General features: G+C 33.2%; 2 protein-coding genes and 4 long non-coding RNA genes across 6 annotated transcripts; 3 read left to right on the top strand and 3 right to left on the bottom strand.

The window, feature by feature from the left end:
* Positions 1-25,894: 25,894 nt before the first annotated feature.
* LOC126746215 (PI-PLC X domain-containing protein 3-like) lies at positions 25,895-89,268 on the top strand. Its single transcript, XM_050454370.1, has 6 exons — positions 25,895-26,173; positions 55,470-55,638; positions 55,801-55,930; positions 88,339-88,497; positions 88,590-88,800; positions 88,854-89,268. The coding sequence occupies exons 1-6, from the start codon at positions 25,993-25,995 to the stop codon at positions 89,105-89,107; spliced, it is 1,104 nt and encodes a 367-aa protein (XP_050310327.1). The 5' UTR covers positions 25,895-25,992; the 3' UTR covers positions 89,108-89,268.
* Positions 39,228-49,557, bottom strand: LOC126746216 (uncharacterized). The gene is made up of 4 exons (XM_050454371.1): positions 49,222-49,557; positions 44,695-44,835; positions 39,747-39,839; positions 39,228-39,681 (listed from the first exon to the last, which is right to left on the bottom strand). The coding sequence occupies exons 1-4, from the start codon at positions 49,280-49,282 to the stop codon at positions 39,470-39,472; spliced, it is 507 nt and encodes a 168-aa protein (XP_050310328.1). The 5' UTR covers positions 49,283-49,557; the 3' UTR covers positions 39,228-39,469.
* On the bottom strand, positions 42,570-43,713 carry LOC126746220 (uncharacterized). Its single transcript, XR_007663836.1, has 3 exons — positions 43,024-43,713; positions 42,874-42,967; positions 42,570-42,811 (listed from the first exon to the last, which is right to left on the bottom strand). It is a non-coding gene; the product is annotated as an uncharacterized LOC126746220 (long non-coding RNA).
* Positions 56,357-58,771, top strand: LOC126746217 (uncharacterized). Its single transcript, XR_007663834.1, has 2 exons — positions 56,357-56,578; positions 57,869-58,771. It is a non-coding gene; the product is annotated as an uncharacterized LOC126746217 (long non-coding RNA).
* LOC126746219 (uncharacterized) lies at positions 73,123-74,908 on the top strand. The gene is made up of 3 exons (XR_007663835.1): positions 73,123-73,220; positions 73,272-73,600; positions 74,537-74,908. It is a non-coding gene; the product is annotated as an uncharacterized LOC126746219 (long non-coding RNA).
* Positions 89,269-124,417: 35,149 nt separating the features above from the next.
* On the bottom strand, positions 124,418-126,495 carry LOC126746377 (uncharacterized). The gene is made up of 3 exons (XR_007663874.1): positions 125,949-126,495; positions 125,747-125,890; positions 124,418-125,499 (listed from the first exon to the last, which is right to left on the bottom strand). It is a non-coding gene; the product is annotated as an uncharacterized LOC126746377 (long non-coding RNA).
* Positions 126,496-144,179: the final 17,684 nt, after the last annotated feature.

The following is a 144,179-nucleotide window of genomic DNA, read 5'->3' as shown; positions in this document are numbered from 1 at the left end:
TTATATTATGGCAAAACAAATCCTTATGAAAATAGCCAAGTATTTCTCAACTAGTATTGACTCGACACCTGATTGATGGGATATGACTTGTATTGTTCTGTATCTTAGAGATGGAGGATCCAGTTTTCTACAATTTCATCCAGGATTTTTACAATTTATACCTATAAATAAACACACAGCGCAATATTTGACTGAGACTGTACTAGCTGTTTTTAAAGACTTAGATTTTTCAATGAATAATGCGTCTAATATAGCTAGAAAATACTCCGATGTGCAAACAAGAATTAAATAATTACGCGGATTTGCCATTTTTAGTACCTTGCGCGAGGCATTCTTTAAACTAAGGGCCGGTATTATAAATATTTTTCAAAAGTTAACTTTAACTTTAAGCATCAAGTTACCCTTAGCAATAAAATGTCAGTTTTATAAACGTCCCTATTCTTCTTCTTCGTCTTTGAGACGTTATTCGGGTCATGTGCTACTGTCAAAAGATGAAATTTTCGTGTTTTTATTTTGGACGTAATATGCTTCTAGAAGGAAAGCCAAATCACATATCAGATGCTTAAGAGTCCGTCTCGAGGAAATAATTTCGTTTTTTTAACCGCCATCTATATATTGAGAAATAAAAGCTTTTTCAGTGTTAGGTTATATTTAAACTTATTGGCAGAATATATGTCAAAAACCACTTCCGCGTCATCCTTCACCCAGTCAACACGTGGTTGTTCTTGTCCTTTCCCTATCCTACGGATTCCTTTCCTTGACCCCTTCCTACCCCTTGCCGTTAGTTACAAAGTGCATTTCAGAATTAAACTTTGTAAAAGTTTCTATCCCACTTACGCGTTATCTATCCTTCATTCCTATAACACGTGTTTGTTCGTCCTTCCTATCCTTTAAATCCCTTTCCCAGACCCTTCCGCACCCCTTGCCGGTCGTAGCTGATCCTATTTACGCCGGTTACCAGGCCGGATGATGTGGATGCATCGTGGGGGAGGCAACATCGTGCATTGGAAAATTTCTTATTGTAATTGATAATTTAATATAGTGAAAGTGTCGACTCGGGGAACAGGGTACTTACCCGACGGTTTTCCTGAAAGAATATGTGAAGAATATAGGGAAGAATATGTCAAAAACCAGGATTTTTTTATAAAGTTAACTTTAACCCCATCCACCCGACAAAGTTAACTTTTACATTTTGAAGTAAACTATGACATGTGACGTTATTCCATAAGTTAACTTTAAGTTATTTTATATATATATATATATATATATATATATATATATATATATATATATATATAAGACTATTTTGACAATAGTCTTATAATACCGGCCCTAAGTAGGTAATTAAACTGCAGGATGCGTAAAAGAAGCAACATCGTTTTTTTCAACTTGTTCAAAATGTACATGTGTTTTTTCAAACTGCACACATCGGTAAAATATATTAACAAACTGTTTGGGCTCAAACTAAGTATTAAAGTCACTATCTGACTAGGTGATCAGCACGCGCTGAGCAGTGTGCACATTTTATGTTGGTTACGTAAAAGTTATAACGGCTTTGGAAAACATTGCAGAAGACAGCAACCAACCAGTAGAAACCAGAAACGAAGCGCTTGTAAAAAAAACTGGAAAAACTAAAGAACATTCTTTTAATCAAAATATGGAGCAATTTATTGGAGAGAATAAATAAAAAGAACCGTATTCAAAAAAATACCATGCAGCAAAACTATTTGCTTCACTTGCTGACTTTCTTGAGGATATAAGAAATAATTTTAAAAGGTATAAATGCTTTGTCCAAGCTAAATTCCCGGAAGTCAAATACAAAGATGCTTCTCAAAGGAAAATTACTAGGAGCTCTTGAATTAGGTTTTTTGACGGGCCTGCAACGCCAGTGCATGTATCTGGCGAAGAAAAGTTTAAAGTTGAAATATTTTTTTCGATAATTGACACTTGAACAAAGATCTGAGTTGTATAAAGAGATCTATCAGCGGTTTTGGAATTCGACGAACTAAGTAACAAATGGTGACCCATTCTAATATATCATAAGGATACTAATGCAGATGAATGGCACTCTAAATGCATTCCTTTGAGACAATATGTAAAGGATCAAATCAATGAAAGTCAAGAAAAAACTATTATAGTTATTAACTATTAAACTATTATTAAGTGGCAGATATTTTACGCAGAGATAAAAGAATCACAGATACATTTCCAAATGTCAAACTTTTCTAATATTTATTTATTACTTATTTATGTATACATATGTTGTCTCAAAAAAAAAGTGGTCTTTTTTGCGATTTTTAAAATCGAGATGGGAGCCTCCAAATATAAAAGAAGCTCCGAGATGATTAAAGACGGCACTGGCCAGCTTGGCTTTGAAGTTTTTGATTGAGTTTCGCCGTCGATTTCCTATTTAAAATATAATCGATTTGGTTTTAATTTGCACCATTTGGGCTGTTCTATAGGGCGAGAGGCATCTAGGATGATGTTGAAACAAATTGTTTACGACTGTAAGGTTATTTTCAACAGCAAAGTTTAATAGGCTTTCTTCTCTTATATTTCAATATTTGAGTCCGTGTCTTCCCACATTAGGTATATTTTCTGTTACAGCACTGCCAATTTTTGTGTTGAAATCGTCCATAACAACCAGTTGGTCTTTACTTGGCACTTTCGAGATTTTGCGTCTTGTATATTTCTTTAACCTCTTGATCTGGTGTTTCGGTTGTTGGCATATACGAATATACAAGAATTATGAATTATGTAAAGTATACTGACGCACTCTCTTTGAGAGTACTCTGTAGTTTGCCAGAGCAACAGACGCTTCCCAAGCTGTTCATTCCACTAAAAAGCCTTTTGGCCCCACCGTTTATGCGCTACGGTACATAATTAATACTAAAGGGGTTTCTTACATCTGGTTTTCTCTGAGTTTTTTTTTGAGATTACCATATGGAATATGGTAATCTCAAACTAAAAAAATCTCAATCTAAACCTGAGGTTTTTCAACATAAGGTTAGGGAAATATTTCAAGGTTGTGAAGGGACAGGAATTTATATTGATGACTTGGTAATTTTTGGACAAGATAAATTAGAACATGATCTGAGGTTGATAAAGGTCTGCAAAATCTAATAATATTAAATTTAATCTGAAAAAGTGTCATTTAGGTAAATCTAATATGAAGTACATGGAACACGAAATTTCAGGTGATGGAGTGTCATATGACAACACCTACATGCAAAGAGGATGTTCAGAGGGCTTTGGGAATGCTTACTTATGTTAGTAAATTTATTCTAAATTTTTAAAAAATTCAGAGCCTTTAAGAGCATTACTGAAAAAAGATGTAATCTTTACATGGGGATCTTTGCAGCAAAAAGCATTTGAGAATTTAAAAAAGATCTTAACGTCAAGTCCAGTCTTACAATTTTTTGATATACAAAAAGAAACAGTAATTTCTGTAGACAGTTCAAAGTCAGGGGAAGGAGCAGTTTTGCTTCAAAATAACTTACCGTGTGCATTTGCCTCCAAAGCTTTAACCGAAACCCAAGAAAGATACGCGCAAATTGAAAATGAAATGGCAGCAATATGCTTTGGTTTAAACAGGTTTCATGAATATATCTTTGGGAGAAAAGTTAAAGTGGAGACAGATCACCAGCCTTTAATAACAATTTTTAAAAAGCCTTTAAATAAGTGCCCTCCTAGATTTCAAAGAATGTTATTACAGGTACAAAAATATGATTTAGAAGTATACTATAAGCCAGGCAAAAAACTTACTATAGCAGATACTTTATCGAGGGCTTATATTCAAGACAAAAGTTATGATAATTTTGAAAATAAAATGCAGGCACAAGTATGTCTTGTAGTGTTGGAAATAAAAGTTACAGAAGGAAAATTAAATGAAATTGTAAAATTGACTTTAGGTGATAAAACTTTACAGGAATTAAAAATTGTTATTTTAAATGGGTGGCCCAATTCAATTAAAAAAGTCAGAGAGTGTATAAAATCCTATTTTAAATTCAGAGATGAGTTCACTTTGCATAAAAATTTGATTTTAAAAGGAAATTTGCTAGTAATACCTAAAAGTTTGCACAGTGAAATGTTAAATAAATTACACTATAACTATTTGGGTATTAAAATGTGTTTGGACCAGCTAAAGGTTCAATTTATTGGCCCGCAATGTATAATGTCTGATATTAAACAAAAAATTTAATCATGCTATATATGTCAAAAATATTCTAAATCCTAAACTCCTGAACCCTTAATGTGTCACAATATACCTTAATCCTATGGAATAAAGTTGGTTGTGACTTGTCTGAGCTTTATGGTGAAAAATATTTACTTTTAATTGATTATTATTCAAAATATATTGAAATAGAAAAGTTAAATTTTGACACTTATAGCTCTACAGTAGTAGAAATAATGAAGTCAATATTTGCGCGACATGGGATTCCCAAAATAGTTATTTCTGATGGTGGACCTGAGTTCATGTCGGAAATATTTAAAAGATTTACTAAAGAATGGGAATTTACTCATAGTTTTAGTTCTCCAACCTATGCCAAATCAAATGGTATGGCGGAGAGAAATGTCCAAACGTCTAAAAATATGTTTAAAAAGGTCTTAGAGGAAAAGAAAGATATCTATTTGGCTTTGCTGTATTATAGAAATATGCCAATTTTTGACAATGTTTCTCCAGCAAACTTATTAATGTCGAGAAATCTAAGAACAACTATTCCTGTCACTGAACAAACTTTAAGACCATATGTAAGAGATACCAAGATTTTTACTAAATTTTTTGGAAAAAACACAACAGGCCCAGTACAATAATTATAATAGGTCAGGAGTTAAAGAGTTACCAGACATTTTGCCTAATACCAAAGCAGGGCCGTAGCTACAATATGGCGGATCAGGGCGCCGCCCTGGCAGGCAAAACGACCGCCCTGGTAAAAAATGTATACAAAAATTAAATTTAAAAAATAAAAAAAAAACATTCTCTACATACCAGGAACTTATTAGTAAAAAACTTAAATTTTGTTGGTAATTTAAACTACATTTAAAGTATTCCTGTTTAAAGCTTACTTTTCCCTTTTAAATAAAAAATTTCCGCAAACGGGTAATTCCCCAGTTGCCAACACTGCAATTCCCCGCGCGACGGCGACGGCGCTAGGACGAACGACGATACATTTCCTATTCTCAGTATTTTTTGCACTTGCTGTATGTCTTTTTGATTATACTCTTAAAAAGGATAAACTTCTTAGAGACGCTAATAAACATATCCCCAAAAAACGCAAAGTACACGTCTCCTGAGATACAAAATGAAATTATAGGAATATTAGCTGAAATATTACGTGAAAGCATAGTGAATGATGTAAAAAATTCTGATGTACCATGGTTTACATTGCTAGAAGATGGTACTAGAGATAAAAATAACAGGGAAAATGTGTCTATAGGAATTCGTTACGTAAAAGATGGGGTCGTTAATGAATCCTTAGTAGGTATTTACGTAACTGACAAAATGGATGCTAAGACGTTTATGTCGTTAAGTCAATGTAATAAATGTATTTTTTGACCAGTGTATTGACCAGTGATTTGACCAGCTGCACGAATTCTTTCAGCATGGCAAAGTTTCAAGTATTTATAAAGGGAAGGCTACTGTCCGACTTCTAGAACAAAGATGGTCCGGCCACTTGGCGATTATTAATGTAATATTAAATAACTATAAAGAAATAATTAGAACGTTAGACGAAATTATTCAAAGTAAATCATTTTCTGGAAAAGACATTGCTAAAAGTATTGGAATATAGTAGGTCATGTTAAAGACAGACTTTAGATTCACTTTAATATTAATGAAAAAAATTCTGGGAATATTGGAACCGGCAGATGCTGCATTGTAAGGAAGATCGACAAGTCTTAAAGATGCCATGGAAATAATAACCTGCGTCAAAAATAAGATTCAATTGCTGCGAACATCGGAATGTTTTTCTAGATATTTTCAATGAAGCACAAAATCTAGTAGCCTATGATGAACCTAATGTTACAAATTCCGACGAAAACCGAAAAAAGCGATGTCATCGTAGCTTGAATGATTTTCTTGTTATGGATACCCTACCCAGTAACAAGGACGACACCGAAGATTGTAGCTTGCAATATAAAAGTTTATATTTCGAGGCTGTGGATCTAACACTTCTTCGGTTGGACGAAAGATTCTCCGACAATAACGATATATTAATGGCTATTAGTAGCATCGAAGAATTCAATTTGGTTAAACTTCAACCCTTAAAACCACTGGGTAAATATAATTATTTTATACCTCAATTTGTTTTAACCAAACTTATAATTGTTATTATTTCAGGTATCGTCCTACCATCTGCGGAAGAATTGTCGGTGGTCAAAGAGTTGGTCGGCATGGAACCAAAGGATAATATATTTCCTAAACTTTATAAATATAGAGAAGCTTTTAAAGCAACTTATGAACTATTTGCATTAGTCGCTACTTTCGGTTGCACGGCACTTTGCGAGTCATCTTTTTCTTCATTGACAGTAATCAATAGACCTCAAAGGTATTCAATGCAACACCAACGAATGGCAGACCTTTCCTTTCTAGCGTTTGAGAGAAGAAGAGCTAGAGAAATAGACATGGAATTATTTCTGCGAAAATTTTATAGTTCTGCTAATAAAAAGATTCTCCTATTTTAGTAAATTAAATTAAAATAAATTTAGATTTTTTTTTATGGATTCCTATTTTTTTCGTGTCGTCCTTTTATTTTATATAACAAACAATATAAAGAAGTAAGGATTAAATACATGGGTAGTGATTTTAAATTATATGTTTTTGTTATTTATATTTTTTTGTTACTGTAAGTTTACTTAATAACTCTTTTACAAGATCCCATTTATTTTACAGAAATTTATTAGAATTATATTGGTTAGTTTGTGTTTGGTATTATGTTTTTTACGTTATTTATATGATGTGTTCGGTAGTTATGGAAAAAATAGTTTTCAATAAAGGTCGTCTTATTAAAAACATTTGTTTAATATGCCTTAATAGTAGAAAAAGGTTGCAAAACAAAAAAATGCATTTTTCGCTTGCAAAAAAAAGTAGAGCCGAAAAATTTCGCCCTGATGATAACCAGCAATGCCCTGATACAAACAGAAACCTGGCTACGGCCCTGTACCAAAGTTGTAATTCAATTAAAGCCTAAAGGTATTTGGGTGCCTGGTAGGGTTGTCCAAAAACTTAGAGACAGGTCATATCAAGTAAAAACTGATTCTGGGTCTATATTTATTAGAAACAGGATTTTTATAAAACTTGTGCCTTTAGATATCAAGGATATAGGGGTGAAATATGAATAAAAATCGGTTAGGTTCCTCTCAGACAATAAGGGGGATGAAGGTAAAAACAAAAAGTGTTTTTTAGAGTTAAGTGAAAGTGAACTAGGGAGTGAAAGTGAAAATGTCAGGTATACAACCAAAGTATACTTTGAAATTGCCTATTTATGTCTTGACAGACATTGACAAAAGACAACTGATGTTTAGGCAGTTGTAGGTTGGGTTGGTGTATGACTTGCACTTATGGAAAATAAAATAAGTAATAAAATAATTATAATGTGTTATTATTCTATCTCATTATAAAGTGTCTCCAATCAAGTGCTCCCAAATTATATAAAGAAAAATAAATATAAATTAACACTAGTAATTAAAGAAATATGTCATAGATTCCTCCTAATTCATTTTCCTATATAATAATTCCTCCGTCCTTATGAGTCCCTTTATGGCTGCCTGAAGAGTTCAGTTCCTCTATAAAAGTCTCCTGCCTCAAAGACGGGAATGCCCTTTCCCCGCTATTCAGTGTTTGATTAGTTGCCAGTCCCTGGCATTTTAAAGGTAAACCAACACCTGCCTCTGTTTGGATCATTGATTGAATATTTAGGATTGGAAAAAAAATTTATACTCATTCAACGGTTTGGAGGTTTTCCACTTGCGCTCGCTCTTTCGCCAGGAAATCAGGAGAGTTAATTTCATGAAATGCTATATTTTGATAAATAACCTGTAAATATTGAATTTTGACATAAATTATTATTGTATTGCTTCCTACTTATAACACAGAGGTACGCGGTTTAATTTCTACATTCAACAAAATGTCAAACAACATCAAACAAAATTAGTCTCCGTCCTATTTTATCAATTTGAACTTTTAATTTCTTTCCTTAACTTATATCTTGTAGTATTGCGTTTCGTTATTTTTTCTTTTTTATTAGTGAATACACAAGGTATGAAGTTATTAGTTTGTAATTTTAGTGCAAATTGTGTTAAATCATATTTTTCAATAAGAACTTTTTCTACTTAATTTTTTTTATTTAACAAAATTAAATTATGTATACACAGAATGTCCGACAATCAACGTCACAGGCTATAACTTTTTGATTTTAAAATATAAATATTTTTAAGATAATATATTTTTAATAGTAATAGGACCACTATCCAAAATTACTTTCAAAAACTACCCCCGATAAATTCATCCCCTAAAAACCACCCCAACTTTTTTTTTCAAATGGCACCACAATTATTTCTTTAATATTTGGAATGCTTGTAAAATTATTAATTCAATTTTATTAAAAAAAAAATCATGTGTAAGCATCAACGAAAAAGAATTTTAAATCGAAACATTTTAAAATTAAAGTGTTTCTTTTGCAAAAATTAATATTGGATATCAATCCAAAATTGGTTAATATCGAATATTTTTATTTTTTTAAATTATTTTTCGGAATGTTTAAATTGGGAAATCATAGGATTGTTCTTTAATAATTAACCATTTTATTTAAAATATATTTTTTTCCGCGAAAATACGCACATTGTTTTGCGGGCTTGTAACCTTACTGACCTTGCGCAATGCAGGCCAAATGCATTGCCAAAAATTGGAAGGAAGTACGCGCAGTAGTACCTACACACACTTGCAAGTAGGTTTTGTAAAACAGCTAACCGCTAACAGCCTTAAGGTACACACACAAAGAAAGCAGGTTAGCCAGCGCATAAGTTCGGCGCTGAATACCGGCGCCGGTTTTCCCGCTTGTACGTTCATAAAGAAAGCTGGTTAATTGCTAGTATAAAGCCGAAAGTGAAGGTAAGATGTCCAGCTCATCCTCCGATGACGAATTTGTGAAAACGTTTTTCTCCAAATACAAAGACGAAGGCAAGGAATTCATCCCCTAAATAAGGAGCGAAAAGTTTATGGAGAATATCATCCTATTTATGACTTTGAAACAACATGAAGAACGGTTTGTTTCGTATATGAGAATGACATTTAATTATGTGTTGGGAAAAACTGAGCAACGTCTATCAAAAACATGGTGCAACTGGCACAAACAGCCAATTCTCCCCGAAGAAAGACTGTTGATTACTATTAGGTGAGTAAAAATTAATTTTTTATCAAATTAAATATAATTAATTGAACAAAAGTATAATTCTGAGAAAAAGTTTTAAAAGATTTAATTAGGTACCCTGTTTACCTTAAGTTCAAGCAAATCGGTCGATAATTCTTGCTCCACAGCTGTCTCATGGATTGTAGTTGTATAATTTGCATGTAGAGCAAATGGATGCGTGACTTGTGTACTATATGTGGATGAAGAAGAGCATGAACTTCCAGGATAAGGAGAAATTTGAGGAGTTGGTACAAAAGGTAATTCATGTCCATAATATGCATATTCTTCGACAATTTGTTGAACGCGCCCTCTAAATGATAGTATTTTGTTTACTGGAATTTGTCGTACATAAGGAAGCAAACTTTTAAAAAAACAGATGTGATCATCATCCTCCTTCTCCATCACTCGTGGTCGCTTAGCCTTTTCTTGTAAATATTCCAATTCTTGTTTCTCAATTTTTATCATTTGTTCATTCCAACTTTCAGTTTCCCGTTTTCTTTTAATTGATTTTGTTTTTTTGTTTAATGCTTCTTGGCGTTCTGTTTTGTTTCCACCATTGTTTGCTTCGGCTTCATTTATTTCATTTGTTTTTGGGATAGCGTTATCTTCATTTTGCCATGTGTTTGTTTCGATATCTAAACTTTCATCTTGAACCTGGTCAATTTCTTCATTTGTGTGACTATTTGCGTTTTCGCCTTGCATACTTTCTGCAGTTTGTATACTACAATTTCCACTAGAGACTCTGTCTTTTACTATGTCTTTCAAAAAAATGAGCGAATGAAAATATGGCCGTTTTGATACGTAACTGAAGTGTGCTGCATCCCCTGTCCGAGGTTTTGGAATTTTTCCTAACTCTACTGCAAACTGGTCACGCAAATACTTCCATTTTTTTCGTAACACATTTTCTGAAAAAACAAATTGCTTAAATTTTTGTGTTGGAATTGATTAACGTTTATTATTTGTTTCAGGTATTTAGCTACAGGGTATTTATTTAAGTCTCTGGGATTTTCTTTTCGAATAGGAGCCTCGACTGTAAGGAATATTATAGCCGAGACTGTAGTAGTAATATGGCAAGAGTTACAGCCCGAACATATGCCTATTCCAACAAAAGACACTTTCAAAAAAATCTCTGAAGAGTTTTACAATATATGGAACTTTCCCCACGTAATAGGTGCTATTGATGGAAAATATGTCCGTGTTATTTGTCCAAAAAATTCTGGATCTATGTTTTTTAACTATAAAAAATATTTATCTGTTGTACTTCAAGGGATTTCAGACGCCAATTACAGACTGATTGCTATAGATGTAGGTGGTTATGGAAAGCAAAGTGACGGCGGCACTTTCCACTCCTCAGATTTCTATAAACTATTAACTACCAAGGAAATTGAAATACCTGAACCCTCTAATCTTCCAGGGACAAATACGAAGGCACCATATGTTTTTATAGGTGATGAAGCCTATCCACTTTTAGATTTTTTACTTAAACCTTACGGCCTCTGGATCATGAGTGCTCTAACAGCAGACTCTCCAGAGCTCGAAAAGCAATCGAATGCATTTTTGGGATACTAACTGCAAAATGGCGTATCTTGTCCAAATCCATCGAAACGAATATACGTGTTGCTGACAATATTATTAAATGTATTTGTATTCTACATAACACGATTCTTAATAGAGAAGGTTTTAAGAGACACCTAACTAATGTAGAAATTACGCAAAGAAATCATGAAAATCATGGTGCTGGGAGACCGCCAAATACAGCTAAAACAATTAGAGATATATTTACCCACTTTTTCTCTAATAATCCACTAAGTTATCGTAATTAAATAATGTAATCATATCCGTAATTTCTTCATGTCTGGTTTGTGTATTAACTTATAATAACGACTTAAATTAAACTGGTAGCGCTACCATACCCGACTTCAACGAAGCAAGGTAAGCCATTATGCATCACTAATGTGCGTTCGAACATTAATTTATTGAAAAAAACGAAGAACCATATTAAATCTTAATCTATCATAAAAATCTAATACAGTCCACTAAATCAAAAGTCTGACGACGACAATTAAAATAGCAAGTTTCTCTTTAAATTCAATTTATTGATTATAAGTACAATATTTTAGCATCATAATAATCTGTTTTACAAAATTTAAACCTATTATTTGATTAAATGCTGAAGTTGAGCTCCATCAGCTTCCACGCAAGCTTCATATTGTCACCGAAAGATCCCTCTTGCGCAAGTGGCGGTAATCATAGGATCAGTAATTATTCGACAAACAAACGACAAAAAATCCATTGGGGTCTTATCTGGAGAGCGGGCTGGCCACCTAACAGGACCCCTATTGCTAATCGACCTTTGTATTGTCTACATAATCTGTAATAATTTTGGGCATTATGGAATAGAGCGTCATCTTGTTGCCAAATCATTAAATTGCGCTCTAAAATAGGCACGTTTTTTAATAGTTCGCACAGTGATTTTTGAATGAAATTTAAATATCGCTCTGAAGTTAATGAATTTAATAAAAGTACGGCTCAATAAAATGTCCATTAAATACACCGGCATACACGTTTATGCCAATTATAGTTTGAAAACGAGTTTCCATTATCCATCGGGGATTATTTTCAGACCAATAATGCGCATTATGACTATAAACCATCGAGGAATCTACTTTCATTTTTTCCAACAGATTGGTGACAAAACGTCGGGATTGTCATGAATTAAAACCCGAAGGGATGCAATAAACTCTAAACTTCGTTGGTTATCAGTAGGGCGGAGTCCTTGTACTACGTGGATTTTAAAAAGGCGATGAGAAATTCGCATGTACGGAAAGTAGAACTATTACTTCTTGCACTATTACATTTTCTTGCCATAATGCGAAGGAAATATGTGGATTTACTCCAACATAAAAGTGTGTCCCGAAAGTAATGAGACATAGAACAACAGTAGATGTGATTGAGGTCAACTTGCCCTATCCTAACTATTATTATTTGATTTATCGTTCTTTTCTCATAGGTCCTGACCCAATTGACATACTGACATGAAATGTAAAACATACGAGTCTTTTAAAAAGAAAAATAAAATTTCATATACAGTTTTCGTGTTTTCGGTAGAGAGCGCTCGTTGCGTTAGTTTTTACTTTTTTAGAACCCCTAACTTTTTTTCAGCCTCGTATATCGATTTAAAAAGTATCAACATAAATTTCTTTTTTAATTTTACATAAAAAAATTATACTTTATTAAAGTTGCTAGGAGCAACCATTTTCAGTAATCATAATCATCATTTTTCAAGAAAATATTTAAAATAATATTTATTTACTACCTTATTTAAATCGCATCTTTGGCAGTTGGCGTTGGAGACAAGTGTTTGTATTATTTATGTCAAATATTTTAAATACTATATAAAACTTTTAAAATGAGTAAAAAAGTTTTTCTCTTGAGTTTAATAATTTTAAGTAATGCCTAGGCATAATTTGTTTACCAATTTGGAGATGCGTGATATGCTTTGTGTTTACGCGCAAGTAAATTCTAATGGATGGCATGCAAGACGCAGGTATCAAGAAATATTTCCAGATAGACAACAACCAAAACATAAATTATTCTGTAATCTACGGAAAAGTACCGGGCCCAAAATGAGACCACATGGTGCTAAAAGCAACCCTAGGCTAGGACGTGATAAGAATACTAATGAGCCTCCGAACTATAGTGGGAATGTACCCACATCTGTTATCCAACTGTTTTGACAAACTTTAGATCTGCTAGAATGTATTTTAAAAAGGAAAAGCCGGGTAGTCTGGAATATACAGGGACAAAGTGTAATTTTTTTTTCTTAAATAAAATACTACACTTTCTAGTGGATATTTTTTGAAAAAAAATTATGCTACATTCTTCAAAATTTACGTAAAACTTTCTTATTATCTAAGCTAACTCATAGGCTATAAATGCTACCAAAAATTTTAACAGAATTTTGTATTTTTATTATTAATAGTAAGAACGCACTTGAAAAATGCCAAGTGGTATTTACTTCTATGGTATTTAAGTACTATAGCAACAATTTGTTTTTTTAATTTTATTGTTAAAAATTTGATGTGTAGATAGTCTGACAGCAATAATTGTTGTGGAAAGTAGTTAAATTACGAGTTTCGAGTTTATTTTTCTCGTGTTTTCAAAGAAGGTATTATATTGGTTTCTGCGCTATGGCCACGTTTACTAACGCTGAATATGCAGATATTATGTTTGCTTATGGGTTTTGCAATGGTAATGCCGCGGAGTCTCGCCGAGAATACCAACGTCGCTTTCCGAACCGCCGCATTTCAAATGTCCGTGTTTTCGCTTCGACCTACCGAGCTATCGCTGAAACTGGATCCGTAAAACCAAGAAGAGGTGACGCTGGCGCTCCTCGCGTATATCGAGCAGAAGATGAGGAGGAAATATTAAGACATTTTGAAGACGATCCAACCACATCCACTAATGCCGTAGCGCAGCAAACAGGATCATCGCAATGGAAAGTTTGGTCCACGATTCGGCAAATGGGAAGCCATCCTTACCATTATACGCCTGTCCAAGGATTGGAAGAAGAGGACCCGATAAGAAGGGTAGAATTCTGCAGATTTATTATAAATTCTGATGCAGACAATAGAACTTTTTTAACCGACATTTTGTGGACGGACGAGTCAAAGTTTAGTCATGAGTCAAATTTTCATAACCTTCATTTTTGGGCCGAAGAAAATCCCCGTTTAACAAGAGAAACCAGTTTTCAAAGAAAGTTTTCTGTAAATGTGTGGATGGGACTTATTGGCCGGGATGTAATAGGACCACATTTTTTCCCAGACCATTTAAACGGGGATATTTATGAAAATTTTTTATGACATGACCTACAAGATCTTTTTAACGATATTCCTCTCGCCGTTAGAGGACGAATGATATTTCAACATGACGGCTGTCCAGCTCATTTTCGGCGGTCAGTTTGGCAGTTCCTGGATGAACGTTTCCCGAATCGTTGGATTGGTAGGTCAGGTCCAATAGCTTGGCCAGCACGAAGCCCCGACTTAACCCCGCTTGATTATAGCATATGGGGTCAAATGAAAGCACTGGTTTATGCAACCCCAATAATTACCCGGGAAGATCTTATCCAAAGAATAACCAACGCTGCCCAGCAGATCAGGAATACCATAACAACTAGAACAACAAAGACTGAAATGAGAAGGCGCTGCCGAGCCTGTATTCGCAATAGAGGCTCTCATTTTGAACAAGATTTGTGAAGGTAAATACTGATAAATGCGTTACTTTACAATTTATAATAAAAATACAAAACCATGTCACCTAACTTTTAAGCATTTGTATCCTGTGAGCTAGCTTAGGTAATAAGGAAGTTTTAAGGAAATTTTGAAGAATGTAGCATAATTTTTTTTCAAAAAATATCCACTAGAAAGTGTAGTATTTTATTTAAGAAAAAAAATTACACTTTGCATCGAGAATTTACCTATGGTTACAACTATTTGCGGGACTTTTGCCATTACAAACGTAACACTATTGTGTTGAGCATGTATTTTGCCTAAAAAGTTAAAAAAATATACAGCGGATTTTCTGGAAACTGCCTTTTAAACCACTAAGGTCTACATTTTGAAGAAAAACAGAAAAAATTAAATATGTCGAAAACTATCAACTTTTGCATAATACATATTAGGGTTCAATTTACTTCTTACCCCCTCCCCTATCACATCTCCAAAGGAATGTATCGAAATACCAGTAACCCTGTATATTTGTCGTGAGCACTCGTGTCTTATTTATAAAATTTTGGTCGTTTACAATTTCAAAAATTATTTCGAAAATGGTTGCTCCTAGCGACTTTAATAAGGTATAAATTTCTTATGTAATATTAAAAAAGGAAATTATTTTGTTACTTTTCAAACCAATATACGGAGCTGCAAAAAGTTAGGGGATTTAAAAAAGTAAAAACTAACACAACGAGCATCATTGAGAGTAGCGTGGTATTACGATGTATGTCACAAAATAGTTTTAATAATTCTAAAATCATCAGAAAAAAAAAACGTTTAAATTGAAACTAGAACCAGCTCCTGGTCTAGTCTAGAGTCTAGCCTAGTATAGAGGACGATCCTGGTCGTAAATAAGAATTTTGCGAAACCCTAATGAGTTTGGTTGATAATGGTCAAATACTTTTAGACTGGGTGTTATTTTCAGATGAGGGCACTATTAGTATTAATGGAGAGGTACGTAGGTAGATGCTGACACCATTTTAAAGTTTAAGCCAAAATCTTATCATTCGGGTTGTCTATCACATAATTTTTCTTTTTAGGCAAACTGGCAAAATGATCATTACTATGTCGGAACCAATCCAAAGTGGATGGTCGCGAAACATACACAAAATTAAATAGAAACTAATGTATGGACTGGATCATTGGAGATGGTTATTAATGAATGGCTCAATCATTTTTGATAACAATTTAACTGGTTACAGATATCTTGAATTCTTACAAAATATATTAGTATCAGAGTTAACACGACTATTTACTAATGAAAATAACAATTTTGATGAATGAATATACTTTCAGCAAGATGGTGCAACTTCTCATTATATTGCATATGTACGACAATTTCTTAATAATTTTTTGTTCGGAGAGGGACAGCCGAATATCCACCAAGGTCACCTGACTTTACTGCATTAGATTTCTACCTTGGGATTTCCTAAAAGGTAAAGTCTATGCTACAAGGCCCAGAAATATTGAAGAACTGAGGATTAGAAAGGGAATTCACTTAATTACGCCAAATGTTTTATGAAGCTTACAAACATAATTTTATCATATTTGTCTAGAAATAAATGGTTTTCATTTTGAACAGTTTCTTAAGTAAAAAATAGTTTTTTTTACAGACAATTTACATATTAGCCTTCATCATTTTTTAACACTTTAAACCTTTAAATAGTAATAGTACCAGAAATATTTCAATTTTAGGGAGGGATAAATGACTCACCCTGTTTCGCAGTCAATAGGGCAAACCAGGTCGTCTTGAGGTCACAGAAGGTGGGAGGGTGACCAAAAAGGAGGTAAAGCGCCTGAGGCTTCACCTCATCTCTGAGATGAAGAGGACCAATACCGAGCTCCACTCCCAAAACTCCAGTCTTACAGAGACAGGCTGGTTTCTGGTCGGTCACAGCAGAGGACGAGCCTGAAGCCACTGACCGAGGGGCGTCACACTTTTACGGAGGAAAGGTTATCTGATGGCCTGTGGTCGGTGGATATAGTCTTCACTTTGAGGATAGCGGAACGGCCAGACTTGAAGTATGTCAGGAAAAATTCTTGACTTCTGACTCAAAACAAAGTATTAAACGTCCTCAGCTGGCAACATCTGAGGATGGAAGAGGAGATCGGAAGGTTTAACCTTTACTTCATGGTAAGCAGGAAGGTTGCTGGACTCGAGAAGGCCAGGTGAAGACTTTTCTTCGAACTGCTCACTGTTCGAGCTTTTTAAGTGACCATTCGGAGAACGGAGAACGCTCGCCAAGCCGAACACCTCAGACACCGGAATTGATGGTTCCCCGAAAGTAAGTGGTCTATTACATCAATAGACGTCCCCTATGGCGAAGTTAAGGGTAAGTCAAATGAAACTCTAACATAGTTGACATGCTACAGCCGTATTGGTGAGCAGCATAACTGGTAAGAGTGGAGAAATTGTAATTAAACAAAAACCTGACCTTTTTAGATTCTACACCGGTTTCAAAATCATAACCGGTGTGAAAGGAGACCAGAGGCCCAGACCATATATCTTAGCATCCAGGGTGCTTTAACTGACAAGAAAGCTGCAAGGATGCTACGGAAGGTTTGCTAGAGTACATGGTAAGTGACACAAACTACAAGTTATTAAAATATAGTTTATATCTCCCGTATGATAACGCACATTCCCCCGATGAAAGAATTAAAAAAGTTAATAAAAAATAGTAGGGATAACGGTTTTCCACTAATCGCGGGATGTGACGCAAATACGCATAACGATCTATGGGAAAGTACAGTAAACCTGGAGGTAGCAAACGTAAATGCAGAACCGACTTTTGTCAATCGAATTAGACAAGAGGTTATCGACATAACGCTGGTAACACGATCATTTGCGGATAAGGTTAAAAACTGGAGGGTACCATAGGACATAACTATGTACGGCGATAGGATGATTTAATTAAAATGAACGAACGAAAATCGCTTCGTATAAGGAAGAAGCGCTCCTTAATAGAAAGCCGAGGGCCACTGACTGGAGCAAATTTAAAGAGGACCTAGCCGGCCTCAACAGTGGTTACTCTAGGTGAAACCATCTTCTCCACAGAAGAACTAAATATAGAGGTAGTGAGGCTAAACAGTAATACTATAAATTCTTACGAGACAGGATGTCTTCTCAGGAGAGGTAGCGGCAAGAGATTGCCCTGGTGTAATGACACTTTGGGCCGTTCTAAAAAAGACGCAAGAAGGTCGTACCATCGCGCTCTCAAAGGGGGGACCAAAGAGAATTGGAAGTATACTTGACAGCTAAAAGGAAATTCAAGTCCGACGCTGCAAAAGAGACTGCTGGCGCAAGTTGTGTGGATAGATGGAATTGCTCTGAAACACAGCTCGTATTCTGAAGCTACTGGGCTCTGACAGGAAAACTGAGGTAGAAAGCTTGAAGAAAAGGGTTTCTTTTCAAAATTCAATCCTAAAAATTAATTCTAAGGACGGGCCGATTCAGTGAAGACAGTGGAGATGTGAAGACATAATTGGCAGTGGAGGCGTTAGGAGGAGATGATTTTGGGGTTGACGCAAAGGAACCTTTAGGCCTACTCTCCGAGCTCTAGCTTCCCCACTCTTACTACTACTACTACTACTAATAATAATAATAAATGTCTTTTATTTTTCAATTATTTAGAAAAATACTAATATTTTTTTAGAAAAATACTAAAGTCTAGCCTAAGTGCTGTTATATGAGGCGTACAACGCGCCTACGTCCTACGCTGCGAGTAGGGCGTAGAGCGTCGACATTCTTTTCACATGAGGATATTGAAGCAGTATCAAAATGGACGCGCCACTGTGTACCTCGGGCGTTGTTGCCGTGGCAGCGTATTGTTTTATTCAGAGAAATATAGCAAGAAAAAGACCATTTTGGGTACATCCTATTGTCAGCCAAAGGTTACTAAAAGGTGCATTTGTAACCCTATATTCGGAGTTGAGGGAGCATCCAAGGAAATTTTTTAATTACTTTCGGATGAGTACTACGACCTTCGACGAATTGAATGTAAAACTAGAATTCAAGTTGATCCATAAAAATGTAGTTAGGCTATCTATATCGGCGACCGAACGACTGTGTGTAGCTCTCAGGTGAGTTAATAATGTATATTACTGATAGTTATTGAATATTATTTATTGCGATACATAATATTACATTTTTAACTACATTATGGCAACCGAGTGTAGGCAGGAATGTTCATATACTGGTCAGGTAGTTAGCTTGAAGTAGATGTATTTGATTGTGGCGACGATATAATGTCATATGCCACAGAGGAAATCGTTGGTATTGAAGTAAATCCACTTGATGCAGATGACGTAGGTTGTTGACAATAATAAATATTGTTTGGAGGATAGGGTTCCTGTGTAATTATTGCTGCAGGTTGTGATTTTTTTTTAAATTTTAACCAATAAATTCAATACTTCAATTCGGAATTGCAGCTTTTGATCCTGATTGAAGTTCCGAAGAGTCGGTAATAATGAGTCCAAAAATGATTTGTCTTCATCACCTATAGACTCTTCAGTTTTTTTTTTAAATTTAACCAGACTTTCTTTAAATGCTTTTCTTTTTGGAGCCCTTTTTCTCTCAAAAAGTGGTTTCACTCGTACAGCTTGGACTTTCCCATCATCGATTTCTTTATCCGAATTCTTGATTACTGTTTTGGTCATCTGATTGTGGAGTGGCCTCAGTAAAATTCGCTTCGGTGCTAAAAAATATATGTTTTTTCAGGTCCCAAGTGAAATAAAATCGTTTAAAACTCCCTGTTAAGTTCCATAGATTTCTCCAAAAACGTCAAATTCTCATAATATGTATATTTGACACCTTTTTTTGCTGCTGATCCGCTTTTCAAAGTTTTTCCTTTAGCACGACAACGAGTGAAGGCATCTCTTACGGTTTTCCAACGTTTTTGTAGCTTAACAACTAAAAAAAAATTAAATCCATGAATATTTTTTTATATTTCAGATATTTTTTTTTATTTCAGATATTTGGCAACTGGCAACACATTCACAGATTTACATTATACATATCGACTGGGCATTTAACTATCAGCACTGTTGTGGAAGAAGTTATTTGGACTTTGCTCAAGGATGAATGTATGGGAATACCAAGTACTAAAAAATGGAAAAACATTTCCATGGAAATTGAAAAGCGCGCAAATTTTCCCAATTGTATTGAGGCCGTCGACGGCAAACACATCAGAATTATTAAGCCGACCAAAAGTGGCTCTCTCTTCTTCAATTATAAGCATTTCTTCTCAGTCCTTTTATTAGCCATTTGTGATGCGAATTATTGCTTTACTTATGTCGATGTTGGAGCTCAAAAATGGTCCGTTTTAGCAAAAACTTTAAAAGGATTCATTAAATATCCCAAAAGGAAAACCTTTGCCTAAAAAAAATATTGCTCACCCTTATGTCATAGTAGGTGATGAAGCCTTTCCGCTGACAAAAAATTTACTACGTCCATATTCACGAAAGAATCTGAATTACAAAAACAAAATATTTAACTATAGGTTAACCCGTGCTGGAAGATTTATCTAATGTACCTTCGGGATATTATCAAACAAATGGCGAATTTTTCACAGACCATTGAATGTGAGTTTACGCCTTTCAAAAAAAATTATTAAAGCCTGCTGCATTCTGCACAATTTTGTTCATGTGAGAGATGGTTTCAAGTTTGAAGATACATTAACCATTCATGGATTTCGCGATTCCACACACAGAATACCACAAAGTTCTACTATAAACACAACAAGAGAGAGAAGAAGCTTTTGCCAATTATATTGTAGGCAGTGGAAAAGTGGCTTGGCAAGATAGTAAAATAAATTAGCATACAATATGGTGTACCTATCTAAATAAACTAAATACATGTACATATCTGCTGTTTTCTTTTCTTTGTCATGTAAATCCTTGAAATTGGGAATAATAGCAGCAGCAATATCCACCCAAGATTTTTCCCTAGCGTCTCTGTTTTTATAATTTTGATCAGAAACGTTCCAAATATTTTTTTTTCCTCAATAGCACTAATCATCAAACAAAAACATGAAAATATCAGTTTTTATTTCAATAAGTGTTCAAAATGTTGCCCGTTTTTGGCCAAACAATGATAAAGGCGATGTTCAAATTCCTGACGGACATTTTCAAAAACATGTTGTGGGATATCATGGCAGCTGTCGATGATGCGTTGACGAAGTTCATCCAAACATTCAGATTGGGCAGTAAACACAATAGATTTGAAATGATCCCATAGAAAAAAGTCTAACGACGTTATATTAGGAGATCTAGCAGGCCATTCTATAGGCCCCCTTCGCCCTATCCATTTATCTTAAAACTCGTCGTCTAGCCATTGCCGAACGGGAAGAACATAGTGAGGAGGAGCGCCGTCTTGCTGAAAATATATTTCAGCCTCATCAAATATAAGGTTTCCATCATCATCGACGAATCGAAGACGATTTCCATAGGCAAGTTGAATGTGAACAGTGGTTTTCGATAAATCCGTGGTGGAACGTATTGAACGCCCTGTATATGGGGTATTTTATTATCTCTCATTTATGCACCAAGTTTGAAGGTGTAACAAAATTTTTAACAATTACTGTGATTTTTTTGATTATTTATTATTTTAAAAACATGTATCTTTTATGCTGCAAAAAAATTTAATCTACATCCCTTTTCTTTATATATATAGTCGCCTTCGCTCTTATCGTGCGGGTTCAAAAGTCACCACGTAATATGAATCAAATTGAAAAATCAGTGGCTGCCAAAATGTTATTTCCTTGAGAGTTTGACATTGAACGCCGTCATGTGACATATTTAAGCCGCGTATACACCTTAGATCATAATTATTAACTGACGTGATGCCTTTAACGCCGTAAAAATGTCTGCGGAATACTACGTATCCGAGATTCGACATATAAAACATACGTTGGTTATTTCCTTTCATGACGTGAAAGATCCCATTAGTATAAAGCCCGTTGGGTATACGCCTCATCGGTATATGCCTAGAATCTCCGATATTCTGCTAAGTTGCCAGACATAATATTTACTTTTCTTTTTTGAAAAATTGTCCAAAATAGACGGAATTCTCAATAACAATTTTTCTTTACGCAATAATATCTAAATCTAAGCATTTCATATTTTTTTATGAGAGCAAAAATGCCTCCCTAGCCTTTCATTAAAATTGTACATATTTCATTTAAAAATGGTTGTTACCTAAATTCTTGAGAAATTAGTATACGATTTTCAGCATGACCCTATGTATGTGCCTAACATACTAATTTGTCGATTTCAGGGCACAGCGTCTAATTTTTAACGATTATTGGATCTTGTCTTCTTCTTTGTTTATGTGTGATTGTGTTTTTTTGTAATAAGTATTGGGAAACTATACATTTTGATATAATGACAAACAATTAATTTGTATTGTGTGTGATGCAGTGCAGTCAGAGACCAGAAAACTACTTTCTTTGTTTAAAGGCAAGTTCATGTTACAATCTCACTTTTAAAATGATATTTTAATTTTATGATTTATTATTTGTCGTTCGATCCAATCTATACGTTGATGCACAGAAAATTGAAAAAGTTGTGTTATCTTTTCTTTTATATCAGTTAAAAGTCAAAAAAAGATTAAAAAAAAACTGGTGAATGCGGCGGGCATTTCTATCTCCCAGTGCATTCACCAATTCATTTATTTAACTTTGTTTAAAAAGACAAATACGAGGCGAGCTACGACAGTTCTTTAAAATGTCGTTTTCTTAAGACATTTCTTTCTACACATTACAGGGCAAAAAAAGATTAAAAATAACTTAAAAAAAAACTGGTGGATGCGGCGGGCATTTCTATCTCCCAGAGCATTCACCAATTTATTTACTTAGCTTTTTTTAAAAAGATAAATACGAGGGGAGCTACGACAGTTCTTTAAAATGTCGTTTTCTTATGAATATTTATTTATTTACACATTACAAGGAAAAAAAAGATTGAAACTAACTATTAAAAAAATGGAGAATGCACTGGGAATATCTATCTCCTAGCGCATTCACCAATTTATTTACTTAGCTTTGCTTAAAAAAAATTTTTGGTACTTTTAAATCATACCTAAATAATAAACGGAATACAAAAAGAAAACTAATTATTTTAATAACGAAAAAGAAAATAAGGGATTGCTTAGAATGTACAAGAAGTAGCTAAAGTGCTTGGAATTAGTTTAAGAATGGTGCAAAAGGTTGTATATGAAAACAAGAACAATCTTATTTTCAAGCAGGAAACAAAGTGTAAAAGGAAGAAGCCGAAGACTGAAGATTTATGTGAATGTGTAAAAATGAAGTAACAAATTTGACTAAAAAAAGGAACTAATTATAACTATCAATATCACTAATAGAGTCGGAAAACTCTTCGTCTTTTTCCGAATGTTCTTCAAATGGATTAATGATCAATGGTTCAACTTGGATATCGAGTACTTTTTCTCTCTTCCACCAGGTTCTAATAATATTTTCTGTGTGATCCACTGATTTCCGCCAATACTCCTTTGTGATGTGATTCAATGCCTCATTCCAAACAGCTTCAACCTGGTCAGATCTAAGCCAAGCACCCACATGCTTCTCATAATAAGATTTTGACCCTGCCCATATAAGCTCAATGGCATTAAACTGACAATGGTATGGTGGCAATCTTAAAACTTCATGGCCATATTCACGTACTATTTCGTCAACAGCATATATTTTTGGTCTTTTCAGCGATTTTGCAATTGAAAGAAGTTCGGATTTTAGCATATATGGCAAGGGATTCTGATTTTCTTTTACTAACCATTCATAAATTTCGCTTTTTCTCCAACTTCCATTTGGTTGTTTATTCAAAATTCTTGAATGATACGACGCAATATCTAATACTATTAAGGAAGATTCTTGCAAGTTCGGTATTAACTGTTCCTTTAGACTTAGAAGAAAAAATTAAACTTGCACCTGGAACGAATCCCGTTGAAGACCCGGCATGTAAAATAATAAATCGTTTTCCCTGACCATATCCTTTTTTTCTTTTCATGCTTTTCACAGATTCATCTTGCCAAGATTTTATTCCACTCCCGTTTGAAAATATCCAAGTTTTATCTAAGAATACCACTTTCCTTAACTTTGATTTTTTTCTCTTTTCTTTGAATATCTTCTATTGCAGTCTTTTTTATAGCGAAAACCTATGCTTTTAATTAATTTTGATAAAGCAGAAAGTCCAATTTCCAAAGCTTTAAAACATCCCTCAGAAATGGCAGCGTTATATTTGTTTTTAGCCTATATAATAATAATAATAATAATAATAATAATAATAATAATAATAATAATAATAATAATAAGACGTTTATTAGCCACCAATACAAAAAAAAACATAATTACAGAAGGTAATATGATTATATACATGGAATTGAATATTAGAATATTAAACAAAGAGAGCATATTAAAAACAATAGGTTATATAAAGAATTTAGTTAACACAAGTAAGGCAACTAATAAGCCATGCATTCAGACTTCCAGAAAAGAAGGAATCAACTTCCTGGATTCTGTTAAGGCTTATATATAGTTCATAAATCCTATCCCTTATTTCCATTTTTACACATTCACTTAAATCTTCAGTCTTCGGCTTTTTCCTTTTACACTTTTTTTCCTTCTTGGGAATAAGATTGTTTTTGGTTTCATATACAACCTTTTGCACCATTCTTAAACTAATTCCAAGCGCTTTAGCTACTTCTTCTTGTACATTCTTAGGCAACCCTTTATTTTCTTTTTCGTTCTCGAAGTAATTAATAACATTAAGTACCATTTTTTTGGCTTGAGGATTTAGAAATCCACAAAAAGGCTTTTTCTTTTCCATAATTTGAAATTTAAATTATCTCGTGACAAATAATGTCATCCGTCAATCGAAACGAGACAGGCATATTTGTTATGAAAGTAATTGTTTTAGAACCACTGACATTTATCATTTTATCTTCTTTTGATACATTAACGCTGCATATATCTGTTTCATTTATCTGACGCGTTGTAGTTAAAAAACGTTGTTGCGCAAATTGAAATGAAACGTAACTACAAAAGTTTGTCGTTGATAATCCGATACACCCGCACGATAAGAGCGATTTTTACTATAATTATAATTTTTCTCTTCGATTTATTTTAGAAGTTTAAAATCAGATTTAATCCTTATATATGGAAAAAATATATTGCGTGCAGAACTTATCTGGTCGACTGTAAAAATTTGATTTTCGTTTCTGATTCTGTTGGTAACTTCCATGACGTCCATTTTTCGCCTATACATATTTACATATTTATAACCTCACTTACAGTAAAATTGAAATTTTCACGGCACAGGATGTTTTTCTCCATGAAATTTTATCATACACTGTATCAACTGCCACCTCACTTTATTTTACACTTGAATCTAAAATTTTTTAGGTAGTAAATAATTAAATAAAGCCAAATTTAACTAGCAGCTACTGAATAAGCGTGCTCACGCTACCAGCTCCATCTCTCTCTCATATAAAATATCACATAAAATATCTCTATATTAAGATATTTTATTTTTAATGTTCATACCTCTAAACAGTTTTTTTTAAATTGAAAGTGAAGCGTTATTTTATTTCAAAAAGAAAAGTACACCGTCAATTGCCTTTTTTACAGAGCTTTCCAATAAGATGACATCGCACTTAAAAAAATTAAATAGGGTTAAGTTTCACCTTTTCGGCGAGATAGAAAAACTATTTTTTAATACATTTTTGAACGCCACAAAAAGTCATAATAAACCTGATGTTTTTGCTTTTTTCTACAATATTCCTCAGAGTCCTTACTCTATATATTTTAACCTGCGAAATTTGGCCAATTCAAGTTTATCAAGGATAAAAGTTAAACACCTAATGGATTGTTGTATATGGGTTTTTAAGTAATTTGGCATTTAATCCAATATAATATTTTATTTATTAAAATTATAAAAGAAGATATGAAGTAAAAAAATGGAAATACTGCCTACTTATACCTAAAGATAATACAATCAATGTTTAATCCAAGTGAAACAATAATTGTTATAGCAACAATTATCAACCTTCAGTTCACTACTTTATTAGTTGTTGTTTTGAAATTTAATTCAAAAACTGATTGGAGGCTAAACGTGTCTGATTTAAATTCATGCCAATTGTTTTAAATTTCATATTATATTCTAGTTTATTATCTTATTGATTACTTACAAAGGATTATTTAGATCATTGATCGGTGGACGCTGTATAGTTATAATTTAAAAAATCAGTTTGTATTCAACCTTGCGGTTAATAAGTTAATTCCGACCCTAATTTTTTAACTTACAGAATAATGATTTATAAAAGTATTATTGTATTAATGCTGACGTTTAATATTTGTCACAGTGCACCTAGTATTAACAAGATCGATTATATCAATGTAAATTCTGAATTAACAGATGATTTGGAAAACTGGATGTCTCTATTATCAAAAGAACTTCGCACTATTCCACTGAACCTTTTAGCAATACCTGGTGAGTATATAATTTATAATACATGAAAAAATTTTATAAACATATCATTATAATAAAATATTATGGCAAAATTTAATAAGGTATGTTTTTCAAATAGTGAAATTTACTGAAAAATATAAAATTGCAAACATTTCTTATTCAAATTTGGCACCGTTTGTGCACTAGTTTAAGTCATTTGTCTATATATAGAGGATAAAAAAGTCGCGTATAATGTCTGTAACTTTTTAATTTCTGGTATACGAAAAAGTCACCTTAAGAAAAATTATTCAGTAAATCATTCCCCACATTTCTACCTGCATGAAATTTTTCTGTCATTTCTGGTTTGTTTGACCACCCTTATTTTTATAAATCAAATACCCTGCATCTGATTGCATAATTGGATTCTACTAATTTTCACCTATTTTCAACTATTTTTAAGATAATAGAGAACTATACAGGCATGCAAGAATCTCTACCTATTATCCACCATTTAAGATGTTTTCTTGACAGTGATTTAAGAGGTTTGAGTTCCTGATTGATTTTCTGTACACAAACATTTTCTGTACGGAAATATTGCAAAATCAGGTTTATCAACTTTTTAATAAATTATATCTCAATACACCCAATCAACGCTGTGTCGAATGTTAAAAAGATTTAGAGAAATAGCTAGTGGCAACGAAGCCGCTAGATCAGGGAGACCTAAAACAGCAACCGAGGAGAAAAAGCTGTATATATCATATCATGCTCTCATTACAAGAAACTCTAATACAATCATCCAGCGCATTGGCAGCGGATTTTAATCTCTCATCAGTTAGTGAAAAAAATAGTTTAGGAAGGAAAAGTTGCATCCATACAGATAAAGTTGGTGCATAATTTAAATGATTTTGATAGAAGAGCAGAATTTTGCTGATTACGGAAACATACCAGAACTTACTTAAATATTAACCTGCAATCATAAAATAGAACTTTATATAAGATACCATCCACTTCCGCGTCATTCTTCACACAGTCAACACGTGGTCGTTCTTTTCCTTTCCTATCCTTCGGATTCCTTTCCTACCCCTTGCCGTTGGATAAAACGTGCCTCGAAGAATTAAATTTAGTGAAAGTATCAAGCCCACTTCCGCCTCATCCTTCACCCAGTCAACACGTGGTCGTTCTTTCCTTTTCTATCCTTGGTAACCCCGTTCCTAGACCCTTTCCTGCCCTTTGCCAGTGGTAGCTGAACCTATTCACGCCGGTAGTTGGGCCGGATGATGCCGGATGCATCGTGGGGGAAGCGTCACCATGCATTTCAGTATTAAAAATTGTGAAAATATCGATTCGGGGAACAGGGTACATACCGGACAGTTTTCCTGAATCTCCAAATCGTGGTGGCAGATTGCCTCGTAGCAGAAGCCATTAAAACTAGTAAGTCCAAGTCCTAAGATACCATGTCTAAGAAAGAAATTTAACAAAAATATTTTACCGCCACAAATTATTGATCATAACATATACAAACATTATTAATTAATGCTTGAAAACAGACTACTTCCCAAAGTCATGGCATGGCGCAATTGTGTGCCAAATCCCTCAAGTATTTAACCCCGAGTCGTTACAGGACTTAAGGGACGTTAAGTTTATTACTGATCTAAGCAAATTTCAAAGGTATTAGAAAGGGTCGCTTATACCCAGCTGTTGCTTTTCTTACTCATTTAATTAGATTTGTAGTGCAGTAGGCAGCCAAGGAGGTCTACATAGGTTTCTTAATTGACTCGTCGTACCTTACCAGTGTCTGGTTGAAAAACATGTCACTAGCCGAACTTTGCGTCTTTTTAAGAGGAGTATATTTCTGGTGAAAAAAGCACAGGGCTCATTTAAGTTTGCCTTAGTCTGTCTCATGCCAGGTATTTTCTTTTATCTTCGGAGGATCTACTTGTTGAGCACACTCTTTATTGATGCAAATGCTACATATTTAGCTATACCTATTATGATAGTCCTATGGTTGGAACCTTCGATGTGACGCTCAAATTACAAGACAGTTTTACTACTAACTGAAACTCTTTATTTTTACTTTTGACACGATGTTCGGGAGAAGATTAAAACTAAATTAAAAACAGTTTATTTTATTATATGTTAGTAATTTATACCTATTATGGGTTTGGATCCCACTGGCCGTTTCGCAATCCCAGTCTAGCAAGGCAGACCGCTTCCTTGCAGCACCCATATAAGCTGAACCCTGTAGCTCACCTTCACCAGTTAATGCAATTCAGTACGAGCTTGGAGATCACCTTTTCGGCCGTAATAGCCTTAATGGCAGTCCTGCTGTCAGAGCAAATTGATACGATTATATTGCGGTGTGTATAGCTTAGGATTTTCTATCCGCATTTAAATACAGTAAAAACTATAACCTGGCAGACAGTAGTGTGCCGCCCCAACGACATACTCGTTGCTGGGACTGTCTATCGCCCACTTAACTTTCTCGTAAATTACAACCTTTTTGCCAGTTCTCAGCTCTCCTTTTTGCGCCTGTTTGGTATAACAGAAGTCGTGTATTGGGCCTGTGTTAATTGGAGAATTTCCGATCCCGTGTTCAGAATTAAGCCGAGCGTTTTCTCTTCGGTAGAAGCTGTCTGTCTGAAGTAGCATAGAATGTAAAGAGTAGTTTATTCCTCTTCACCACACCCTCTACACAGCCTCTACAGAGCCGTGTATTTACTTTCCCGAGTCTGTATAAATGTTTCTTGCAGGGTGCCTGGCATGTGAGCAGCCCTGCTATCTTTCGCAGTGGAGTCTTGCATAAGTTGGTATCTCAATTAGGTCCCTGCATAGTTTCCTTCATCATTCTCGTTTTGCCTTATTTATGGCATCATTGTATCTGGTTAAGCTTTGTCTGTATTGATTCCACTCCCCAGCTCTCTTTGCTCTATTAACGAGTTTTCTTTATGTCTGCCTAAGATTGCTCAGTTCTTAGTTGCACCAGGAGGTGTTCCCTGCCTGACATGGTTTTCTTGGGGGGTCATGATTTTTCAAATGCATCTCTGATAGCGTCTGTAACTGACTCTGTCAGTACTTCGAGCTCCAGGTTGTTCTTTCATCCGTACAGTTATCCAGGTTGCGTCTTAGTGTCTCTTTATAGAGTCTCCAGTTCGTTTTTCTGAGATTCCTGTAAATCCTCAGAGTTGTGTACACAGATTCTAGTTCGAACCTTATGTGCTTTTGTCAGATACAACTATTGTATTTTGTAAGGAGCTTAAATAGTCAAATTGTAAAAATCAAAAGGCGTATTATTTGCATTAATAATCTAGTATTCACCATACTTGCTAGGCTACAAGACATGCCTTTTTCACTTCATTTTGCTTCACTTAACATACCCAACGCATATTAATCGCGTCCTTGTCCTCAGAGAGAACTGCTGTCTTCCATGTAGAATACTCTTGATCCTTTCTTATATTCTTAATCCAATCCTACCTATTTTTTACTGCTTCCTCATAATTAACTTCTTAAGATAAAAAACAATAATGTGCTAAATATAATTAGTAGTCGTTGAAACGTATTGCTGGTTTGGATATTATCTTACTATTCATAGATTGTTCTTAATCCTCTGTCTGGTTTATTTCTTCGTTACCTTAACCTTCCTCATGATCATTACTCTATGTATGTATTTAGATCATTAAAGTATCGTTTTCGTCAAACCTAAAATTCCTTAAGACTACATCTGTCTGAGAGTTCCATAGTCGATATTCATTGGTGCCGTATCCTACCATACTGGATGGTAATGCTTTAGGTTCCAATTTATCACCGGAGTTTGGCTTTTTCAGTATCAATTCCTTACTACCAAAAATTTAAAAATTAAAAACACTACCTGATGTTTTATCATCCACCGCTGCTGTAGGGCACCTATTCAGTTGATAGTACCATAAATGTCTGGGCAAGTTTGTTTCTGCAAACATTGATCTCATCTTATCAACTATGGTTCGATTGGCTCTTTCACTGACACCGTTTTGTTATGGAGTATAAGGTAATGTGTACTTATACTTAATGCCTTTCTGCTTACAAAAATGTTTAAACTGAGCACTTGTAAATTCTTCCCCTTTATCCATCCTTATCCTAGTACAGTAAACATTCTTCTTAAATTAAAAATTCAATATATGGTTATACTAAAACAGTTTCGCAATATAATTTGATGATAGGGACAACGCCACGAATATATCAGCTGTAAAAAACAGCTGGATTTCGGATTCATCGCCATGACGCGAGCGGGCACATCGCACGAGATCTCTGGAGACACGTGTAAGGTTAGCGAGGACTTAACGAACGGTAAAAACGCTACAATACTGTTAATCCCCAAATTCATTCTTGACAATCTACAAAACTACAAATATCCTTGTAGGACTTTTTTTGTAAGAACTTTTTTCTTAAAAAAATGGATAACCATTTTTTCGCAGTAGCATAATTTTAAGGTTAGGGAAATCGTTAACTTCCAGCCATAAACAAATTTTAAGGTTTTGGTCGACCCCGTGTTGGACGCGAGAATGTCGAATCCGATTGGACATACAAGTACGTCGACAGGAGAGGAAATTTTGTAAAATTTCCTTTAGGGTGAGCGGGCTTTTTGAAATATACAGGGTGTCATTTAAAAACTTCTCACCCTTAAAAACTTTCTTGCAGTTAAGAATATAAAAAATCGGAAAGACACTTTAATTGCATTTATTTAGGAAATACTTAAATGAATATTTTTAGGCTTCTTGTTTTAACCCAAGATGTCACCCTTAGAATCTTAAATGAGAATGGGGATCAAATACCACATCGTTTTAAGGGGCGTTCAATTCTCTTTTCTGTGGTATTCCACTTTGTTGTTTTTTGCTTAAAGGTTTCCGAATAATCAGGTTTCAAAATTGCAGAAACAATAAAACTTACCTGCACTGAAATTTAGGTTTTTAAGATAGTGTTTATACAAAACCTATTGCATTGGGTCAAATTGGGTCATTGGGTTGATACAAAGAATCTACTTTTTTTTTGTTGACGAAGAAATTCTTTATGTATGAACACCGGTAGTTCTTAAACTCCCAGTAGTGTGGATTTATCATATAACCGTGACCGGTTATATAATAAAATTTCCTCACTGGGTGGTACCAGTTAGTTCCCTGCACTGCAGTTTGCGCTGTTGCAGTCCTGTTGTGCCCCGTAGATTTACTCCCTTTACATGTTTAGCTTCTAGGAAGTCCACTATTTTGCCCAGTAGTGAGGGTCTTATATTCTCTAGTGAGAGTTTATCTTCGCAATTTGCGAACGCGTTTGGCAACTGGTTTCGTTGAATGACTTCGAAGAAGCATAGAATGTAAAGAGTGGTTTCTTCCTCTTCACCACACCCTCTACGGAGCGGTGTATCTACTTTCCCGAGTCTGTGTAGTTGTTTCCTGCAGGGTGCCTGGCATGTGAGCAACCCTGCTATCTTTCACAGTTGTTGCCTGGAGTGGCATGGCGCCCCTTTCCTGGAGCGCGGGCTACTTAAAAGTTTTGAGAGTTCCAGCTTTGGCAATTATTTCCAGTAGTTTTTATGCTTTAGTTACAACCAGTGACTTATATCCCTTTTCGAGGTTTTGTCGGTTTTATCGCATATTGGTTCTGGGCCTATGAGTCTGATGCTGGCTTCCTTCATTGCAAGTTGGATTGCCCTTCTTGCAGCACCATGGTTGCCCATGTTCTGTGATAGGATTATCTCTGGCCTGTTGTGATATGTGGCTAAGTCCGCAAGATATTACCAGCAGTTTTATATAGTCTTTGACCTAGTCTCAAACTGTCCTAAAGCGTTTGTGCTACCTGGTCTTCTGCAACGACTGCGAAAGTGCCGTCAGTTGGCGCCACTTCTCTCATCACCTGGACCCTAGAATCTACTTACGAACTAAGTTGCTGTTTTCCAATTTCTTATTAATAATAATAAAGTCTGTTTTTGAACTTCCTCCTAACATTTCGAAAAACTTCACCGGTAATTAACTGGCATTCTGATGCAATTCGTATTTAAAGAACAGCAATATCAGCAGGTTATGTTTTATAAACAATGGATTTTGGATCGCCCTAAAGAAAGAAATCTAAGAGTGTAAAATCCGGTGATCTTGGAGCCCATTCAATTGGTCCTCTTCTGCCAATCCATTTTCCCGGAAATCTCTTGCGTTCAAAATAATAAGGTGGAGCACCCTCCTACTGGAATTTAAATCCTCCGTAAAACTGAATTACCCTCTGTACCAATTTGAGTTTTTTAGCTCATGGGTGATAAGAGAACCAATAATTTAGTAAATGTGCCACTTAGCCCCCATTCGCATTTAGGATTCTAAAGGCGATATCTATCCTTCCTAGGGGTTGAAACAAGAAGTCTGAAAATATTCATTTATAGTGTCCGCCTTACAAATAAAATTAACATAAAGATATTAAGGGTGGGAGGTTTTCAAATTGGATCACATTTAGACTTTGCTAATACTTCAGGTGAAACTTCCGTATAACAACAGAGTGAAGCAGCCGGATAGCACGTACTTGATATTTCTTAAAGTGTAAACTCATGAAAAATTGCTTAATAAAAAAAACTTTAAGAGTTCTTCAAAGTTCCTTTAGGCAATTATTTATTATTTTATTCTATCACGCCTTTCGTTTTTTAATATAATTGTAATTTTTAATAATTTTTAGATACAATACCTAAGTATTATCTTATTCAATCAATCATTTCTAATAATATTAAGATATTAAAGTGCTTTAATATTTTTAATGATAAAGTACCTTATAATCTTTGGATTCGACTGTCTTAAATAGCTATAAACATGCTTTGGTTTTCTTGTGCCTTACTAATCCCCTTTAAGATTGATCCTTTGAATTATGTAACTTAATTATATCTGGATCAAAGGTTTTTAAAAGAAACCAATGATTGATTAACGACGCTATATTAAGTTGTATACAAAAACTTAAAAATTGTTAAACGTTGTTATATAAAAGTACACATTAAATATTTTAGATATATTATTGAATCAACCTTTTAGCACCGTTTTAATGCTCAGTATTTTTTTATATAAATAGAGCTGGTGTACTGAAGGGTTGCTTTAATTGGAAGACATTTTCTAAAACTAGATTTAAATTTTTCATTCAAAATCTGTATCACATTTTTAGTCAATTTAGTTTTTTTTCATACATGCAGTCAAAAAAAATATCGTAACTTTGTTTTTCAAATAAAAGAATACATCTTGTTAAACTCTAAAGAAGATATCATATCAAGCAAGAAGCTACTTGAAAGCTAAAATCCAATAATCAATATTTGAACGCACTAAACCACATAGAATTTTGTAATGGGTAGTCATGATTATGATAAAAAAAAGTAAATAGATAAAATGTGTTATATATGTAGGAAAATATCTAAAACAATATAAAGCATTACAAACTACGTACAGCTAAAACTATAAAATAAAACGTAAATGTCGCAATTGTCCAAAAATGCAACCGTTTTCAGTAAACTGTTTTCTTTAGTAGACTCTTAAATATATATGGAACAATTTAAACACTTCGGATGAATCATATTTTGTAAAAAATATGAAATATGAAAAAATCGAAAATACGTATTAACTAGGCTGCATATAGTTCCATCCAGGTAAATGCCACAAATTCAAATTTATCCATGCATATTTTTTTTTTTTTTTAATTTATTCTAAATAGTCGCCAATTTTCAAGACGATACTGGTTAAAATCACAAAATTATTAAGAAATTTCAAAATAAAATTCCAACTTTAAATACTCTGTATCTCGTAGACCTGCAACATTTGCATAAGACATGTTAAACTCAATCGCCATATTTTGGTGTGTAGTATCTCCAGTACTAATCCAGTACATCCAGTACATAATCCAGAGATTGCCCATTCATAATGAATCACCGTGTTTAACTAACTACGGATTTGACCTAGTCTTACGAAATTTGTACCACAGTTAGTCTAAGATACCTGTTAATGACTGACAGTTATATTTTGTCATCGCCAAAAACTAGGCAATCCGCTGCTTCTAAATATTATTTAGAATCAGTCATATCGAGTGATCGTGTCGAGATTTTAGAGCGTGATTCTGGAATCCCAATGATAGTTTAAAAACAATGTCAATAAAAAAATAAATTTAGTTCGTGACAGGTCAAACGTCAGCGTCCTCAACTTCATTACCATCATTTAATATATTTTTTTGTTGTTCAGAGTGACCAACATTCAAAGGACACACCACTACAAAAATGGCGGCCACCAGGCAGTGGTAATTTTTGGGTATGGGGGCCATATGTTCGATGTTGGTCACTCTGACAAATTTCAGTTGTGCCAATTGTAGGGGAACAAGACAATTAAAGTTTTTGAGAGGTTATGTTTACAAAAATACAAAATAGAAAGTTACATTTAGTTAATAATTCAAGATAGTTGCGTTAGATCTGTGATTATTTTCTTATACTTCTTTAAGAATTTGGTTAAAATTTATGAAAGGAAGTAATCCTCACCTAAAATAAGACAAACTCTGAATTAACTGGGGCTAGATGCATGCACTTTAAAATATTTGTTTTATTTTCCTCGTAATCTTGAATCTTTCAAAACCTAATATCATGAAAATGATGATCTTTATTTAAATTTTTGCTTTTTTTAATTGTACAGTATTTTCACATTACTAGGTACAACCATCTATAAAAATCAAAATATAGATGATTTTATGAGAGTTTGTAATTAGCAAGGGTTTATATAGTGAAAATAAACAACTCTATACAGATCGTGTTATCGTGAGCTACGTATTGCCCAAAATAATGGCAACACCGGTTGGTTGCGGCTTGCAGGCGGCGGAATTTTTCGTTCTTATTTTTTGAACCGGGAGTCAGCAGACCTCATTTTGCTGTGTTACTGCACGTTGCATTAATAATTCTTGAGCGTTATTTTCGTGTTTTTTTCACTATGGCTATTTATAGCCCTTCCGAAAGAGTTCAACTAATTAAATAGTTTTATGGAGGCAATTCGGTAGTACAATGTAGAGATTTGTTTTCAGTGACATTTGAGAATAGACCGATTCCTTGTGCAAAAACGGTTTTAAATACAAATTTTGAGACATCTTTTTGTCTTCAAGATTGTAAAAAATGCCACACAAAACCTCAAGAACCACCTGTTGAAGTGGTCCAGGATATAGAAGGGCGGGAAGAAATGGTTTGCAGTACCCTAGAACTTGATTCGACACGGTTCACTAAAAGTGTTGGAGAGGAATCGGGAATGAGCAATAAAACTGTTGCTCGTATCTGGAAAAAATATGGGTACAAATGTTTCAAGTATTCAAAAACTCAGGAAATATTTCCTGAAGACCAGTGGCGAAGAATGGAATTTTGTGAAACCATTATGGAAAAGGCAAATGAAAACGAATATTTTTTAAAAAATATTTTGTTTTCTGATGAATTTTTCTTTTCCATTACATGGCAAACACAATCCTTCCATTGTTTGTTATTGGTCTCAGGAAAACGAGCACAGAAGTTTTCAGTTTCGTACCCAGTATCCTCAGAAATTGAATGTTTGGGCAGGTATTTTGGGCGACAATATTATAGGGCCATTTTTTATTGATGGCACTTTAATCGCCCAAAAGTACCTTGAGTTGCTACAAAATCAAGTTCTTCCTGCCATTCAAAAGATGGCCATTCAAAAGATGGCTGTCCTGCTCATAATGCGGCTAGGGTAAAAGAATTTTTAACAAATACTTTTCCTAACCGCCTTATTAGTGGGACTGGCGATATTAAATGGGCTCCTAGATCTCCAGATTTGTCTCTAAATGACTTTTATCTGTGGGGTTACCTTAAGCAGACCATTTACAAGCATGAATTTAGTAGGCCAACAAATTTAGAGGAGTTGCGAAATAAAATTGTCGAAGGTGCCAATTCCATTTTACCTGAAACTCTTTTGGAGGTGCGAAATAGCTTTTACGATAGGTTAAGTTTTTGTTTAGCGAAAGAAGGCGGTTTATTTGAGCCTTTTATTTAAAAAATAATATGTTGTTAAGCTTGTTTATTAGAGTTTTATTTCTGATTTTTTACTATATTTTTATCAGAGTTTTTAATTAGAATAACGCTTTAATTTTCATTATGCAAAATACAGCATATTAAACATTTTAAGATTACAATTCTATGCGGGTTTTACACATTGTCATGTGTGTAAAACCCGCATTAGAATAAATATTTTAAAAATGCCTGGAATTTCGCGTAATATTTTGGGACATTTTGTCGCCAAACGACGCAGCTCCCACGAAAGTCGGAGCCGGCTCGGGGCGGTGCTCTGTCGCAGGCACTCGTACACGCGCGACGTTGCAAAATTTCTCCTCTATGCGGTTTCCTATAAGTAACGAACGAAAACACGATCTGTATATTATTCTGTCATAAACAATACAGACAGACAATTTACAATAATTCGGTTTTGAGAAACAGTGAACTTTTACGTATAAAGAAGGATGGTGATACATTAAATACGTATTAAATAAAAAGAAAGCTATATCGCCTGTTGCAGACGATATACCCAAGCGTCTTTTATAATTCGCCAAAAACTAGGCAATCTGCTATACTCACAATCGAGAATGTTATTTAGAATTAGTCATATCCAGTGATCGTGTCGAGTCGTGATTTTAGAATCCCAATTATGGTTTAAAAACAATGTCAATGGAAAAAATTAATTTAGTTGGTAACAGGTCACAGTCAACCGGCCTTAAAATGTATTTGTATTTAAAACTTTATTATTCGGGATTTTTGGGTTTAGTTTTATAAGTTTATTTAAGTTAGAAATTGAAGATAGTTGATAGCAAGATAATATTTAATTTAACTATAAGTATATGTATATATTAATATATAAATACGTAAAATGAGCTTAACCAAACATTTTAATTAAATAAGTTTAGTTTTTAGCGCCATCAGTGGGGTGTTTATAACAAGTCATGAGAGAATAGGTGGTACGAATTACTTAGACCCATTTATTCTGTGGATTAAGGCATTAAAGATTTACTTTTTGACACAAAAGGGTAAAATGTTTTGGTTTGTCTTCAAATTTTATATACTTCCTTTTTTTGGGTATTGAGGTTTATTTTTACTTGGTGGTGATTATTAATGGGGATTTTGGCTGCCATATTCAATGTCCTTTATTATTGTTTTTTTTTAATTAATACATATTATGATATATTATTATAATAATATACTCATGAAAACCCCCATCTCTATAGTTAATACCAACTTCTTTTGATAAAAAGTAATTATGTAGTCAGAAAAGTGGAAGTATATTTTTTAAAATAAACTTTTACATTAAAAATCATCTAGCTGTCTATATCTTATGCGTGTAAAAGACACAAGTTTTACTTATAAAAAAAACACACACTTTACATCCTGAATGTAATATTTATTAATTTGTTTGCCTCATATTTAGTTATTGTGCATATTAGGAGAGATTAGATAAAAATTAACAAAAATAAATACTTATACTAAAAACTAAAAATCTTTTACAAAACACTACATTTACTTTATAATTTAAGTATACTGGATTCTAAAACTACAGTGAGGATACTAAATACTTTTATAAATTTAACCACTCGTTTGAATCTGGCCCAAAAAGCTAATACAATTTTCTAAATTCTGTTTTTATGCCTTTGTTCTTTAGCAGCTTCTTCCATTAAGGAAGGAAACATTTTCTCTGTTGCCGCTATGGATTCCAACTTCATATTGCACATCAACATATGGATACTAAAGCATTACATTATATATTCTTTATTGTGTCGCTGAAGGACAACAGGGGCAGTAAGCTAATAAAGCTTAATAAAAACAAAGTTTTTCTTACCATAGCAAAAAAGGGTTTTTCCCAGAGAATGGTGGAAGAAGCAGTCTTTATTGTATCACTGAAGGACAAACAGGGGCAGTAAGCTATAAAAAACAACATTTTAAACTTGTTTAATTAATAAAAATATATATCATACATCAGTCATAAATATATCATACCATGTTTCGGCTAAATAATATATGGATCTTTTTTCCTCCCAAAATTTTTTAATTTTTTTCAAATATTCTAAACACCAGCCGACAATTCCATTACAGCAGCTCTTTTGTTAACCATCTTAAGCTTAAATCCAAGTTTTATCAGGTATCTCCGCAAGGTTGAGACTGAGAAATGTTTGTCCCTTGCCAATAAGGTGTCCTTAATCATCTCTATGGTCAGAACCTTATTGTTTTTGTTTGTAGAATACACACCTTTCCTTAGCAATTTGACAATATCCGTGTCAAGTCCCTTTGATTGTCCTGCATCTTTCCTGTTTATTCTGTCTTTAATCCCTTTTTTTACAGGCATACTGTACTATAGGTAACCCCTGTTAAAAACGTTTTTTGCAAAGCACTACAATTATTTGTGAACTGAGGATCATTCCTTAGATTGTTATTGACATTTAGATAAATTTGTGTGGCGTCTGTACTTAAACAATTACGTTTAATAAAACTGCTTGATTTTCCCCTGTAGCTTTTACTTCCCTTGCTTCTTTTTGCTTCCTCAACACTAGAAAATGAACTATCAGAACTATGTAAGTCTAAATCACTGTCCAGATCACTCTTCTTGTTTTCATCATCATTTTCATGTTATTGTCTTTCTTGTGCACCCACGGTCTCCATAAGCCCACACAAACACTTTCCTCTTCATTTGCCAAATTTTCCTGCCTATTTTCCCAGGGTCGAAACATTTTAAGGTCTTTAGGTATAATACCAAAACAAATCCACAAACACAATTTAAAAAAACACACTTCCCCACAGTAAAAACTGCAAAAAATTTAAACGAATACAGGCCAAATTCTAAATTCTCCACATTCATAAACGTGTAAAAAGCAAAACCGGCAAAACTCATCAAATAATAATACCCTCACATGACCCCCCCCCACCCAACAATTAAAGGTGATAGACCCATCCAACAACTATTTTAAAGGCGATCTTTAAGGATGGGTCTCCTTAAAGATCTCTTTAAAAACAAGAAGAAAGTAATACAAAAACAGCCCAAAAATTTATTGAAAGTGTATAGTCTGCCGACCGTTCGGCTGTTTAGTGTATTCCGCTAGTCTACCGACCGCTTGGTCGGCAGAATATACAAAACTATTATTCTGCCGACCGCACTCGAAACATAACAAAAAAAAATAAACAGAACGAAAGATGCTTGCTTATAAAAAGTTTATAGGAAATGTCAATTTTTATTGAGTAAAAAACTATTAAAAAATGATTAATACGTAATAATGTAAAAATTATTATTTATTTAACATGAAAGTAATAAAAACAATAATTACAAACTTAATACTTTTCTGTCACTTTCCACGTTTCTTCCTCAGACCCACAACGGTGGTCCTAATGCCCCTAGGACGGCCTCTTCTTTTCATTTTGAGAGGCAATTTTACGTTGCACAATTGATTGCCCTTTTCAAGATTATTACCTTCTGATAGTTCTGATGAGTTTATTTCATTATTTGTAATAATCATATTCATGTTCATGTCAGCATCTAATTGTGAATATGAAGGTTCTGGAAAGTGATTAGCAAATAAATACTTATAAAAATAACTGACAAAATGACTTAATAACATATACCTTTATTATGCATAACTTCTGCCACTACTGGGTTATGTTGATTCCCCATTTCCAATAAATCTGATTTCTCATTTGATCCTGGATATGAAGTTTCTATAAAAAATCAATAGACCGTCAAACGACTTGCTGGAATAAAATAGTAATAACATGTATAGTTCAGTTCAGAGATCTATTAGAATCTTTCATGTACCGCAAATAGTCCGTGTGCCGGTGTTGCTTGTATTGTCACATGACATGCATCTTTAAACCGCAAAATTTTATGTGGAAAGAGTCATAAAGTATTATTCTAAGCGATATTTAATCATTTCATTAAATAAATAAATGTTTTAAGCATTTTTTTAAGAATTTATACATTTGATTCGTAAAATGTGACTGCATGTGCCCACGTACTATTTTGTTAAACGCCTGACCTTAGTCACAGCCACTCAAGCGTGAAAAGTTGCACAGGTCCGGCCTTAAAATTTATTTGTATTTAAAACTTTATTATTCGGGATTTTTGGGTTTAGTTTTATTAAGTTAGAAATTCAGGATAGTTGATAGCAAGATAATATTTAATTTAAATATAAGATTTAAGTACGTTAAATGAGTTTAACCAAAAATTTTAATTTCATAAGTTTAGTTTTTAGCGCCATCAGTCCCTTATAACAAGTCAAGTCTCTTTTCTTTGCAATATGTCAAGTTGGAATAATGTATTGACTACTGTTAATCCACTGCATAGCTTTCATCAAATAGTATTAAACAATTTTAACACTGCTTTTCCTGTTGTCAATATTAAGAAACGAAATAGAAAACTAAGTAAGTTACTACGTAACTAAAGTTATTGCCTACTTTAGCCAAGATAGTGGAACGGCTCGTTAAGGTGAGGATGGTTTCATTTTCAAATAGATTTGGCCTATTGAGTCTTCAGCAGTTTGGCTTTCGTGAGTCTGTGAGCACAAATGATGCTATCTTTAGCTTTCTAGAGCACCGGTACAACCGACTGAATGTTGGTGAAGTTGCAGCAGCGGTATTCTGTGACTTGTCCAAGGCATTTGACTGCATGAGTCACAGAGTGCTGCTGATGAAACTGGAGCTCTATGGTTTCAGGGGAACTGCCCTTGAGTGGTTTCGTTCCTACTTATCAAATCGTGTCCAGGCTGTCAACTTTAATGGTGGTATGTCTAAGGAACTTAATATAAATGCGGGTGTTCCGCAAGGATCAGTACTTGGTCTTTTAATTTTTGTTATTTATGTGAACGATCTGCCACAACTGCAGGTAACTGGTGTGCCGATGATACTACCATCCTCTAGCACGACTCTGATGTTTCTCAAATGGAGGCCAATATACGTGCAGATTTGTTAAAAATTAAAGACTGGTGTGATGCAAAGTTTTTGACATTTAATGTTTCCAAAACAAATATCCTTAAATGTAATACAAATGATATATGTTTAAATAATGAAGCCATCAACACGCCACCGTTCAGTAAGTTTTTGGGTCTTTCCATAGACAAGTTCCTTAAATTTGAAGACCATATTGTGAATGTATGTAGAAAAGTCTCATCAAGCTGCTACGCCCTAAGGGTTATTGCCACCAGTCTTAATTTCTCCATCGCCAGATCTGCATACTTCGTGATTATCGAGTGGCACCTTCGATATGGAATTTGCTTTTGGGGTTCATGTTCAAATTCACTTTTTAGTTCAGTGTTTGTACTCCAAAAAGGGGCCATTAGATATCTATATAGGGCCAAGCCTCGTGATTCATGTCGCCCGCTTTTTGTAAGTCATAATATTTTAACCCTGTGTTGTATTTTTATTTTGGAAACAGTTTGCTTAGTTTTTAGAAAATATAAACAGGAACTCCACTTAGGAAGCCACTATAATACGCGACAAAACTATTTGTTGAGGCTACCCATTCCTCATTTTGAACTTGTCCGTAGCTCTATCATATATGGAGGTAGAAAGCTGTTTAATAAACTTCCACTAGAAATAAGACAACTTAAGACTGAAAAAAGCCTACGTACAAGGAAGAAAATATTTCTTGCTAGTAAAGCGTACTAAACTATGTAGCAACTAAACTATGATGAATTTTTAATGATTAGCATTTAAGTATTTTTCAAAGTTTTACTATATAATTTTATTTTATTTTAAATTAGTTTCTCGTTTTTATTCCTTTAATGTACAGTCTATTGGCTTTGTCTACAACTTCTATGTTTATATTGACAATAAAGCATTTTTGAGTTTAATGAGAGAGTAGGTGAAAAATTACTTAGGCCCATTTATTCTGTGGATTAAGGCATTAAATAGTTACTTTTTGACACAAAAGTGTAAAATGTTTTGGTTTGTCTTCAAATTTTATATATTTCCTTTTTTTGGGAATTGAGATTTATTTTTACATGGTGGTGATTATTAATGGGGATTGTGGCTGCCATATTCAATGTTCTTTATTATAGTTTTTTTTTAATTAATACATATTATGATATATTATTATAATAATATACTCATGAAAATCCCCCATCTCTATATTTAGTACCAACTTCTTTTGATAAAAAGTAATTATGTAGTCAGAAAATTGGAAGTATATTTTTTTAAATAAACTTTTACATTAAAAATCATCTGGCTGTCTATACTTTATGCCTTTAAAAGACACAAGTTTTACTTATAAAAAAAACACACCTTACATCCCTAACGTATTTATTAATTTGTTTGCCTCGTATTTAGTTATTATGCATATTAGGAGAGATTAGATAAAAATTACCAAAAATAAATGCTTATACTAAAAACTAAAAATCTTATACAAAACACTACATTTTAAGTAGGTATACTGGATAATAAAACTACAATGAGGATACTAAATAATTTTATAAATTTAACCACTCTTTTGAATCTGGCCCAAAAAATTAATACAAATTTTGTAAATTCTGTTTTTTTGCCATTGTTCTTTAGCAGTTTCTTCCATTAAGGAAGGAAACAGTTTCTCTGTTGCCGCCATGGATTCCAACTTCATCTCGCACATCAGCATATGGATTCTAAAGCATTACATTATATATACTTTATTGTGTCGCTGAAGGACAAACAGGGGCAGTAAGCTGAAAAAAACAAAACTTTAAACTTGTTTAATTAATAAAAATAGGATTTTCTTATTATTAACTATTATTAACTATGGCAAAAAAGGGACTTTTTTCCAGAGAATAGAGGAAGAAGCAGTCTTCATTGTGTTGCTGAAGGACACCAGGGGTAGTAAGCTGTAAAAAACAAAATTTTAGATTTGTTTTCTTATTAAAAACAGTGTTTTTCTTACCATAGCAAAACAGGATTTTTCCCAGAGAATGGTGGAAGAAGCAGTCTTTATTGTATCACTGAAGGACAACAGGGGCAGTAAGCTGTAAAAAACAAAATTTTAAACTTGTTTTATTAATAAAAATATGGTTTTCTTACTATGGCAAAAAAGAGACTTTTTTCCCAGAGAATGGAAATTATACATCAATCATAAATGTATCATATCATGTTTCGGCTAAATAATACATGGATCTTTCTTCCTCCCAAATTTTTTTAATTTTCCTCAAATATTCTATACACCTCCTGACAATTCCATTACAGCAGCTCTTTTGTTAACCATCTTAAGCTTAAATCCAAGTTTTATCAGGTATCTCCGCAAGGTTGAGACTGAGAAATGTTTGTCTCTTGCCGATAAGGTGTCTATATGGTCAGAACATCATTGTTTTTGTATTTAGAATACACACCTTTCCTTAGCAATTTGGCAATATCCATGTCAAGTCCCTTTGATTGTCCTGCATCTTTCCCTTTTATTCTGTGTTTAATCCTTTTTTTACAGGCATATTGTACTATAGGGAACCCCTGTTAAAAACGCTATTTTTTGCAAAGCACTACAATCATTTGTGAACTGAGTATCATTCCTTAGATTGTTATAGATATTTAGATAAATTTGTTCTTTTAAAACTACTCGATTTCCTCTGTAGCTTCTACTTCCCTTGCTTCCTCAATACTAGAAAATGAACTATCAGAACTATGTAAGTCTAAATCACTGCCCAGATCACTCTTATTGTTTTTATCACAAATGTTATTGTCTTTCTTGTACACCCACGGTCTCCATAAGCCCGCACAAACACTTTCCTCTTCATTTGCCAAATTTTCCTGCCTATTTTTCCAGGGTCGAAACATTTTAAGGTCTTTAGGTATAATACCAAAACAAATCCACAAACACAAATAAAAAAACACTGTTCCTTACAGTAAAAACTGCAAAAAATTTACAGGAATACAGGCCAAATTCTAAATTCTTTACTTTCATAAACGTGTAAAAAGCATAACCGGCAAAACACATCAAATAATAACCTCACATGGCCCCCCTCCCAACTATTAAAGCTGATAAACCCATCCAACAACTATTTTAAAGGCGATAGACCCATCCGTAAAGATCTCTTTAAAAACACGACGAAAATAATACAAAAACGGTCCAAAAATTTATTTGGGTACGGCCCCGTAATTCTTAAATTCAGTGGGATAGAGAGAGATACACAATCACTTGCACAGCCTAAAGTAGGAATTGTCAGAACGCAGGTGTTTTATCTTTGTTTAATAGACTGGCTAAAAAGAGGTGACAATTCTGTGAGTGCTGGAAGTGTTTAAAATATTTTGTAAGATGCTTGGATTTTAGTCCGCGGTCAATTTTTTGATATTATTTTCTTGTGATATTATTTTCTTTCTAAAAATTGACATTTTCGAAAGAAAAATAAAAAATAGTATAAAACATGGGGTTTTACGTATATTTAAAATGATTTCATAGATAGACAATATAAAATTTTGCCATTTAAACATATATATCATGCAACAATAAATATGACATAGGCGCATGGACTAGTTAGTGCGGCATCTGCGACACATCAAAGATTCTAATAGATCTCTGAACTGGACTTTACAATAGTAATAACATGTACTATATTTTTAACATTACCAATATTTTCAATAACTTCTACCACTACGTCTTTCTGTTGATTCACCAGGACATCGCCGTCGGTTAAGTCTAGATGACTACTATCACATAAGACCGTTTCGCCCCCGGTTTTGCCAGCATTTGATTGTGGAGATAAAATATCTAAAATTTAAATAGAAAATAAGTGAATTATTGTAGAATAGAAAGAAACCAAATAATAACTAAACCATATTTTCAATATGTTCTATTACTATTACGTCTTTGTAATGATTCGCCATGTCACATAGATTATTTATAACTGTAATGTAGTGCTCAAATTTCTTAGTACCACATTCTGAAACAACATTGGCTAATTAATGACATGCATTCATGGCTATTTTGTATTTTTGTTGCTGAGATAAAACCTTTACATGATTTTTAATCTTTATAGTCCCAATAGGATGGTCTTCTTCCATATTTTCCTTTTCACCTCCAAAGTCATTAGCGTGACTTACATTAAGAGTGAGACTTTTGAAATCGCTTGGCAACTAAGTTCTCACAATACAGACTTATTATAGACTTATTACTGTATTACAAATACAGATTCATATCCTTTCGAAATCCACATGGATAGTCACTTTGTGTTATAGAGAGTTCTCCATATGTACGTGTTTTCACAGTATATTCTAGATTATTAAATTCATTTAAATTTAGAACATCCACTTTCATGCTTAACTCAAGTTGCCTTTGTATAAAATGGAAGGCATAGGGTGTTACCAGTTTTAGATACTTTCCCTCTACAGAGTTTGCTTGAAAATCCGTCACGGGAATTTTGGCTAGAACTATTTGAACAGCGTGATCCTTTTCACTGCGAAAAATTTTAATGAACGTCAAAAAATCTTCATAAAATGCATTTATATTGTTAAATTTCGAGCAAACTTGTTTGATTTTTTGATTCAAAGACTCTAAGTGATTAGTTGTACTATTGTTAAAGGTAACAGCACTTTTCTTAAACCCCTCAACCCATTCTGTCCGTATGTTATGCCAATTTTCATTAAAGTAGTTTAAAACCTTTGGTACATTTAATACTATTAGGAGATCATAGTTTTTAAAATATTTCTCTTCGGTGTATGAATAGGCCATTTTTTGACAAATATTTAAATATTCTTGTCTTTGTGTAGCAGATATGTCTACTATATTATTTACCTTTCAAAATGCTTTTCAAAAAACTTACGCTCTCTGTGTATCATTTATTTTTTGGGTTAATAGTTATTTAGTTTGTAGTATTAAGATTCTCAATCTTCGGTATTTGAGTAATTGGGTCTATACAGATGGGAAGGACAAGGCCTATATTGTATATCTTTTTTACTCTCACTCTATTAAAATTATAATAATATAATGATTAAAGCTTATGAACTTTTGTCTTTCATATCCAGTTTTTCTAATCACAGTTATGTGTATAAGTTTGGTGTGTATATTTATATAACACTGATTAATTATAATTATTTTCATCTTAAATTACAATTATAAATTAGTTTAGTTAAAAAATACTAAAACTTCTGGTTCTAAGTTACGACACAAGATCCAATGTGATCACTTCATTTATTAATTTTCTTTTTGATGTATTTAAATCTCAAGGATGTAATCTTATATCTTGTGAATATTATTTAAATAGGCCAAGGTGCACCTATGCAATAATGTTTAGTCAAAGCATAGTAGTGAGTGCTGCTGTTGTGATATGCGTTTTGTTTCAATTAAATTTATGTTTTGAGAATGTATGGTTGATAGTTTGTATTAAATATTTGTTAGTTTTAGTGTCATGGCGAAGGGGGTGGGTGGATGTGCGTGGGTCAGGATATTTTTTATGGGGTGATGGCGGTTAATACAGCAATACGAGCGGTTAATCAGCAAGATAATTTGATTAATCAAGATTATAAGAGAGTAGGTATGAATTTTACTGTTGCGCATTCTAATATTCAATCGATGAATACCGGATTTGACGAATTTTCAAATTATGTGTTTGATTACGACTTTGACATTTTGGGACTGTCAGAAACGTGGTTAACTCCTGAGCATGATAGCAGTAGCTTCGAAATTCCTGGATACAAACTTATTAGGAGAGATCGAGTAGGAAGGGGTGGAGGCGTAGGGATATACATTAAAAACAAATATAAAAATGAAAATATATATTTTAATGTAATTTCAGCTGATTTTGAATATGCCAGCATTAAACTTAATATAAATAAAAGATCAATTCTGTTTACAACTGTATATCGTCCGCCTTCATCTAATGCGGATCATTTTATTAATTGGTTAGAGGAAATATGTAGCTTATCCTTGCCATTTTACGATCAGGTTATCTTTGTTGGTGATATTAACATTGACTTTTTAAAACAACATTCACCGAAAAAAAAACTTGAAAGACTTTTAGAAATTTTTAACCTAAAACAGGTTATTACAGAACCTACTCGAATAAATTTTGCTGCAAATAGTTTCAGCCTTATTGATGTTATTATAACAAACCAATCATCAATCATAAAAAAATCAGGTTCAGTAAGTATTTCGCCAGACATTTCAGACCATAATATGGTATATACTATTTTGGATTTTGCCAAGGGACGTGATACTGTTAAATACATCCAGTATAGAAATTATAATAATATAAATCGCGATCAGTTTAACTTAGACGCAGAACAGCTACCGTGGGATAATATATATTATACACAAGATATAGATAAAAAGATTGACATATTTAATGGGAATATATTATTTTTAATAAATAAACATGCTCCGCTATTATCCAAAAAGGTAAAAGAAAAACCGTTTACGCCGTGGATTACAAATAATATTAAATTTCTTATGAAAGAAAGAGATAAGGCTCATCGTAGATATTTGAAACAAAAAACTGAAGCACACCTCCAGTACTATAGGCAATTAAGGAATTTCACTAAGCATGCTGTTGCGAGGGAAAAAATCACCTATTTCAACACAATATCACAAAAGCATGGAAAAGAATTTTGGAATGCTGCAAGAAAATTAAACCTTGGCTGTAAGAGGAATTTAAATTTTCAAAAATCTTTTGTTTTTGTCGCCTCTCAACTTTGGAATAGACTTCCGGCTAATTGCAAAAGTTTTCCGTTTACTGCATATAAAAAATATATTCGTAATAAACTGCTTGATTCTCAAAAAAACAATACTTAATCTACAGTAAAAATTAAAAGAGCTGAGCCGCTCGGTCTTCTATTGCTGTCTACTTATTATTGTTATAAATATTAATTAATTTACCTTTCCTGCATATCCAGAACCCCCGCCTGCTTCGCCTTACTTAAATACTTAAATATGATACACAACACATGCATGTCTCGATTAACTAAGAAAATCTTTTTTTTTTACTTTTTACTTTTAAGGTTTTTGAAGGGCTATGCCACACAGGTTCTATCTTATTATGAACCTGTGTAAGCGATTCTCTATAATCGAGGCATGGTCCTATTTATCATGTATTTGATAGGTTGTACAACATATGTATATTATTATGCTACAATATTGTATATGATTATTTATTTACCTTCATGATAAATAAATTTGTTTTGAATTTGAATTTGAATTTAGATATACTCATTGCCTCTGTTGTGATATTAGTTCTGAATGCCTTCAGAGTATGAAAAAGACAGAGCAGTAGTTTGGCATTAGGAAATTCTTCGGTAAATGCCTTTCTTTCCGTCATGATTGTGTGGGTCATATGCCAATTTGGATTTGATGCCTTAAAAATTTCTAGCATTTTTCTAATTGCTTCAGCTGTTTCAGAAGCCATCAAAAAAGTGGCCACTATTTCACAATGTCCATTTCCGTCAATAATAATTAGTAAATATAGAGGCGTTCTTAGATTGTTTAACTTATATGTTGCATCACAAAGAAGAAATTCAGGGTAAAATTCAAAGTATCTTTTCATATCTCTGTCAGCATAATATAACCCTACTAACTCATTATTTTCATTCACTACAATTTCTACAGTGGAGTCTTTATTCTTGTTTAACTCTGCAAATCCTGCTAAATCATCATTTTTTATGTCTTTTAACCTTGTGGCATTTACATTTGTTAAATCTCTTAAAGTAACAATTTTTCCAGTTTTATTGGTAACATATTCTTTTAACAGTTTTTTGTTACATTTCATTTGCAATAATTTCTGGACCTCTTCAACATCATCACTTTGAAGTTTTCTTTGTTTTGAAAAAGACTTAAATAAACCCTCTGTTATATCATGAGAATGCTGCAGGAAAACCTCTGCTGCAACAAAACATTGTCCACATTCCGGTAATGCAAATCGGAGTTTCATTAGACACCCTTTTTTGAAAGTACTGAAATGTGAAACACAAACAATCGTTATTTATTATACAAGGAAAAAAAATTTGTAATTTTTTTGTTACTTTTTTCCCGGGGTAATAAGTAACTTCATAAAGTGACATTTTAGCACCTGGTAACAGAGATAAAATGTCAAATTTTTTTGCCATCACGGAAAAAAATTAATTTTTTTAAGGTGTTGTATACCTACTTATTTAAGTATGAACTTACCTAGATTTTCTCTTTCCTTTAGCTTCCGAAATAAACTGTCTTCCACCTTTATTGCAGGCATATACCAAATGGTAGTATTTTAAAGTAGTTTTGGCATTGGCCACACGTTGTGGTTTACTCTTCTTTGCATTCTCTAAAGTTTTGCAGTCCCGTACGTACAATTGAATATAATTATGTTTTTCATAAGCTTTCATTTTATCACTTAAATCGGCAAATGTACAAAACTTATCACCTACACTGAAATCACACATTTTAAATAGATATGTATTGCATACACTACATCATAAGCTGATTGCAAACCAAAAACAATAAAAACATGAACATTAACAAAAAAACAAAAACCGTTTTTATTGACAAAAACAAAAACATAACCTTAAAACAGTGGTCGGAAGAATAGTGTGTTGTATTGGTGGTATCATAAAATGCCGACCAAGCGGTCGGTAGACTAGCGGAATACACTAAACAGCCGAACGGTCGGCAGACTATGTTGTGAATAAGTATACCAAAAGTTTACTGTGGCCGTTTTCTATTTAAAGTTGAACAAAGTAGCGACATCTAATGTCACATGTTGTTACTACTGTGTTTGTCCACTATGCGAATGTCACTCTGTAACTGAGTTAAGTTGCATTATCAGAGACAACCAACCAGTTGGTTGTCTCTGGCATTATTAATATATTGCGTATGAGCGTAAACAAGTTGTTTTCTTTCATCTCGCTTTAAGTTGCGTTTTATTTCTGGTTAAACTGTAAAAAGTCTGTTTTATAACATCAGGTTATGGGCCCAGACCCACAGTAGGACACCCAGCCGCGAAACTTTAGTTAATCGAGACGTTGAAAGAAACTGTCGTGGCGCGAGTGTTATTTCACAGTAGTACAGAAGCAATATGGCCGTCAACTACCTGACGAGTGTGCCAAGGCTTTTAGGCCGTGAGAATTTTGATGAATGGGCGTTTGCCGTTGAGAATGTATTTGTGCTAGAGGGCTTAAGCAAATGCATCGAAGGTACCGAGACAGACACAACGACCCTAGCAAAAGCAAAGGCCAAGTTAGTATTAACTATCGATCCATCTTTGTTCCCGCATGTCAAAGATTTAACGACTGCGCAAGAAGTATGGACCAGTCTCAAACGTTTATATGACGACAGTGGTTTCATGCGAAAGATTGGGCTTTTACGTACACTCATATCGGCAAGATTAGAGAATCACGATAGTATGGAGTCGTACATAAACCAGATTGTTGAGACTTCCCAAAAGTTACGCAGAACAGGTTTCAAAATAGACGAGGAATGGGTAGGATCATTGCTGTTGGCCGGTCTTCCAGACAAGTACGCACCAATGATCATGGCCGTCGAGCATTCAGGAATCTGCATAACCACAGATTCAATAAAGACCAAGCTATTGGATATGCAGACAGATGGCGCTAGTGGTAATGGAAATGCAGGTGCATTCTCCGCCAAGAAACCGAGTTTTCGGAAACAGTCGCGAGATGGCGCTAGTAGGACGAATTTCAAAGGGAAATCAGCTGGTGCTGCTAGTAATAACTTTATACAATCCCTTATCTATGGTAATAGCCAAGTGGGAATGTCAACAAACCCAGATGATTTCGGGGTTCAATCGAGGTCAAGTTTAAACAGTGGTTTTGGAAATAGCCATAATAAAAAGGATCTGAGTAATATTGTGTGTTACAAGTGTAAAAAGACAGGACATTTTATGTCAAAATGCCCTAACAATAACAGATCTGAAGGAGGATTTAGTGCGGTTTTTACAACAGGTGATTTTAAGGTCACAGATTGGTATGTTGATAGTGGTGCCAGCATGCATTTAACTGCCAATAGTCAGTGGTTGAAAAACAAGAGAAAGCCTGACTTACCTGATATTGTAGTGGCTAATAAATCGAAAGTTGTTGTGGAATGTGCAGGTGATGTTGAGATCAAAACAATGACCAATGAACAGCACAAGATTTTACTAGAAGGTGTACAGTATATTCCTGGTTTAACAACTAACTTATTATCAGTAGGCCAGTTAATCAATAATGGAAATAAAGTAAGTTTTCATGAAGAGGGATGCAATATTTACAATAAAGTTGGTGTAGTAGTAGCTACTGCTAGTCTACATAACAATGTTTACAAGTTGAATGTTTGTGAAAAGCCAGTGTGTTTTCAAGCTGTAAGTAGCAATTTATGGCATCAACGTTTAGGTCACATTAATGATAGCTACCTGAATAAGACAGCCAAGTTGGTTGATGGTCTTATCTGTAATGGTACGAGCATTGGGAGTTGTGAGGTATGCTGTAGAGGCAAGCAAGCCCGTTTACCTTTTCCCAAAGAAGGCAGTCGAGCACAGCAACTGCTAGAGGTCATTCACAGCGACATTTGTGGTCCTATGGAAACAACATCTATTGGTGGAGCTAAATATTTCCTGACATTTATAGACGATTACAGCAGAATGTGCTTTATATATTTCCTGAAGACAAAAGATGAAACTTTTGATAAGTTTAAGCAATTTAAATCATTAGTTGAGAATCAACAGAATGCTAAGATTAGGATTTTGCGAAGCGATAATGGTGGGGAATTCTGTAATAGAGAAATGGATAGGTTTTTAAAGAATTCAGGCATCATACACCAGACTTCGAATAGTCACACTCCGCAGCAAAATGGGATGGCTGAGAGGTTCAACCGGACCATCGTAGAGAAGGCTAAGTGTCTTTTATTTGATGAGAGCTTGACTAAGGCATTATGGGTGGAAGCGTGCAATACTGCTTGTTACCTGAAAAACCGATCAGCATGTTCAAAGCTTTCAATGACACCATATGAGATTTGGACAGATAAGAAACCAAATCTTAGTCATCTTAGGGTATATGGGAGTTCCGCCATGGTTCATGTTCCGAAGGTCAGTAGGAACAAGTGGGACGAGAAGTCAGTGAAGCATGTGCTTGTTGGGCATGATGAAACTACCAAGGGATATAGGTGTTTTAATCCCAGAACAAAGAAAGTCATAGTAAGCCGTGACGTAACAATCATAGAAAAACCAAATTTAGAAATTCCAAGTACAGTGTTGCCGGATAGTGTTGCAGATAAACAAAGGGATGTTCCAGATTCAGTGGGAGAGCAGAATCCCATGTATTCAGATGATGAATTTCCTGAAGATGATGTATGCTTCTTGGATGATGATGACTATGTGCCTGAAGGCCAGTGCCATGACTTGTTTGATAATGCTGAACAAGTAACTCCAAGAAAATCCCAAAGACAGATCAGGAAGAAGAATTTTCAAGATTTTGTGACATATTTTGGAGGTGTTAACACCAAGGGTGAAGTCTATGACTCGAGTATCCCTACATCAGTGACTGAGGCTCTTTCAAGGCCAGAGGGGCAGAAGTGGAAAGCAGCTATGTCAGAAGAAATACAGTCATTTATCGATAATGACACTTGGGAATTAGTAGATCCGCCAGAAGTTGGTACAGTGGTGCAGTGCAAGTGGGTATATAAAGTGAAGAGTGATAGTGAAAGCCATAACCGGTATAGAGCTAGGCTTGTGGCTAAAGGTTTCACACAGAGAGAGGGTGTGGACTATGTTGAAACCTTCGCCCCAGTGGTAAGGCACTCAACTTTTCGTTTATTGCTTGCTTTGTCTGTTAGGTTAGATCTAAAAATTTTACATTTGGATGTGAAAACAGCTTTTTTGAACGGTATTCTGAAAGAAAATGTATTTATGCAGCAACCTGAAGGTTTCGTCATTAAAGATAAAGAAAATAAAGTGTATAGATTAAAGAAAGCAGTTTATGGATTAAAACAATCTAGTCGTGCTTGGAATGAGAAAGTCGACCAAGTTTTGTCAAAAATTGGTTATTTTAAGTCCAAATATGAGCCTTGTTTGTACATTAAAAAGAATAACAGTAATTTGTTAACTATTGTTGCTCTCTATGTTGACGATTTTTTTTGTTTTTCGTCTGATGACAATGAAATGAAGTTTCTTGAAGGTCATTTAAACTCAGAGTTTAAAATTAAGAATTTAGGAGAGGCAAAACAATGTTTAGGCATAAGAATTACTAGGGATTATTCAAAAAATTGTTTGTCAATTGATCAAGAATTATATATTAATGAACTTTTATGTCGTTTTGGTATGTCAGATAGCAAAGTAGTAAGTACTCCGCTTGACAGTAGTATCAACATGAGCAATATCAGTGGTGAAATTTGTGATCCAAAAGTTCCATATCAAGAGCTTATTGGAAGTTTAATGTACCTTTCAGTAATGACCAGACCTGATATTTCTCATGCTGTGAGCCTATTAAGTCAGTATAATAACTCATACACTAAAGTTCATTGGCAATGTGCAAAGCGTTTACTTCGTTATTTAAAGGGTACAAAGAGCTTGTCCATGAAATTTTTTAAGGATAATTTAAGTTTGACAGGTTTTGCAGATGCAGATTGGGGGTCCAATAAGCAAGACAGAAAGTCATTTACTGGTTATGTATTTAAATATTCAGGGGGTTCAGTTTCATGGAAAAGCTGTAAACAACGTACTGTTGCTTTGTCGACAACTGAGGCAGAGTATATGGCTCTAAGCGAGGCTGAAAAAGAGGCCATATATCTGAGGAATCTGTTGAGCGAGTTAACTGGAAAATTGGATTGTATTGAGATTCATAATGATAATCAAAGTGCTCAGAAGCTTGCTAGCAATCCAATGTTCCATGATAGGTCAAAGCACATAGATATAAGGTACCATTTCTTGCGAGATATTGTGTTAGAAGGTAAAGTGAAATTAATGTATACACCTACTAACGAAATGGTTGCAGATGTCTTAACGAAACCATTACAAAATGTTAAGAATTCAAAGTTTGTAAAGGGTTTAGGTTTAAGTTAAGTTGTGCATAACAGTTATTTTAAAAGGTTTTAGAGGACCATTAGTAAACTTTTGTTAAGTGGGAGTGTTGTGAATAAGTATACCAAAAGTTTACTGTGGCCGTTTTCTATTTAAAGTTGAACAAAGTAGCGACATCTAATGTCACATGTTGTTACTACTGTGTTTGTCCACTATGCGAATGTCACTCTGTAACTGAGTTAAGTTGCATTATTAATATATTGCGTATGAGCGTAAACAAGTTGTTTTCTTTCATCTCGCTTTAAGTTGCGTTTTATTTCGGGTTAAACTGTAAAAAGTCTGTTTTATAACATCAGACTATACACTTCCAAATTTATTTGGGTACGGCCCCGTAATCTTCAAAATCAGTGGGATAGAGAGAGATACAAAATCACTTGCACAGCCTGAAGTAGGAATCGCCAGAACGCAGGTGTTTTATCTTTGTTTAATAAACTGGCTAAAAAGAGGTGACAATTCTGTAAGTGCTGGATGTGTTTAAAATATTTTGTAAGATGCTTGGATTTTAGTCCGCGGTCAATCTTTGATACTTATTATTTTCTTGTGATATTATTTTCTTTCTAAAAATGGACATTTTCGAAAGAAAAATAAAAAATACTATAAAACATGGGGCTTTAGATATATTTAAAATGATTTCATAGATAAACAATATAAAATTTTGCCATTTAAACATGTATATTATGCGACAATAAATATGACATAGGCGCACGGACTTGTTAGTGCGGCATCTGCGACACATCAAAGATTCTAATAGATCTCTGAACTGAACTTTACATTTATTAAGTTCGTGAATTATACACCTTACCACATGTTTCATGTTTTTCTGTCAAGGTTCTTTGACGTCAAGATCATCTTAAGGTCACGTCGTACGAGAAAGAAAGTCAAAAGTCACGGTCATATCAAGATTACGTCAAGGTACAACTGAATGCAATATATTTTATCTTATTTTATTAGCAATGATTGTGAGTAACATTTGGTTGAACAAATGTTTCTGAGTGTTTATGTTTTTCTCAGCTATTCAGCTATGTTTTTAATCCCTCCCAAAATTTTCGATTGAACATCACAACTGCATCGTCAGAAAAATTGTTTATATTCAGCTCTATAGTGTATAATATCATTGAGTAATAAAGCACTAAGTCAGACTTCAACGTTTTAGCAAATTGTCACACATAAACTTTAGCAATTCTATATATTCTCTTTAAATACAATATAAAGTACAATTTTTAGGTAAATATTAATAAAAAATATGGAAATATTTCAAAGGATTATAAAAAAACTCTTAATTTTTTTATAATAAAAATATAGTAATATTTTTTAATAAAGAAAAAAATACCTATAAGAGTTTTTTATGAGGCATAATTCTGGTTTCTTTCAGGCTCCCATGATAGTTTTACCGTAGACATAACAAAGGACTCCGATGTTTCACCAGATGGAGAGGATATTTTAAAAAAACTTGATTTTTTAACTATAGTTAGAACGATTATGGCAAATTGGTCCAAAACGCAAGGATACAATGTTTTAGAACAACTCAAGGCTGGAATAAGGTACAAAAATACTTAAATCCTCACTAAGTTCTATAAGAGTGATTAGATTATAGAAAAAATATTATATTTAAAAAATCGTATACCATATTTTTTATCAGAAGCTATGATTTGTAACTTCGAGCATAATATTTTTGTAACTTAATTATTTACCTTAACTTTTAGATTCTTTGATCTCAGATTATGCAGAAATTATAAAGATGACAAATTGTATTTTTGCCACTCCATGTATTCAACTGAAGTGACGGCGGTCTTGTCAGATATGGTTTCATTTCTGGAAAGCCATCCCAAAGAGGTAAACATTATTCTGGTCTTTAAATGCACTGTTGAACGTAGTGATACATATTTTTAATTTTCTTATTTGGACTTCCCGAAAGGACTTTTATTAGTCAGGTTAATAACTGATAATATATCAGTAATTTATTAATCAATATTATATTAAGTAGTAATTCTTTCAATATATACTAAAATTTTGTTAAAGTATAAAGTGCTAATGAAACAAAGAAAATGCTACATAGTTTTTATAAAAAGACTGTGTAAGACTGAAGAATACTGAACGAAACGCAACCCCCACCGCTGAATTCTTCAATATTACGCCACAGCTTAACTACGGAAGTTAAGCTGTGATTACGCTATGTCCTATGTAAATGCGATATTTGCGGTGCGATGCGTAGAACGTTTAAAATAACATGAATTTAAATGAGCCCGCCCAGCGTTGTCACGTCGGACGATCATTCCGCACGCAACTAAATTGCCGCAACGCACGCATTGTCTTTAATTTAAAATCGGTTATATTTTCCCCGCAGTTTACGTCCGATTTTTGCGATGGATGCATTAATTTGTGAAGTGCAAAAAAGAAATGTTTTGTGGAATAAAAGAAATCCGCCATACAAGGATCGGTTAATTGTTGAAAAGGAATGGTCTAACAATATTGGATTTTCAAGTAAGTGTAATAAAAGTACCTAGTAAATTTTTAATCAATTTTTATTGCATTTATTCAAAAATCGTACATTCGGTCTATTTAAATTTTGTTTAAAGAAAAGTATTCGCAAAATGTATTTCTCAAATTTTCTGATTCCCTGGTCGGATGATTGTGGGATCTTTAAATACGTAAATTCTTATTGTTATCACTATGATTGTTTTCAGTGGTTGACCCGTTGACAAATGGGTCTTCTTCCATGTCGATTATAGTATTGAGTAAAATACAAATCGCTTTTACAATATAAACTGCATTTTAAACTTTTGTCTCTATAGATTTTAATAAAATTCTAAATTTGGCAGAATTTATGCCAAAGGCACATTCCACACTCATTCTGGCCCGTGATAAACGGTAATTGTAATATGAGGCAGCTTCATTATTTTGAAGACGTCTTCTAGGATAGGGTCTCAACAGATATGTTCTTAATGGGAATGCTTCATCTCCTATAAATACGAGGGGAGTTTTTTTTCAGAGTTAGGTAACTGCTTATCTCATGGAAGAAGTAAAGTGCCATTTTCGATGTTTTGATAAATTGCTGAATTAGAAAAAACTCCTGAATCGCTATCTTTACGATATGAACCCACATCAATCATTAAAAATCGATAATTTGCATCCACAATTGCCATTAGAACTATTGAAAACAAGTTTTTGTAATTATAGAACATGCTGCCTGATTTAGCTGGACATTTAACTCTGATATGTTTTCCATCGATGCTGCCTAAACAATTAGGAAAGTTCCATTTATTGAAATACTGTACTGCAACATTTTCAAAATCACTGACGGTAGGCAAGGGCATATGCGTTTCCTGAAGTGAATGCCAAATGGCCTTACAGACTTCTATAACTATCGATGCAACTGATGATTTCGATATTCGAAATGAAATGTAAAAGCAATTTGCCTAAATGCGATTCCAGTAGATAGATACCTAAAATAAATAAAATTTATTATATCTATACTCACATATATACAAAAAAATATTCAGGGGGAGTCAAGTAAAAAGCAATACATATTTTTAATCACAATTCCACAAAAATATCTTTGACCCACAGTGTATACGGATATAATATACCAAACTGCTCGTCAGTTAAATCGGGACACCTGATTTCTTGGGTAAAATTTATCCACGACTAAAAACCAAGCAAAAAAAATTGTTTAAAAAAAGTTACAGCAGTTTGAATTTTACTCAAAAAAAACAGGTGTCTCGCTTTGACTGACGCGCAGTGTATTTATTGATGCATTGTTTTCTATTTTAGAGAAAGAAGCTAACAAGAAATGGAGAAACTTGCGCGATCAGTTTGCAAAAGAATTGAAGAAAGTTCGTAAACCTCATTCAGGTGATGCTGCATATGAGAAATATACAGGCAAATGGCAGTATTTTTGTAACTACAGTTCATGAAGTGCATAGTAGCTCCTAGAATTACGGAAGGAAATGTTCCTCACAATGCGGTATTGGAAAAATTGCAGACCTCGTTAGTTGACAATGAAGATACTGAGGCGCACATCTCGGACGAAAATTGGACTCCAAGTGCTTCATCGTCACCAGTAAGTGGCACTGTAGATGATTCGCAAGTGGTTGCCACTGTCATTGTTCCATTCGCAGTTGCTAAGCATGGCGTTTCGCAAGGCAATGCCAACAATGATGGCTCACAACAAACAGAGCCTGTACACAGGCTGAATCGAAAAATATGCCGTCTTCGTCCAAGAAAAACCATTCTCGTTGAAAGAGAAAGATGGTACGCGAAGAGAATATTGATATGGAAGAAAAGTTACTTAATATAGAAACTAAAAAAATCGCTTTGCTTCAGCAGAGCACCAGAATACCGGAAGACGAGAATTCTCTATTTTTAAGATCTCTACTGCTATATTTCCAAAAAATGAAAACAAATTGCAAGAGGTATTAATCCAAGAAATGTCACCGCAGACTACCAGTAGTACAAGTGTTGGTACATATTTCCCTGCTCAACCATCAACTGTGCCATCAGGGCCCTCCTCTTATTTGAGTATGTCTATGTCTTCGCCTGCTTCCAACTTTCCTACTCTGTTTTCAAATAGTGCATATATAACGAAGGAAATTTCGAATAAGACTTTTTTTTAAATATTTAAAGAGTAAGTTATACCTTAATACATTTAACTTCAATAAAAACAATTAAAATGTACATTTTTGCATAGGTTACTTACCTTAAGGTTAACAAAAGCCTCTCTTCAATAAAAATAGGTCTTTGAAAATTTGTAGTACAGTGGTAGCAGGCATCTCGAATTTTTACAACAATATAATCAAATGTATTTATTGTCATTCTAGTATACTGTCGAAAAGCACTTCCATCTAGGCGCATTTCAAGATAAAGGTGATGAAATTCACCGTAAACGGTCCTATTTTTATAGATTCTCTGAGTATTTTTTCTATATTCACGTCTCTTTTTAATTTTTTGTAATAATTTTAATTTAACAACACTGTTTTCCGTTAGTAAAATTAAGCGAGTTGACGTCGAAGCCATTGTTTTTTTAACTAAAATATCGTATTTAAATTTGCCACCTATGTGAAAACGCACGCAATGCAATAGCGTGCGATGCGTGCGTTTTATCGCATCGCACGTACCCGCGTTTACCTAGGACATGGCGTTAGGCAATGCTCTTAGACACAACGAAATACCAATAACCAGTTATGTGCGATTACATCGCATCACATCGTCTAGCGTGACGTTTCCAGTTTAACCGATACTATCGAATATCGAACACTTAAAATAACCTCTTACAATTTGGTTACAAATAACGCTAAAGCTCATAGAGTCTTACAATACATTTTAGATTGAGATTTCGAAGAAACTATACTGTTTTAAATGTCTAAAAGTGTTATTAGTGTAAAGACTACACTAATAGCGACACAAGAAAACACATCGTCACTATGTATATTTGTAGTGTAAAAAATATTCTTAGTGCTTGATTTTGTTTGCAATTAGGAATATCATGAACATAACTTCAAAGTTCCACAGTAGTCGAAATGAGGTGCAATTATTACTTTAAAAATTGTAAGTCTTCTAAATAATGAGACTTGCTGTTATTTACCCTGAACAAAAAAACCATTTTTTTATGCTATTTTTCGTTTTACGTATTCATAGTGCAAAGACAGATTTAACTCAGGATCTAGTATTACTTCTAAATACTTGAAAGATTTGAAATGCTCGATTACCGTTTGATTCATGACGATTTTTAGCTCATATTTGTTTATGCTGATTTGACGAAGATTATGTTTTGTAGAAAATATCATAAATTTTATTTTATTTGCGTTTAGCTTTAAACAATCTTCAATCAGCCATGTATTTCTGTTTTTAAGAACATTAGTTAGAGTCTAAATTTTAGTTATTTAGTAATTTCAGAAATTTCTTCCAAATCGCAAACAAAAAAAAATAAAATATCGTCTGCAAAGATTTTGATTTTACAATGTTTAACATTAAGAATTATCTCATGTATACATCATAAAAGAAAAATAGATAAAATAGAGAAAAAAATAGAGCCTAATACAGATCCCTGAGAAACTCCTTACTTCAATTCTATGTAATTGAATTTTTAAACTTGAAATACCTTTTGTAAATCATTTTTAAAATCTCACCAAAACTAAATTTTAGATAGATACCTATCTAAAAATTTTTTGAGGGATATAGGATGGCATATACATGATATAGATATAGCTACAGGACGGCTCTTACTTGTCTCACCTCCCTCCTTATCTTTTGCATGCTTTTATATAAAAAATTGAAATTTGGCACACATCATTAGTAACCTAAATACTACTTTTTGGTTTCTAGCTCATTTTGCCAAAATACATAGCAAATGGCCTTTTAAGATCTTATTTTTCGCATTTTTATTTCCATTTAAAATAATTAAACTTTACGTAACACAGAAATGTAACTATTTCACTACAAAAGAGGTTGAAAATATGCACCATTAACTTCAAGATAGTAAAATAATCTATTGGAGAACTGTTCACGATCATTTTCGAAAGTGGTAACATCAATATTGCGACATGCATCAAGTATTCTTTAACGTAGATGAAGCTTGAGATTCTGGCTGGGTGACGTAGACTTTTCGTTTCAAGTAGCTCCACAAAAAAAGTCGAGAGGTGTAAGATCGGGCTGGCCACTCGGTAATCCCTCGACGACCAATCCACCGATTAGGGTAAGTATTAGTATGGTGGTGCCCCATCTTGTTGAAAACTGTTTCCTCAAAAACTCAAATTGATGAGGATTGTCTTCAATAATCTCAAGGATCAGTGGTTCTACTGGATTTTCCAACATGTTTAAGTAAAGGTTCCCTGTAAAATTTTAATCTAAAAAGAGAGGCCTAATAATGTGATTCCCTAATACAGGGTGATTTTCAACCTATGCGCATAAACTTGGGAAATGATAGCTAATGAGTAATAATGAAAAAAAATGTAGTAAAATATTTTTAGTTTTGGAGATATCCATATTTTTTTAAATAAAAAACGTGTTTAATTTAAACTAATTTAAAGCAACTGTTCAATCAAAATCAAATAAAAAATGCTTTATTGTCAGAAAAAAAATTACATTTTATCGACACAGCTAAAGGAAAAAAAAATAAAATAAAAAAATACTCAGACAAAATACACACAAAGTAAATAGGTACATAACAAAACAAAAATACTGTACAAATTATGAAATTGTACAATTTGGTCGACATACATAAATAAAATAATTTTTATATACAAATATACACACAATTATATGTATAAAATTTTCAAAAACCTTAGTCTCAAAAAAAACATACAATAAAAAGCAGGCAAACATTTTGCAAATAATAGGTAGCTAATAACGCCAGTGTGTGTGCTTTAAAAGGAAATATTAAAAAAGTCTTCTACATATAGGGTCTACTGTATATAGGGCTTTTTGCAGTAGTAAAGATTTTAGGGCATTGTGAAAACAACTAAAAGTAGTCATCGATTTTATTACGGAAGGCAGATGGTTGTGCATTTTTATTGCTGCATAAAGTATACAGTTCTTTACTAATTCCGACCGTGGAATTGGCAGATGAAGATTATGAACGTTCCTTAGTGAATAGCTGTGGGTTGGTCTTTCTGGAATCTGCGACACATGTTTGCGGATAAGGCAGATAGATTCAAATATAAATAACGAGGGAAGAGTAAGGATCTTATATTTTATAAAATTTACTTGGCAGTGAGCTCTACTATCAAGTCCTAATAAGTAGCGAAGCGCTCTCTTTTGAAGTTTAAATATACGCTCAAATTGGGTCTTGCAGCATGTACCCCAGAATGGAAGGGCGTAACGAAGATGTGACTCAAAAAGAGCATAATAAACTGTTTTGGCCGTGAAAAAGCCTAATTCTCTTGATCTTATGGCAAAACATGCCGAGCTTAGTTTTTCAGATAACGTATCTATGTGCAAATCCCATTTCAAAGAGCCGTCCACAACAAGACCCAAGAACTTGACAGACTCAACAACTTCCAAACTGGTAATGTTTAGAATAAATGGAGGAATGGTCGTTTTATATGATAAGACTTTAGTTTTTGAGAGATTTAGGCATAAAAGATTGGAATCGCACCACGATTTAATGAAGACCAAGTCGTTGGAAATTGTTTTATGTAGTGCCATTGCATTCGGATTGCTTTAAGTGAAGCTAGTATCATCAGCAAAAAGACAGATTTTTCCGCTTATGTTCAGGCTGGCCAGGTCATTTATAAACAGCAGAAAGAGCATAGGACCCAAAACGGAACCTTGAGGTACCCCACATTCAATTGGTTTGCAAGAAGATCTTGACGTATCGACTTTTACAAGTTGACTTCTGTTGCACAAATATGACTTAAACCATTGAAGGGATATACCTCTGAATCCATAGTGCTGCAATTTGTTAATTAAAATAATGTGGTTTACGCAATCGAAAGCCTTTGAAAAGTCACAGAAAATTGTTGCTGTTAAGTAATTGTTGTTGATATTTGAATAAACGCTATTAAATAGGGTGAACATAGCATCGTTGGTGCATTTTTTGCTCAGAAATCTAAACTGATAAGGGGTTAAGATATTATATTTAAACAAAAATGACAAAAACCTCTTTTTAGCCAGGCGTTCTATGATCTTTGAGAGGGTTGGAAGAAGTGCAATTGGACGATAGTTTGAGGCTTGATCTTTATCTCCTCCTTTATGTAATGGAATGATTATTGCAGTTTTAAGGCAGTTTGGAAAGACCCCATTTTGAAATGACATGTTGATTAGGTCTACTAAATGGATTAAAGTACAATCAGGTATATTTGAAAACATTTTAAGAGTAAGCCCATCTGTACCAGCTGATGATTTGTTTTTTATTTCGTTAATTGTACTTTGAAGTTCTGTAAATGATACTAACGTAAAAAAGAAATTGTGCAAATTTTAATTAGAGAGATATGACAGAGGATCATCAGAAGGTGTTATGGTGGCCATTAGATTTTTTGCCACGTTTACAAAGTAATTGTTTAGGTCCTCAAGTGATGTAGAGATAGTGCTAGTTGAGGTAGACTTATTTCTTAGTTCGTTAACAATAGAATATGTTTCTTTAGCTACATTGCCAGATTTTGCCAGCCTTCCACTGTAATAGATTTCTTTTGCAGCTTTAATTGTTTTAAGATAAGTTTTCCTATACTGCTTGACGTAATTATGAAAAGCAATAGATTCTGAGAACTTTTTTTAGGTAGGAAAGTGAGCGCATGTTTTTTGCCGATATACGAAGACTTTTGGAGGACCAGGGCTTTGGTTTTTTAGTTTTAATTGGCCTTAGAGGAAAAAATATATTTGCAATATCTGATAGCGAATTTAAGAATCTGGAGAACTCATTATCGACATCATTTGAAAGAAAGTTCCATTTTTCCGTTAGACAATGATTCTTAAAATTTAGAAATAGTATATTGTATACCTAGTAGGAAAAGCTTAACATTCCCGGGCGATCGTAAAAATTGCCAGTCGAGGCGCAAGCCGAGACTGGCAATACGGAGTCCGGGAATGTGGCTTTTCCTACGAGGTCTAAATACTATTTTTCCGAAAATCGGGAATCATTAAAATTACGGTAAATTATTACTAATCAGTTTTCAATACTTGTACTAATTGTCAAATAACAGTAAATATAACAAATAATAAGTAATAATTTTAAAATATAATGTTAACCTTGCTTGTGCAAGTTTTAAAAATAAAATTGTTTAGGAAAAAACCTGTTCGCATTTATGTTCTAAAGTTTACTGTATGGAAATAACATTTCCTTACAGTACAGAAATGAATATTTCCTTACTGTTATTTTCGGTTGCCAGGCAACAATCAAGTTGGAGGAAATATTGAATTTTTCTGTCAAATATGTTGTAAAAAATGTTATTATTTCTTATCGATTTTCGGAAAATTATTTTTGTTATAAACACGGCCTAATTTACGCAAAGTGCTATTGTTAATTGAATCCAAAGAGGAGCTGGTTAATATAGCTTCATGATCTGAAAAGCCCGAACTGAAAACAGTACAATTTAAGAGTTCTGGAGCAAAGGATAATACTACGTAATCGATGGTGGTGGAGCTATTTTTAGTTATTCTGGTGGGTGAATCTATGTGCATTATCAAGCCCATTGACTCGAATATAGACTGGAGTGATTATTGGGCAGCACACACACTGGAATCGTCAATATTAAGGTCGCCACATAAAATTAGTTTGCTTTTTAAGGGCATGCATTTTAACTTGCACTTTGAAGTGATCTCAGATAATAATCAAAAAAATAAAAATTAAAATGTAATTTATGGTCCGACCTATCTTTAAATAAAAATAGTTTAATATAATACGTTAAAATTTAGATTTATATAGTTATGACAATAGTAAAGTAGAACAGTTTGAATATATGCTGGTCGATTTAATTTCGGGCACAGGAAATTTATTGAAATGGAAATGGAGGAGCTCGCACCTGAACCATTTATTTATCCCGGATTTTATCTGGTTATTATGGCTGCATCATAAATTTTAAAGTCTTAGAATTTAGGATCGCTTAACTTTTATAGATTAATTATTTTTATAATGATTTTATGGCAATGACATAAATAATATAAGTCTAATATCGTATCCAGTTAAGTTATGCACAAAATTTCTATGAGTCTTTTTACAATTTGTTTCTATTTTTGACAGAATTAATGCATAAGTTATTAAGCAAAATAAAAAAAGGATTTAAATGAGCTATGTGTATCTATAATGATTTATTTTGAGCAACTTTAGCACGAGAAATCAATTGTTGTGGAAGTGTGTAATGCAGGAACATAGTAATTAACATGACTAGTTAGCAGTTATAGTTTCTTATCTTAGTAATCGTTCGCACAATTCGCATATTTAAGCTCTGCCTTAATGACTGTATTTTATTTAGTTATACAGAAAACCGAAATTTTTATAAATTTTCCAAATAAAATAATTAATTATGAGAGGCCAATATGCTGTTGCTCCTAAATTTCAGTCTCTAAATTTACAGTTTATTTGTAATAACACCTATAATAAAACTAAGTTTTGTGATATCGAAGCCGTAAATTATTAATTGCGCCTTGGGTCATTTCTAAAGTCTCAATATATATTCACAGTTTATGGTAACATTTTGCTCAAACCTAAATATACTGGGCAATATTTATTATTTCCTATTACTATTAGGAAATTTTCTTTATAAAATACCTGGTATAAGTACTATTAGTCTTATGGTATTAGTGCTCAAAAAGTTTTAACTGCTAAAGAACTATTAATAAAAAAAAGTTATTACCACGTCCATTTAAGTTATGCATATAAAAACTACACTTTTTTATTTCTTTTAGCGATAACAATAAAAATATTACATCTGATTGTGTAGGGGCATGGATTCTAGCAAGCTTAGTAGTTTCTGGCTAAAACTTTGTATATCAGAGTCGGGTGTTCTATATAGACAAACAATGTAGAGATCATGTGAATTATTATAAACAATGGAAAATTCAAACAATTTTTCAGATAATAAGTTATCAAACTTTGTCACTACTGAAAAGTCGTTATTAGTGGACATTATCAATGTGCCTCCATGCGTTATGTTTGTTCTATTGTATCTAGCTATGATGTTGTAATTTTCAACATATATGGGTTCATCAGTATTTAACCTATATGTTCAGTAATAGCAATCATTTCAGGGAAATTTAGTTCTTCTAGCAATAAAAATAGATCGTTAGTTTTGTGTCTTAAGGACTGAATATTTAAAAGAAAAATACTAAGCTTACTATCAACCAATTTTAAAGAGGGTGCTTGATCCTCTGGTCGCGTCAGGTATTCTAAAATTTTTTTCTAGATGGCGAACCACTAGAAAAATAATTATTTTGGCTTTCCCTATTTTTTTTGGAGCCGCAAAAGCTTCTCCGACGAAAAATAGGTCCTAAAGGCAGAAAGGTCCTCTTCAACTTCCGTGGATCCAATACCACAGGCCTCGTGGAACCGGATGTACAGCTTTCGTAGCGAGACCAGATCGGTCGGCAGTCCCTCAGCAGCAAGCATTAGTTTAATGCTGGTGTTGGTTTGTCCATCAAAACATGTACTCGTCGGTTGATCATGTAGATATGCCAGGTAAAGTCTGAGAGATTTAAGGGTAAAGGATCTCTCAGTCTAGCCAACAAGTAACGATCATTTTCCATGTCAAATTTACGAGAGAGCCGTACTATTGGTGGGATCATTGGGTCGAGATCCCATCTCCGAGAGCCCACCACTATCGTTATTGGCTTTTTCCACAATCTTAATGTTGACGGCTTCACCGTTTAAGGACTTACCAGCAGCTATGGCTTCCCTATCTGAGTTGATCTTAAGCGGCTTTTCTTCAGGAGATCCTTATTTTGCACACCGACTTTAAAACTAGAGGGTAAACTGTATCCATCCTTAAGCATAGGAAAACATCGAATAAAGTCGTTGGTGCCAAGTTTAATCTTAATGTAGTGTGCAAGCTGACTCATAGTATAGTAGGCAGGTATGTTTTCTACAACAGTGTAATGCCATTCATCACTGGGTATTTGTTTTGAAGAGGTTTCTGAGTTTTTGATGATGTAGATATTTCAGAACTTTTATCAGTCTGGGTCGAAATCGTTTTTTTGATTTTACGTGCAGTATAATTAATAACAGATTTTTCTTTAAAGTTGTTCGAAGTTGTTTCCATTATTTTCGATACAGACTTGAGCTCGTCGAATCCATGAAGACGTACATGCACGGGCCAAACCAGGCTGTAGGCGAATTGCGTCACTGGCAGCGTTTATGCGATGTCGTAGCTCTTGCTCAGTATCAACTTCGTTTACATATACCATTGTTTTCATATGACCCCACAAATAAAAGTCTAATGGATTAAGGTCAGGCGAGCGAGGGTGCCACCCAACTGGACCATCACGTCCTATCCATTGTCCGGGAAACACACGATCTAAATGTTATCGCACTGGTCGTGAAAAATGTGGTGGAGCATCATCATGAAGAAACCACATGTTCTGCCTAACGTTGAGATTCACATTTTCAAGGGGCACTGGTAAATTGTTGCGCAAAAATTCTAAATACTAAGCACCAGTCAAACGATTTTCCAGAATAAAAGGTCCGATGAGCATCTCGTTCAGAATTCCAGCCCATACATTTACAGAAAAACGTTGTTGAAAGTATGTTCTCCGTGTAATATGCGGATTTTCCAAAGCCCAGTAATGAGTATTATGAAAGTTGAAAATTCCATTAGGCGCAAAATTTGCCTCATCCGTAACTAAAAAAAAGCGGAAAATTTCTTGGCAGTAGGGCTTGTACCCTCTGCACATGAAACGGGTACAGCAACTCGTGCCTTAAAATTTTCCAACTTGTAGATTGCGATATTCCAAATCGTGCTGCAATTGTCCTAGTGCTAATTCCAGGTTATTCTTCGATAACTTCTAAAATATCCTCCTCCAGATTTAGAATGTGCCTAGGTCTAATAGCTCCTCCATCTTGTCCAGGCCGCGGCCGCAAATTGCCAGTTTCTCTACCCCGCTGAATAACACGTAAGAAAGCCCTACGTCTCGGGTGATATCTTCGGGGAAATCTTTGGGTATACAGATCAGCTACTGCCACTGCATTCTGATTCGTTTCTCCGTGAAACCAAACCCATATCGACAAGTTCTTCGTTTGTAAACATGTGCGCCATTACATTTGACGCTTTTATTTTGTTCGTGTGCAAATAACGATCGAAAACGATCACAGCCACCAACAAACTAAGTCCTGCTAAAGATTCCAAACAACAAATTTCAAACATGATGACTTGTTTACTATCAGTTATTAATAAACAAAATGAGTTCGTCTGATACACGTTCTGTTGATATTTGTTTAACTTTATTTCGGAAACCAAAAATATTTTACTACATTTTTTCTCATTATTACTCATTATTGATCTTCATCTACCATTTTCCAAGTTTATGCGTATAGGTTGAAAATCACCCTTTATGCCAGCCCACACATTTATTTTTTCTGGGTATTGTGCGTGTGTTTCACGAAATATGTGGGGATTTACGTCGCTCCAATAACGGACATTTTGTCTATGAATAATACCATTCAAAAAAAATACATTCACTACTGAAACAAATGTTCTTCCCATAAGCAGGCTGGCGTCCTATTCTCTCGATCATTACTTCGCAGAACTCCATACGTCGATCAGGATCTTCTTCTGTCAATTGATGAACCATTTGAATTTTATACGGATTAAATTTATGTTTTTTAAGTACCCTTTTCACAGTAGCAGAAGATATATCACATGTGTCACCAACTGAGGAAGTAGATTATTGTGGATCTCTTACCATAGCTGTTTTTCTTCTGGATAGCTGGCACGCCCTGGATTCTTCCTACTGGCAACAGTACCCGGTCTTAGAACATTAAAAGGCTAGAATTAGTAAACAACAACTTTGTTTGAGTTCAACATGTGCACAGGGGCAAGGGGGGTGTTTTGTTTTACAAACATATTCATCAATTCTCTGTTGTCATGTTTACATGCATTTTCAAAAGAGGACATTTTCCGCTATACAGTGTGGTGACTTTAATTGGAATAAATTCAGTTAAAACTAATCAAATTTTATCTCGCAAAATTCCTGAGACCCGTCGATTTTTGTTTATTTTTTTTCACATTTCAAGATAGTTTTTGTATTTTTTCACCTACAGGGGGGTTCCAAATTAACCCAAACTTTTTTTTTTCAAATAGAAAGCCACTTTTTTTAAACTCTCATTGAAAAGAGCCCTTTTTCCTGATTCAATTGCCCTATTTACTTTTGTGATTATCTAAAGCAGAAATACGAAAAAATAAATAAAAACCATTAAATTATTAAAAGTTGCGTTTAATGTATAAGATGCTCAAAATGACCACCATTTACTTGTTGGCAAAGCCCAAGACGATAATAAAATTCGTTTCTGACATTTTCTAACACTTCTGGAGATATTTGTCGGATTTCTTGCCTAATACGTTCTTTGAGTCCGTCTAGGTTTCCTGGTTTGCTCATATAAATTGTGCCGTTTGTGCCGCACCACGGGAAAGACGCGATTTAGGCGGATCTTTTCACAAGTAAATACTGATATTGTCCTAACATCATATCAAGGGACAACCGTCGTCATAAACGTAGAATAATAAAAACTTATTAAGAAATCTGTAATAGTTATAAAATATTTAATTTCCTTAAAAATGCTTTTTATTAGATTATATAGAATATATAGAAGATACATATAGAAGTACCTTATGAACGTACGTAACTAATGTAATGTAATAACGTACTCTAATGAAGTACGTTAAAAAAGCGCATAAGGAGTTTATAAACGGTAATATTGTTTATAATTTAAAGCATAATATATTAATAATAAATATTTATCATGTAAATATTTTCTGACAACGTCACTGGTAAAGATAACTTGTGTCGATGGAATCAACAATGCGATCGAGCGGCGTTGCGATGCTGTTGCCTTTTTCTCTAATAATAATAGGGGCGTTATCTACATTCACTTAACTTTGAATGTTTACTTCTTTATAAAGTATCTTATCATATTTGATGGAAAAAAATGCTTCATATTTTATTAAAGAGGCATAGTATTATTTTGTGTCTATCAAAATAAGAGACAAATTTTTATGATATTATAAAGTGTATTTTTTTTTGCCATTTCTACATAAGCATTTGGCATCATTGCATCAGAAATGTTCGAAGCAAATAAACGGCCCATAGTTTTATGGCAATGCTAATTCTAGCCTTTCAATGTTCTAAGGTACCCGTAATGGGTAAAGTTCGGAATTAGCTCGCGAATATACTTTCGACATAGTGGACGGTCAGGAAAACGAACATTAAACATTCTTTCCGTCTTTAAATCAGATTTCCATTACGATTTCCACCGTAAATGAAAATAATTTCAATTTTTTTAGTAAAGGGACGTGAACCAGGCATTCTCAATTATATCAAGGTAAAAATAAAATTGCACTAAACGAAATAGCAAAAATAATAATACCAAAAAAAGAGAATCCTTTCGGTATTATTCGCTTTTAAAGGTATTGATAAACCAAATAGGTTTTTATATGGAACAGTAACTTTTAGGATAATACAAACTCTACAAACAACAACACACCTACAAACAAATTACACCTGAACAGGCGAAGTGAAGAAAATGCGAAAAATAAGATTTTGAAAGGCTGCCATTTTGGTATGGGTAAAAGTAATGACTTAATATTCAAGGACCGTAAAGCATTTAGTGGGAGCTTTCAAACGATGTATCGCATGACTCCCCTTTCTATTTAATTTTGTTTTGCAAAATGCCCTCCCGCCGCCATTTTGAAGTTTTGCAATATTTTGTCCTTAGCTCATTAGCTAGGGACGAAAAAGTAGTATTTAGTTTGCTAATCATGTGTGCCAAATTTCAAATTCTTATATAAACGCATTCAAAGATAACGGAGGGGAGGGACAATTAAGAGCCGCACTGTATAAAGGATAGACAAGGTTGTCTGCCCGTTTTCAGCTTACTAACTCTTTAATTGTTTGCCACATCTTTTTAACATCAATTATTTTTTTATTAATTTCTTTTTCGTATAAAAAAGTAAAGTTATTTTGTAAAGAAAAATATTGTTTCATACCTGATTTGTTTTATGATTTCATTTTTTATCATTTTGTAATTTTTCCAATCATCTTCAGATCCTGACTCTAAGTAACTCATCTCTAGTTTGCATAATACTAAAACTAAACCAAACTTGTGGTATCTTTTAATAATTCAATCCAACGTACCGGTACACTTGATAGCAAGTCTCAACACGTTTAAAAAATGCGTTCAAACGAAAGATCTACGAATTAACGAGAGCGGTGTCTGGACACAAGTGTCTGATCCAGCGACACTTCTCTACACGCTATTCATATGAAGACATTTGATTCACATAGCATGTCTAGACCTTAGTGTCCACGTATGTACGTAACATAACTGTTTTTCTTGCAATAAAATTTCGCCAAACATTACGCGAAAGTTCAGGCATTTCTAAAAAAAACATTTCGATGCAGTCTTTACATACATGTGTTTCACATCACCAACCGAGCCAGTACTCGAATTTGTTGATTATTCTTTTCACAGTAAATGAATTGAAAACATTATTCCGACCGAACATTGGACGCATCTTACGAATAGTGGCAATTAAGCTTTCACCATTTGGATAATAATTTTTGACAATCAGGATACGTTCCTCTACCGTGAAATGCTCTATATTTAATAACTCCAATTTGTCAACTTTTGATCTGTTACATCATATTCGTGTGACATTAAAACCAATTCCAAGCGGTCTATCGGTAATTATCGTTCCTACATGGTATCAACCAAACAAGTCCAAGCGGTTATAGTTATAACCGTGTTGAGATACGTGACGTCACCAATTAGCCCTTTTACGTCATCAATTTGGAACAGTAATTACCCACGTCCGGAGCTGTTTTCTAAACGTCAAATGTCAAAAATATTGAAATAAGTGCGGAAAAAATACAAACAAACAACAGATTATTTTCTTTTTAAAGATGACACAAAATTTATTATGGCTAATAAGTTTTCCTTTTTGATATTTATGTTTAAGAACTAATTATATATAACATTACTGGCGTCTCGGGTATTATTTACAAACAAACAAAATGATGACAGCGACAGCTGACAAGTTACAAAGTTACTTCAACCAAACACGTCCAAGCAGACACGATTGGTTATGTTATAAAGGGACTGTTCAAGGTCAACCAAGGGCTTAACCGCGGTTAAAACCGATAGATCGCTTGGAATCGGTTTATGACTGTCAAACATGGCGCACAATTCAAATATTGCCTTCTTATTTCAACACCCTTTATATCTGTCTTAGAATATGAATATCCATATTATTGTCTGTCGTCGTTCGTATACTTAAATGGTTGCCCGTCTGATTATAAATTTGCCCTGATGAAGTCAACATATTTTCGAAACATATTCTAAACGTAAATAAATGTTTTTTTTTTATCTATGCCTAAACCCGACGAATCAACTTCTTGAATAAGAAATATTATTGAATCATTAAAAGATACCACAAGTTTGGTTTAGTTTTAGTATTATGCAAACTAGAGATGAGTTACTTAGAGTCAGGATCTGAAGATGATTGGAAAAATTACAAAATGATAAAAAATGAAATCATAAAACAAATCAGGTATGAAACAATATTTTTCTTTACAAAATAACTTTACTTTTTTATACGAAAAAGAAATTAATAAAAAAATAATTGATGTTAAAAAGATGTGGCAAACAATTAAAGAGTTAGTAAGCTGAAAACGGGCAGACAACCTTGTCTATCCTTTATACAGTGCGGCTCTTAATTGTCCCTCCCCTCCGTTATCTTTGAATGCGTTTATATAAGAATTTGAAATTTGGCACACATGATTAGCAAACTAAATACTACTTTTTCGTCCCTAGCTAATGAGCTAAGGACAAAATATTGCAAAACTTCAAAATGGCGGCGGGAGGGCATTTTGCAAAACAAAATTAAATAGAAAGGGGAGTCATGCGATACATCGTTTGAAAGCTCCCACTAAATGCTTTACGGTCCTTGAATATTAAGTCATTACTTTTGCCCATACCAAAATGGCAGCCTTTCAAAATCTTATTTTTCGCATTTTCTTCACTACGCCTGTTCAGGTGTAATTTGTTTGTAGGTGTGTTGTTGTTTGTAGAGTTTGTATTATCCTAAAAGTTACTGTTCCATATAAAAACTTATTTGGTTTATCAATACCTTTAAAAGCGAATAATACCGAAAGGATTCTCTTTTTTTGGTATTATTATTTTTGCTATTTCGTTTTGTGCAATTTTATTTTTACCTTGATATAATTGAGAATGCCTGATTCACGTCTCTTTACTAAAAAAATTGAAATTATTTTCATTTACGGTGGAAATCGTAATGGAAATCTGATTTAAAGACTGGATCAGACACTTGTGTCCAGACGCCGCTCTCGTTAATTCGTAGATCTTTCGTTTGAACGCATTTTTTAAACGTGTTGAGACTTGCTATCAAGTGTACCGGTAGGTTGGAAATCTATTTCTAGATTAGTGAGAGACGAGCTGTGCGCTGTTTATAAATATTGCGACTCTGTAAGTTTTTTAGGGTAAATAAGTTTTAAAATAAAAATAATAAATTTATAGGCATTTAGTAATTACAAAATGGCCCAATAAAGCTACTGGCCAAAGGAAAAAACTAAGGAACTGATTGAAATGCTTCAAGCAAGCCCTGAATTATAGGATACAACATCAAAATTTTACAAAGACAGAGTAAAGAAAAATTCTGCTACAGCTACTATGGCAGAACATTTCGGAGTTACTACTGCAGAAATTACAAGAAAACTGTACAATTTTTAAGAACTTAAATGAATAATAAAATAAGAAAAATTAAAAACAAGAAATCCGGAGATGGAGTAAACGCCTTAAAGTTTTTAATTGGAAGATTTATTTGTAAGAAAAGCCAAACAAGTCTGGTAAGTAGACATTTTATTACTTTTACATACAGTAATTCCTAAACATTAGCATAACATCATCTATATAAATTTATATTACCACGGTACTTCTCCTATAGGCGAACAGAAATATTCTGTAAAATCATGATATATTGACTATAGTCAATATTGCAAAGAATATATCGGGGTTGAAGGGGAATAAAGTTTCCAGATGACGGATCTTCCTTTTTTTTATTTGCTTTGGTGTTTAAATTATCTTTAAACGAATAAGGGCAAACGCATCATGAGCTACTACTACAAAAGGTATACGTTTTTTCTTCCTGAAAGTGCTCTTTCATGGGGAATATGCAAAATATTTTCCTCTAATGCTCTTGAGAGTGAACAGTTACCAAATACTCCCCCGTCGGACACACGCCCATTGCAACCGACACCAATATAACGAAATAGTTGGCATCTACTAAAGCCATTAAGGCAATACTGTGACATCCTTTATAGTCAAAATAGTGACAACCACTATTTTTAGGTGCCTGTAGAACAATATATTTTCCGTCTAGAGCCCCTATTCAATTCGGAAAATTCCATTTGCCTTAAAACTGCTGAGCGATATTATTCCATTCGATGTTTGAATTCGGCATCTGAAAATTACAAAAAATGTTTTTTATTACGCATGCATCATAATCGCACGCTGTGGCATTCATAATATGATGCGCCTACTTTTTCATAGATTGCTATAGAAATATTTGTACGTTTAATACAACGTTTAACATTTTTAAAATGCACCATACATTCGTAATAAAAAAATAGCATATGATATGCGTGTATACAAGCCTTTAAAGCCCTTGCGCCTTACGAAATACTCCACTGCGCATCCTGCTTTGAAATATGTCGCGAGTGCTTTAAAGGCTCTCCTATATACTTTATATCATAATATACTATTAATTTACTATGTATTTTTAGGAATTAACAGTTGAAATAGGCGACATCCATGCAGACACACAAAATAGTCCAAATGAATTTCCTGTATCTAAAGAGGTGACAATTAGTGATGCCCATACTAATATCCCAAGCACTTCTCGTCCTGTTAGAAAGGTGGTCCGAAAAAATAAAAAGATAGCCAAAAGAAGATGAATTATTTAATAAGGCTATAAAGGAATTGACCAAGGTAAATGCTGACGAGCAGATATTCGGAGATTTTGTGGCATCGTCACTCCGTAACTTACAGCAGGAAGTTAGTAAAAGAAAATTGAAAAGAAGAATACAGCAATGCGTTTTAGATTGTCAGGAGAAGGATGAAAGTTTGGTGCCAAGGGAAAAATTTTCGTCCATTCAATCAGTACAAGGAAGTGATTCTGCATGTTCAAGCAGGACTCCATCTTTATTAGATATTTCAAGAAGCACTTCAGCGGCATCTTATTATGAAAACTTTGCAGGTAGAGAGGAGTGGCAGCATTCCAACAGACCTGCATTGCTAAATAGGGGGACCAACTGGTACACAGATGGCTCCAGAATGAATAAAAGAGCTGATTCAGGGCTTTGTGGTGGGATCCCACATACCAGTAGGGCATACTCGCTAGGGGAGCACGCCACTGTCCTCCAGGCCGAAGTATTCACTATATTAAAATGCGGAGAGAAAATCCTAAGCTGCGGACACCGCAATACAGTCGTATCAATATGCTCGGACAGCAGAGCTACCATTAAGGCTATCACGGCCGCAAAGGTAAGCTCCAAGCTTGTACTAGAGTGCATAAAAGTCCTGAAAAAACTGGTGCAGGTTGGCTGCAGGGCCCAGCTCGTCTGGATATACGTGGCCACGCAGGCCATGCAGGTAATGAGGAAGCGGACTCTCTTGCCAGACTGGGATCTGCGGATGTGCCGATGGGGCCGGAACCCATAGTTGGTATTGCCAAATGCGTTGCGGTCGCGTCAATGTCTGCTGGACAAGTGGACCCACCGAAGATGGACTGAGTCCCCTGGTATGAGACAGGCCAAAGCGCACATAGGTGGGCCCTCTGCCTGTCTCACCAAAAATCTACTACGCCTAAAAAGACGCACTTAAGAAGGCATCTCCATACTATCGGTATTGCGGACATCCCGGAATGCCGATGGTGCTGTGAGGAGCATGAAAGGGAGTGCCCAGCACTCACGCGCGCCAGGTTCAAATACTTGGGTAATACTTTCAGTGTACCGAGTGGCTTTAAGTCCTTCAGACCAGAGAGCCTTATCGGTTTCTCTAAAGCCGTTGGGCTCTGGTAACCCCCGGTGGGGCATGACGGGTGAAATAAAAATTTTAAATTTAATAAATTGTGAGTCTTCAATTACACCAAATATTACTAAAATAATGTCACCTAGTAGCTGCTCATACTTACATAATTAAGTACCTACGTACTTACTTACCTTTAAGTAAACTTCTCTTAATGCTTCGTAAAGAGCTTGGTAACATTCTGAAAAGATACATGAAATCGTTGAAACAGTAATTCTGTACAAATACATTAGAGAATGGTAGCTTTCACCTTAAAAATGAATTGTTTATTTTTGATAAAAATTTGTAAACTAATTTTATTTATCCCTAGCTAAAAATTTTAGGTTACAGCCAGCCTTTCCCCCACCGAAATGGCGCGACGCATCACTGTGTCCTGTTTTTCTATTTTAGGTCGGACTTTTTCGACAAGGAATTGAAAGTCTGAAGCAGACATTCGCAGAAAATTTTTAAAGTATTGTGAATCTTCACATCTGAGCTCCACTAATAACTTCGAATAAGCTCCTTGCGAACCCCTTTTTGTAATATATTCTTTAATCCAGCATTTTCTTGTTCGTGTCTTGCTTTTTTTTTTTGAGAATACAATTCATAATCTTTTTCGCGACATGATTAAAATTCGAATGTTCATGTAAACACTCAATAGAGATGTCTAGACATTAAAAAAAAGTGTATCCACAAAAAGTGTATCCAGTCTACTGAGTGCTCTAGATACTGCTCTAAAGAAAATAATTTTAATACTCATGTGAATATGTTGTAGACTGTTCTAGACATAAATGTCGACATTTTAATGTCTACGTGTGTACATAGCATTACTCCTATCAAAGTCAGATACGTACTTAGTGTTCCAACTCGCTGAATGCTTTCTCCGCTGTTTATGAGAAGAAATTCCGTTAAAATCCGCTAGACCCTAAAACACGGTGTTAAATGGTCGCGGCCGGCAGGGGGGACAAAAAAGTTGGACAAAAAAGTTATGTTATAAAACGTATATTATATTTTTTATTTGGTTAGTTATAAGAATAAAACAAATAAATGAGTAGAGTAACGAAACTTATAATTACCAAATTCCAAGGAAAATATAAACAGATAATCTGATTAATTCGCATTTTGTATTTAAAAACTACAATCAACAAATACTTAAATAATATAAGTCATTTTAGTTCAAAAAAAATATATTACTTGGGAGTAGGATTGGTTGGTTCTAATCTTTTTAATAATATCATTTGGCAGCAAGAAATCTTTACAGCAAATACCATTTTTTCGTAGTCCATTACGAATGGCGAGAGTTGAATTAAGTAATGGAAGTTTCATGCGATTTCTAGGCTTATTTTTAATAATGTTCATTTGGCTAAATTGTCGTTGTACTTCGGCATTCGAATGCGGCAACGATAAAAACCCTAAGGCTACCAGAGCCAGTTCTTTAAATACGACAATATTTTGAGAATCCTTGTACATAAAAACTTCGAACCAAAAATTGTGCGTATTTTCAATACTTTTCCATGGAAGTAAATGAAGTTTTTCCACTGATCAGTGCTATTTCTTCGTTATTTTTATTTATTAATTTTGATAAGTCTATAATATCTCTCTTATTATGATTTAAAGAATTTTGAACCAAAAATAATGACATTTTTTTTAAAACTTCTATATTGTCAGGGACTCGACTTTTAATTTAGGTAATTAAGCTTACAACGATCAATAAACATCTGACTTTCGTGGGAGCTGCGTCGTTTGGCGACAAAATGTCCCAAAATATTACGCGAAAATCTAGGCATTTTTTAAATATTTATTCTAATGCGGGTTTTACAGACATGACAATGTGTAAAACCCGCATAGAATTGTAATCTTAAAATGTTTAATATGCTGTGTTTTGCATAATAAAAATAAAAGCGTTATTCTAATAAAAAAGAAAATATCAACTATGATAAAAATATAATAAAAAATCAGAAATAAAACTCTAATAAACAAACTTAACAACATATCATTTTTTAAATGAAAGGCTCAAATAAACCGCTTTCTTTCGCTAAACAAAAACTTAACCTATCGTAAAAGCCATTTCGCACCTCCAAAAGAGTTTCAGGTAAAATGGAATTGGCACCTTCGACAATTTTATTTCGCAACACCTCTAAATTTGTTGGCCTACTAAATTCATGCTTGTAAATGGTTTGCTTAAGGTAACCCCACAGATAAAAGTCATTTGGAGACAAATCTGGAGATTTAGGAGTCCATTTAATATGGCCAGTGTCACTAATGAGGCGGTTAGGAAAAGTATTTGTTAAAAATTCTTTTACCCTAGCCGCGTTATGAGCAGGACAGCCATCTTGCTGAAAATAAACCGATCCCAGGTCTACATCAGGTAGGATTTGAACTTGGTTTTGCAGCAACTCAAGGTACTTTTGGGCGTTTAAAGTGCCATCAATAAAAAATGGCCCTATAACATTGTCGCCCAAAATATCTGCCCAAACATTCAATTTCTGAGGATACTGGGTACGAAACTGAAAACTTCTGTGCTCGTTTTCCTGAGACCAATAACGAACAATGGAAGGATTCTGTTTGCCATATAATGGAAAAGAAGATTCATCAGAAAACAAAATATTTTTTTAAAAATATTCGTTTTCATTTGCCTTTTCCATCATGGTTTCACAAAATTCCATTCTTCGCCACTGGTCTTCAGGAAATATTTCCTGAGTTTTTGAATACTTGAAACATTTGTACCCATATTTTTTCCAGATACGAGCAACAGTTTTATTGCTCATTCCCAGTTCCGCTCCAACACTTCTAGTGGACCGTGTCGAATCAAGTTCTAGGGTACTGCAAACCATTTCTTCCCGCCGTTCTATATCCTGGACCACTTCAACAGGTGGTTCTTGACGTTTTGTGTGGCATTTTTTACAATCTTGAAGACAAAAAGATGTCTCAAAATTTGTAACCACATTTAAAACCATTTTTGCACAAGGAATCGGTCTATTCTCAAATGTCACTAAAAACAAATCTCTACATTGTACTGCCGAATTGCCTCCATAAAACCATTTAATTAGTTGAACTCTTTCGGAAAGGGTATAAACAGCCATAGTGAAAAAAACACAAAAATAACGCTCAAAAATTATTAATGCAACGTGCATTAACACAACAAAGTGAGGTCTGCTGACTCCCGGTTCAAAAAATAAAAACGAAAAATTCCGCCGCCTGCAAGCCGCAACCAAGCGGTGTTGCCATTATTTTGTGTAATTCGTAGCTCACGATAACATGATCTGTATACAGCGAATTAAAATAATAGTGGGATTATAGGCCAATAACTTTTTATGAACGCCATTGCTTACATCAGTCATTTCAGCTGCATTATCTGTTCCTAGGCCACGTAAATTTTGAATTTTTAAATTATAATTTCTTAACATACCCAAAAGGCATTGCAAAATCCCGTCTGCATTACCAGAATCCAATTCTCCTAGTCCCAAGCCAGTTGAAATAATTTTATTGGTTTTTGCGCTAAAATATATAATAGATATACCTAAATATTTGGTAAAAGAAATATCATTGGACTCATCAATTAATATGCTATAAGGTAGATCTCCAACATCCTCTGTAAGCTTATTACGGAAATAAGGTGCAATTACATTTGTTATTACTTCAGAACATTTGGTCCGTTGCATTTGCAATTGTTCAGCTTCAAAACCTAAAAAAGATTACAATAAATGAACGTATTTTTATTATGTATTACTCAAAAAACCTTTAAATGAGGATTTACAAGTGGGAATTAAGTATTCGATAGTTGATATCGAAGAATGACATGCAATATTTATTGCTAGTTTGCCCTCGGCCTTTTTTACTGAGTCTAGTTGACTTTCTGGCTTAAAAGACAATTTGGTATTTTCCAAAACAATCGTTGCGTTGTTCTTATGCCTTTTGCTATTTGCATAATTTTTCAAATCAGAATATTTATTTCCAATTGTGGTCATACAAAATTTACTCTTTGCCAGTTTACCCTTGATTGACTCAACGAAAGTTAACCATGGCGATAAAATGAGATCTTTCATCCAAACTTCTCTAAACTTTTGACTATACGTATTTGCCATTTCAAAATATAGGATCTATCTAAAATATATTGTCAACTAATAAAATGTGTAATATATTGTATCATTGTTACCAAAACTTACCGTTATTTTAACACAGTAGAAGTTAAATTAACTATTTATTAACCATGCAGAAACACAGTTAAATCAACAGTGCAATTTCAATAAACAGACCAGGGGAATCACCGAACACGGCTTGTTGTTCAAATATTCAGAGGGCACTCAACACCAGCGCATTGACCGAAACGAATTGCTCGGGCGAATGTATTTTTTCCCGCTGCCTAGTGCTTACACTTCAGCATGGGCGTCCGAAGAGTAAGATGGGAAAGATATAATTTATTAAACCGCCAAAATCCGCTTAATAATAAATTATTCCGCTAAAAATTCCGCTGTCCGCCAAAATGATTTTTTCTCCGCTAGGGTAAAAATAATTCTGCTAAACCCAGCGGCAAAATTTTTTTTAAAGCAATAAGATGTTTTAAAAATCATAAAATTTAGATTTTTCAATTAATTATTTAATAACTACGTGTTTACTTTTGAAACCCCATAACTTTCATAGGTTTATGTTGTTTAACCAGTTAGCAACCCATCAGAGCAAACTTTTTGCCTTCAATTTTCTCGAAAACCATCGTTCTGGGCGATGTGCAACAAGAGTACCTTTTTTGTAGGAAAAAGTATGTAGTTTTTAAAAAATGAACCCACGTTGCGAAAAAAATAACCTAAAAAAAGTTATTCACGAATTAACTCCCTACCCTTGCAAAAACTACCCTTTCCGATTTTCCAAATTATTTTTCAGTATCATTTGATTTTGGGTCAAAATTTATGGCAGAGGATTTTTTTTCGAAATTTTATCTCGTTTTTTAAGCCTACAATTTCAAAAAACCGTTTTTTAAATTTACCCTTTCAGTGCCCCTAACTCCCTTAATATGCATTTTCCGCCCTATAGTTATAGGAACTTTTTTTAAAATTTTTAGGAGTACTATCACCCCCCGAATTTTTTTACACCATTTTAATGACACCCTGTATATCTTTAACTGCTCTTACTTTACAATTTAGTTAAAAAAAAGAGTGCATCCTTATTTCTCTTTTTATAATTTAAACTTCCATTTTTCCAAATTTTATCATTTATCTATAGTTGACGCACCGAATAGATGCAGCAAGGAAAACGCGTGGTTGGCGCGTGATCATCGAGTGTTCGATGCGCGATCCATTTTGTTGTATTAGACGAGTAGATTTCGAGCGGGTTTTTACGTCTTTATAAGTATACGATAAATGTATTTTTATCGATTAGTATTATTTTTATTTTTTATTATTAGAAATTTATTATTATGGATATTTAGGTCACTGGAAGGGCTTATTTTAAAAATTTCTTATGAAACACCGTGTGAGTTTTGATTTACGTTCACCCTTATACCTTGTAAATAATATGAATTTACTATAATTTGTTAACTATTTAAAGTAAATACATAATATTTCAAAAATGTAATGATACAAGGTAATTCGTTATTGTTGTACAAAAATTTAATGGTGGTTTCTTTACAAAAATATATGTAAAAAATAAACTAATAATCAACATAGGTTTGAAAATGCTTTCTCTCAAAATAAAGGGCGTTTTTTTTTTAAACATTTTTAATAAATCAAAATTCCACAATTCAAAAAAAACACAGGTACACAGGCCTTTAAAAAACTAATCTTTCTCAGAATCTGAAGAAATTGTATCGTCATCTTCGCCAACATTTATAATAAGTGGTTCCACCTGAATTTCCATTAAATCATCCAGAGTCCACATGCGTTCTTCTTCTTTGATAATTCATTTCAGCATTTTTCCAATTTTGTGGACTGACATTTTGCACTGCTTGATCAAAAAGTGGTTTAAGGTCTGCAAATTTAAAAGTGACATTTTTCCGAGCTACTTCACCCTTAATCTGCCCCTATATCAGTTCGATTGGGTTCAACTCGCAATGATATGGTGGCAATCTTAAGACCGTTCGGCCGGTAGCTTTAGCCATTTCGTCCACTACAAATGTGTCTTCGTATCGGTTTTCTTTTACTAATTTCAAAAGTTCTGCTTTTATCATATCTTTTTCATAATGAATTTGTTTGGTCATTAACCAGTTTTGAATATCCCCTTTCTTTGTGGTAAATGTCGGGGTTTTGTCAAGCTTTCGAGTATGGATGCGTTATCCAACACAATAACACAGGCATTTTCTAAGCTAGGTGAAATTTTTTCGAACCACTCTTCAAAAACTTCAGCATTCATCTCCTCGTGATAATCTTCCGTCTGTTTTGATTCAAAAACTAGTTAACCGCCCTGAACAAAGCCATCTTCTGACCCAATATGTAGTACTATCAACCGTTTCCGCTTTCCTGCCGGAGCTTTTTGCCCTGTGGACAATCCATTGATAAAAGCATTTCTAGCGGTGGTTACGGTTGTATCTGTCCATACTTTGAAAACCGTGTGACCCGCGTTCACTCATGTTTCATCTAAATAATAAATGTTTCTATTTTCTTCGTCGAGCCTTTCTTATGGATCGTAAATAACGTCGCCTCCAGCATATTATTTCATCCCTTTTTTTAAGCATACTATTTCGACTTCTCTTTACAAAGCTGTAATGAAAAAAATTATGTGAGCTTTTGTGTTTTTTTTTTTACTAAAATTGTTTTAAATCTTTATTATATGGCAATCTGCCACTTACCGAAAATCAATTTCCCTGAGTAAGTGTCGAAAAGTTGTTTCCTTAAAATTCGAAATTTCTTCATTTTTCTAAAGTTCTGATAAAATCTTTTTGACAGTTGGTGGCTCATTTTTTAGGAAAAACCAATGGATTATTCTACGGATAGCATTTTTTGTTTGCTCATCAATGTTATCCAAAATAGCTCTCGCTCTATGATACTTTGTTGGTGGTTGAAAGGTATGAGTATTTTCATAACTTTTGACTATATTATAGATATTCCTTTTGGAAACACCTGATGAAATTACATTACATTTTTTATTTTGTAATTAATTTAATTTATTTATTTTTTCAAACGGCATGAAACCATTTACTTTTGTGAGTGTATTTACAATATAAAAAACATTGTAAAAAACTGCTAGTCAATTGAAACGCATATAGTTTTTTTTTTGGCGTATTTTTGACTTTTAAAATTTTCTACACCGTGAGCCAAATTAGAATGCTGTTTTCAATGTTCGTTTGCCTAATATGTGTAGAATATACCTTAGTTTATTTTAGTTTAATTTAGGTTTTTTAACAGGTTTTTTATAATTATTTAGGTAAGTAAAGACTATTTTATTATATCACACCTGCTGCATCAGCTGTAAAAGATACTTTTTGTGTCTTGCTGTAATCTGGATGATTTACTTCACATACTTTAGACATATTTATAATTGTCTCCTTTTTAGAAACCGTAAAATGTTTCTTACAAGCTCGTTTTTTAGGGTGTGAATTCAAAAGATGCCCCACAGGTACGTCACCCATTTTTCAAAACTAACTAATACACACAAAAAATAATCAGACCGTATACGCGCCCCAAAACTTCTGCTCTAAAACTCTCCAGTATTTACTGGTATTCGAACACGCATTTCGTTTTAACTGTCGCGTGCTATTCACGTGATTACTGCATCTTTTCGGCGCGCCGACTATAATACCTTGCTACTTGCCAATAGAAGTTCTTTCTATATAAATCTGACAACGGCGCATCTATTAGTTGTGCCACCTGATGAAACGAGAGGTTAGGTTGTTTATATTTATGTTCTGTGGTTGCCGGTATTTCTGACGAGATCCGCAGTAAACATTAGCTCATTTTTGTGTTTTTTTCTAAAATCGGAACTGTTTATTCCCCCGAAACGTGTATGTTATATTTATGTAAACTCTTGGAATAAATATCACTGGAACATCAGTCAATAATAAGTCTCTAGCTTCCTCGGCATTTACTTTTATGATTACAAGTGTGTGTTCTAGCTTTAAAGAAGTAGTTCACATAGCTCTCATCTTCAAAATTACATCAGGCATGCTTCATAATTTTATTAGGACAATTGTTGAATATTTAGAGGAGGTTGGGTGCATAGTTTTTTGTGTTATAAGTGATAATAATACCATTAACAGGAAAGCCATGAGCCATTTTTCAACTGCAGACCAACTTAGCATTGTTTATCCTCATCCCATAGATAATCAGAGACCATTATTTTACCTATTCGACACAGTTCACTTACTTACATGTGTATTTAATAATTGGCTTAACTCTAAACCAGACCAAAAATTTTATTTTCCTGATTTTGACACTTCGAAGAAAAAATGTACTTCTTTTTCTGCAATTAAAAAATTACATGAACTGGAGTATGATAAGCTGTTTAAGCTTTTAAAGTCAATATATGTATTTACGTGTATATAATAAAATGTTTTACTACTTGATGGTATAAAAAAATACCTAAATACATATGTTGAATTTTGGCGCAGATGTAGGGGAGTTGGGAGTCTGCATTTAATATTACACCATAATATTTAACCTGACATTCAACCAGAACTAAAACATACCTTTGAATGTTTCCTGAACTCTATTCTATTCCTAGCATTTTTTAAAATAAGCCAAATATTGAGATATTAGCATATGAAATCCCTTGGTTTTTAAAAATCGGTGGCCCACATCGATGACGTCACGCGCCAAGCACTAAGGCCTTGTCTTTGAGTGGGTGTTGAGCAGGCGAGTAACAAAGCGCACGAAATCCATGCATGCACGTTGCCATATTTCCTTTAAGCACCTATCTTTGCGTGATGGTCCCCAACCTGTATAATATATGCTCGACATACAGCTGCGGAATGCCCTTTAAATTTACCCGGTGACGCCACTATAGAGGTGCTTGAATGGCGTATAGTACAGAACTTTGGGTCCAACTACGGTGATCTTAATTTTTATATGAATTTATTTGTCAATTTTTGTTTTTAATTGAAAATCTTCGTCGTCTTTTTCTTAAGTTAAAAACAGTTAATTCTCACAGCTAATGAAATATTAAATAGAAATAAACACTTTTTTCGTATTAAACACGTTTTGACAAGCTGCCATTTAAAGAGGAATGATACCAGCCACTTTAAGCTTGGCAGTTACACGAAGGATTGTTGCATTACAGAAAGAATGTATTATTCTATGGCTTTAATTTTATATACAGGGTGTCCGGAAAAAGGAGGCCAATCCGCCGGCCACATATAGGGTGGACCAAAATATTGCAACTTTCGTTATGTCATTTTTTAAATGGGCGCTCGGTATTCAATATACAGGGCGTCAAAATGATAAATATAGAATCGTTTTTTTTTAAATAAGTCGAGTGTTTCATGAGATATTAAATTAAAATTTGGTATGAGGGGGTTTTTTGGAACGAGAAATTGAAATCCGTTCACGGATTTGCTATCCCTTGCAGAGGGCGCCACCTACGGTATATTGATTGTGTTAAAAATACCAAAACTTTTTTGTACCCCTGTATAATAAAGTTCTAGTAAAAAATTCTTTTTATCCAATCTTTTCTTGTAAAAAAAGTATTCTTAGTAATTGTCGGCCTGAGAATCCGTTTATTAGATATCTTAATTTTAAAAACTAGATACTTCTTTCTAAATAAACTGGCTGACCTCCCGGATCCAGGAAATTTTTACGTACTCTCAAAGTAACAAATTTAAATGCTTCTGACGCTCTTTACAAGCTTCTCAATTACTCCTAAAATAAATATACGTTTTTTAATTACATATTTGTACTTGGTGTGTTTTCTTACAACTTATAAAACCATAATAGCTCATAGACCAAGAAATGTACCCTTTTCCGAAATCGCGGATATGTTTTTGATGTTTGGCAAGTTTTAAATATTATTGTAAACGGTAAATACCTGTCAATCTTAACTAGGAAAATGTGACTCCAATGCTAGTTTAGCCACTAGACGCCCAGACATTCCCAAACCGATTTCATCCCAAAATAAAATATTTTTTAAATTTGATTAACTGCCTAAGGGAGACTGGAAGTTTCAGCGAAAGACGGAAGGGTAATTGCGGCGGATCTCGTGCGATGCAATCAGGGGAAGGTGAAGAAATGTTAGGAATTGTCGAAGAATCACCAAACATTAGTACTAAGGTTTTGGCTGAACGGGTGGGAAATATTAGGAAAACCAGTGGCGAAGCGTACGAGTAGACAAGGTAGACACTGTCTACCCAAAATTATCCAGTTATTTGTCATTAACTTATTACGTAATTATTTTATGTAATTGTGGAATTACAATTAAAAAAAATTAACACAGAACGTAGTCGCTCCTTACTATTATTATATAGTATTTAAACGGCTATAATATCTATCTATCTATATCTAAGGCGCGCCCCGCCTGACGCACCAATTAAAATAAAAATGCAGGGCTGACACCCAATTATTGTATACGAGCCCCAGAAAGACACATTGATATTTGTCTTCCGAAATTTAGAGCAATTAATCGAACCATATACGCATCAAGCAGGTGGCAGAGGTCCGGCCGCATCAGCATTCAGCCTATTACGTATGCAAAATTTACTCGCGGAAAAGACATTCGAGCTTTTGTCTATCGAAGTCGACCAGCTATTTTATTATGCTATTGAGGGTTATTGTTTATGGACACGCTTGATCTGGTCGGCCGCAATACATCTTACAGGTTTTTTTAGTGGTTACTTATGAACGACTGTTCGATATTGGCAATTGTATTTTAGTTGTGTTTTTATTTGTCTTTAATTAATTTTAAAATAATGGATATTATGGATTTATAAGTTATAGTTATACCTATGTTGTGTTTTTTTGTAAGTAGTATTTATTTTTATTTATCTATCTTTTTATGCTAGTAGTAATTATTTTTTCTTTTTTATATCACTACATAATTTTTCTCTTTGAGTTAATATTTCATGCGCTTTCATTCTCTATTTCATTAAATGAATAATATTGAATACACATTTTTTCTAGTTAACGATTTTTATTGTTTGTCTACCCGAAAAAAAAGTTCACGCTTCGCCACTGAGGAAAACCGAGACACATCATATTTTATGGAGTCAACAACTTTATCCAATTCATCTTCAAAAAGTACAGGGTCTTTTACACGACGATCCCGAGGCAAGACTTGCCTTTTGTAGATGGTTATGTGAAATGAATAACAGAAATGTGGATTTTATAAAGGCGATTCTGAATTGACGAGGCCACGTTCACGAGAAACGGCATGACAAATATCCATAACGCACACATATTGGTTGAAGAGAATCCTAGGGCCATAGTTGAGACACATCATCAAGTGGGCAGGTGTTGTGGATAACTTTCTTTTGGGAGCTGTCATTTTACCAGATAATTTGACTGGTGAATTATTTCTGTTGTTTCTACAAGTTTAAGTTCGTATTTTAAGTATGTCTTAAATTATTCACAAACAATTTAAGACAAAATCTTTGGTTTCAACTCGATGGTGCTCTGGCTCATTTTGCCAGAAATGTTAGGAACTATTTACATCAAGTATTTTCTAATCGCTGGATTGGTAGGGGTCGAGATGCTCCTGTTCCGTGGCCACCTCGTTCGCTCGACCTTACACCTTTGAATTTTTCAGTCTGGGGATGTATGAAAGATTTTGTGTATATGGTTCCGATTTTAAACGAGGATTATTTAAGGGAAAGAATCCTTGCAGCTGGAGAGTATTTTGAGGGTTGAAACCAAATATTTGTCAAAGCCTTAGATTTTCATTAATAAAGAGGGCTCGTATGTGTATACAAACAAATGGAGGTCACGTTGAACAAATAATTTAGGGTGAATATTTTATGATTTTGTTATAATAAGTAATTTAGCATTAATTTAGAAACAATACTTTACGTTTATTTTGTTAACTTGTTAAAATGTATCTAGATTTTAAAATTAAGATATCTAATAAACGGATTCTCAGGCCGACATTTACTAAGAATACTTTTTTTACAAGAAAAGATTGAATAATTAGAATTTTTTACTAGAACTTTATTATACAGGTTTACAAAAAAGTTTTGGTATTTTTAACACAATCAATATACCGCAGGTAGCGCCCTCTGCAAGGGATAGCAAATCCTTGAACGGATTTCAATTTCTCGTTCCAAAAAACCCCCTCATACCAAATTTTAATTTAATATCTTATGAAATACTCGACTTATTTAAAAAAAACGATTCTATATTTATCATTTTGACGCCCTGTATATTGAATACCGAGCGCCCAATTAAAAAATGGCATAACGAAAGTCGCATTATTTTGGTCTACCCTATATGTGGCCGGTGGATTCGCCTCCTTTTTCCGGACACCCTGTATATCTAGAAACTGCAAAATTGCCAAAATGTATTAAAAAAAAATGTTTGTCCAATTTATATCCGAGGCATAAGGAAAATTTTCTTCTCAATTATTATTAATATTTATATTAATAACTACATACAGTAATATCCCTTTTTAGGTCGTTATCCTGGATTGTCAACATTTTTACAATTTTACGACGGCAACTCACGACGAAGTTATACAGCTCTTAAAGGTTACCTTTAACGATAAACTGGTTCCATTTCAATCTACTATGTCTTCTATCACCTTGGAGAATTTGGCTGAACAAAAAAAACAGGTAATATATATTTTTTTAATCACGTTTTATACGATCAAATATTAATATAAAATTAAGAAGAGCTATACAAATTATCAAAACCAATTTTTAAGGTTTTAGTCATCTATAGAGATCAAAAGCAGGCAAACCAAGATTTGTTATGGCCCAGCACTAGCTTTCCTACTCCTTGGTACGACACTATGAACACTAGCAATTTAATAACCGATTTAAACAGTGGATTGCAAAGCAGATCCTATAGTAGTGGCTACATAAGTCAACTTGTTTTAACACCTAGTGTTGATGACTATTTGCAAAACCTTTTAAGTAAGTATTTGACGCAAGGTATTAATCATTATTAATTATCCTTAAAATTTTAGCTACATTAAAGAAAAAATGTGCAGTAGACTTTGCTGCTTTAAGAACAGAATGGATTAGGAACCAAACTGCCGGTCAAAATGGAGTTAACATTATCATAGCAGATTTTATCGATATTAATGACAATGAGTTTAGTAAAGCGGTGATCAGTTTAAACACAGGAATCGATACCGCAAAAGTTCATAATTACGGATTAATTTATGAAACTAAGAGACTTCTTTCATCGTTGAAATATGTTCTAAAACTTATTAAATAAATAAAAGAAAAATGTAATTATTGTAAATAATAATATAAAAAATATATAATAAATATGTAATAAAAATATGTAATAAATAATATAAAAAATATGTAAATATACTAAGTCTCAAAGTATTAATAGAAAAACAAAAAAATATAATAAAAACACTATAAACCTAATTTCTTTGTACTTTTAGTAAGTATTAAACCACTGCGAGGTAGTTTTACGTAAGAACTAAGAACGTATGCATATGCTTTGTTCTTTAAAGAAACCATGTGCATCATTTTTCTAATTTCTCGAAAGTAAGTATTTAAGGCGAAAAAACTGGGAGGATGCACAAAAATGTAGAAAGATTCAAGATCGAGGGTCGGGATATATAAGCTCATTAATAATTCCTGCAAGGATGAAATAAATACCAAAGTCCACTGTACGTAAGGCAACTTAAATCCATGGGGCAAGTTTGGTTAATACGGACAACTGTTGTGAAATTTCTTAAATGGAAGAGTGATGCCTTATTTCAATTGCTTTTATAATGATATAAAATTCACGTACTTTAATTCAGTAGTTTTGGAGAGTTATTGATTTAGTTTTTTTTAACTATTATTTATTTAGGCAGCAAATACTCTAACCACTATTATTAAAAACTAAAATATTCTGTCCTTATGTACATTTCTCTAAGTTTTTTTTATTGAAAGCAAAGCAAGAATATTAAAGGTAGGATGTTTTACTTTCCGACACTGCGACATGCGATAACGACGTGCGGCACTGCGGTGTGCCATACATTTAATCTGGCACTAGTCAAATTAGTGTGTTGTGGCATCTATCGACTTGCGGCACCGATCCGGCGGCATCGCAGATGTCGTCGCGGTACGTCGTCGAGAAAAAAAAATAGTTTCTGAACGACAGCGACAGCGCAGCTATATTATTATAGTATAGTATATAGTATATAATATTATAGTACTTTTGTAGCATCCCCGGCATCGGTCTATTTGGTATTTTTGGCGGTTAAATTATTTGTTTTATTTTCTGCCATGTCATAAACAGATGATGACTTCGACGAACGTTTAGTAGATTGCGTCCGTGTATTTCCAGTTCTCTGGGAGATGAAAAGAAAGTCATATCAAGGATAAGGTGGCCAAAGACAACGCATGGAAAAACATCTCGGAGATTTTGAGGCATTCAGGTCAGTAGTATTACTATTTGATTTTAATATGAATGCAATCTCTTGTTTTGTTGTTAGAGTAAGAAAGATTGAAATACATACAGGGTGTTTAGTAATTGAGTGCCGATACTTAAGGCCGGGTGATAATCCTTGGATGATTCTAAGACTAAAGGTCCATATGGACATAGGTCCGCCACACCCTAATTTTTAAGGATCATAGTGTTAAATTTAAAAAAATAATAAATATGTTTTTTATAATTACTGTGATACTATTCTGGATATCTTTATAAAATTTGGTACATATCTTCTATACATCAATATGCATTTTATGATGTAAACATAATTTTAATATGTTTACCAGTGGCGTCCGTACGGGTTTTGCCTTGAATATTTTCGTAGAGAAAAATTGTACGCCACTGCTTTCTCCTAAAATAAGAATTAGTTTTCGAATCTCTATTTATTTCCATAATACCTCTATTTATTTCTATAATACCCAGGTATAAGTATTTATATAAAAAAACTGAAATAAGTTTATTCAAATCTAATTCCATTTGTACTTCCCACTATTCAGTACGGTCAACATAGTCGTTTTGCCGCGCAAAAGGGACGCTGCCTTCGGGACTGCAGAAGTAATTTTTGAATTGATTCCTTACACCATATGCCTGAAAATTTCCAATTCGGCCAACTGTCAACGGTAAATTTCTGAAGTGGGTTGTCAACAACGTTGCCTTTGCCTCTGGCATGTCATCCATCACTATATTTTCCTCCCAAATAAACTTATGGATTATAAAACATACTAGGATAATATCGTCAACGGTTTCTGGTTTCACTGCAATTGGGGTATAAAAGATACGAAACACCTGACTTAGAAGCCCAAAAGCATTTTCTACTGTTCTTCGTGCACGGCAATGTCTGTAATTATATATTCTGTATGCTTTATTATCTTTTGCTTGGTTGTGTGGATAAGGCCGCATCAGACTAGTGGTTAGTTTGAATGCTTCGTCGCCCAACACAATATAAGGCAAGATGATATTTGCGCCTGGCATAGCATCTGGGGATGGAAAATTTCGAGCTTCATTAATAATCGTTCCTATAGGAGATTTGGCAAATATTCCGGCATCACTCTCTTTTCCTAAAGATCCAACCTCAACAGCCAAAAACTTGTAATTATGATCAACAAACGCATCACGGAAAAGAATTCTTTATAGGCGAAAAACGAAGATCTCGTATTTGGAGGACGGCGAATTCGAATAATCGCCGCTCGTAACCTGCAGCAACTTTTCTCAATAAGTCTTCCGTGATTTCAGGCAATGCTGCCTTTTGTAGATTTCTACAGATGGCTGAGAGGGTTTCAGGAACAATTTTGCGTAATATCCAAGTGTAATGAATACGAAATTGATTTCCAAGGGATCTGTATGTCTCTCCAGTCGCCAAGAATCTGGAAAGAACAAAAACAAACATTTTATTTATACACCATTTAAATATTGGGTGTATCGTGATGGAACACATAGGACTCTTCCAACAGGTGCAAATACCAGCATAATTAAATCTACGATTTGTCAGTTAGCAAGTTTAATTATGCCTATGTTTTCAATATCAGGTATTTTTTACTTGTTTAATTCTACAGCTGCAAAGAGATCCATTTTTTACAAAATATTAGTATAATTAATGAAACTTTAGAAGCACATTATCATTGACACTATGCGTTATCTTAGTTTACTGGTAGCCGTACATCTGAGGTTTTATAAATTTTACTGTAAAACCTACTTATTTCAGAGGAAGACTGCAAAAAACGGTGAAGAAATATCCGCGATGCCTATAAAAGAAATAAAAAACGGATAAATAACTGGTTCTGCGGCAACCAAATCGAAGTATACTGATAATGACCACCTTAAGTCTCTGGACGCCTCTTTAGCTGATAGGGAGTAAATATACCTACCTAATGTCACATATTATTTTTTCTCATGTTTTCCTGCTGTTTGTTGCGTATTTTATCTATTTTTTTTGTAGATCCCACTGTTCAATTGAACAAAATGAGGAAGAAGAATCGACGCAACAATCTAACAGAACTAATGAAAATGAAGCAGGTAGTTCATCTAATGTACAGCACATTGGTGCATCTAAAGAAGGTATGGTTGACAATTAAATCTTAAGCGATGTATTTCCGAAGGAATTTGACAATGAGGCAATCTGACAAGCAATGATAAGACATTAAAATCACAATAAAGTTATGGCGAATGTACCACTTCCGACGAAAATACCATAAAGAAGCCAAAAGAAGGCGCACTAAACGAAAATTTGAATGGTAAACATAAACGAAGGAAAACTCATCTTGCACCAGATACAACTCAGATTTGGAACCAAATTCAAAAAAAGCAAACAGAACGATTCGAAGTGATTCAAAGTTTGCTACAAAACTCAAATAAAAGTAAAAATGTTGAGAACGAACGGCATCCTATTTATAAGTATTTTGAAAGTTTGGCAGAAACTGTAGTACAGTTCCCTTCGGATTTAATTGCTAATACGAGAGCTAGGGTTGCTCAAGTTGTTACAGATTTCGAATTAGAAAGCATTGCAAGGTTCTCACAACCGATAATGCCTCTAGAACGTCAACTCCCACAATCCACTGTGCTCACACCTGATAACATGTTGAGAAGTAACTCTGCCTTATCTTCAAGTGAATATTCATCTCATTCAGCAATAACCAGCCCTCATGATTCGATTATTAAGTCACCTGAATATAGTAGTGCTTTAGTGACACCTTGTGAAACTCTCGTGAACACAACTATGAGGAGTCTCAAAATATTGATGGTATGATTCAGGCAGCATTTAAATTACTTAATTAAATTATGTAGATTTGTTTCATATTTCTGTTTAGCGTTACCTACTATTTATTTCGAGTTTATTTTCTTACCTACTACATGTATTGTATTACTTGTCTCCGAAAATTAATATATTTTTTTTAAGTAACAATGTTCTTTATTTTAAAAAAATTGCAATATGAAAATAGGAAGAATATTTGGGCACCTACCTTAGAGTTATGCAGAGCTTTACTTCAGGTCTTATTGGTTTAGGACAGCGATATGAAGGCATTCTCGTTATATCCTCTTGAATTGCACTCAAGATATAGTAGTACAAATCACGTGATACTCTGAAAAAGGCCTTGAATCGCGTCTTACTATCGCCGTTGATTGAATATTTGGGAAGATACACGCAATCCTGTGTTAAAAAGTGTACCCGTTTGACTATCGGATTGCCGTTCAGTTTCGTGCACCGTGTGGTGCTGCCGCGAAGCGTCAAATCTAGGAACGATTTATTTTAGCTGCTGGACTTGGCTTTTGGCTTCTTTGAGTCAGGTTTTCAACGACGCTGGAATCTCCGGTTACGCGGCCGTGTTGGATATTTTTTTAAGATATGGGATAATGCTGCCAACTACGTTTTTATTATTTTTTTTGAACATACAACACGGTGTCATTTATGTAGTGGTCAAGTGATAAGTGATATACTTAAGGGTGGAGGCATATTGAACTTTCTTAAAAGTTAAATTTTATAAACAAATAATTACTTACCAAAATTTGTTTTTGAGACAAAAATTAATACAAAAATATATATAAAAAGCTATTTTTACAAAATTACCAACAAAGTTTAATACAAGTTATAATTCCAACAAACATTATGTTTCCTTCATTTTGTGTTCAAGAGGGTCAAGTTTTTAAATAAAAAGCCCGTTGCACTTAATTAACTAAAAACTAATATACAAAAAATATGTGGAACAAATTTTAAGATATAAGTAGGTTTCACGTAAATATTATAAAGAATAATTGAAATAATTCATAAGACTTAATACCGATGGTAATATACCTTCTTCTTCAATAATTTTTTTGTAAAAAGTAACTTATTTTGTCATGTGATTTAATATCTGAAAAATTGTGCAGCGTAGTGAGATCTGTAAAGTTAGGGGGTGTGAGTGAGGATGTTAATAGAAATAGAAAATAGACCACATTTTAAGTTTTAAGCGACACAGGAAAATTTTCAAATACCAGTTGTTACAACTTTACTTAAAACTATAAAAAGATACCTAGTAGCAAAAAAAAAACATTTTGTTTAAAGACCCCGCATCACGGTTATACAGGACGTCAATAGAGGTGGTATAATTAGAGGAAAGTTGAGCAATATAGTGTCCTTTTATAATAGAATCTAAATACTTTCTAAATTTTGCAAAAAACTGAAATTTGGCAAAATCATTTTATTTTTTTTCTGGCGTTATTTCAAAATATATGACAAAAGTATTTATTAAATGAATAAATTATTGTGACCACTTTTTCTCGCCTATACGATGACACCTTTAAATTTAAAATACGACGTTCTGTCTTTAAAGAGCCATCATCAACTTTGTTTTTCTTTGTCGGCGCTATATTGACCACTTGCAGTTTAACGACGCGGGAATCTTTGGGCGCCCGGCCGTTTTGTTATTTTTTTAAGACAAGGGCGATGATGATAACAGCGCTTTTATTTATTTTGTTATTGCCGATATTTAAATGCGCTGTGATCTCTCATAAATAACTAGATAAATGTGGTGGTCAAGTAATGTATTGGAAGGTGCTATCTCTTACAACTTAAATTTTATTAACAAATAATAAATTACTTACCAAAATCCTTTTTTGAGACAAAAATTAATAAATAAAAACAAAACAAAAATTCAATAAGCTTTTATTTATTAATTAGAAAATTAACAAAAATATTAAATAAAGGTGATGATATAGGTAGGTTTCACGTAAATATAAAGAGTAAATTAAATGATTAAAGATTTAATATCTATATACGGTACTATAGTTTTTTAGAGTCAATAATTTTTTGCAAAAAGTAGCCCGTAATGTGATTTTTGACAATACGGGTTTGTGAAACCAGCAATATCTCAAAAACTGTGTAGGGTAGTGAGATCTGTGAAGTACACTTTTTTTGGACAAAAATATTGAAAAATAGATACCTTTAACTGAAATTAATATAAAAATAAAATCGCAAAATTTAAAAGGTTTTGAATAAGGGTGTAACAACACTATAAAATATAGAAAATAGGCCACATTTTAATTTGCAATACAGGCAAACACTTAATTACTAATTCTTAAAACTAGAAAAAGTTAATAAGAAAAAAAAACAAATATTTTGTTTTACAGTATGAAGGGTCTCATCGCGATTATACAGGATGTCCAAAATAAGGATGAGCAGTAAATGGTTTAATTAGGCGAAAGTTGCGCAATATAAATGCAATGATTAAATAAATGCAATCTAAAAATTGGAAAAATGCCAAATACTTCCTAATATTCAGGAAAAAGGTGAAATTTGGCAAAATGATTTTTTATTTTTTTCTAGCGTTATTTAAAAATATAAAATAAAATCATTTATACATTGTTGTAAACACTTTCTCTCATTTACAAGTTAACATCTTTAACTTTTAAATACAACGTTCCTTCTTTAGAGAGTCATAATCAACTTTGTTTCTTCTTGTCGACGCCATGTTGGCCACTTGCAGTTTTGAATAACCCTTTTAATTACTTTTTCAACGAGGTAATTTCTAGTGAGTAGTTGGAATCATCCCTATTAAATAATATATACCTCTCTCTCTTTTAAATACAATTTCGAATTTCAACAAATTCAAAACATACTTTATTCATAAATACATGGTACCTACTTGTTGACATGGTACTTCTATGATATAAAATAGGCATATTAATCGACATATTACTAACACATAATTTAAAAACAATACACAATAGTGGGTTCAACATACGACTTAAAATTTTTTTAGAGTAACATCACAAATTCTAACCTTTACATCTTTACTAAAAACTAATTATATACTATTGGCCTATTCCTAACTATCTTCAAAAAATTCTAATGCTATAAAAATACTTGCTTTTAAGAAGTTTCGTTAAGGACTTTTTAAAGCGAGGAGAACTTATGTTATATACGACTTTTATGACATTTGGAAAATGATTAAAAATTTTTATGCTCAAGTAAATAAGAGAATTCTTAGTTCACTTTTCGGGATGGGCATTGAAATATTGTATTTTTTTCTGATATTATAATGTTTTAAGGAGCCATTATTTTGAAGATACAATTTATATTTTTTGTATATTAGGCAAGCAGACTCAACAATAAACAAGCAACACAAGGAAAGTATCTTTAAATAGGGGTCTGCATGTCCTGTGGAGATTTATGACACATATATTTAATGGCTCGTTTTTTAAAAACAAACATCGAGTCAAAAAGCCGTTTACTAATGCAACTCCAAAATGTTATTCCATACTGTAGGTATTTTTGTATGAAAGTAAGTTCCAACTTTCGACAAAAAAAAATAGACCGTTTTTGCAGATATCAATCTCAGTTCATTTAAAAGTACTCTAACAACATAACATCGTCTAGCCAGTTTTTGCCTCCTGACATATCTCCATAAAACTTAGGTTTATGATCGATAGCAATTCCAAGAAATCTGTTAAAATTATTCACTTCTTAGTCAGTCAGTCTTATCTATGTTTAAAGATAACAAATTAGCATCAAACCACTGTTTAATCATTAATAAATCTTTAGAAATTGTTCTTGTTAATGTGCTTTTCTTATTGTCTGCCCATAAGATAGTGGTGTCATCTGCAAAAATAGTGAAGAATCCTTTTATCTGGAGAGACGTCAGGTCATTTATATACAATACATAAAATAAGACCGAGAAACGAACCCTGCTTACTACACAAAGTTCAGACAAACTGCCATTTGGCCAAACAAACTTTTTTCTGTCTAACAAAACAAAATTTTAACAATTCTAGAGCAACTCTCCTAAACCCATATCTAGAAAGCTTACCGAGCAGTATTCCATGGTTGACACAGTCAAAGTCTTTAGAGAAGTCGCAGAATACCGCTGCAGTGACCTTCTTCAAGCTCAAATATAATCTCTCCAAGAATGAAAACATTACTCGACATTCATTTATTATGTTATTTTTTTTAATTAGGAAAGCTACCATTCGTACTATAACCAGTTTCTCAATAACTTTAAAGGCTTTTTAGGCTTTATTGAAAATACTTAAAACACTAAAGACCATAAACATAACATATTGATTTAAAATTTTCTTAAAGTAAAAAAAAGAAAAAGAGAAAATGGCTCTCATAGACATGAAGAGACAATATCTTTAAGAGTTCGGATTGATTTTTGTAGATAAAATAGATAATTTCCTGTGAGGTTTATAATTAGATTTTTTTAAAGATTTTTAGAAGATTTTGAGATTCCCATTTTAGGTTGTTATAAATCAAAGTCTTAATTAATATACGCACACTGATTAATTTTGCCTAAAGGAGCCATCGTCTCACAAATTAAACACATTTACATATATCTATCTATTTGTGATAACGATATCCAAGAAAATTTTTTAACAACTACCAAATTGCAATACGGCAAACACGAACCTGTGCAAAAACTCTCCCACACGACTCAGGGATGATCAGCCGATTACTAATGAGAAGCGACGGACGAAATTATTTTCGCGCATACTGGAGAGAATCGCCATCTATTTTTCACGCTTATTTGCGGTCACGCTTTAGCCCATAAGGTTGCGTATCTTCCCAAATATTCAATCAACGCTATCGCTTAAGTAGCGTTCAATAAAAATGTTGTAAGTTCCCTCTTTGTCACGATTCTTGTATATGTCAGAATGTTTCTTGAAAGGTTCAGGAGCGTGAAGTAATAGAGCTAAATTTTCTTCTTCTTCGTCGTAAAACAAAAGAATCGCAGCAATTTTACGACGAATAGCGTTCATCTTGATAAACTGTACTGCCTCAAACGATTTGCGCTGAACTGAAATGTCGCATAGTAAGAAAACAGTTGGTCGCAAACCCGCAATCTGCGTCGCGACAGTTCAGCGCACGTCGTTATCGCATGTCGGAAAGTAAAACATCCTACCTTAAGTCTATCCTGAGCCATCGTACTGCTTAAAGAACACTTAATTCATTTTAGAGTTAAAAAATCAAAATATCGCAGTATTCTTTTAAAATGAGTTTATTAGATTCAGGTAATTAAATGTATTGTCGTTTATGCATTTGTTGATTATTTTCATTATTAGCTTATTGAAATAATAAATAAATTTTATGATTTCGAATTTCCTGTAAGCGTTTTTCAAAACTTATTACATACTTATATACTATCTGCATTTTTTGACTAATCTTAATTAAGAAATATTTCGATTTGTAGATATGATGAAGGGCTCCTAAAAGGAAATTAAAATCACCTGAATTTAAATTACGTATAAGTCCATTTGACGATCACATTATTTGACCATCTTTATTCTCTTGTACATTTTTTCCCAAACATTCAGCATACTACCGTTGATTTTATTTTGTAAATCGGGCGTAGGACGACCTAACTTTTTATTTCAACTTTTTCTTGAAGGAACGGTTGCCTATTTTCTAAAATATATTTAATATTATTCATTACTGATACTTACATTAAAAAAAATATACAGGGTGTCCAAGATAAGGATCCTAAGCATGGGGATCTCGGTACCTGTTGGAGATACAGCTTCGGTTAAATTAGGAAAAAGTTGTGCACTTTGAAGCGTATTTACATGCCGTTGAGAAACTTCAAAAATTTCCATGGCCTGCTGAGATATTTGGAAAAAACGGAAATTTGCCAATATCGATTTTATTTTTTCCTGGCTTTATTTTAAAAGATATCAAAAAACTATTGACACTTTCTCATTGACACTTTTGATGTAGTACGTGATGGCGCTTTTAAATTTTATATCCGACGTTTCATTTTCGAGAAACCATCATCAACTTTATTTTTTTATATGGCGCGAAAAGAAAGAACACCATATTTTTTATTACAAATTCAATGATGTATCACATGTCACATTTTTCTTAATATCTATTTAGAGAGTGATGAAGCTACATGAAGCATTGATTTGCATTGTACATTGTACTACTTATAAATAAAAAAATGTAACCAGTAATAGACAAATGTTTTATGATTTTTCGAACGATATGCAACAAATAATGAATACATTTTAAAAATAACGAAAAAAGCAAATAAATTAACGCATTTTATAAATTTAATTTAAAACAGGTGTTCAAACAGGTTTCCGTTATTTTCTAGACATAAGTATGATCTTCTTACAGTAGCAGTTAGAACATCACGCAATATCTCTGGCGTAATACTTTGAAAAGCGGCCATCACACATTCTCGTAACTCCTGCTCAGTTCCAAAAGAATGTTGATAGACTCGGTTTTTAATAAATCCCCAAAGGAAGAAGTCCAAAGGGGTTAAGTCCGGGGATCGCGCTGGCCAAGACACTTCACTGGAGGTTCCAATCCACTTTTCAGGAAAACGCTGCGAAAGGTACTGTCGAACTTGCCCAGAATTATGTGCAGGAGCCCCGTCTTGTTGAAACCAACAGTTATTGACTTGTGCCAGAGGTAAATCATCTAAGCAGTCTTCTAAATCATTTTGCAATAAATTAAGATATCGTTCTGCTGTTAATGAATAATGGTAAATAAATGGACCTAGTATTTTGGTTCCTAAAATTCCACACCACATATTAAACCCAAAACGTTGTTGATGTCTAGATATTTTCTTAACACGCGGATTTTGTTGGACCCAGTAATGACTATTGCAGCGGTTAAAGATACCATTATTAGTGACCATACTTTCGTCGGACCATATTATTTTTGACGGAAAATTAAAATCCTTTTCACGTGTGGCACGTGTAAACCACTCACAAAAATGCCGACGTCGTTCGAAATCCCCAGGTTTAAGTCCTTGGCAAATTCTAAATTTGTAGGGGTGATATCTGTTTATTTACGTAAAATAAACTGAGCTGTAGATTTGGCCACTCCTACAATTTTTTTAATTTGCCTGGTTGATATCTCGGGGTTTTCAATAACTGCTTGTAAAACATTATTTTGAGTTTCTTCAAGAGATTCCTTTTTTCGAGATAAAACAGGCTTTTCAAACGAACCATATTCTTTTAAATTTCGAGCCAACTCAAGAAAATGGATTTACATGGTTGCTTTCTATCTGGAAATTTATTAAGATACATTGCTGCTGTATTTACAGTATTTTTGTAGCACAAAATGTAGCACGACAGAATGTCAAACTTCTCTTCATGACTATAATGACCACCAGGCATATTTGAAGATAATAACACAATTTTAGCAATAATAACGACAACAGTAAATAATAATAACAATAATTACTCACCTCGACAATCACGGTAACAACAACGGCAATTAATATTTAATACAAAATATGTGACAGGGTAAAAGGTATTTACGTCAAAGTGTCAAAGCATTTGTTTCCAAAGCCTACTTAATAATATGTTTAAAAAAAAAGAAAAATTGCATTTTTCCTTTTAACTAACAAAAAAAATGTGACATGTCATCAAAAATCGTTAAATTTGTAATAAAAAATGGAATCAGATACAGGGTGTACTCGCGCCATATAAAAAAATAAAGTTGATGGCGGTTTCTCGGAAACGAAACGTCGGATATAAAATTTAAAAGCGCCATCACGTACTACTTCAAAAGTGTCAATGAGAAAGTGTCAACAGTTTTTTGATATCTTTTAAAATAAAGCCAGGAAAAAATAAAATCGATATTGGCAAATTTCCGTTTTTTCCAAATATCTCAGCAGGCCATGGAAATTTTTGAAGTTTCTCAACGGCATGTAAATACGCTTCAAAGTGCACAACTTTTTCCTAATTTAACCGAAGCTGTATCTCCAACAGGTACCGAGATCCCCATGCCAAAGTTTACTGAATAAAATACAAGTTGCTTCACTCGGCGAAAAACCTTTTATCTTTCGATCTCAAAGGCAGGCCGCCGAGCTCCTCGCCGGGGGAACTAGCAAAAAATGTAAAGGGGAATTCTGGTAAAAGATACCTATTATTTTACGAGTTTCGTCTAATTCCAACTGTAGGGGAAGACGGAGCACGATTTTATAATAACTTTATTATCTGGAATAAAACTATTATTTAATGTACCTACTTGGGAAAAATATGTAAATTGATAATACTATAAATTATTTGTTTTTATAACCACCAAAATAAATAAATATTACATTATCAAAGTTTACCTAATTCAAGCACTAAATGGTTAAATTTTTTTTGTTAATAATTAGGTACTTAGGTATCTTATTAAAGGTTGTTTTGGTACGACTGATTTCATTAGGATTTATTTTTAAATCAAAGTCAAAAGTTTGTGTGAAAAAATGAATATATTACTGTTACTAAACTTAACAACTAAAGATAGACATAACTACTAAGTAATGACATGTTTGAATTTTAAATGATTGATTACTACACTTTTTGACGTTTTTGTTATTTTGTCAGACTAATAATAGCATTACCAAAGACATTATAAGTAATAAACGTAATGTTTCATTCATAACTAGCCCAATAATGTGGAATTTTATTGTTTTAAAATTAGTAGTGAGAGAGAAAAGGATGGAGAAAGGATTGTGTAGTGTACAAATAATTTTCTATATCTATACGTGTTGTTTTCGTCGCTCTTCTGCAATTTTAAATAGAGGCGAAAAATGTCATTACATAATTAATTAATCGTAATATTTTTGTCATCTAGGAATTTTTGAACATCGTCCAAAGTAACTCCTACTTCCAGGGATCTTTTTCGTGAGAGCCTTCCTTTTCCAGAGTTTTAATTTCTTTTCTTAATTGAATTTTTCTTGGAGTCATTGCCGAAATCTTAATTGACGTTTGACAGAACTTATCTTGAAAGTAAAATTTATTTTAGATATACGATACCTGTTTTAATACAACATTAAAATTTAACTCAAAAACAAGATCAAAATAATTTTAAAAAATTTAAGGTAATGTTTTTTGGAATTTATTGAACTTTACCCAAAATAAAATAATAAAATCTAACATAAAATATAGATTTTTTTACTCAGGAGCTAAAAAACTATTATAGGGGTAGCGTCGTATTCATTATTAAATTACTAGGTTTTTCTTAATTTTTATTGTACTTTAAGTAAAACATTCGAGTATAGTGCAAGTGTAATTGTTTTGCATATTATAAAAAAGTTCACAGTGCCGATTCTTTCACTTACCTGTATTATTACATACATCCGTCTGGACAGAAACATTAACCTGCATCGGAGTGTCAGTTTGCACGGAAGCGTCACTGAATTCCTTCTTTAATGTGTGACTTGTAATGATGTTAGAATTATCTGTGCCTGGAAAAATAGTATGTAAATTTGTAAATAATTCTGATTTCCCTATACACCAAAAAATTGCAAATATTAAAAGGTACCTTCTATAATACATATTGCCATTATAAGTGCACAAATTAGAAGAAAACATAAAACATACTTGTCGATGCTCTGGTCAGGAACAATGTAGGAATTGCGTCGGGTCTAAGACGTTGATTTGAAGGGGACATAAAACTGCTCTCCGCAAAATGCAAGCTACAGATATTAACCCTTTTATAACATTGTTCCGGAGTAAGATCGGCATATCTATGTTCGCCAGTAAATCCCAAAATACCTTTCCAGAGTTGGCACCTATAATCCATTGTTTATATTAATTTAAAAAAAGAAACAGGAGTCATAAAGTAACTAGGAATGCAATCATGAATTTAATAAACAACTAATTTCAATGTACTTACCTATTTTCATTTTTCGGACATCTAAAAAACATTAAACCACTTCCACGCTTTGAAAAAACAACTGTTTACCGAACAATAAGTCGACATTTTAATATAATAGATTATAATAATTTGCCAGTCCACTGAGTCCACCCGGTACAACTAGTAATAAAACGCTCGCACTTCAAAACGATTTAAACTCTACTCACTGTGTAACCCAACAGATTCGATTGTAGGAGCGTCGCCCGGCAAATGAAGTGAGGGGCGGTGAATAGGTAATTCGGCGCGTGGAGCCGAGTGAAGCAACTTGTATTTTATTTAGTAAACTTTGCCCATGCTTAGGATTCTTATCTTGGACACCCTGTATATATAAAAAAAATAGGTCAAACCGAAACGTTGACACGAGATCCCCAACATAAATTAATAAGAGTTAAGAGCCAATAGAACACTGAAACGTTGATGAATGTTGCGCCTTCTGAATGTCGAGGAGTAGTACTAATAGGAAACGAGAATAAATTTGTGACGTTATGATAGCGGGAAGAAATTTGATTATGGCGCCAAATTTGAATTTCGCTTTATTAGACCGTGCTCTTAAAATTAGTGCGAAATATGTGGTTCTTTCGGAAACTATAATAGGCAGATTGAAAAAGTGTCAAATTGGGACTTTTTTTATCTCCCTATTAAGCAAAGTCCTCCGTTTATAATTTTTTCTATCTGCGTACCATAATTTCTGAAAGACCCATACATTTCCTACTAGATAGCACCGAACATAAACTAGAATAGAAGGATCACTCTAAGCGCCGCCCAAAATGTTGCCTTTCTCACTCGCTTTCTGATGCTACTCTTTTTTGCTGCCCGGTGGCGACTGCGTTATACAGGGGCGTCTTCAATATTAGAACTATAATAGCGTTGTGCGGACATTTTGTACTTTAAAAATGCCGGCGATATGTTGCGTAGATGCCTGCAGGAGTAAAAGGGGATATACATTTTTTTTAAAAATAAAAATGGATTAGTTTACAGAAAAAAATACACGCTTTTCTTCAGTATTTCTTAAATATCTCGGAAAATTGAGATCCTACAAAAAAATCTAATAAACAAAAGTTGGTTTAAAAACAAAAGATTGGCTTTTGTTTGATTTATCTAGGTGCTATAGGCGCTAAGATACAACTGTGTGAACATAACCCCTTTTTTTAGATAACAAAATATAATGACGTAAAATAATAACGTGAAATAATTTAAAAAAAAACGTTTTTTAAACAAATATCTAGCACATTTTTTCAAGTATGTACTATCAAAAACTTTAAAAATAAACTTGATTGTAAGTCATTAGCATAAAAATTAAAAAAGTTAGGAATAAAATAAAAATAATTGCAGTTTTAAAAAAATTATCATAAAAAATTATGTATTTATTTCAAAAATTAAAGCGTAGCCTTCTACAATGGACTATATATAGGTACCAATAATATGTTCAGAAAGTGTCAGCGATTTCTAACTTAAACCCTTAATGACGAAAAAAATGCAGTTTTAAGTTATAAATTTTAGCCACTTATACCGTAAGTGGCTAAAATTTATATCATTCAAATGATTGCAATGCAACTAATAATAAATCGGATAGCTTTCACTTTAAAAACCACCACTAATAACAGAATATTATCAAAAATTTTGCATTTTTTTAGATTAAAATCACGATTTAAAAAAAATCTGTACTCTAGTACATATATTTCACTGTTACCGAGTTCCATATGCTCAGTGTTGTTATCACATTATTATGTAAATTTTATTAAATATTTAAAAAATGGGTATATTAACGAAGTTATTATTAATTAAGTGTATGTAATATTAGGTAGGTAGTTTCTTGGTCAGTTAAGAAAAGAGCATGAAAGGAACGTAAAGCTAAGATTTAATTGTGTACATTCTAATAAACTTAATTTTAAAGCTATCTACCAAGTGTTTTTCTTACAGTTATTTGTTCAAAAGAGATACTTAATAATATTCTTTCAATTTCATTTTAACAATAATACAAAGTGCCTTTAATTTCAAAAAATTCCATATATTAGACGCTGCCCGCCGCGATGTACCAAAATATTCCTTATTAAAAATGTTTCAAACACCCCCCCGTATCGTAAAGGATTGCCGTCGAAACTAAATAATGATTTACGACCGCGTAAAACAAGTCGGCACTGTTTAGAAGTCCCTACTTCAAACGGCCGCAAGAGAGTGAACCTACTGTCTTGTTCTTTATACTGTGTAGATAGATAGGTCTGGGTTTCAGAAATTAAACAAAAAATATGCTACAAATGTATTACTATATTATAAAAAGAAATTATAGCAAACAGTTCACAAGTTATACAATAAAAAAATTATACAGGCATAAAATAAAAAATCTGTTAAACATTATAAGCTTACAACTTAATTAGGAACTGTAGAATGTTGTATGAAGAAAATAGTCTGTAAACTATAATTTATACAGAGTGTTACAAAAGATTATGGTAAATCTACAAAGGTCAAAAAAAAATGTAATAAATTCACCAAGGAATTACTCCCTACTCAATTCACGAATAGTGTTCCTTAGTAAATATTATAAATTCAACACCTATCAACAAATGAGTGATGAAAGAGACAATAAGTAAATATGTTAAAAGTAAAATTTACAGGAGTTACCATTTTTCTATTTGCCTTTGAAAATTTGAATCCAAGATTTGAATAGGATCCAAAATTGCTCATGCATTGAAACTGCTGAAATAGCTTCTTTTAGGTTTGGTGTCACATTTTGAGTATGTTTTGACATTGAGTTCGTCAAAAGGTCTATACAGGAACAAGATGAATTCTGCTCCGTATTGAGCTTCACTGGGTAATTTATTTTGGAATCCAATATCTAGAAATAGAAAGCATTGAGGTATTAATTTTAAAATTATTCAAAAAAAAATCTGATCTCATTTTGCCATATTATTTGTCAAGGATCCTATGGTATTACTAAAGACCTGGGTGCAGTATTTAACTTTCAATTCATCAGCATATTCTGTTGTCGGCTCCTGCTCTATGTGATTAAAAGTTGTCAGCTATTTATAATCCTGATCTGAAAAAAGACATTTTTAAATGGAATATCCTATACATCTTGGACTCAAAGAAATCAAAAGTCAAAATAATGTTAACATGCATAGAATTGTTTATTACTGAGATTTGCATGGTTTCAAGGTTTAAGAATCTAAACTCATGTATTAAACCTATAGGGTCTGTTAAAAAAACAGCTTTTGCTGTGGACACATTTAACACAATAGCTTTTGCTTAGAATCCAATTCTCACTTTTGTTGTTTACATTTGCATTTATCATTTTCAAAAAAAAGTTTGTTGCAAGAACTTTATTCAAATGCAATGTCGCCGATGTCCTATATTCAATTAAAAGTTTTTACTGTTTATATCTCAGTTCTTTTACAACAATATAATTAACTGCTTTTTTAGAAATTTCCTGTATTGAAGGTATCAGCACACCCAAATGAAAACATCACAGCTGATACACAACACACTAATCTAAACAACTATCAAAATTTTGTGCGAAATATGAGAACAGATCAATTTTGTTAAGATTTTTTGCTAAATTTGATTAATGCAGGTTAGTTTTTCGGCAGAAATAAAAAGAAAGCCTGTGTAAGCTTAAGAACTATCGAAAATGGCTGCATTTTATATGACATATTTTGATGCTTGAAAGCCTCGGTAAATGCGGTAGTTTAAGTACATGTAACTGTCGATTAGTAGAAGCTTTTTAGTGTGCCGTAAATCGCCCAAGCTTTCAACCCCCTGTTAGGTACTGCTGAATCCCGAAAGGTGCAAACAATGATGCTGCCGGTTAGCATGGCAATCACAGATCTTCTCGCCGACGTGCTTTGCGTGACGTCCCATCGGGTTGCATTCGATTAAAGACCCTGTAGAAGTAAAGTTTAGATATCATCAACGTCCACTCCTTTGTCCACTTTGTCCAACTTCTACTACTCTTGCCGAAATACTCAAAATTATTTTCTTCAATAAATCTCGCTAAACGCGGACCCGGCGATCGGTTTAGGCTTGGATGGGAGGTTAATTATATAGGTTACGAGTGGAGTTAATTAGTTTAACCTATTTATTTTTAGAAAATTTCATATTTTTAATTTTATTTTTCTTTTATTAAAAAACAGGTAGGTTCGTGCTCCTGTGCTCCCTGGCAGCAGCCGCCACCGATGTAAATTAGCACCATCCTACGAACTTTTTGAAATATCTAGTATACTGAGCTCCTTCCTTTAAACAGGTACTAGTTTAAACCAAGTTTTGTCAACTTGACTAAGCAAATGTAAGTTTACGAGCATTTTTGTCATTTTTTATTTTTCAAAAATCAAAAATATTTTTTTTTTATTTCAAAAAAGTATGCACAACTAACTACTTATTTTCAAACTGAAGATATCAACAAAACAAATTTTATACTACTTACCAAACAAGCATAAAATTAAATCTAGGCACATAATCAATTTCTTAGAGATTTAGAGATTAGACTTCTTATAGACATTTCGTTGAAGAAAAATGGATTAGTAGGCTATGGAAACAAAAATAGAAGCGCTGTGTCAAAAAATATAAACATTTCAATTAAATGTCATCTTACCGTTGCTTATTTGGTACTTTTTTTTAAGTTTCTCTAATCATAACCAATAGTTTTATTTTTAGTTTGCCATGTTGTTAACTTTTTCGTGTTGTTTTAGTTTTTCGTGTTGTTCCAGTTGTTCGTATTATTCCAGTTTTTCGTGTTTTATTCGAGTTTTTTGTGTTTTATATGTGGATCAATATCCTGATAGACACTATCCTACTAGAACATATTTTTTTCGAATCATCCATCGTTTGCGAACGACTGAAAATGTTCGGCTTCCCGTATACCGGAGATAACGCAGGGGATGCACCGAAGAGAACGTAATAAAAGTTTTAGCTTACGTCTAGTTTAATCCTCACTCAAGCACTAAATCTTTTGGATATTAAACCTTAACTACACTATACTTTTCTAAGGAAAATTGATTTTTGGATGATGATGCTCTATTTGTTTTTACACTAAAAGCATCAGGTTGGTCTATTTCAAATTTCATCCATATCATTTACTCCTGCACCAGGAATTAACTTTTTTAAGAAACATTTTTACCAAAGGCTAGACTATTGTCACTTGGCTTTGGGGTAAGTAGTAAATGGTACAGTTAATTATTAATATTACTAATTACTTACAGTTTTTAAGAGAGGAATTACCAATTATTTTAAAGAAAATGCCATTTGAAATTCGGCAACGAATGCTGTTTCAGCACGATGGCTCTCCAGCTCATTTCGCCCTAAATGTTCGAGAATTTTTAGATCTACCTACCCTGGTAGATAGGTGTGGTGATAGGATAGGGCGGTACCTTTCCATGGCCGTCTAGATCACTAGACGTAACGTGCTTGAATTTTTATTTAGGGGGTCGAGTAAAAGATATGGTTTTTGCAACAAGATCTACAACACGATAAAACATGATTGGCCGGATTGCTGAAGGAGAGACTGAGGTTTCGCGCACCTAAGAAAATATGTTTCAATGTATTGAAAATGATAGACGGCATTTTGAATAATTAGAGCGGCACTGAGTAAATTTTGTGTATAACATATAACACCTAAGATTTCTTAAAATTATATGTAGAATTAAAATATTAAATAATATTCGATGTTCTATTAAAAATAAGCAAGTTGACATCTACTAAAAATGCAATTTTAAGATTTAAAGACGCTATAGTGTCCTCTAGCGGCCCATCAATGCATTTCAAAATATTTTCCAGCATTTTTTTAGGCCAATTTTATAACAATTTTTTTTTTCACGCGCTAGGATTATTAGGGTCCGGGATACTGCCGACGTCCATTCTTAGCCACCCGGTACATTTTCCAAATACAAACAAAAAATATAGGTTTTTATTATTATTTTGTATATAACAAATAATAAACTTAAGGTACATGATATGTTTTTTAAACTAGTTGATGTTATCTGTAGTTCCAATGAACTTTCTGAAGATTCGAGATGTGTATAATAGCGTCGACTTCTGCATCAGCTTTTTTATAGATACTTTTGTTAAGGTTGAGCAGTTTCATGTATTCGATCAGGCTCTTTGGTATTACTCCTGTTGTTGACAAAATAATTGGAAGTGTCCGCACTTCTCTTATTTACCATTGTCTTCGTATCTAGTGTTCTAGATCCCTGTACTTAACAATCTTTTCCTTATTATGTTTTGCTCTTAGGTTGTTATTAGGAATACCTACATCAATAAGGGTTGTCTTTTTAGAAATTTTATCGATTAGTATTAGGTCAGGCCTATTTTTACTTACTCGTTGGTCTGTAAGTACAGTGCGATCCCAATACAATTTGTGTTGCTCATGTTTAAGAACTGGTTCCAGCTTATAGTTATAATATGGTACCTTGGCTGCTGATAAGAGGTTTAGTTTTTCTGCGAGCTCTTGATGCAGTATCTTTGCAACTAGATCATATCGTTCTTTATATTCTGTTGGTGCAAAAGTTAACATCCACCGGTGACTGAATAGATGATGATGGTGACTGAATGAACATGATGCTGAATAGACTTCGTTGTCTCACATTCATACCTACATCTGTCACTCTGTACCATCGGATCACTAATGACAAACTTGAAATAAATTCTTGTTGGTATTACATGATCTTGTATAGCCACAAGAAACTCTTTAGTTTAGGTAAAAAGGTGTCCCGAACTCAACCAGTAACTCGATGCCGCTATATCAACATACTCTTGTTGAACCTCGTGAACATGCCTTCCATGTATTGATTTTTCCATCCAAGCTTGCTATTTTTTCTTACTCGGTACTATGGTGTGTGGGCAGCTCAAACTCCTGTAGTTTAAGTGGTGTTAGTTAGAGTCATCTGCTTCACATACGGCACGATAAATGTATGAGCTTTAATGAGGTTTCAGCCTTTCTCTTCCTCCCATATGTCGAGGGAGCGTAGTTCATTCTACGGCACTGCGCGGATGATGCTTATTGGCTTTAGTAAGGACTGTACTAGCCTTCTTTGAAAATTGTCAAAGTCCGTTTTAGTTTATCCTATAATACCAAAGGAGTAAGTTAATGAACTGACTCCATATGTATTAATAGCTTTAAATAAATATCTGCTTCTAAGATTTGTTTTAAGGAGTCGTCGCATTCTTGTAGTGAACTTAGTAGTCAGCTCATTCTTTATAGTTCTATGGTCTATTCTTTGCGCCTGCTTCATTACTACATATTTCTAGGATTTTTGTTCGTCCATGGCATTAATTATCTGACCGTTTTCTATCTGAAAGTTACTTGACTGTAGTTTGCCTTTAATAACGTTTACAGTTCGGCACTTATCTAGTCCAAAGATCATTTCTAAATAATCAGAGAATTTTTCCAGTATTTTAAGCATCTGATGATGATTTCGTGTGGTCGCAAGAATTTTTAAGTCATCCATGTAAAGTAAATACTCTTGTTATACCGGTCCTTGGTACTCTTGGGTTACCGAACAGACGAAGTGGTCACGTGATCGTTCTGCGCCGGAGGTGTGACCTAGAGCCTCGATAGGGTTCATGACTTGGGGTTTTATTTAATTTTATTAGTCGAGCGGCTTTAGATCGTTTTGGTTGAATTTTCTGCTATTCGAATATTTGAATCTTCGCAATATTAAAAAGTTGAGATTGTGTTTATTTTTTTGTTAATTCGTTAATTTGTTTGTTAACAAAAAATGGCTGACGCGCCGAAAGAGTACGAAAACATTTGACCATTTCTGAAAAGGAAGTGATTATGAACATATATAAAACATGTGATAACGAGCATCCAGCATACAACAAAGTGCAAAAAGTTCAGTTTATAGCAGAAGCAGCAGGCATTATTTAAAAGGATTGCCTATCCCTTTTCGATAAACCCCAATATATTAACATAACTTTGCATAACAAAATACTTAAAAGGGATTATTATATCATTACCTGGCACAACCTCAAAATCGGTTTGAACCCATTTTACAGGCGACCGTATTATATTTTAAAAGAAGCTGCTTACAAAGCAAAGCTGTACGGTAAAATAATTTAAAATAAGTAGGCATAATTCTCCTCGTCTAAATCTGCCAAGGCTGCATCGATGGGCGGGCCTATATTTCGTGCACATCATTTACTCCATCTGTTCGGTAATTCGACTATAGGTCTTTATTATTCTAACTTTTTTAGGCCAAATCCGTACCTAGTTGAGTTGACTAGAGAGTGGGTTCATGGCAAGGCAGAACCAAAGTGGACTTAAAGAATCTCCCTGGAGTATACCCCTGCGAATAGGAACTATGTTAGTTCCAATGCAGTTACTGCTCGGCACCTGAAATTTTAATGATATTCGCCACGATGTCATAATGAATTCTAAAAAGGAAATTATGTGGTTATCTTTTTTGTACAATTTAAGTACATTAATAAGCTATTTATGTGGAACTGCATCAAAAAGCTTTCGATAGTCAATGTATGCTGCGAAAAGGTTTGTCTTGTTGTTAAATGCCTGATTGCAAACTATGGAATCGATAATTAGCTGTTCTTTACACCCCATGGCACCTCTAGTACATCCTGTCTGTTGAGCTTTTATGATACTATTCTGGTCACAATATCTGTAAATACGTTCTATAATGCAACATGTAATTAGTTTATAGAGTATAGGTAAGCTTTGGAAAAAAGGTGATAAGAAATCTTCTGTTAAAAAATTGGACATATTCTGAGGATTTATAAGTACGTCGTTTACAAGGTCGGTCAGTTGTTGATGTGTTGACCACAATTTCTTAATCCAGTAAAAATTTGACACTTTGCTCGTTCTTCATTTAGCCATTCAGTATCGAGGTTGCCTTCAGTAGGTGTTGTTAATTGAGTGGCCCAGAACGCATCGATGTTTTCTTTAGTGGAGTCAATGCTAATGGCAGTATTAGTTGGAGCAGTGTCGTTGGGCTTTCGATAAAATGACTTCTTTGAGCTTTCAAAGAGTAAATTATCTTGTTTCCTTTTATTACTGGATTTATACCTTTTTAAGTGACCTGAAATAAATAACCTTGAAAAAAATAGATAACTTCTATTTAAGAGTGTCTAAGCATAGTTCCGGAGTACAGTTTTCTGGGTCCTGCTGTGTATGGGTCTGACGCATTATTTACACCACTCTTTCTTGCACTTTTCTGGTTCTGATACGTCCGATGTATTCCTTCAGCAGGCCAATGTCTTTCCGAATGAATATCTTCAATTTTTTTTTTTGTAGTCTCATTTTCCATGTCTTTTATTATGTCCCATGAGCTGTTCAAGTGTCGTAACTGTAAGAATATATAATAAAAGACGACAATTTGCAGAAAGAGTTAACTTTAGAAAGAGCTGGTCTTGTTGAGGGGTTTGTGCTTTCATACTCTAACATTGCCCTTCTTAACTCTGTTGTAAGTTTAGTATGCACTTCCTCATTACGCTCATTATTCTGGGTTCCTTGACTTATTATCAATCAATCAATCAAACAATATATGCTTTATTGTCATAAAAGTAAATTTGTTGACAAAACTGTAAAAAAGAAAAACATATACACAAACATGTAAGAAGGTTATTTAGCATGCTATGGTCCATCATCCTAAAGGCATTCTGCTTCCATGAATATGGTTTACCTACACCGGTAAAACCAACAACATCCCCATTCTTCAGAAATACTCCTCCAAGACTCTGAACCAAAACATACAAAGCTAATGTAATGTCAAGAGTATCAATATATATAACACAAACAGATATTATTCACTTCCGAAATATACAATTTTATTGAATGTAAAACTGTAAAAAAAAAATGAATCACAGAAATAAATTAGGCGAAATGATATGGTGTAAAAAATATAAAGAATATACCTAAAGTCCTGCAAGAAAAAGGTAAAAATGACTAAAATCTATCCGACAAAAATGCAGTTATTTCATAATAGCCCTTTGCAACTAAGAGTTTTTTAACACGTTTTCTAAAAAGTTTACAGCTACCTATACCTTTCAAATCTGCAGGAAGATGATTAAAGAGTTTTTTGCCATCAAATATAAAAGTTCCTTTGATCAGTGAACTTGTAGGCATAGGCAAGAGCACATCATTAGCTCGTCGACTGCTATATTCATGCCTATTAGTTGTGTTCACATTTCTAAATTTCTTATGAACGAGGCAAACAGATTCCAATATAAATAAGGCAGGAAGGGTTAGGATTTTATGAGTGATAAATAGCTGTTTGCAAGACTCTCTCATACTCACATTAGACAGACGTCGGATCGCTCTCTTTTGCAAAACAAAAGCACTATTTAATAAGTAATGTGTGCATGCACCCCAGAAACACAAACCATACCTTAAATGGGACTCAAATAAAGAAAAATAAACATTTCTCGCCATGTCAAAATCAACCTCTCCTGCGACCACTTTAAGAGCATAACAATTTGCTGATATTTTTCTACATAATTGCGTGATATGGCCCTCAAATTTTAGTTTATTATCAATAAATAAACCTAAAAATTTATTTTCGTCTAAGTTGTTTAGAATGTGATTCTCCAAAAACACATTATTTAAATTGCATTTAAAATTCATAACACTAGTTTTTGAAATATTTAAACACAGTTTGTTGGAATCACATCATTTCTTGATTTCAACAATATCTCTGTTAACTGTGGTATTTAGATTCATCGCACTCGTGTCATGCCATAAAATTGTTGAATCATTCGCAAACTGAAAGAATTTACCTGAGATCCTAAGATTGGCCATGTCATTAATATAAATGAGGAATAGAAGTGGCCCAAGAACTGAACCCTGAGGAACACCATAAGTCACAAGCTGCTCCCTTGAAAGGGCACCATCCACAGAAACACTCTGCATTCTAGTATGCAAATAAGACCTAAACTACTGAAGAGCCAGACCTCTGAATCCATACCGCTCAAGCTTCCACAGCAGTATTTCGTGACTAACACAGTCAAATGCTTTGGTCAAGTCACAAAACACTGCTGCAGCAATATCACCACTGTTCAAGCTCAAAAATAAGCACTCAAAGAATAAAAAGATTGCATCTGATGTTCCCTTGGCACTTTGAAACACAAATTGCTCCGATGTTATGATTTGCTTTTCAGCTAAATATGACATAAGTCGCTTTTTAACCAATTTCTCGATGATTTTTGAGAGGGTGGAAAACAATGCTATTGATCTGTAAGAAGAGGGTGATGCTGAAGCTTCCCCCTTAAACAAAGGCATGATTCTGGCTACTTTAAGACAATTGGGAAATTGGCCATTATTGAAAGAATGATTAATTGCAGATACAAGTACCTCCAGTGCCGAATCAGGTAAATTGAAAAATAACCGTATATCAAGTTCATCATAGCCAGACGTATTTTTCTTCTTTATCTCCTTTAGAGTAGACTTAAGCTCAATTAGATCAGTTGGCAAAAAGAAGAAATCACTTCTGACCACGGTGCCTGGTCTGGTGGGTCCGAGAATAGGTACTGACTTCTACTGCCTCATTTCTCACTGGATTTTCAATATTCCGTTTATTATTTTCCACAGAACCAGTTTCCCGAAATTTTGCCAGTAACTCTAGGATGTAACCATGATATACGTGTTTGTCTGCATATCTCTCATTAAACAAAGTTGCCGTTACTCTTGCACAATAATTGGTTTTTAAGTATAATTCAGTAATTTCCACTCTCTCTGCAATAGAATAAATCAATTTTATCGAATCGAAAGAAAAGCACAGAAATAACTAATTCACATCAACTTGTTTACCGAAGAAAAAGTCGATTGTTGATTGATTTTTGATAGTTTAAAAACAATTTTTATTCACACACCTAAAATATCCAGTAAAATGTTTAGAATTCCATTGAATGGCGATGCATAGCTCAAATTTAAAAAACAAAGCGCTATTGTAAAGAAAATTGAATGCCCTTTCAAAAGATGCAGCGCCGTAGCTACAATGGTTCCACGGGTTCGGTGGAACCAGGCCCGCCACTCTCAAGGGCCCGTAGCCAGCTAATAAACATAATAATAAATAAATAAACAAAGGATGTAAATTTAAACTAAAACTCAATAATATATTGTGAACTTATATAATCTAACAAATCACATAAAAAACATAAAAATCCAAGACTCAGCTAAAATTCTTACATCGATGTGCCTATCCGCAGCCGAAGCAAATCTTTTCTAGCCTTTAGCACAGAAACTAGCCTGTGTGTCTGTGTCTTTAGCCTTTACTTTTCTTCTCTGTTTACTGTGCGACGATCTAACGACGGCGATAGACTTTCGACGGTCCCGATGCAGACCATACATACATATAATAATTATTATTATCCGACAACAGTGTACCGGCACAGATGTAAATAGCTCCGGACGGAGCTATTTACATCTGTGCATACAGTGCAGCTGTACATACTGTGGTACCGGGCCCGGGAAAACCCATCAGAGTTGTTATGTAATGTGAGACAGATTTAGTGTATCGGTAGGGCAGGGCAGGGCGGTAGTTTGTATTTTATTCCTACTTTTATCAACAGTCTATAAAATGAGTTCCAATTATAAACATTTATCTGCGGCAAGTAAAAGCAAAAAGAAAGCCGAGCTTGAAGAGAAAACTCGAAAACATCCAAAAATTTACAAATTTTTAAATTCAAGCAGTTCCTCTTTAACTAATTTTGTTACTGGTGGGATTGCTACACCCTCTACGTCTACGATTGTGAGTCAATCTCCTAGTGGTAAGTATTTTAGAAATTCTCAATATCTCACTTCTTAGGTCTGGAAACGTAATTATTTATATTAGGCCGGCCGAATATTACAAGTGTTCTTAAAAACTCTCTATCTTTTATTGACCTAATGCCGCCTGGCTAGAACAGTTTACAAACAAAATTATTAAAGTATCATACTATCAAAAGTCTCTCATCAGCACAACGATTCATTCCTTAGAGTAAGCCATAACTTTTAAAGTATCAAACGGGCCTCTCAAAACAACTATTATAGAGTTTCTACAATAAATTAATCTGACGACTTAGCCTTTCCTGACATTAAGTATGTTATTTTACTTTGTTTTTTTTTACGTATTTTTTACATATGTACATACATAGAAATTAATTTAATATTAAAAATAAGAAGGAATTTTGGTAAAAGAAATTAAAATCAATGGTTATGCCTATTATGAATGTTATGTGGTACAGTAACAATCATAACATAATCGTTTATTTTAATTTTTTTTAGGTGAAAATATTCCTGAACCTGAAATTGAACTTAAGGCAAATACCGAAATTTCCGACCTAACTAAATGCTCAACTAATAAAGATGAACTCGAATCAGAGATACTTATCACTGATGAACCAGATATTAATGTAAGTAGGTGCATAGTCTGACAAATGGATCTATAACACTAACGTCCCGTAGGTTTTACATAAAATATTTCTGTTTTTATTAAAATCGTATTTTATGATCAGATTGTAAAAAACCTATATTAAAATTAGATCACGAATAAATTATTATTATTATTTTTTGGTAATTTGTATTAATTTTTTTTATTCGTTCGCTGTTCCATATCCATTTGTTCCGTTCCACATCTCTTTATTCTAGAATAGTTTTAGCGTTAGAGCTAAAACTAGGAATAAAAAATAATATTTATAGGTAAATTTTCCTACGGACAAAGCTAATTTTGACGAAGCTGTATCAATCCAAGAGAAAAGATTTATTATTCATAACGAACCTTGTCATCCACGAGGATCATTTCCCAACGATGTAAACAATAGAAGTTTTTCCTCATTTTATTATTTAGAAATATCTAAATCTGGCATTAAAACAGAAAGATGGTGGCTATGTTATTCACTGAAACTAAATAAATGTTACTGTCAACCATGTTGGTTATTCTGTAACTTACAAAAACCCGATCAATTGATTTATGGTTTTAGTGACTGGAATCACTTAAACCGTATCATAAAGAGACACGAAGCCAATGATGAGCATAATAATTGTTGTGCTATTTTTGATAAATGGAAAAATAATAAAACAATAGACAAAGCCCAAGATTTGTTTCGTCAGGAGATTCAATCAGATTAATAATCAAGATTAATAAATGGAGGCAAATACTAGAGCGAATTATTGATGTAAGTCTTACTTTAGCGACAACAAATATGCCATTTCGAGGTACAAATGAAAACTTAAATTCAAGCAATCCAGGAGTGTTTTTGTCCATTATAAAGTTACATTCTAAGTATGATCAAGTTATAAAAAATTTATTAGAGAATCATTCGAAAATGTCAACTACTTATTTAAATCCGCAAATACGAAATGAAATAATAAATATATTAGGAAAAGCTGTTAAAAATGAAATAAAAAAATCTATAGAGTCGGCTCCTTTTTTTCAATAATTATAGATACTACCAAGGATATATCTAAAATTGATCAGCTTAGACTTATTTTTCGATATGTTTCTGTTGAATATGATCAAAATAAGAAGTTAGTAGATATTATTATTAAAGAGTCATTTATGGGTTTTATTCCAATTGAAAATCAGACATCGGAAAATCTTACCAATGAAATTATAAATGCAATTAATGAAATTAGCAACTTAAAGAAATTGCGTGGTCAAGTTTACGATGGTGCCGCAAATATGAGCGGTATGTATAATGGGGTTCAATCTAGAATTTTAAAAGTGGCGAAAAATGCTCCTTTTGTACACTGTGCTGCGCATAATCTTAATTTGGTTTTGAACGATTCTGTAAATAATGTAGAAAAAATTAGAAATTTTTTTGATTTAGTCCGAAGCTTGTATGTTTTTTTGCCCACAGTATTAAAAGATGGGCGTTGCTTGAGTCATGTAAGAGCGAGTCGAATGTAAAGCTTAAAAAACTATCAGCAACCCGTTGGTCTTCACGAAATGATGCTATAAAAGCCTTAAGATTTAGGTATCTTGATGCTCTTAAGGCCTTGTCAAAAATTATTTTAACATCAAATAATAAAACTCAAATTGACGACTCGGACTAAACTAAAGGACATAAAACTACATTGCAAAATTTTGAAACAGTATTTCTAATTATTTTGCAATCTAGAATTTTAAATAGCATAGACGCAGCATCAAAACTTTTACAAAATGAGCAGCAAGATATACAAAAATCGAGTAAACTCCTAAAAAACGTTACAAATGACATATCTAATCTTCGAAATGAATTTCTAAATGTAAAAGAAGAAGCTCAAGCCACGGCGAGTAAATGGGGTATAAGTCCAGAGTTTGGCCAAAAACAAATTTCTAAACGTAGACGTTTTTTGATGAATCTGCAAATGACTTTGTTTTTCAAACTGCGGAAGATATCTTTAGAGTTGAAGTTTTTTATAAAACGCTGGACATTATTATTAGTCAGTTACAATGTAGAACAGTTAGTTTACAACAAATATCTACTAACTTCAATATTTTGGATACAGAAGTTCTATTAAATTCTAGTGACATAGTAATATACCAAATGGCTGAAAATATTCGTGAAATATATCAAGATGATATATCAGATATACTTTCTTATCAATTATTAGCATTTCGAACATGTTTTTCTGAAGAACTTAAAAATATTAGGTCAGTTAAAGATTTGCTTAAATGTATCCTGGTTGACAATTATTCGTCTATAATAGTATATATATCAGTATATATATAATAGTATTATAGTATATATTATAGTATAATATAGTATATTATAGTATAACAGTATATATATAATAGTATATATACTACTATTATAGTAGTAGCTTTACTGAAATAATAACATTATGCTTCCTATATCTGACAATTCCTGTAACGGTTGCATCGGCAGAACGATCGTTCTCAAAATTAAAATTAATCAAAACCTATTTAAGAAATTCGATGAATCAAAATCGATTATCTTCTTTGGCAATGCTGTCCATTGAAAATAAAGTTGCTCGCTCTATAGATTTAAAAAAAAATTATTAAATCATTTGCGACTGCTAAATCTCGAAAAGTAACTTTTTAATGGGTGTATTTCTTCTATATTAACTTTGTATTTGTATCCTTTTGTAAATGTTTTTTATAATTATGTACATATGTTTTTAATATTTTTATATTTTTCCCTAACTACTATTATTAGTATTTTTGTCTTAATATTAATTTCATAAAAGTTTAGTTAAAATGTAATAGCCTTTTAATTTTTTCTTTCCTTAAGCCGTCGATTTAGGGAGAGACGAAGGTTAGTATCTCTTAGGGGCCCGCGGATATAGTCTCGAACCCAGGCCCGTTATGTTGTTGCTAGGGCGCTGAAAAGATGTATCACAACACAAATTGGCAGTTGTAACTAGAATAAAAAGAGAAAGACCTTTAAAATAAGCTTCACAATCACTAACCTATTTAAGATTTTGAGGGTGGTTGCAACCCCCTCCAAGGGGTTGATGTTTTGATGTTAAGGGGTTGAAAGTATTAAAAGAAATTGTCGGATCATTTTTTAAAAAAGGATCTCAAACTTTGCTGGACTATTTTCGATGGGCCACCCGGTATATCCTCCACTACGCGGCGCTGCGATAGCTACGATAACGAATTATCGAACGCAGCCTTTTGAGTTTTGATGTCAGTTTTGACACAACTACTTTCTTTTTGTTTTGTTTATTTTATTGTAGGTTGTGATTTAGAGACATTCTTTTTCCAATTTTGAAACATAAAAAGTGCAAATAATTAAAAACTCTTTCAATAGAACAAAAAATGTCAGGAATTAGGTTTGCTAATACTCTAAAGGAATTAAGGCTTCATTTATGTCAGACTAATCCAGCTAGTAAGGGAGTAAGGTAAATATGCCTTTATGAATTTAAGGCATGAGTTATGTAATAATATTCTAACCTATTTTCATTTTTACAGAGAATTTATAGAAAAATATTATGTGGAGATTAAATCAGGAAACCCTAAATTCCCTTTTTTGATTAGGGAATGTTCAGGAGTGGAGCCAAAGCTTTGGGCCAGATATGGTAAGTTAAACTAACACAAATACTATAATCATGATTGGGCACAGTCATAACTTAAGTTGCCATGAATAGTACTTTTCAGTAGGTATTCAGCCCAGGATTGTCAGTAATATGCTAATATTATTAATCATATTCTGATTGACCTGAGATAAAATTACATATTTTTCATAGATACATCACAAGAATTATCTTGTACTAAACTAAATTTAAGAAAATTATAATAGTAAAATTAAAATAATGGCAGTGGTGCATCAATGTTGGACATTAAAAATTATTTATTTATTTATTTATTTTACGGGATCAACCCCATTACAACAGTAAATTAAATACAAAATCAATTGAACCTAACCATACTTAACAGTAAAATACTAACTATTAAGCAGTAATAAAGCCTACTTATAAATGTAAAATACCGAAAATAGTTTTATAACTTAAATCAATATAACAGAATTCTAAAAATACTAAAAACATACCCTACTAAAGTATAATATTCAGTATTGCAGTAAAAAAAAAAAAAAAAAATTAAATAATTTCTCTTATTTGACTCTTAAATCTAGATAAGGAAATGCCCAAAATTTCAACCTCCCTAGTATTGACAATTCTTAGAGTTCTTTCAATAGGAGCATGTAATGCATAATTGGCGCTATGAAATGGTAATGAAAAGACACGATACTGCCTTAAATTCCTAGATGGAATATTAAATTGTATTGTCATCAGAAGTTCTGGACAAATTATCTGACCATTCAATAATTTATACAAAAAAATTAAATCTGCATATATCCGTCTTTGTCTCAATGTCTTCATATCAAGCATTTCTAAAACAATATCATAAACATGATCATCCGGAATTCTTATTTGAAGTTTATAGAGACAAAACCTAATAAATTTGTTCTGAACTGTTTCCAAGGACAAGCAATTATTCATGTAAAAGGGCGACCATATCACTGAGCCATATTCCAGCAATGAAACAACCAATGCCATGTATAACCTCTTACAGGTCTCTATAGAAAATTCTTTACAGTTCCTTAGTACAAAACCCAGATTCTTAGAGGATTTGAGAACAATATTGTTTATGTGTGCATTAAAGTTTAAATGAACATCAAACGAGATACCAATATCTTTAACTATGCTGCAATATTGAAGTGTACTTCCTTCAATGTTACATGAAGTGACAACCTTTTTAGTTCACTTGAGAAAACTTATATAATTGCATTTGCTTACATTCAAAAACAAATTGTTGTTAACACACCACTCATTCAATCTATCCAAATCACTTTGCAACAAAATCTGATCAAGTATTGATAAAATCTCTCTAAAAAACTTCAAATCATCAGCAAATAAAAGGAAGTCACTGTTCTCAAAACAGGCACCAATATCATTCACAAAAATATTAAAGAGCAAAGGTGAACAGTGCCCACCTTGTGGAACACCTGAAGTGACATTAATATAGCTTGATCTTGCATTACCTATTTCGTGCCTGCTGGGTCCTCCCTGACAGGGAATTTACAAACCAATTCACCATAAGATTAGAAAATCCAAAAATTATATAGTCAAATGCCCATAGAATAATGGGCCGTTACTTGATCATACAAATTCATTTACCTACAACACATTAAAACCTTTAATTTAAGTAAAATTCATATTGTTGTGATGAATTCATAATTACCTATATAGTTTGCTATTATGTCACAAATAAATATCAATTTAGAATCTGATAAGCTCAAATATGGAAATGAAGAAGAAAATACAGGGTGTTTCAAAATTTGGTGCTAATAGACACCTGGACAAAATTATTGCACTACTGATTATTTTGTCAAGAAAATTTAAATAAAAATAAATATTAGTTAAAACAGTTACCTATATATCTTTTCTCATACAAAAAGCAGAACTGGACAAGAACTATGTTTATGCTCTATCATGGAACATGCTGCTCATGAGGAGTGGGAAAACATTCCACAGGAAAGTTTTCAAAATTTGATACTCCTCATATATATGCTGCGAAGACTTCAAGCGGCTAGAGGTGGCAATACACGATATTAAAAACTCATTATTGTTTTTCTTGGGTCTATTGTTTTAATTTTGTATCAAAATTGTAGTTAGCGAAAATCAATGTTTTTTCTTTGTATTGAATTTAGTTACTTATATCTTGTTTTGTTAAATAGAATATAGTTTTTTTTGTTAATAAATAATGCATAGTTAGCAATGCTTATTTATAATTTTTTTTATCTTAATTAAAAAAAAATTCTCTAAAAATCAAGTGGTGCGATAATTTTGTCCAGGAGTTTATTTTAAGAGCATAATGTTAGAGTTAAAATAAGACTTTTTTCCTATAAACATGTATCCTATAATGCTTTCCCTCAGAGCTACAGCCTGCATAAATTGCCTGAAGAAAATTAATTATTTGGAACTAGAATTTAGCATCAATTCTTGCGAAAATTTGCATGTCTCTGTTTTTTGCATGCTGTTTTTATTTTAGATCCCCAAAAATAGTGTAAACCAATTTTAGGCGAGGATTCGGGGGAGCTTACCCTTCTGATGGCTCGTAGCTTATGTTTTTTATAAGAAATTTAAAAATCTAGCAACACCATCTAATCTAAAATTTTTGTCTCTTGCATTTTTTTTTATATAATTAAGCATTTCTATGAAAATCGCTAATAAACAAAAGGGGAGCATTATTAAACAATTAAATTAGAAAAAACGAAGTGGGCTGTGACTACTTTAATTTTTGTCAAATGAAATTAATTGTATTAATGTATTGAAAAAATGCAAGAAACAATAATTTTAGATTTTTTCATGGCTAATTAGATGGTGTTCTAGGTTCTTCGATTCTAGATCTTATTTAAAACAAATATAATCTAAAACATTTTACCATAAAATTTACACACATTACCAAAATTAATTATAACAAAACAGATTGAAAAAATTAAAAAAAAAGCATCTTTTTGATAAATTTGATTAAAAAATAAGTAAAGCTGTCAATAAAGAATTTAGAGGAAGTAAATTAAAATATTTAATAGGAAACAAAACTAAAACACTAAAATGATGTCAGAGCACAGGTCAAAAGGTATCTTTAAAAAAAAAAAAAAGAGGCATTTATTTCCAACAGGTTTGTTACCCAATTACAGGAAAGAATATAAGGAACAAAAAATATTTAAAAAAAAAGAAAAATTTACCAAAATGAGTATAAAAATGAAAATGCTTAACATTCTATGCACTTAAACAGACTATCTATATACATACTAGAAAGACTGTGCATCACCTATTTACTTAATACCTTCTATAATGGACATTAAACTGTCAACAAAAATATCGAACCGTTTATGTAAATTATTATTAATATAATAGGGGATTTAAACAAAATATTGGTCCTAGCGGGATTTACATAAAATAATCTAAAATGCCTAGGGTTTATTCTTGGTACCCGAAAATTTAATCCAGCCAAAAGGGTGGGACAGTCAATCTTGTTATGAATAAGGTTATATAAGAATTTTATGGAAAGAATTTCTTTTCTTTTTGCTAAGGATATAATATTAAATTTATTTAAGTATAATTGATTATCCAAACCTCTGGCTGGAAAGACACCTTCCTCTCTAAACCAGAGATACTTCAAAAACTTGCGCTGAATGCGCTCAATATCATCTATCAGCTATAAATTGGGTACCAAATTAGAGATCCGTATTCTATTTTTCGAGTGTATGTAAGTGAAAAAAAGTAGTTTTAAAGTATTAATATTTTCAAAGTGCCGACAGTTTCGATAAACAAAACCCAACAATTTGGCAGAGTCTTAATCTTAACCTTAACTTAGATCCCATAATAAAGGTTTTGCCCACAATAAATATAAGTCTGTTGGCAGCACACCACTCCGATAAAATCTTAAGATCCTTAAAAACCTGGGCTCTAACATTATCAGAATCTCTATGATTCCATAAAATGGTGGTATCATCAGCAACCTGAACCACTTTGCCCTGCAGTTTTAATGAACCCAAATCATTAGAGCAGAAATAATAGTGGTCCTAACTCTGAACCCTGAGGTACTCCAGTTTTAATGGATCTGAAATCGGATAAACATCCGGATACTGTAACTCTTTGGGTACGATTAGACAGATAGGATTCCAGCCATTGCAATGCCACACCTCTAAAGCCATAATTATTGAGCTTAGACAGCAGTATTCCATGATCTACACAATAAAATGCCTTGGATAAATCGCAAAACACTGCCGCCCCGGACTCACCAGAATTTAAGGACACATAGACACTCTCCAAAAAGCCGAAAACAGCGTCATGAGTCCCTTTTCCCGTTTGAAATCCAAACTGATTTGCAGATAAAATGCAATTATGTTGCAAAAAAGATAAAATTCTGATTTTTGCAAGTTTTTCAACTATCCTGGAAGGGTAAAGCTAAACTAAACTATCTTGGAAATTACAAGGCTCACTCAATGGCAGTGAGTCTTGTAATTTCCAAGATAGTTTATTATGGGCAGGTTTGTTTGCTTGCAACATCTCTGATGCAATGATGCCAAATGCTTATAGAGAAATGGCAAAAATCACTTTATAATAGCATAAAAATTTTCAGTTGTTTCCGAAGGCACAAAACAATACTACTGCTCCCCTTTAATAAAATATCAAGCATTTTTTAAAAATAAATTTATTAAGATATCGAATATATTGAAGTCAATATACGTTAAATAAATGAAAATAAAGTACGAAGAAACGAGAAAACGGTAATGGCATCGCAACGCCGCTCGATCGCATTGTTGATGTCACCGATACAAGCACTATTTACCAGTGACGTCGTCAACAAATATTTGCCTGATAAATTTTTATTAATTATTAAAGAGTTTGACTATAAGTAATATTACCATTTATGAGCTATTTATGTGTTTTTTTTTTAACGGACTTCATTAGAGGAAGGTCCTAATAAAAGGCAGCATTTTTATGGAAATTAAATATTTTATTAATATAATATTATAGATTTCTTAATAAATCATGTTTTAAGACACACATTTTTAACATTTTGCAAAATTTTATTGTTATTGTTATATTGGACAAAACTCAGTTTTACATCACTTACTTATATCACATAATATATAGTTCTATGGTGCTGACTTTTTCAAAGGGACAGTATTGCTTTAGTGGAAAAAGTTAAAACTACAAGGATGTTCAAATTGTGAAGGAGTTTCAGCTTTTTGTAGGTTATAAGATTTTTATTATGAGTATTTAGCCTGTATGATGGTTTTGAGACATTTAATAGTGACCTATATAATACCTAATACCAATTATTATATCATATTAATTTATACTAAAAAACAAAGCTTACCTAAGAATAAAGACTATGTACAATAGATTAGATAGTTTATTAGTAGTAATATACAAACAAGTACTTTTACAAGTCAAATAAAATATGTAGTATGTTGGGCTTTTTCGAAAATCATGTTATTATTTCTTAAGTATTTTAATAATGACTTGAGATCTAATTCAATTTCTTTGGCGCAAATTTGTTTGTTGCAATCTTCGAATTTTAATTTTCTTTATCTTTTTTTCTATAATTTGGTGACAAGTGATTTAGCTTTTAAAACGGTGGAATCATCAGTGCTTAGGTCCTCAGGATATCATTTTGATTTTACCCTAGAATAATATACATAAAAATATAGTATTACCAAAATTAAAAAAATGTATTATGATAATCCAATTGATCAATAAAATGTATGTTATTATAAAGAATCTTTGTAATATCATACATTTAATTAATATTAAATATTTTAATATTAAACAAATATAACACAATAAAATACTATATCACTTTTACGTAAGATATATAGAATAGGATAATACATGGCAAAAAACTAGTAGTCTATTTTGAGTGTATTTTTACCTTTTCCTTGGCAGAGTCAGGGAATGTGTACCAGTTAAACAAAAAGGGCTTGGATGAGAAATAGTAATTGTTGACCTAGACCCCACGATTACTGTAGAACTATTAATCTCAGATGCAGTTATTGTTGATGATGAATGATCAGATCTGTAATTATACAAAATTTGGTGTATCAAAAATATTAATCTATTTTAATTATCCATACTTATCTATATTAGCTTCACTGTTTGTACTATATACCATTTTGGAAGCTAAAGAAGTTTTTGCACTCTTCAGGAAAGCTGCCCCTGCAGCTTTGAAGGATAAATCACTTGGTAAATTAACTAAATTATTCGCTGCTGTGTTTTTAACCAGTGCATCAGAAATCCTAGTAAAAAAATAGTTTTACACACTTACCTAATTTAATTAGTATTAGTTATAAATAAAGCTTATATGAGTAACACTAATCCTTTTTGTGATGATTTTTTTATACTAGAAAAATATATTTAAAAAAAATTATCTTTGAGGTAGAGCTGATTTGTTTTATAGTCTGGCTACTGATAATATTATCTTCCTTATATAAGAAATCACTTCAAAGGATGTGATCTGAACAAACAAATATGTTCTGTTTAATTGTGTTGATTTCCATTAATGAAATCCATTGTTCCCTTTGGGCATATATTAGGCAGTCTATAATAAGTATTTGATATTTAATCAAAAAGCAAAAAAAATTACAGTAATGAATTAATATGTGGTGCCAATTACTATATATATTATTGTAAGTTGCAATATGGTAAAACAAAAAAAAATATCGACCAAATTTTAGGGAAAGACAAAATTAACTTTATACATAGATATCAATATCTAAATAAATTTCAAAATTCTTTAAAGGCAATAAAAAATTAGTAATTTCATCTATCTACCTAATGTCTATATTAAAAAAAACATAACTATACATAGATAGGTACATGGGTATTAGGTATGCCTTCTTTCTGCCAAAACAACAAAAAAAAACATAAAATCCTGTAATAAAACTGAATAAATATATGAATATTTTGGTATTTTACGCACACTTTCACATTCAAGTTTTTATTAGGTTTATATCTATAAGATCCCCTATTCTACGTTTATGATGATGGTTACCCCATGATGTGATGTTATGAAAGTATCGGCACAGCATAAAGAAACCAGCAGTCGCACTTCAATAAAAATACATTGGCTTGAACAAGCGAGTTCGGTGCATGTGTACTAACGCAGGCGAGGCATATTTGCTTATAGTAGGGATGCCGCTGACACTCGCTACGGTCCACGCGGCTTTTGCCTTGGCTAGAGCCGGACTTAAACATTTTTTTAGATATTATTATCTTGTAAAATAAAAATACCTACATAGTACAAATATTAATTTTTTAATATTAATAAAGTTCATACAATAACAAAATATTTAAACAAAAGTAAACATCGCATTTCTACATCTAACAACGACGATATAGAAGAATACGTGCAGGACGTTAATTAGGTATGTACCATAAATTTAAGAGACCATTCTTTGAATAATTTTAAAACAAAAAGTTCATATAAACATATGTCCAAAAATTCTTCGTTCTCAATATACAGGTTAAAATTTAACAACAACTAAAATATACGCAACTGACTTTTGTGCAATTTTTATTATGTTCTGTGGATTATACAAATAAAACTTTTTTGTCTCTTGAATTTTTTTCGTATCATGCTTAGTTAATAATAAATTCCAAAAGAAACTTTTCCCCAAATTCCTTGTGTGATCCAGGGATATGCAATTAAGTGGACTTTTTTTTTCTCGAAAAATAAGCGAGATACGAAAAAGTTGTATTTGTATTTGAGTGAATCAAATAAGATATTAAAAATGGCACAAAATTCAGGTGCCCCAATTTTTTTGCCACAAATATTTCTTCAGGTCCCGTTCGAGATTACACTGAACCTAATAAATTTAATCATATTAGGGGTAAATTAGCTCCTTAATATTATAAATAACACCGCCAGAGAACTTGCGGACCTATGTTCATATGAACTTTTTGTCTTAAAATTACTCAAACAATCGCCTGTTAAATTATGTATGGTACATACTTAATTAACACCCGGTATAGTAACGGTTTTAGATTAACATCTGACTACATAGTAGTTTAAGGACAACTAATTATACAAATAAAGTAATATTTCAAAACAAATAGAAACTCTTAGGCCAACAAATAAAGACAAATAGTTGGCAACAATTCAAAACAGTTCTAACATCTGCGAATTTTTGTTATATTATTAAGTACCAACTAAAGTAAAAGTATACAATTTTGCAACTCTCTTAAATATGACAACACTGTTAAAATGGCAGAAATATAAATAATGTCCTTAAAAATCCAAAAAAAATATTACATTGCTGCAACCTTAATTGATGCTTAATTATGTTATTTAAGCCATACAGCCAAATTTGCAGCTATTAAAAACTTTGGCAAAGTCAATTATTTTGCTTCATTAAATTAAAATTAAATTTTTGACATACCCCTCTTTTAATACGAAAGTTTTTATAAAAAACGCTACGCTTTGTAAAAACGCTATTAAAATAGTCACTAAGTACGGCGCTGAACTAGGCGATACACCTATGAACACAGTTCGATAAACAGTGAGCTCGGCATCCGGAGAACATGGCTGCGGCATGGCTAAGGATGCTATAAGTTCGCTTACATTTTCGAGCGGAGTGCGACTGCTGGTTTCTTTATGCTGTGGTATCGGTACTTACTTGTGAAAAGATCGGCTTGAATCACCTTTTTATCATGATGCGGCACAAACGACACAAGTTTTTCCCATCCTAGCAATTTAAAAAAACACTAAAATGTGGCCTTTTTCCTTTTGAAACCGAAAATTAGAGAAAATACACGAATCCCGAAAATAAACAAAAAGCCGTTTGACAGATGACACTACGCGTATGGCTCAGGCGCTTAAGCTCCGATGTTGTCGCTTCAAATTTTTTAGAAGCAGTTTTAGGGATATGAATGTTAATAATTTTGTTTTTTTTTTGCTTAAGGATATTATATTTATTCTTAAAATAGGTTAATTGTAGTATTTATACTTTTTATTTTAAATTTTCCTATAAAATACAACACAAATAAATTAAATTAACTAATTCTAGCATGCTCTGTTTACTAATTCTAGCCTTTCAATGTTCTAAGCACATCCTTGAGCAATAAATGAGGAATATTACAGTAATAATGATTTAAACTATTTGGTCTTACATCTGGTTCTGAAACTTTCTTGTGAGAATGCGTGAAGTCTTTTATAATTGACCAACATTCCCTCTGCCTATTTGAGGACACATTCAAGCGGTCACTATAATATTTAACCTTTGCTGCTTTTATCGTCTTTCTGTATAGACTACGATATTTCTGATGATAAAAAATAATGTTTGCATTAGTTGTATACTTGCACAACTTAGCCAAAAAACTGAGGTTTTTAGCTGAAGTTCTGAGGCCTGCTGTGACCCATGGTTTTCTATTTTTCATTTTAAGCCTCTTTTTAGGAAAACACTGATTGATCTTGTCACATAGCACATGAAATAACAAAGTAAACGGGTCAGGAGCCATTTCAACTGCATTCCAATTAACCAAAGCTGTAGTAGAAGAAAAAGCATTGAAATTTGCTCTGCTGAAAATTCTTCCTATATAATGAGATGAAGGAAATACAGTGTTGCATGGAATCCTAGTGAGAATGGCTTCATGGTCGGATATACCAGATGAGAGTACTCTACGTGACACATCATTTAAATTTATACACAAATAATCAATAGTAGTTGCAGATGAGGATGTTATATGTGTGGGTGATAGAACATGCATGTTTAAGTCATAAGATTCCAATATACTTAAAAGGGATGTATGATATGATAGCAAGCTTACATCCAATATCTCCTGTCCAATATCTCCATACCAATATCTCCTGTGGGTGGTCTATAAACACAAAGAACATATAAATTAAATCACTTACAAAAACAAAGGGAGAATTCAAAAACTTTCTCCAACAGACAGCTATCATACTTATTAATTTTACAGAAAAAAGCTTTAATTGTTTGTTTAACTAAAATAGCTGTTCCTCCATGTATGGAGTGTTGCCAACAAAAAATTGATATAGGAATATAATCAGATATTAAAAAACATTCGTTAGGCTTTAACCAGTGCTCAGTTAGTAATACAATATCAGGAAAATGACATGAATCAAGTAAAAGATGAAGCTCGTCCATTTTATTTCTTAGAGACTGTATATTTAAAATAAAACTACTGAAACTTTTCGCATGCTTATTTTCAATGTTATTTATAGAATGTGAGTGAGCTTCATCTTCTGTGTATTTATCTATAAAAAAGAATCCCTATCACAGTCAGGATCTAGAAGTCCAGGTTGATTACTTGGTTTTATTGTGGACACATTTTTTGATGAAATGCCACTTTTGAAATGTTTTAGAATATGGGTGTACAGTAATGATGCCAAATCTGATCCAAAGTTGGTGGCATGATTAGACTCTAAAATTCGATTTAGATTAATATTATTTGCGTGAAATATTCTATAGAGAGCCTTATTGCTATTATAAATTACATTATGGTTTGGATACATGTAAAGGCTTGTCATCACTAAACTATTGCTATGTAAATGTATAAATTTTTTTTAAATATCGAATGATGAGCAAATACCATTTAATATTAAAATGAACATATCATTTTCTGTAAATTCCTTAACCATAGATGATGCAGTATAAACTCATTATTGTTTTTCTTGGGTCTATTGTTTTAATTTTGTATCAAAATTGAAGTTAGTGAAAATCAATGTTTTTTCTTTGTATTGAATTTAGTTACTTAAATCTCGTTTTGTTAAATAGAATATAATTTTTTTTGTTAATAAATAATGCATATAAACAATGCTTATTATAATTTTTTTTTATCTTAATTAAAAAAAAAATCTCTAAAAATCAAGTGGTGCGATAATTTTGTCCAGGAGTTTATTTTAAGAGCATATTGTTAGAGTTAAAATAAGACTTTTTTTCCTATAAACATGTATCCTATAATGCTTTCCCTCAGAGCTACAGCCTGCATAAATTGCCTGAAGAAAATTGATTATTTGGAATTGTAACTAGAATTATGCATCAATTCTTGTGAAAATGTCCCTGTTTTTTGGGTGTTGTTTTTATTTTATGTACCCAAAAATGGGTGCTTTCCCTTCTGATGGCCTGTAGCTTATGTTTCTTATAAGAAATTTAAAAATCTAGCAACATCATTTAATTCGACATGAAAAAATCTAAAATTTTTGTCTCTTGCATTTTTTTTATATAATTAAGCATTTCCACGAAAATCACTAATAAACAAAAGGGGAGCATTATTATACTATCAAATTAGAAAAAACGAAGTGGGCTGTGACTACTTTAATTTTTGTCAAATCAAATTAATTGTATTGAAAAAGTGCCAGAATAGATTTTTTAATGGCTAATTAGACGGTGTTCTAGATTTTCAAATTTTGTAACACCCTGTATACTGATTCACCTACTTAGAAGCTTAATTTGGAATGTTTACAAGTCTAATAATTCTTAAATACAATAATATACCCAGGAGCTAAGGTTTTATCTATCTACCTTTGACCTAGTTTCTTCTTGGCCAGATACAATCTAACATTTTTTCATTTAAAAGGAAGAAAGAATTTAATTACTTTGGATATTAGATGTAGGGGGAGGTAAGGCAAAATGACATACAATCTTTTGTCTAATAATTGCAACGTATAAAAATCCAAATTTTATCAGTTTTTTTTTTTGTTGCAAAAGCGGATTCTTGAAGTATCGATATAAAATCATTTTTACCATATTATTAATGAGTTTTGAAAATAAACTGATTTCAATCCAAAACTTAAAAATGTCTTTTTGCCTGGGGCGTCAGGCAAAATGACATGATTTTATCACATAAAGGCAAGATGACATAGACATAAAAGAGATAGCTAGAAAACAAATAACAAAATAGGTATATGAATAAAATAAATATTAAATCAGATTCTTACATAATATATTGAAAAAATACAAAATTCTTAAGGTTTTTTTTCTTTTTTTTTCAATTAATTTTATCTAATCTTTGCAAGCTTCACAAATAAAACATTTAATTTTCATTGGCACTCCAGCACATTCTGCATGAGCCCATTGTTTGCATTGCTGGCACCGAATCCACTTCTCTCGAGACCTAGAGCAACTTAATAGGTAGATACATGGCACATCTGAGTCGTCTTCATCGTCGTTTACAAATGGTTCAGGTTCATTATCTGATTCCACCAATCGTTTTTTGCCCTTCAGCGCACTGACGTTTACTAGCTGTTGGCGATAATTCTGTCAACATTTTTTCAATGTCTGGAATGATGTTAATTGAACTCGAAGAATGCTGCATAGTACAACTCGTTGGTTATCAGAAGTCGTAGAAAACTGCGAGCGAACTCTTTAACTCGATAGAAAGAAAATTTCTTTCTATTATAGAAAAAAAGTATAAACCCCACTCTCAATCTCAACTGGCTTCGATCGGGTAGAGTTCGTGTTGCCGTCGACAACCTTCGGAATAGAAATATAGAAAGAGGTTGTATGGTCTTGCTATTACTTTCGTCTCTTTTTAGTACATTGAAAAAAAGATGTATTTATCTTTGTTGTGGGGATGTTTTTGTAGCAGATTTGAAAATCAACGAATTTTCATATTCTCATATTAGACCATTAAGCCCCATTATGCAAGGACCAACATTTTTAAGAGGTGATAAATGGAATAGGGTCGGCTTGAAAGTGATTCTAAATAAAACTTACTAATTAAATAAAGAATAGTATTTTATTAGAAAATGTTAAACCATAAAAGTCCACAAAAAAATAACTTAAATCACTTGGTTACAACAGATAATGAGGGTTTTATTGCGGTCAAAAGATCAACGGTATATCTTTGAGTGAACTATAATTTGTTAACTACTTTTTTCAGGTTTAAAATGATCATTAAGTTTATAAGGTCATATAGTTTATCCACGTTTATTTACGCCCCGAAATTGGGAAATTCCCAGTGATTCCACAGAAGGGAATAAAATGGGTTTTATTACTCTTCACAAATTTTGGAAATACTATATTATATAATCCTTTTATCCTTAATTCAATCGTTTGTTCTTTCTCTTCCATTTCTAGGCAAAATCTAAGAAATTAATAATAAAATGATCTATATTTGAAGACAAATATTAAAATATAAATTTAATAGTGAATATATTTTAATTAGAAAAAAAGGAAATATAGTTATATAGCTATTATAAATACACACTGCGAAAGAGATAAGATAAAATTAGGAGGATCATCATAAAATTCGCAGTCTTATTGATACCTAAAATTACTTCAAAAATCTATAAGAAAACTTTTCCCTTATTGGCATCCCTTATGGATATAGGATGAAAACAGAAACAATAACAAAGCATACTTATAACTTAAAAGATTGATAATGTCGAATGGCATTTCAGTAATTGACATTGTGGGCTGTGAAAAATCCCATTATCTATAAAAATAGGCTAATGTTTGTAGATTAGGTAGTATAAGAATGTCTAAAGCCGAACGATGCCGAGTGACATAGAGAAAAGGTTAGCGAGTGCTAATCGCGCATAGAAAGATATTTTCTTTCTATATTTTTTCTTGTCTATTTCTATGTTTATCGAGTTAGAGAGTACCGCCGATTGCTAAAAAATCAGATTGGTGAGAGAAACTTGTAGAAGGTAGATCTGATTCCGACTGATTCATATCTAAATTAGTAGCCCCTTCATTACTTGAAACTTTTTCATATTGGTTTTGGTTTAGGATGTCAGTAACTGAGCTAGATAAATATAGCTGGTCTGGAAAGATGTTTGGATTCAAGGGATTAATACCGGTAGCCTTAAATCCGCTGAGAGCTATTTCAATAGTAGCAGCTTTGCTAAAGGCCTGTCCAAATAATGGAGCAATTTGATATATAGAAACTGTCCGTCCTGGATGAGCCTTCAACCATGTTGTGACTTCTTGGTCATAGTACTTTGTCAGCGGACCAAAAAATGCGACATAAAGGGATTGAAGTCGATGAGTGCAATGGGACGGCAGACAAAAAAATATGATGTGATTTTCTCTCGCAAATTCTTTCAAAAGGACACCAGCTGTTTGTGGCTTGCATGATCATCAAGTATGAGCAAAACTTTGTTATTGCGGGTGGGTCGAACATACTGCACAAAATGTTTGATCCACTTAAGAAACAGTTCTCCCGTCATATACGCAGATTCGTTATGTAAGGGGAGAGTATGTATGATGGCGCTCCACTTGGCAGGTGGAGCGCCATCATACAAAGTCTGGTTTCACTTTTTTCTTAAAAATTAACCAGGTGGGACAAAATTTCCTGCACTGACGCATACTACTGCTGTGATATGGATTCCCCTCTTAGCGCTAGTTATAGCACCGACTTGCTTTTTACCCTTTTTGGCAATAATTTTTTGGGTTTTTTGAACCGTAGGTATACGATACAGTTTCACCCATATTGTAAATCATCGTTGGTTGAATGTTTTTTTTTCTATTATTTCTTGCAATTTCTTGAAATATTTTTCAATTTGTCGCTTATTAAAAGCTTGAGCTCTGGCAGCTGACGTACCTTCTGGGATTCTTACAGATATCCAAATCTAAGATATGATTAACCAAACATTTTTTCATATCTTCAGTAAGCGACTTTTGAAATCGCCCTAAGTGCTTTTTCACACCACGAGCATGCATATTTTTCTCTTGGGCACACCTACTCTCTTGGGCACACCTACGACTGGTGACTACTTATCCTTTTATAGTCGGACATCGTCTGAGAATAAAAACATCTTGTAAGATATAAGTACAAAATATACATTACACGCAAAATGACATACTTGCTATGTTGTTTTGCCTGTCAGTTCGTTGGAATTTGAAACGTATTTTTGATTAAATAATTTCAAATTCTCAACAACAGATCACTGGCTGATTGTTCCAACAGCACTGGCATACTATTCATACCGCAAAGAGTGATTACCCGCTGGCTAAACCCGAGTGACGACGAATTTAACTGAAAGCACGCTCATATGTCGATTTGCCTGGTGTGTCCTTATGCCTTACATTCCCCTAATACCTGACAAAATAGGTAACTAACATCCTCACAAACTAAAATATGACAATATATGAAAATTCTCATTTGAGGTTAATAATACAATAAAATCTGTGTTTTTCCTTAAGACATTTCTTCAATACTGTAGGTATCAGTTGTTCAACAGAGTTTCCAACAAATCTTTTCTTAAAAACGTTTAGCTTTAAAAACAAATTCAATGGGAATAAATTCTAAATGGAAACAATTCAAGTCCAATGCACCTGTCTTAATGCCTGAAGAGACAATTGATTTATTGTATTTGTTGAATTATTAGTCCTATTTTTTTAAAGAAAAGATATGCTTTTTCTTCAAAATTGGTTTTATAAATACTTTTTGTTTGTTCCATAAAAATTATTGGTAAAAATTAAACATGCAGAGATTACCCACATCAATTCCTTCAGTCATGTCATGTTTATTTACGATAAAGTACAGTATAAAGTTATTATTTGAACCAACAGTTTTAATGAAATTAACAATTTTCAATTTTTTTTTAAATGATTCATTGCTGCATTCCACTTACTGCTCAATATTCATTTGATTAATTATTATTAATACTATTGTTATTATTATTTTATTAATTCTATAGTTAACGCAATCGGAGTAATAAAAGAATTTTTAATAAATATTTTTTTTAGTGCTAAGTAACATTCTTGAAACGGTCCTAAAAAGTGCCTGTTTTTAACTAAGCATAATATTTTATATGCAAGACTTTTCGAAGTTAAAGATGTATGTGACAAAGCATATAAATTTAATAGGATCATTATAATTTTCAATGGACAGGAGACCAGGAGTAATAAGCGTACCCCTTGGGACGCCATAAAAAATGGTGAACTTAATATAGTTTTTTTTTATATTGTTTAATAATCAAAATTTGATCCTTAATTTTACCAAGAGTTTCTCTATAAGATAGAAATCAATATTTGTTTTAGAAAGAAAGCTTATAAACAATTTTTCGTTTGATGTATCCTATCGACTATGTAATTTTTGTATGATGATTTTTGATAATGTCTGTAAAAAACATATAATTATGATATAAGAAAAGGATGAAGTTATATTTATGAGTATTGTTCGGTCCGTCGTTCGCCCTTTCTCATAAAATGGCTTATTCCCCAAGATGATTAGAAAATTTAGAGAAAATCATTGTTTGAAGTGTAAAATTTATATGATCCTTACGTATGTTTATATTTATTTTATTCTTTGCAGAACATGGAAAAGAGAAAATGATTCCACTTAAGGACCTTTCAGCATCAGATATTGTATCAAAACTCAAATCTATTGCAAATTAAAGATGCTACAGTAGTTAATAATCAGTATGGATTAGTGTAAATTATGTTATTATTGTTTAATAAAAAAATACATATAGAGTTTGTTTTTTTTCTCGAAAATGTGGATATTTTCATAGAATGGCAAAAATTGATATTTGAACTCACGACTATCTTAAATATCGACAAAATCTAAAAATGATTGTCAGTTAGTCACCTCTATTTTCAAGGACAGATATTACTCATCTATATTATTAACCTGTTACCTTCCTTAACCAGTATAACTCAAGTCTTACAATAGTCCATCATTCCTATACCTGGGAAAACACACAAAAACTTTCAGCTTTTTCATTTTGACTTAAGCCTAGGATCTCGTAGACATTAACTATTCAAATAAAGTTTTGATGAAGTTTTTTATTCTACATGGACACCGTGACCAAATACTCGTAGTAGCAAGAACATGCAGACTGTTAGTGAAATGTTTCCCGATGATCAACCAATTCACGCGATTCAAAATTATATACAGGATGTTACAAAATTCGGTGCAAATATTTTAAGAGCATGTTGTTGGAGTTAAAATAAGACTTTTTTTTATAAACATGTGTCCTAAAATGCATCCCCTCAGAGCACAGCCTGCACAAATTGCTTGAAGAAAAACGATTATTTGGTATCGTAACTATAATTAGACATTAATTCTTTCGAAAATTTGCATGTCCTCGTTTTTTGGGTGCTCTTTCTATTTTTCTTCCCCAAAATAGTGTAAATCCAATGTTAGGGGAGGATTCAGGGGAGCTTAGCCTTCTGATGGCCCCTATCTTATGTTTCTTATAAGAAATTTTAAAAACTAGCAACACCATCTGGTTAGCTATGAAAAAATATAAATTTGTTTGTCTGTTGCGTTTTTTTCATATAATTAAGCGTTTTCGAAAAAATTGCTAATAAACAAAAGTGAGTATTATTAAACCCTTAGAACATTGACAGGCCTTTCAATGTTCTAAGATTAAACCCGATTAATCTATTAAATTAGAAAAAAATGAAGTGGCTGTGACTTTTATTTTTTGTCTAAGTTATTTTTATGTTATAAGTTAATTTTAATGTTCTTATTGGAAACATAGGATATGGGCCATCAAAAGGGTAAACCTCCCTGAATCCTTTCCCAAAAATTGGGTATACACCACTTTTGGGTCCGAAAACATCAAGAGGACCCAAAACAATTAGGAGTTGCAAATTTTCAAGATTTGACGCATAACTGGCTGTAGCTCTGAGGGGATGCATTTTAGGAAATATATTTATAGGAAAAAAAGTCTTATTTTGACTCCAACAATATGTTCTTAAAATATTTCCACTGAATTTTGTAACACCCTGTACATAATTTTGAATCGCGTTAATTGGTTGATTATCGGGAAACATTTCACTAACAGTCTGTGTGTTCTCGCTTCTTCGAGTATTTGATCACGGTTAAGGGCTATATAGAGAAATAATAATACAATACAAAAACATCATAAAACATTTCAAGATTTTTTCAATAAAGGTTCGAAATAGCGATCATTGGCTTCCAAACATTCTTGGAGATTAAAATTAGTGATTATTATATTTCTTTTGAAATTTTTCAGGAGAAAAAATGTACTTTGCCTGCAATTCTATTTCCTTTACAAGATGCAGATTTTGTCCTGAAAATGCTCATTCCTCGTATTGAAAATACCCTCCCTGGACAATTTTGCTTCAACAGTTTAAATCTTAGAACATTGAATAAAACAATAAAGTGGCACTATCTATATACAAAGTAGATAGTGCCACTTTATTGTAAGCTTCATTTATTTATATTGTGACGACAGGCCGCCTATTTGAGAGACCATCCTGTACGAGCTAGGTATCCGAAGCGCGCGTGGGCTGGGAAACAACGACTCAGCATAGTGTGTTATTGTAATTGCATAGCTAATAAAATGTACTAATAGTTAGTTGTCACGTAGACACCAGAATTATAACATCTAGGCAACTCAATATACCATCTGTTCATTAAAGCCCAACACAGTAGTATTAATTAAGCTACAACCCCCAAAGAAAGTAATGGTGTCACAACTGATGGAGGCGCCGCGTAATCCTATCGTACAGAGTAACTTTCGCGAAAACTGATCTACATCTACAGTTAAAGTACTAGTTCGCATAGTTGATCACTCGTAACGTAACGTCGGTCGTAGAAAGTGTAGAGTACGTGCTAATGGTTAGAAAGTGTAGTGCGAGTGTAGTGAATGTTCTTGAGAAGTCACGCTAGAGCCAATAGACGCCGCTCATCATTTCTACTAGTTAGAAGTAATCAAACAGTTAACATGCCTAACAACCAAGATAATGACGAAGTAGGAGAAAATCCCAGAGGCTAAGACCGAAACGCTAGGGAAGTTTATACTTCCGTAAATCCAAAAGTATTCACAGGAAAAGAGGGTGAGAACGTGGCATCATTTATAAAAAATTTTAATAGAGCCGCAAGAGCAAACCGTTGGTCGGAGGAGACTAAACTTCTCCAACTACCATGCTATTTGGAAGGTGCAGCTCTAGAATGCTTTGAAACGATAGAGGAAGATATAGAGTCGTACGACGAAGCAATAGAGTCTTTAAGAGCCAACTTTACAAAAACAAAAGACCAAGAGCAGGTGTATGTTCGGCTATTAACTAGAAAGCAGCAGGATCTCGATGAACTGTGGTTCTATTATCATTCTAAAAGAATTCTACAGAAAGTAAAAACTACCGAGTTTTTGGCCAGAGAGTCGTACCCTGATGGAGCCATGCCAAGTACTAGCAGAGGACCTTACCCTGAAACAGCCAGAGGAGACCATCAGCAAATGAATGATTTGGTGCAGAGAATCCAGCAACTGGAAAGACAATCAGGTAGGCAACAGTCAAATTTTAATAAACCACGTTATTTTAATCATAATTCGATAAATAACGGATTTAACAATCCTAGCATTAAAAGAGAGGTACGAACGCCAGAAGGAAAAATAAGGTGTTATAGCTGTGGAAAAAATTGGCCACTATGCAAAAAACGGCAATACCCGTCGATAAGCGACGGTCAATCTACAAAGCAAATTCAATCAAATTTAATGCTGAATTGTTATTTCTGTAAATTAAATAGCCATAAGAAAAATAATTGTAGGTTTAAGAAAAGGCAGTTAAAATCTTGTACTTATACTGTATCTGACATAACGACATTTATAGAGCCAGTAATTATTAACGGACGTATAGGTCAAAATGTAAAATTTATTCTAGATACTGGGTCAGGAATAAGTTTAATTAATTGCTCTTGGGTTGGGCAGTGTAAAATAGAAAAGGTAGGAAGCGTGATAATTAAATCAACTAGTGGACATTTATTGTGGGTTTTAGGTAGGATTAAATTATGTTAGGAAATGTTTTTAATGACAAATTTAGAGCTGATATTAATTTTCTTCTAAAATCCATAAAACTGCAAGTAGGAAAAGACTCGCGTATTATTAAATTCGGTAAATTAGATTATGAAACTCCATCGCAAGATAGTGTTGTACGCAGTCTCTGTTTTGTTAAAATACCTCCTAAAAGTTCAGTAAAAGTTTCAGTGCATTTCAATAGAGCGTTAGCAAGAAACTATTTTTTTTTCACCGTCCACTAACTATTTTTTTAATAGAGCTTGTAAAATTATCAATTTTGACGAAAAGAAGACGATAATTTGCATAACAAACACCTCCAATGTAACTGTAGATATTTATAAAAATACCGTGTTGGGCGAATTAAATAAGGAATTCTCGCGCGTAGGTGCGAATGATTTTAGTGAGTATCATAAGGATACACTTTTCGGGAGTTACCCTGTATTTTTACAGGAAGATAATGTAGTATGTGATGTTAATTTATGTAACATAAAGAATTCTGTTGTTCCATTAGAAAGTAGTAAAAATAACTCATTGAAAGCCATAACGTCGCTTATAGATTTAAATGAAAATTTAGAAGAGAATAATTACAGAGAACTACTAATTTTGTTAGAAGAATTTTTTGATATTTTCGCAACGAATAATTTAGAATTAGGGAAAACTAACATTTGCGACCATAATATTGACACAGGGACTGTCGCGCCGATTCATCAGGTGCCTTATCGCGTAAGTCCGCGGGAGTGCGAAATAATAAGCAAACAGGTAAATGAAATGTTAGAAGCGGGTATAATTAGGCCATCGCGATCGGCGTGGGCGTCGCCAGTAGTATTAGTTAAAAAGAAAACAGGCAAACAGGCTGTTGGCGATTTTGTGTAGATTATAGGAAGCTAAATAGGGTGCTTAATTTAGAAAAATACCCGTTACCTATCATTGACGATTTATTAGCAGCGCTAGATGGTTCAAATTTCTTTTCTTCTTTAGATTGTTTTTCGGGGTATTGGCAAATAAGCTTGGCCGAACAAGAGAAACCAAAAACAGCTTATATAGTGCCCGAAGGACTTTTTGAATTTAATGTGTTGCCTTTTGGTTTGGCTAGTAGCTCCGCTTGTTTTTTCTAGAGTAATGGATCAAGTTTTAGCAGGATTAAAATGGAATACTTGTCTAGTGTATTTAGATGACGTACTGGTTAAAGGGGAGAATTTTAAAAGCCATTTGGAGAATTTACGTAAAGTTTTTGAGAGATTTAGAAGCGCGAAAGTAAAATTAAAACCATCAAAATGTAGTTTAGCTCAAAGTAAAGTGAAAGTCCTAGGACACGTAGTTTCAACCGAAGGTATTTCCCCCGATCCCGAAAAAATTAGAGCTGTTTCTGATTTTCCAATCCCCACGTGTGTAAAAAGACGTTCAATCATTCTTAGGATTAGCTAACTATTATCGAAAATTTATTCAAAATTTCGCTGACATTGCAATACCTTTAAATTTGTTAACTAGAAAAAATATTAATGTTGCTTGGGAATTAGAACAACAAGAAGCATTTAATAAGTTAAAAACAATGCTTAACTAAGTCACCCGTGCTAAGTCATTTTTGTGAAACTTTACCTATTGAATTGCATACGGATGCAAGTTCTTACGGGTTAGGTGTTGTAATTTTACAAACAGATGCCTCAGGCAGCCACCCTATTGCATACGCATCCAGACGATTATCTGATGCCGAAATAAATTGGAATACTACTGAAAAAGAATGTGCCGCCGTAGTGTATGGTGTGACGACTTTTCGCCATTATTTATGGGGCAATAAGTTTAAAATAGTCGTAGATCATCACGCTTTATGTTGGTTACATAATAACAAAGATCCAGCAGGACGCTTAGCTTGGTGGGCTATAAAATTACAAGATTTTCAATATGAAATTGTGCATAAAAATGGTAAAAAACATTGTAAAATATCCTAAAGTAATTTATTATATTTAATAAACGTATATTTTATAAACACCCTGTATTCATTTATAAGTGTCTCAACCGCCCGAGAATTATCGTACATCCTTGAAAATCTATACCCTAAACATAAATAATAATATAAGCAGAGATTGAGAGAGACCCAAAGAAGTAAAAGAGTCAGTGAGTGCTAGCACTTCGGCTTATAAAGAGCCATGTATATAGAGTGGTCATAGTTGACCAGGTGTGGTGGTGTTTGTCCACTAGGTGGATATTAGAATGGTTGTGATTGTTTTGTGCACTGGTTAATCATGTCGACATGTGAGTAATATTTTCTATTGTTGTTGTATAAGTCCATGGCTAGAGTTTTATGGTATACCAGAGTTTGTCGCTGTTTAGCGAGGTATTACCAGGTTATGGTCGATTGTGTAGCAATCGACAGGGATGCCCTCTGAGCGCGCAGTTCCTTCGAGTTGGTCTTGTGAGTTATAGAGGGCCCTCACTTGTCTTCTCGATTGACACATTTGGATTCTAAGATCTCGGTATATGTTATCTTAGTTTCCGAGTGTTGAGATGCTTACTGCTTAGCGGCAGTGGAGCGTCTGGGGTAGCCTTAACTATTTTAGGGGACACTAGCTAGTCGTCGAAGAAATAAGATATATATGTAAATTATAAGCAAACATAAAGTAACTATATTGATGGTTATTGGCATGACTGAATCAAGGGGACCGAGGTTCCCCGGTGAGTAAACTTAATCTTTATTAGATGGGTCAGTACAGTAAATCGTAAACATTTTTGTTTCATGGTACTCTCAATCTCTTGCTGTATACATGGTGGAGCTCGCTGAATGAATTGCATTGTCAATACTCACGTAAGTTTAATTTTAAAAATACCCAAATTTTACAACATCAAGACGCGGATTGTTTATTACGCAATCCCATAACACAAGCAGAGGAACATTACAATGTTAACGAATTACCCGTGATGTCATTGAACTCGATAAATGTTAAACAATTACAGCAGGAAGATTCGTTGCTAAATAAAATAAGGTGTGCACTTGAAAATCCTGACGCCGCAGAAAGCAAAATACGTAAAATGGCACGCAGTTATTTACTACATGAGGATTTGCTGTATAAAAAAGAATTTAATTGCAAAACCGGCTCCACCAAACTTTTAGTGATACCTGAGAAAATGAAACTTGATATTTTAATATCGTGTCACGATGATTGTTTGAGCGGTGCACATTTAGGTTTTGCGAAAACATTTGGTAAAATAAAAAGTCGCTATTTTTGGCCTGGAATGTATGAGGAGGTTGAAAAGTATGTAAACTCATGTCTTCAATGTCAACATTGTAAAAGTCCTCCTAAAGCGGCTCAAGGGTTAATGCAGCCTATAAAAGTAGGTACCATTCTCTAAAATAGGTATTGACATCTTGGGACCGTTTCCAAAAAGTAATTTGGGCAATACGGGTATTATAACTGCAATTTGTTACGCAACAAAATGGGCTATAGCAAAACCAATGCAAAATGGTACAGCAAAATTGGTAGCAAATTTTATGTTAGACAACATCATCTGTCAGCATGGATGCCCGGATCAAATTATAACAGATCGAGGAAAATGTTTTACATCCCAATTAGTAACCGAACTGCTACGAGGAATAGGCAGTTATCCCTCAACAACCACGGCCTACCACCCACGTACAAATTGGTTATGCGAACACTACAATGGTACGTTAGCGAACATGCTTGCAATGTATGTGAGTTGTGAGTACGAACCAAAAAGACTGGGACACATATGTAAATTTGGTAACTTTTGCGTATAACACTGCTCCTCAGGAAACAACGAAATGCTCGCCATTTCTTTTAGTTTATGGAAGAGAAGCGAGGTTGCCGATTGACGTCGCATTAGGAGTCGAAAATAGTAGGGACGAGGATGTTCAAGAGTTATTACGAAGAATTCAGAGTACGAGGGAGGAAACCCTTAGGCGAATAACAACAAAGACAAAAAGAAAGATTTGATAAAGGCAAAAGACAAGTTGTTTATCAAAAAGGGGATATGGTTATGGTATATACCCCAATAAGAAAAAAGGGCAAATCTGAAAAATTATTACATCGGTGGTTTGGACCCTACGAAGTGATAAACAAAATAAGTGACGTCAATTATCAGATTAAAATTAAAAAGAATAATAAAAATGTACAAGATACCATCCACGTGGAGCGTATGAAGAAATATGTAGATCGATCATAATTAGGTGTAAATATAGTACAGGTCATTTACGTTAAAAGTAAGCATAAAATTTTATTTTAGTTATGTTGAAATCATAATTATGGCGTGTTATAAGTAGGTTTTATTTATGCCGATTGGTAGCAATTATTGGAATAACAATAAGGTAATTATTATTGAGTTTTTTAATTTGTATTTAAAATAATACAAATGAATTTATTAAAGCTGCTTAGTAAGACGACTGGAGTAATTTTAAACGATAATTGGAAGCAATATTTACCAACTTTTGAAAATCCAAATATAAGCAAAATAATGCCAGATATGCTGGAAGCTAAGTATGTAGGTAGTGATAAATTGTATAGTTTTAGGTATCATTATACTGGGAATTTGCTTACGACTATAAATGTTATAACAACCGCTTTGTTTTTCGTAGTAATTATAAGAAATCCATATTTATTAGGTTTAGGGTATACTC

Source organism: Anthonomus grandis, chromosome 17 (assembly GCF_022605725.1).
Source record: "Anthonomus grandis grandis chromosome 17, icAntGran1.3, whole genome shotgun sequence".
NCBI classification, from domain to species: Eukaryota; Metazoa; Arthropoda; class Insecta; order Coleoptera; family Curculionidae; genus Anthonomus; species Anthonomus grandis.
Note: the sequence above shows the minus strand (reverse complement) of the source record. Positions and strands in the feature narration are given on the sequence as shown.

Bases quoted from the DNA above. Each gene is read 5' to 3' on its own strand.
- LOC126746215 (XM_050454370.1), top strand. From the start codon at position 25,993: ATGATTTATAAAAGTATTATTGTATTAATGCTGACGTTTAATATTTGT. The intron at 55,639-55,800 runs GTACAAAAATAC...CTTAACTTTTAG, and splicing joins CAACTCAAGGCTGGAATAAG to ATTCTTTGATCTCAGATTAT. The intron at 88,801-88,853 runs GTAAGTATTTGA...TTAAAATTTTAG, and splicing joins CTATTTGCAAAACCTTTTAA to CTACATTAAAGAAAAAATGT.
- LOC126746216 (XM_050454371.1), bottom strand. From the start codon at position 49,282: ATGCCTGCAATAAAGGTGGAAGACAGTTTATTTCGGAAGCTAAAGGAA. The intron at 44,836-49,221 runs GTAAGTTCATAC...TTTAAATTTTAG, and splicing joins AAAGGAAAGAGAAAATCTAG to ATATTTTATCTCCACAATCA. The intron at 39,682-39,746 runs GTATATGTTATT...ATCACTTTCCAG, and splicing joins AGAAGTTATGCATAATAAAG to AACCTTCATATTCACAATTA.